At 39.7% G+C, this 144,179-nt stretch overlaps 2 protein-coding genes across 7 annotated transcripts in view; one reads left to right on the forward strand and one right to left on the reverse strand.

Moving 5' to 3' along the window:
- Positions 1–1,010: 1,010 nt before the first annotated feature.
- On the reverse strand, positions 1,011–78,869 carry amacr (alpha-methylacyl-CoA racemase). 5 transcript variants are annotated; one of them, XM_061876591.1, is made up of 7 exons: positions 78,729–78,868; positions 46,774–47,026; positions 46,555–46,698; positions 27,370–27,530; positions 17,586–17,772; positions 17,198–17,364; positions 1,011–4,360 (listed from the first exon to the last, which is right to left on the reverse strand). In XM_061876591.1, the coding sequence occupies exons 1-7, from the start codon at positions 78,732–78,734 to the stop codon at positions 4,319–4,321; spliced, it is 960 nt and encodes a 319-aa protein (XP_061732575.1). In that variant the 5' UTR covers positions 78,735–78,868; the 3' UTR covers positions 1,011–4,318. The 5 variants fall into 5 exon arrangements, with proteins under 5 accessions (XP_061732575.1, XP_061732574.1, XP_061732571.1 ...); XM_061876590.1 differs by lacking the exon at positions 1,011–4,360 and adding an exon at positions 5,144–5,437 and having other exon boundaries at positions 78,729–78,869; XM_061876587.1 differs by lacking the exon at positions 1,011–4,360 and having other exon boundaries at positions 13,932–17,364.
- A 20,945-nt stretch (positions 78,870–99,814) lies between these two features.
- Positions 99,815–144,179, forward strand: part of scarb2b (scavenger receptor class B, member 2b) — a 79,556-nt gene continuing 35,191 nt past the window's right edge. The window contains exons 1-5 of one of the 2 annotated variants that reach the window (XM_061876592.1): positions 99,815–100,209; positions 128,034–128,191; positions 143,319–143,466; positions 143,538–143,729; positions 143,806–143,897. In XM_061876592.1, coding sequence (XP_061732576.1) covers positions 100,087–100,209; positions 128,034–128,191; positions 143,319–143,466; positions 143,538–143,729; positions 143,806–143,897 — 713 coding nt within the window. In that variant the 5' untranslated portion in view covers positions 99,815–100,086. The remainder of the gene's footprint in view (positions 100,210–128,033; positions 128,192–143,318; positions 143,467–143,537; positions 143,730–143,805; positions 143,898–144,179) is intronic. The other variant, XM_061876593.1, reaches the window with a different exon arrangement.

Raw genomic sequence — 144,179 nt, forward strand, 5'->3', positions numbered from 1 at the left:
GCTACCATACCTCACTTTTTGTCAAATAAGTTTTTTGTAGGCAGGGTTGCATGAGGTACCTACACATAACGTTACATTAGTCAATCTATCACACACACACAGTAACGTAACGGTCAGCAGCACCGCATATTTTAGCCACCTACAAAAAGACAAACTTAGTCATATAAATGTCATTTAAAATGTATACTATATTAATGTGTACATAATGCATAAGGCCCTGACATTAAAGGAGTATAACTCTGTTCATTGTTATGTTCATGTAGTTATTCATGTGTACACACACAAACACACGTACAGTCTGAGATGAGATCAATGAGATAAGGTAAGAACAGGATAGAAACTGCTGTGGAACTAGTTACAATGCAATACGCCATGGAAATACAATGTTGTGTACACTTGTGTACAAATAAGTACAGTTGCACTTGTTTTTTCAAACGTGTTTATTCTGTAAAGGAATGAGTTACATGTTTAAAATGACTGGTGAATAGTGCTATTATGAAGTGCAATGTCAGCACTATTTTTTTCCTGTAATTTCAAATGCACTTGGTTTAATAAATAAATACATTGTTTTCAAAGGCATACACAATCCGTGGAAATATATTAGTATGTGGTTAATAGACAAAGACTTGAGACTTACTTGTGACTTGCAAAACAATGACTTGGCCCCACCTCTGGACTGCACAGTCATCCTGCCTCATCGCCATCACAGCAAACCATCATGTGTTTGTCGTCGTCCCTTCAGTGAAACCCAGTGAGACTCTTGAGGCCATTAGCAGCCTCTTGTGATTATCATCATTCGTTGCAGAGGAAGATAAAAGCCATTGTTCTTATCTTTCATCCTAATAAAAAGGCCTTTTTTTCCATTTGAATAAAAGGCGATTTGTTCCAAAGGAATAAAAAGCTGGTTTTACTTTGAAACCATTGTGATAAAACACAAAAATATAAGGTAAAGTAGACGCACCATGCATCATCTGAGCTATTTTCTCAGGGCAAATGACATCACTCATAACTGCAATCAAGTCCTTAGATCTTTATTATTTATTTGACTTCTGCCAACTGGGATCTCCTGAGATCAATGCATCGTGCTGACATAAGTGTTTAACAATTCATAGGATAGGATAGGATACTTTTTTTACTCCCACAATGGGGAAATCATGTGGTTACTGTGCAGATGCAACATTTTCACAATGAAAAAAAAAAACACACGGAAACAAGTGGGAAGCATCAAAGAACACAAAAAACATAACATACCTTAAAATAGCACAGAGGTGATGCAACCAGCTGACATTTCTACATACATTGCACAAAAGTGGCACAAAAGTCACCAAACAGCCAAATCTTGTTGCGCAGTCCCAAAGGGGCCCCAACCGAAAAGGCAAAAAACACATGAAAACACGTGGGGAAAATCAACAAGAAAAAAGGAGACATAAGAGCTCAGAGCACTGCATCCAACACCCCACACAGTGGCGCTATTTTGGGGGGAAAAATGGTCAAAATAAGGTACACATATTGCATTTACCATATTTTTCGGACTATATGTCGCAGTTTTTTTCATAGTTTGACGCGACATATACTCCGGAGCCACTTATGTGTGAAATTATTAACACATTACCGTAAGATATCAAATAATATTATTTAGCTAATTTGCGGAAGAGACGAAGTAAATGTCAGCAATCGTCACACGCACGTCAACCAATAAGAATTTGGCGGGGGAGGGTCATGGCAGAAGTGCATTGTGGGTCATGGAATGTTAACTGCTGTATGCTTTATGCTACTGCAGTATCTATTAAAATGGATCATTTATTATAAAAACTGAGAAGGGCTGACCAAAAATGGTACCGAAAAGGAAATCATGTACTGCAGATTACAAGCTGGACGTAGTGAAATATGCAGCAGAAAACGACAAGAGGAAGCGGCACATACCTTTGGAGTTGGCAGAGTTGTTTAGAAGCGACATTGAGGAAGAAGATTTCATGGGATTTAATGATTAGAAGTGACAGATTGTTTGGTAAACGTATAGCATGTTCTATATGTTATAGTTATTTGAATGACTCTTACCATATTTTACGTTAAGATACCAGGCACCTTCTCAGTTGGTTATTTATGTGTCATATAACGTACACTTATTCAGCCTGTTGTTCACTTTTCTTTATTTTAAATTGCCTTTCAAATGTCTGTTATTGGTGTTAGATTGTATCACATAAATTTCCCCCAAAAATGCGACTTATACTCTAGTGCGACTTACATATTTTCTTTTTACTTCTTTGTTATGCATTTTTGGCCGGTGCAACGTATACTCCAGAGCGACTTATAATCGGAAATATACGATAAGTGAGATACAGGATAACTTCAGAATCAGAAATACTTTAATAATCCCCCGATTATCAAAATAAGATTTTCAGCACAATTCCATTCAAGATCAGACAAACATTACAGGGAGACAGAACAGGATCGCTGACGGCTCTGCCAACTTCCAGCGCCCCTTACGAAAAAGGTAAGAAACAAGTAAACGCTAGGGAGGGGTGGAGGGTGTGAAAAATGTATTCAGTCCAACTCTGGGCCCCTTGAGAGGGATAGCCATAGCACACAAGAAGGAAACATCAAAGAACACAAAGGACATTAAAAGAGCAGAGCTGATGCAACCAGCCACTTCTACACACAGTCACATAAGTAAAACATCCATCCATCCATCCATTTCCTACCGCTTATTCCAGCAGCTGTTCTCCTTGGCCTGGGAGGCAGACCCAAAAATTCACAAAAAAACACAGCAGAAGTCCCCGAAAGTGCCATCCCTCGTTGCAGAGTCCCAAAGGGTCCCGAACCAAAAGGAAAAAAAAAAAAAAACACATGAAATCTACATCGGGAACACAAAAGGATGACATAAGAGCACAGAGCTCCTGCCAACAGCCGTATTTAATTTTTAAAGCTGATTAAAGAAATGGGGAACATTATCACAATTTCAGAAAACCAATAAAAAAATCAGTTCCCAGTGGCTTATTTTATTTTTCGAATTTTTTTTCTAAATTTTACCCATCATGGAATATCCCGAAAAAAGGCTTTAAAGTGCCTGATTTTCGCTATCTGTAAATCCACCCGTCCATTTTCCTGTGACGTCACATAGTGATGTCAATACAAACAAACATGGCGGATAGCACAGCGAGATATAGCGACATTAGCTCGGATTCAGACTCTGATTTCAGCGGCTTAAGCAATTTAACAGATTACGCATGTATTGAAACGGATGGTTGGAGTGTGGAGGCAGATAGTGAAAACGAAATTGAAGAAGAAACTGAAGCTATTGAGCAAATAGCTATTGAAGCTATTCGGCGATTCGCCTTCTAACCAACGATTGCATCTTTTTACCACTGGAGCAACTTAAATCAGTCGATTGGTAAGTGTTTGTTTGGCATTAAATGTGGGTGGAGGGAAAGGCTGGATCCAAATATAGCTACAAATGTACATACAGCTAGCCTAAATAGCATGTTAGCATCTATTAGCTGGCAGTCATGCTGTGACCAAATATGTCTGATTAGCACATAAGTCAATAACATCAACAAAACTCACCTTAGTAATTTTGTTGACTTTATCGTTGGAAATGCATCTGCTTTGAGTGTTGCAGGATAGCCACACATTCTTACCATTTCTGCCATGTTAGCATCGATTAGCATGCCGTGCTAATCGATGCACACTCCACGTAAGACAACTTGAATCTGTCCCTGATCGTGTTGTTACACCCTCCGACAACACACCGACGAGGCATGATGTCTCCAAAGTACGGAAAACAGTCGAAAAAACGGAAAATAACAGAGCTGATTTGACTTGTGTGTGTGTAATGTGTTTGAGAAAATGGTGGATTGCTTCCCATTGTAACGTCACGGGTGAAAGGTCATCGCTCCGACAGCGAACAATTGAAAGGCGTTTAAATCGCCAAATTCACCCTTTTAGAGTTCGGAAATCGGTTAAAAAACATATGGTCTTTTTTCTGCAACATATTGACGCTTACATAGGTCTGGTGATAATGTTCCCCTTTAATGTTTTGTGTTTTGTTCCCCAACTGAATCCAGACCGTGACCTTAAAACTGAGTCGTGTACAGCGGAACTTTGATTTACGAGCGCTTTTATTTGCGACCCTTTCCATCTGCACATCTTTACATCGAGCCATATGTGCCTTTGCGTGCGAACAATGTCTCGGAGTACTAAAGCTTCATCAATTCATTCGTTTTTTGTGCCTCTGTGTGCAAGCAATGTCTCGGAGTACGAACGCTTCATTCATGTTGCGTGCCGCTGGAAGCCCTATGGCAGGGGGTTCAAACTCAATTCACCTGGGGGCCACTGGATGCAGACTCTGGGTGAGGCTGGGCTGCAAGAAAATATTTTAAAAAATGGCTTTTTTTTTTTTTTCAACACAAAATAAAATCAAAATATAAATGAACAAAATGAGAATTAAGTAAAAAAATCAGTCATGGGTAGTAATAATAATAATTAGATTTCTCCAGTCAGCAACAATTTATACACATACTTACTGTGATGTTACGAGCTTGGGAATATAAGAACTCCACTACCCAGCTTGCAACAGTAGTGACGAGCAAGCGCGGTAGCCCCGGTGAAGGTTGAATGTCACCATGTCGGCAGCCAGAATGTGGTTATGAGCACGCTAAGGAGTTTACAGTTACTGTAGCACAATTAGCCCCGAACAGGCTAACATCACGACTAACGTGTTACACGTCCGATTCGCCCAGTGACTCTCTGTCGGAGTATCAGCGCTGGGGTCCAGTGCACCATAGTTTAGTATTGTCGCGCGGACCTTCGGCTGAGTGCTTCGGAAGCTACTGGGACACTCGTCTTCCCGGCCCAGACTGTTACAGCGGCGCCGGGGGTGGGAGCAAGAGAGAGACACACACACAGTGACAGAGAGAGAGCAGGCGGGCGAGGGAGGGAGAGAGCGTGACTGCATGGGTTCCCCCCGGGTACTCCGGCTTTCTCCCACCTCCAAAGACATGCACCTGGGGATAGGTTGATTGGCAACACTAAACAGTCCCTAGTGCAGGGGTAGGGAACATATGGCTCGCGAGCCAGATGTGGCTCTTTTGCTGAATGCTTCTGGCTCGCGGATAAATCTGAGCTGACATTGCTTGACACGATAAGTAATGAATTATTCCACTTGTAATTACAGTGTTGAAAATAACGTTCCAAATATAAAACATTCTCATGTTTATGTTCAAGAAGTTGCATTAATAGTAAGAAGTAATTTATTTATTATTGGTTAGTGTGGGTGTTCTTCAGACCACCAAGCACCGACATGAGAGCCTGTTTTAGGGTTGTAATATTGTTTTATTTTTCAATAAGTCTCTCAGTTGCTTTCCAGCAATTGTCTTTTTCTCTTTCGTTCTCGCTCACGCTCTGGCTCCAGTTCCACCCCCGTCTCTCTTCCTGGCTGCTGCTTATAACAGAGCGCCACGTGGTTAGATAACAAGGCCCAGATGGGCCATCTAAGCACCTGTCGCTGATTTCGAGGCCGGTCCTGGCACACCCTGCTTCTCTGCAGGCCCGCAGGCCACGCCCCCTCCACAGTTGGCTTTGAATAACAATGTTATCCCAAAGAATAAGAAACCTATTATATTCTAGAAATGTTGGTCTTACTTAAAAATGCACGCGTTTAGTTGTGTTCAGTGTTAAAAAAAATATTGTATTGCTCTTACAGAAATACATTTTAAAATATTTTGCTTTCTTGGCTCTCTCAGCCAATAAGGTTCCCGACCCCCGCCCTAGTGTGTGAATGTGAGTGTGAATGTTGTCTGTCTATCTGTCTTGGCCCTGAGATGAGGTGGCGACTTGTCCAGAGTGTCCCCCGCCTTCCGCCTGATTGTAGCTGAGATAGGCTCCAGCACCCCCCATGACCCCGAAAGGGACAAGCGGTAGAAAATGGATGGATGGGCGTTTGAGATGAAGCGGAAGCAGCCGTCGGCTCAGTACGTCAACATAAACCACGGCTATCAATGCGCCGCTAACATAGTCTGTCTGCGTTAGCACTTATAATAACAATAACACTCATATTTGGTTAAGTTTCAGGTCACGACTTGTCAATGGAGTATTGTTGGCGCTTTGTGGATGTTTTTAGAGAAAGTATAATGGGCACAATAGCTGACCCTCGATCTGTTGACCCAATTGTTGGCTATTTATTTACGATTTCCAATGCATAAAAAAAAATCTAGGCATATGCGTTCTTGTCTCACATAAGGATTGTGAATGATAAACGGCACATCGCTTGCCAATGTTCGCCTATTTCCAGTGTGGTTGATCTGATGACATGGTCAGAGTGCAGAAATGTTCCTCCAGTGACGTCCCTCTCCGAAAATATTCGAACAAACGCCTGCAGTGTCTGCCTCGAAAAAATGCCATTATAATCTAGCACACATATTTAAGGCTGAGCCCACAAGGCTTGCTTGTGCTTCAAATCAGAAGGTCTTCGCCCAAATCTTTTGGCTTTGATTACTTACAAAAACTGTAAAAATGATTTGCTAATGGTTCACCTGCAAAGTGTTTCATGGCCAATTGGGAGTGTAATAGTTGCACCCTGCTATGTTCAAAGTTCCTTTTTTCCCCGTTCAGGCATTTCTGAGGCCGCATGCAATAATTAGTGCGTAGGAGTAGCAGGCAGGTGCACACTAACTCACTCTTGATTGGTCTGGTTAAGTTGAAAACACTTTGCTTGTACATTTCTGACAGAGTACCAGAAATTTAAACAGGCTTCTTTAACCGCAGGGCTCGACTCTTAAGGGTTGGAAAAGTGCGATAAAAAAAAGGAGCATGTGCAGATTAAATAGTAACGACGTTTGAAATATTGGACCTTTAAAATTAAAAACATTTCTGAAAAAAGTAGGAGTCATAAGTTTTTGCTTGCAAATTTGGGGGGAAATACAGGCAAAGGTTGTTTTTTTTTGAGAATTTTTGCAAATTCATTAAAAACAAATAAAATAAAAAAATCACAATGACATAAGTTTTTACAGCCTTTGCTCAATACTTTGTTGATGCACCTTTGACAGCAAACACAGCCTCTAGACCATGGGTGTCAAACTCTGGCCTGTGGGCCAAATTTGGCCCGCCATGTAATTTAATTTGGCCTTTGAGGTAATATCAAATTAAGATTAGAGCTGGACCGCCGGCATTATACAGAGGCGATGCCTCTGTAACACTGCATTCACCGCTGATAATCGTACTTGCCAACCCTCACGATTTTCCCGGGAGACTCCCAAAGTTCAGTGCGCCTCCCGAATATCTCCCGGGGCAACCATTTTTCCGAATTTCTCCCGATTTCCACCCGGACAACAATATTGGGGGTGTGCCTTGAAGACACTGCTTTTAGCGTCCTCTACAGCCTGTCGTCACGTCCGCTTTTCCGCCATTCAAACAACGTGCCGGGCCAGTCACATAATATACAGTATGCGGCTATAACACACTCAAGTGAATACAAGGCATACTTGATCTACAGCCATAAGAGCACACTGAGGGTGGCTGTGTAAACAACTTTTAACACTTTTACAAATATGCGCCACACTGCGAAGCCACACCAAACAAGAATGACAAACACATTTCGGAAGAACATCCGCACTGTAGCACAACATAAACACAACAGAAGAAATACCCGGAACCCCTTGCAGCACTAACTCTTCCGGGACGCTACAATATACATCCCGCTACCCCCAAATCCCCCTCCCCCAATTTTTATTTAAATTTTATTTGATATGCCATTGATAGTTTTTACTCATTATTATAATTTGAAACTCAATTTTGTATGTGACTATAACGTTATATAAGCCTTGCTTGTTTTATATTCAATGCAAAACTTGTTTGGGTCCCTATTAAAAGGTTAATTTCTTCAACGTTGCCCCGCGGCTTTATTCAGTTTTAAATTTTGGCCCACTCTGTATTTGAGTTTGACACCCCTGCTCTAGACTTTTTTTGAATATACGACCACTGCTCAGTGGCCAAAATTGGGCCACTGAGGTTGGACACTGTTAAAGTGTCCAACCTCAGATAGGTAGGTCGTGAGTTCAAACCCCGGCCGAGTCATACCAAAGACTATAAAAATGGGACCCATTACCTCCCTGCTTGACACTCAGAATCAAGGGTTGGAATTGGGGGTTAAATCACCAAAATGATTCCCGGGCGCGGCCACCGCTACTGCTCACTGCTCCCCTGACCTCCCGGGGGGTGATCAAGGGTGATGGGTCAAATGCAGAGAATAATTTCACCACACCTAGTGTGTGTGTGTGTGTGACTATCATTGGTACTTTTTTTAACAAGCTTGGAACACCTGTCTTTGAGCAGTTTTACCCATTCTTCTTTATTTCTAAATTATTTGCAAGATAAAAAAAAATTATATCATTATAGGGTAAGGTGTGTAGAATTTGCAGAACCAAAATGATTTTGTTTCATTTTGCAAAAATGCTCTAACTGTCACGTCTGGGTCCCATGTTTATGCATGGGTCGTTCTCCCAGGATGCAGACGGAAACTCCGGAGGCAAGGTCCAGGTAAGACAGTGATTTATTATCATAAATCAGGCAGGAACAAACAAACAAAGCAAGCGTGCCGAAAAAAAAATTGGCACAGGAATCAAGAATCAAAAGCGTGAATCACAAATGTAAATGTTGCATGAAGCAAATAAGAAAATCAGACTGAGTGTGGCGAAAAACGGGAATAAGTAGTTCTCTGATTAGTGCCTGGCAGCAGGTGAGCGTGCCGAACACTAATCAGAGGCAGGTGAAACCAGTCTGCACCCATCGCAACCAAAACACAAACCCAGGGGCGCTCAAAACCGGAACTGAGGGAGTCAAATAAATTCTTTAAAATTCCTACAATGTGAATTCCTGGATTATATTTTCACAGTCTTGTCTCTCACAGTTGAAGTGTACCTATGATGAAAACTACAGACCTATGTCATCATTTTAAGTGGGAGAACTTGCACAATCGGTGGCAGACTAATTACTTTTTTGCCCCACTGTACATACATACAGGCATGTACGTAAGTCCCGTAACTATGTAGTGTGCACTGTACTATTCTGTATGCACTGGCTCACACAGTTTATGAAATATTAGGTCACCTTGCAGACCAAAGTGACAGCCATGTGACTAATCAGGTCATTCCTGGTAAGATTTTCTACCGAGATTTTGCACTGAGCTTATTATTTTACTACAAAGCATATTATTCAGGCCGGAGCCATTTCTGTATTCTAATAGATTCGTAGCCAGGTATACTACAGCTAAATATATCCATGCAGCCCTTTAACTCAAGTGTGAATGTTTATCAAATGCATGCTTGTCAGAAAACAATTATGTGTTGCAAACGCTACCTCACACAGATACACACCAACAAGAGGAATTATGTGTTCATATAGTCTGTTTATGAGCACCGAACGTTAATCGCATGTTTTTAATTATAGTTATTATGGCGTGAACTTTGACAGCCTTAAATATTTTATACAAAACCAGTGAAGTTGGCACATTTTGTAATTTGTAAATAAAAAACAGAATACAATGATTTGCAAATCCTTTTCAACGTATATATAGATTGCAAAGAAAATATATTTAATGTTTGAACTGTGAAACTTCATTTTTTTTTTGCAAATAATCATCAACTTAAAATTTAATGCAAAAAAAGTTTGCACAGAGGCATTTTTACCAATGTGTTACATGGCCTTTCTTTTAAAAACACTCAGTAAACTTTTGGGAACTGAGGAGACCATTTTGTGAAGCTTTTCAGGTTCTTGCTTGATGTACAGCTTAAGTTGTTCAATACCGGGGTCTCCGTAGTGGTATTTCAGGCTTCATATTGCGCCACACTTTTTCAACGGAAGACAGGTCTGGACTACAGGCAGGCCAGTCTAGTACCCGCACTCTTTTACTATGAAGCCATGCTGTTGTAACACATGGCTTGGCATTGTCTTGCTGAAATAAGCAGGGGCGTCCATGATAACGTTGCTTGGATGGCAACATTTGTTGTTCCAAAATCTGTATGTACCTTTCAGCATTAATGGTTCCGTCACAGATGTGTAAATTACCCATGCCTTGTGCACTAAAACACCCCCATACCATCACAGATGCTGGCTTTTGAACTTTGCCCTTATAACAATCCGGATGGTCCTTTTTCTCTTTGGTCTGGAGGACACAACGTCCACAGTTTCCAAAAACATTTTGAAATGTGGACTCGTCAGACCACAGAACACTTTTACACTTTATACCAGCCCATCTTAGATGAGCTTGGGCCCAGCGAAGCCGGCAGCATTTCTGGGTGTTGTTGATCAATAGCTTTCACTTTGCATAGTAGCGTTCTAACTTGCACTTACAGATGTAGCGACAAACTGTAGTTACAGACAGTGGTTTTCTGAAGTATGCCTGAGCCCATCTGGGGATATCATTTACACACTGATGTCGCTTGTTGATACAGTACTGCTGGAGGGATCGAAGGGCCGTAGTATATCATGTATAATATTGTGGTCCACGTATTTTAGACAAACGCTTCAATAACCCTGTTTAAAAGCACATGAACTGAAAAAAAACTTATCCTACACTCATTATAACATTACATTTTTATTTTAATTTCTTATTCATAATAGCATACATAAACAGTTGTGAGCACAATAACATGCGTAGAATAATATTGGCCGTGTATGTAAATATTATACAGTAAGATACTTGTTTCACGATGACAGACATAATTATTTCCTTTATACATGACACTGTACATAAATTCAGCAGATATAGGCTCCAAAAACCCCCGCGACCCTGAAAGGGACTAGCGGTAGAAAATGGATGGACGTTACATAATTGATTAGAAAAAAAATATAGCGCTGATTTTTTTTTTTGCCCATTTCTACTAATTTAATCACTTGATTTTGTGAAGCTATACAATAATATTTGTCAAGACTGCGGGAATGCAGCTTAAGCGGTGTGACCCCAAGATGCAGGGGAGACAGGAAGTGTGTACAATAATATAAAACAAACCAAATAAACACACTGACAAGGGAGTGATAACACTAAGCAAAAGAAAGCACGTGTTAACCTAAGTGCAAAGGGCACAGAACTTCTTTTGAAGACAATTAAAGGCCTACTTAAAACCACTACTACCAACCCCGCAGTCTGATAGATTATATATCAATGATGAAATATTAACATTGCAACACATGCCAATACGGCCTGTTTAGTTTACTAAATTGCAATTTTAAATTTCCCGCGGAGATTGCTGTTGAAAACGTCGGGGAATGATGACGCGTGTTTGTGACGTTATTGGTTGGAGGGGACATACTACCCCAGCACTAAAAGTCGTCTCTTTTCATCGCGCAATTACACAGTATTTTGGACATCTGTGTTGCTGAATCTTTTGCAATTTGTTCAATTAATAATGGAGAAGTCAAAGTAGAAAGATGGAGGTGGGACACTTTAGCCTTTAGCCACACAAACACAGCCAGATGTGAAGCTTTACTATGGATCAAAGCGGTTAAGCGAACATGGTTCCCGACCACTTGTCAACCGGCAGGTTTCGGTGAGGAAATTGTGGTAAAAAGTCGCCTCTTACCGCAGATCAGCGGAGCTTCTGTCCTGTTGCAGCTTCGTGACTTCTCTCAGAGACTGGCGTCAACACACCCGTGGACACACCCCTCCGAATATCAGGTACTATTTAACTCACTAAAACACTAGCAACACAATAGAAAGATAAGGGATTTGCCAGAATTATCATAGTAAATGTGTCTAAAAACATCTGAATTGCCTTTTTTTTTAACTTTATTTTTATTATTTGTTTTTTTTTGTAGTCCTTCGCTCTAAATTTCCTCATCCACGAATCTTTCATTCTCGCTCAAATTAATGGGGAAATTGTTGCTTTCTTGGTCAGAATAGCTCTTGCTGCTGGAGGCTCACATTATAAACAATGTGAGGATGTGAGGAGCCCCCACACCGCTGACGTCATCGTCTGCTACTTCCGGTAAAGGCAAGGCTTTTTTATTAGTGACCAAAAGTTGCGAACTTCATCGTTGATGTTCTCTACTAAATCCTTTCATCAAAAATATGGCAATATCGCGAAATGATCAAGTATGACACATAGAATGGACCTGCTATCCCCGTTTAAATAAGAAAATCTCATTTCAGTAGGCCTTTAAAACATAGCTCTAGGCAAACACAATGAACCCACATTAAATGGTAGCCTGATTGGCAACCAGGGCACACCTGGTAGCAGGTGTGGTCATTGAAAGAAGAAGTGAATACATCAAAATAAGAGCACAGGGCAGGAACTAAAAACAAACAGAGAAAAAGGCAACATACAATATGTCCAAAACAGTCACAAGGGCATGACAATGTTGTTGATGTTATAACTTACAGTACTGTGATCGATGGCTCTGTTTTATACAATATGATTCGTAAATGACTTGTTATTATCTGAAGCAGAGAGAAAGCAAAAAGTTCAACATCCAATACTGTTTGGAAAAATAGTGTTTTTTGATGTGTTAAAGGCCTGGTGAAACCCACTACTACCGACCACGCAGTCTGATAGTTTATATATCAATGATGAAATATTAACATTGCAACACATGCCAATACGGCCTTTTTAGTTTACTAAATTGCAATTTTAAATTTCCTGGGAGTTTCTTGCTGAAAACGTCGCGGAATGATGTGTACGCGTGACATCACAGACTGTTAGGAAATATTAGCGCTGCGCACAAACACAGCTAAAAGTCGTCTGCTTTAACCGCATAATTACACAGTATTTTGGACATCTGTGTTGCTGAATCTTTTGCAATTTGTTGAATTAATAATGGAGAAGTCAAAGTAGAAAGTTGTAGTTGGGAAGCTTTAGCCTTTAGCCACACAAACACACGGTTTGTTTAAAATTCCTGGAGGTGAAGCTTTCCTATGGATCAGAGCAGTCAAGCGAACATGGATCCCGACCAATTGTCAACCAGCAGTTTTCGGTGAGAAAATTGTGGTAAAAAGTCAGCCACTTACCGGAGATCAGCTGAGCTTGTGCCGTCCATACAGCTGCTGTAGACTTCCATCAGACACACACCTCTGACTATCAGGTACTATTAAACTCACTAAAACACTAGCAACACAATAGAAAGATAAGGGATTTCCTAGAATTATCCTAGTAAATGTATCTAAAAACATCAGGATCCGTCCCAATGCAATCACCTTTTTTTTTTTTTTAAACCAGATTTTTTTTTTTTAGCCCTTCGCTATCAATATCCTCAGACACGAATCTTTCATCCTCGCTCAAATTAATGGGGAAATTGTTGTTTTCTCGGTCCGAATAGCACTTTTTGTTGGAGGCTCCGATTAAAAACAATATGAGGATGTGAGGATGTGAGGAGCCCTCACATGGACGGCTGACGTCATCGTCTGCGACTTCCGGTACAGGCAAGGCTTTTCTATTAGCGACCAAAAGTTGCGAACTTTATCATGGATGTTCTCTACTAAATCCTTTCAGCAAAAATATGGCAATATCGCGAAATGATCAAGTATGACACATAGAATGGACCTGCTATCCCCGTTTGAAAAAAGAAAATCTAATTTCAGTAGTCCTTTAAAAGAAAATAATTTAAAACGCTCTGAGAAATGACAACATTTGCTGTTACGAGTTGAATTCCCCTTTAAAAGCACACATTTATACATATATTATACATAAGTGCGGCTGTTGATGTCAGTAATAACATTTCATCGTATATGTCACCAAACCAGGACATATTACATTTCCATATTCATGCGTATTGCTTCAGGTTGCATACATCGATCTCCATGGCAACCACTTCACGAATGTCAGCTTTGACATCATGCTCGTGTCAAGATATTGATTTGGTTTTCTTTTTGGAAAATGCCTGTTAAAGCTGTTTAATGTCCCACGTCAATTTATAATTGGACATCTACTCATCATCACCATCGGTTAGCATATGTTACCTTTATTTGTTAAAAAGAACAGACTGTAAAAAAAGAAAAAGTATATTTTACACAATTAGAAAATAAATTGCATTAAAAAAAAAATGTAAAATTGTCTGGTACACACCTGCACTGCTGTTCACACACAAAAGCAGTCAACAATTTGTAGTCATGTTATAATATCCATCATAATCAATCAATCAATCAAAATGGTGTAGGTCAGGTTTTTGTGCATGAGCAACCTTAAAATAACAGTTTAACTGATATATCCACAAACATTTTTTTTGTTGGGTTTTTTAAAGACTTTTATTTTTAAAATTCATTTTACAAAACCAATACTTTCAATTTCAGTGTCAATACAACTTTTTCAAGTCTTTTTAGCTTGTACAACATTAAAAAAATTAGACAATATCCATCCATCCATTTTCTACTGCTTATTCCCTTTCGGGGTCGCGGGGGCTCTGGCGCCTATCTCAGCTACAATTGGGCGGAAAATTAGACAATATTAATATTTAAATTAATTGTTTTGTTGGTATCACTTTAATATGGGGGAACATATTCACCATGAATTAGTTGCTTATTAACAATCAAATTAGGAACATATTGGCTCTTAATTACAGTTGTGATCAAAATTATTCAACCCCCACACAATTTTGGTGTTTTAGCAAGTTGGACATTTATTCCGTATTTTGTTTATAGTCATATCAAATAAAGATGTGTCAAATAGACGAATGCAACTTAAATTGTAACACTGTGTGGCGCAGTGGATGAGTGGCCGTGCGCAACCCGAGGGTCCCTGGTTCAATCCCCACCTAGTACCAACCTCGTCACGTCCGTTGTGTACTGAGCTAGACACTTCACCCTTGCTCCTGATGGGTGCTGGTTAGCGCCTTGCATGGCAGCTCCCGCCATCAGTGTGTGAATGTGTGTGTGAATCGGTAAATGTGGAAGTAGTGTCAAAGAGCTTTGAGTACCTTGAAGGTAAAAAAGTGCTATACAAGTACAACCCATTTATTTATTTATTTAAAATACCAAAAAAGGACACTTTTCTTAATATCTCATTGACAAAATGATTCAACCCCCTAGTTACATGCATCTTTAGTGTTTAGTAGAACACCCTTTGGCAGTAATGACATCCTTCAAACGTGATACATAACCGGACACAAGCTTCTTGCAACCATCTACAGGTATTTTAGCCCATTCCTCTTGGGCAAAGGCCTCCAGTTCATTCATATTCTTGGGCTTGCGTGCTGCAACTGCCTTCTTCAAGTCCCACCACAGGTTTTCTATAGGATTTAGGTCTGGCGACTGTGAAGGCCACTCCAGAGTCTTCCAGCCCTTCTTCTGCAACCACTCTGATGTTGATTTGGAGGTATGCCTGGGATCGTTGTCCTGTTGGAAGGTCCAACATCTCCCAAGCCTCAGCTTCGTCACTGACTTCATGACATTTGCAGCTAATATGTCCTGGTAGTAAATAGAATTCATAATGCCTTGAACCCGCTGGAGATTCCAGGTACCTGAGGCAGAGAAACAGCCCCAGAGCATGATTGACCCCCCCACCATGCTTAACAGTAGGAAAGGTGTTCTTCTCTTTGTAAGCTTCATTTTTTCTCCTCCAGACATAACGTTGATTCATAGGCCCAAAGAGTTCCAGTTTTGTCTCATCACTCCATAGAACAGTTTCCCAAAACCTTTGGGGTTTGTCCAGATGATTTTTGGCATACTGGGAGTTCTGGCATGGAGGCCTTCATCTCGTAGTGCGCGCCTTATTGCCTGGAACAAAACCTGCGTTCCCCCCTCTGCAATGTCCTTTTGTAGTTCCTCAGCTGTTACCCAGGGGTTTTTCACCACTGTACGTTTCAAATACCGGACAGCAGTTGCACACAGCATCCTCTTTCTACCACGCCCAGGTAGTGTTTCCACTGTGCCTTCAGCTTTAAACTTGCGAATTATGCTCCCAACTGTGTCTCTTGGAATGTGTAATGTCTTTGCTATTTTCTTATATCCATATCCTTTGTTATGAAGCGAAATTACCTCCTCTCGACTTCTTTGACCACTCCCTGGACTTCACCATGTTGCAAATACACCATTGACCATCTACAAGAAGCTGAGCGTCACAGTCTTTTTCAATCAGTTTAATTGTTGCTTGTTATGGTTCTAATCACATCTACAGGTCTTTTCAACACCTGATTGAAAAGACCTTATTCAAATTCTGTTCTTAAGAGTTATGATCTTCAAGGGGTTGAATAATTTTGTCAATGAGACATTAAGAGAAATGACATTGTTTGGTATGTTACAAATTATAATGTTGTAATTTAAGTTGCATGTGTCTATTTAATGCATCTTTATTTGATATGACTATAAACAAAATACGGAATAAATGTCCAACTTGCTAAAACACCAAAATTGTGTGGGGGTTGAATAATTTTGATCACAACTGTAGTCATTATTAAGTACTTATTAATGCCTTATTCTGTATGACCTTATTATACAATCAGTACAATACAGGACAACTTTAACTTTAACTCTCTGATCCTCTAACCCAGTGGTTCTTAATCTAATTCGAAGTACCGAATCCCACCAAATTCATATGTGCATTCACCGAACTCTTCTTAAGCGAAAAACAAAACAAAACATTTTTTCAAATTCCAGACAAAGTTATTTTGTTTTTTCTATGGGTGCACAAAATGAACCGTGCATGACCATCCCCTTGTCCAAAGAACAAAACCAACACATGAACTCACAACAAATTACACATCTGCGAATCAGATGGAAAATTAGAGGGAATATTGTTTGAGGGTATCCATAATACGCCGACAGGGAGAAGTTTTTATCTATACGATGAGTTGGGTGTGTTTCGACCTCCGCGGCCCAGGCTCCGCCGAACCCCTGAGGCCGACTCACCGAACCCCTAGGGTTCGAGCGAACCCAGGTTAAGAACCGCTGCTCTAACCCTAAACAAATAATTCTAAATTAAGCCTTTGTTACTTAGAAAATGTTCCCAATACTAAAGTGTTACCATTTTTTCTTCTACAATTTTGCCTTAATGGCATTAGCTTCCACAACTCCTGCTGCGAGCATCTTGTCTATTTCAGATGTTTTAAACCCATATTCCTGCAGAACCTCCGCTGTGTGTTCTCCGGTAAGCAGGCCAGAGGCAACACAAGGCTCTGCAGGGGTACGAGAGAGGAGCGGGGCCGGCCGAGGGCTTTCCTCCCCGCTGGAGTCCTTCATGAAGGAACCCCTATCCTGGTTGTGTGGGTGCACGCTCACCTGGTCAAACGACAACACAGGCGTCACGCACGCGTCTGTTCCATCGAAAATTCTGGACCAGTCCGCCTGGGTCTTCAAGGCGAAACGCTCTGAGAAGATCCGTCTGAGCTGCGGCCAGTCGTCAAAGCTCATCTGCGGTGGCAACTGGTCTGCGTCCAATTCCAAACCTTGGAAGAAAAAATAAATACAGTCACAGTAGTTTAAGTTAAGCAGCTAATGAGTGGTGCTGGATAATAAATGAAAAATGTATGGATTCAAAGTTTTCTGGCTCCACATTTAAAATTGGTGGTTTCAATCTATGAAGTACTTTTAGGGGTTGACGTGTTCAGTCCCGAAGGTGGCAGTAATGAGACAATAAAAAGTCAAATAAAAAAAGGTGTCCACAAACCCTGAAGCAGCTGTTGGTAGAACTGTGGCTCGATGGCGCCCACGGCCATGTACTTGGCGTCAGATGTGAGGTAGGTGTCGTAGAAGGGTGCGCCGCTATCCAACATATTCTCTCCTCGTGGACGGTCCCACATACCGATGCTGTGGGATTTCCAAACAAAGGAGCCCACGTACGCCGCTCCTTCCACCTGTAAACAAAGCTCGTTAGCGGGGCGATGCAATTACTAAAAGGATGGGCGTTTAACTCCATTTCCTGGAACGGCCATAGAAATGAAAATTGAACGACAGAATTTTTCTCTCATTGTTTTCCACTACTGTTATTAAAAACAAGACTGTCAAGATAAGATGGCAGCTATTGTGGAAGCATGGCAAGGACGTAGCTCAACTTCAAGTAACTGACCTGTTACTTCTTTAGACAGGAAACTGGTGGCGCCTGAACCAACAGCCCCTCTGCTGTTTGCAGCCAGGTATAGCACCACTTTGTTAATTATTTAATACTCAAATCAGTTATACACGTGCGTACAGACAGTCGTGGTCAAAAGTTTACATTCACTTGTAAAGAACATAATGTCATGGCTGTCTTGAGTTTCCAATCATTTCAACAAATCTTCTACAACTTTTGTGATAGAGTGATTGGAGCACATACTTCTCCCGTCCAAAGGCAAAACCTAGTAACTCACTTCTAGCTGATTTTGCGAAAACAAAGGAAAACCAATCTATCTTGATACTGTCTTACAAAGATCTACAAAGTCATCAAACGTATAGATGTTTTCTTGAGCTTTCATTTTCTTGCCGATTGAGCCATGGATTGTATCTGCTCTCATGAACGTGTGCCCTTTCTCCAGATATTTTATCACAATCTCGGGTGGGCCTCATTCTGCGTTTGCAAAATTGGGCAAGCTTTTTTTTTTGACCTCCACAGTTATCTGCCCAAAAGAGTATGCAAGGGGAAGAATCAAGAACAACACATTTAATGAAGGTGCTTGCAACGTCCTGGGCCAATCTTCCAAATATCCCCTCGTGCCATAATATCACATAATCAGGTTGACCGTCGGTCCCCATTTGTGCAAATGTCTCATTAAAGACAATAAGGTGACTGACAAAGAAGCTCCGATTGGTCCCTTGAGATACTAGGTGTTTCTATTGTATCTACGCGGTTATGTGGTAGTTGCTAGGTCCTGCCATGCGCGTAACAGCTTACTTACGGATCAAATTACAATATCGCATACACGATATGGACGGGAGACTTGTTGGTCACAAAAACATTCATGAAATTTGCTTCTTTTCTGAATTTATTATGAGTCTACTAAAAATGTGAGCAAATCTGCTGGGTCAAAAGTATACATACAGCATTGTTGTTACATGTTCCTTGGCAAGTTTCACTGCAATAAGGCACTTTTGGTAGCCATCCACAAGCTTCTGGCAAGCTTCGGGTTTAATTTTTGACCACTCCTCTTGACAAATTTGGTACAGTTCAGCTAAATTTGTTGGTTTTCTGACATGGACTTTTTTCTTCAGCAGTCCACACGTTTAACTCAAGACTTTGGGGAAACCATTCCAAAACCTTAGTTCTAGCCTGATTTAGCCATTCCTTTACCACTTTTGACATGTGCTTGGGGTCATTGTCCTGTAGGAACACCCAACTGCGCCCAAGACCCAACCTCCGGGCTGATGATTTTAGGTTGTCCTGAATAATTTGGAGGTAATCCTCCTTTTTCATTGTCCCATTTACTCTCTGTAAAGCACCAGTTCCATTGGCAGCAAAACAGGCCCAGAGCATAATACTACCACCACCATGCTTGACGGTAGGATGGTGTTCCTGGGATTAAAGTTCTCACCTTTTCTACTCCAAACATATTGCTGGGTATTGTGGCCAAACTGCTCAATTTTTGTTTCATCTGACCACAGAACGTTCCTCCAGAAGGTCTTATCTTTGTCCATGTGATGTCAAATGAAACAAAAATTGAGCTGTTTGGCCACGATACCCAGCGATATGTTTGGTATGTGCTACAATCACTATATCACAAACAAATAAGAGTTGTAGAAATTATTGGAAACTCAAGACAGCCATGACATTATGTTCTTTACAAGTGTATGTAAACTTTTGACCACGACTGTAGACTTGCGGCAGGCCACGTATTGGATTTTTTTGTGTGATACAGGTAAAACTTCAACCCCCAGGTGATGTACTATATGCAAATCATGTTACACAAAACACTGACTATGGTATGTGTTTTAAAATTAGAGTCTGCCATTTAAGCAACAGGCTTGTGAAGCTAAACAGCACAGGCAGACACACACACAGTGCAGAGAACAGCAGGCTGGCCTGGTAGTAGGGGTGTAACGGTACACAAACATTTCGGTTCGGTACATACCTCGGTTTAGAGGTCACGGTTCGGTTCATTTTCGGTACAGTAAGAAATCAACAAAATATAAATTTTTTGGTTATTTATTTACCAAATGTGTAAACAATGGCTTTATCCTTTTAACATTGGGTACACTATAATAATTCTGCCCACGTTAATCCACATTAAACTGCCTCAAGTTGTTGCTTTGATTAAATAAAATGAAAAAACCTTTCTTCTACATATAAAAAGTTTAACATTAAACAGTTTCCATTGAAACTGTTTGTCAACTCATCATGCTTAATTTATTACAGCATTTGGGAAGCCTGTAGTTGACTTTTATTATGTAAATGTTGTATTTTTATCAACATGTGATAGCAGGGACCCTGCTATTCAAAACTAGGCTGCTACATTACTAATGATTCATGAAACTATAGCTGAAAAATAGTACAATTGCAATAGGAGAGACTATTCATCCCTAAACACAATGGAGTTCAATGAAATAACAGACAGACAGGGCTTTGCTGCCCCTAAAATACGCACGCACACACACACACACACGCACACACGCACACGCTAACACGCACACACAGAAAAATGAGCTAACGTTACGCTAAAAGCTAATTAGCCTTCATCTCAAGCCTATACTGTGAGCGAACTAAGCTGCAGTTTAAGTTTCTAGAAGGTCAACGGGCTCATAGTGATGTTAGTAATAGTTGTGACTGGTAAGTGTTTAGTATAATTTGGGTAGAGTCCGCTCCTCCCCTGCTAAACGAATATCTGCTCGACGCTAAAGCATTGACAACATCGCTCTGAAGTCTGAATACGCACTGCTGATTGGCTGTTACATCGCTCTGAATACGCACTGCTGATTGGCTTTGTATGTAACCAATCAGATGGTTGTGTGGGCAGGACAATGAGGCAGAGACAGAGGCAGAAAGCAGAGCAGCTTGTGAAGACTTCTGCTTCCGAACTTGTTCGGTACACCCACGTGCCGAACCGAAACCCCCGTACCGAAACGGTTCGATACAAATACACGTACCGTTACACGCCTACCTGGTAGTACAAAGTTAGCGGTCAATACTCGTTGCAAAAGAATTTGGCGAGTATGTGCCTGTATGTAGAAGTGCATTTTCTGTTTTAGATTAGTTTTGTTCAGTGGTGTGCCGTCAGGGCCAGCAAGAAATCATGATTATAATTAAAGATAGAAGTAATTTTTAATTTACTTTCCCTAAATATCTAAAAGTAGTCATAATCTCTTCACGTCTTATTATGCTCCTTAGACACTGTTGTTTTTAGTTTATAGAGTTTTTTTATCCAGCTAGCTTATGTTGCCATGCTGTCCGAAATCTGCCCGAGGCCTTCAGAATCAACAATGCGGGCGTCCGTGCACTGTAAGTGAACAGACACAAACATTTTACAGACAGTTGTGATAGCCAGTCAGATCGCGAGTTGTTGTCAGTAAGGCCTTCTAGCTGGCCCAAGGCAAGTATATATTCTGACATAAGGTAACATAAGAACTCCATTACCCAGCATGCCACAGTAGTGAAGAGCATGCGCAGTAGCCCCGTTTACGTTGAAAGTTGCCACGTTTTTGATGAGCACACTGTGGAGTAAAATTTAAGAACTCAGCCAACACGCCTCGTCTGCATCTTTTATGATTAGACAAGACAACATATATATTTGCAAGGAGTATATCCATAAATATCCATTTTCAAGAAGGATATTTAAAGAGAAACTACATCTTGTGAGACGATGTCAGCCAACCCCGGAAGCTCGAATGGGTGCAACAAATCGTGTTCAAATATTTTATTTCTTTTTTTTTCACATGTATTGTTTTTTGCAATTTTAATTCTGACAGTACCACAAAAGATATGCTTTAATTGCTAACGCGGCTTTATTGATCTTTAAATGCGCCAGAAAATAACCGATTTTGTAAACTGTTGATAGTGATTCAATGCCCAGTAGTGCGTACATGTGTTTGTGTATAGTATTTCTCCAGCAATGGTCCTGTGGTGACATCAATGATGGTATTTTGAGGGATAATCATTGGACACAGGATATCACTGAAGGCCTGGGTGGGAAACACACGGCCCGCCACTGGTTTTGATAATTTGTTAAATGTTTGCAAAAATTAAACATTTTAATTTTGGTGGGAATTTTGCCTATTGTTCACAATCATGAAGATACCGGAACACATTTGTATTTTTTTCTTCTTTTTAGGATATTAAATATTAAAAAAGCCGCTTCGTAGATGCGGCTAATACGAGTCACAGTCCAGAGACTTTTAAAAGAACTTCAAAACCCTTCATCAACGTTTTATATACACATTGCTATTATATATGTAATGTAGTAACAGACATATTTATAACAATAGGTAACATACTCAATATTTACCGTATTTTTATCATTTTAATCATTTCCGAGATTTATTTCTTCGGTGCATTAGTTTTCGTTTCCATAGCAGCGCACTTTTTGTGTGTGTTATAATCAAGGCAGAATCGGTAACAAACAACAATGACAACTATTTTTGGACAAATGAGGATTCACAACCTTATCTTTTTGAGGCTGAATATACTGAGGATGAACTATTGCTTATAGAAGAGAGCACAAAAGAAGAGTGAAAGCTACAAAATGCGGAAATTGAAGCCAAGATATTTCGACATAAAAAAATGGAGTACTACCCAAATAAACCTTGAAAAAAGTCCTCGGCCATCTGGACCAAAAGCACAACTGTGAGTCACACTTTAATATTGATCGTGGGACATGCAGCACATCACCATACAACTGCAGTGCATATACTGTCTGACTAGCTTTGTAATAACAAAACATGAAATGTGGGATACAACGTTAAACATACTGTAATATGATTGTTCATGTTTTTCAGTCAGTACAGATTGGTGTCTTATCGCATTGTGTTGTGCATTACAAACTCAAGCGAGTTTTATGTTGACGTAGAAGCTAGCTTGTCTCTTTCTGTAGCTAGCTTTTACAGCTAATACCAAAACATGCCGTATCTTAATACGCTAGTAAAATAGTTCTTCAGTGTTCGCTCAATAACAATGTCGCTAGAGCATTATTATTATACAGGTTACGGAACGTAAATTAAGTATTGTTGATGTTTTTGAATGTCTTTTCAAAAAGGTATTTAGCAGTAGAATTGATTGCTTCTATTAGCTGCATTGCTAGCCACCAAGATTGAGCATATTTTTATGTTAGAATGCGCAAAAAAAAATAATTTTGTTTTCTTGTTTCTCATAAGGATTGTAAACGATTGGCAAAAAAAACATGCCGATTGGGTAAAATAAGAATAAGGTTAAAAAAAAAGACGAGTGGGGGTGAAACAAGCTGATGCTTTAAAAGCTTTTCTGGAAAAAATAAAATGACATTTATGAAACTTCCATCTTGGCGCTTATCAAAACTGATGGCCAGAAGCACGACCTGTCAGTGGCGAAAAGTGCAACAATTACACGGTGCCAGAGTCGCGCAGAATATAGGTCGCAAAAATTGACGAAGGCAAGTCACGACTTTGTTGACTGGCAACTGAAACTAAAGGAGTTGTCTCTAATTGATTTTGTTCAATTCATATTTGACTGTATTGTATATCCATGTGTCAATGTAACATATAATGCTAATCTTTTTTAGGGATGCTCGTCCACCTTCCACAATCATCCATTACTGGATTACCTCTTCTGCACTACCGCTTGTCCCTTTTGAGGTCGCGGGGGGTGCTGTAGCCCATCTCAGCTGCAATCGGGCAGAAGGCGGGGTACACCCTGGACAAGTCGCCACCTCATCACAGATCATACTTGCCAACCCTCCCGGATTTTCCGGGAGACTCCCGAAATTCAGCACCTCTCCCGAAAACCTCCCGGGACAAAATGTTCTCCCGAAAATCTCCCGAAATTCAGGCGGAGCTGGAGGCCACGCCCCCTCCAGCTCCATGCGGACCTGAGTGACGTGTATAAAGAGCGTGTCTGCCCAATGGTGTTATAACCGTAGAATGATCGAGGGAGAGTTCTTGGTTTTTTATGTGGGTTTATTGTGAGGCAGTTTCATTAACGTCCTCCCAGCGCGGTAAAACAACACACAACAACAGCAGTCCGTTTTTGTCTACCGTAAAGCAGTATATATATAATTCACTGAAAGTCAAGTATTTCATATATATATATATACATATGAGATGCGCGGTTTGCGGTCTCATCCGCGGAGTCCGCGGATAAACCGCGGGTCGGGCGGTTGACATCACGAAAAAATTGATTTAAATTAGATTCAGGCGGGTGGCGGTTGAACCATCCGGAATTATTTGATATACATGGTTCTGGTATCGGTATCCTATGCCATTCAAAGAGCCATTTAAGACCCTTGTCATAAAGCGAAGAAGACAATAGGAGACACTATTATTCTCTCAAATGACTGACGGCAGTCACCCAGATAATAAGTATTAGGGCGTGCTATGAAGCCATTGGCTTTGTCGCCTACTACAACATGTACTATCTGCTTGTCAGTCCAGCATCACATTGTGTGTGGCTTCCGCGGCAACACGCACAGGACTGCAGGGCATACTGGGTGACACAGAGTACACTAATGGCTGTGATATAAACAATTTTAACACTCTTAGTAATATGCGCCACGCTGTGAAGCCACACCAATTAAGAACGACAAACACATTTCGGGAGAACATCCTCACAGTAACACAACATAAACGCAACACAACAAATACCCAGAATCCTTTGTATTCATGACACCCCTGACTATTTTATACACCCTGCTAGCAGCAACCCCCCCCGTGCGTCGGTAAGGTGGGCGGGGTGTAAGGGGCGCGGGGGTGTAACATATATTCAGGATTTTTCACGGATACAAAGGATTCTGGGTATTTGTTGTGTTGTGTTACTGTGAGGATGTTCTCCCGAAATGTGTTTGTCAATCTTGTATCGTGTGGCTTCACAGCGTGGCGCATATTAGTAAGTGTTAAAGTTGTTTATATCACAACCATCAATGTACTCTGTATCACCCAGTATGCCTTTCAATCTTGTACGTGTAATTGCGGAAGCTGCACACAACATGTTGCCGGACCAACAATCGGTTCGTACATGTTGTTGAAGGTGTCTAAGGTAATGGCTTCACAGCACGCCCATAATCTTGTCATCAGGATGAACGCTACTGGATAGTCGCGAGAACGTTAACGCCTCCAATTGTCATCATTATTCTGTGAAACAGGTTTAAATAGCTCTGTGAGTTGTAAAGGCGGCCGACCTCTGATGTATTTCAGCGGGCAGGTACGGTCCTGATAAAATGTTGGTTCGGGTGAACGACGGGTGGATGACGACTTTGGTGATGCGGATGATATAATTGCTTATCTGTGCATCTCTAATATATATATATATATATATATATATATATACACACACATTTGAAATACTTGACTTGGTGAATCTAGCGGTAAATATACTCCTCCCCTCTTGACCCCGCCCCCAACCACGACCCCACCCCCCACCTCCAGAAATCGGAGGTCTCAAGGTTGGCAAGTATGTCACAGATAGACACACAACATTCACACACTAGGGCCAATTCAGTGTTGCCAATCAACCTATTCTCAGGTGCATGTTTTTGGAGGTGGGAGGAAACCGGAGTACCCGGGGGAACCCATGCAGTCACGGGGAGAACATGCAAACTCCACACAGAAAGACCAGGACCTTCGTATTGTGAGAAACATGCACTCACCCTTATTCCACTGTGCTCCCCACGGTGCGTTCAATGAATCATAATAAACACAAAACCTGCAATATAGTGGATTTTCTTACAGTGTGTCTATTTTTTAGTATTTTTTTTAATTACTTGGTCAAAAGAGTTTAGTGTGTGTGTATAAGTGCATTCAACAATACCGCGGTCACGGCAACCGTGATATTAAATGTTCATATTGTTACATCCCCAATACAGTGTTTCGATCACATGACATCACAATGGTTCAACACAGGGGTAGGGAACCTGTGGCTCTTTTGATGATTGCATCTGGCTCTCAGATAAATCTTAGTTGAAATTGGTATTGAAGATGTTAAAAATAACGTCCACAATATAAAACATTCTCATGCATTTCAATCCATCTATCCGTTTTCTACCGCACCTGTTGAAGAAGTCGTATTAATGGTAAGAAGTATTTTATTTAATATTGGTTTGCTTCGGAATAACAATGTTATTGAAAAGAACAAGAAACTTATTATACTCTAAAAATGTTGGTCCTACTTAAAAATGCACGAATTTAGTTGTATTCAGTGTTAAAAAAAAATATTATATGGCTCTCACAGAAATCAATTTTTAAATATTTGGTTTTCATGGTTCTCTAGGCCAAAAAGGTTCCCGACCCCTGGTTCAACACAAACGTTTTCAATTATATGTTTGGGGTTGGAAAAAGCTAATATAAATTTGTCGCATTTGGTATAAAAATATTAGGGCTTTCAAAAATAATGTGTTAACTCATGTGATTAATCACCAAAAATGATCACATAAATCATGTATATACACAGATTTATCACGCAATTTATTTTGACCCAGCATGCTACTTGACCTTAACCGCTGATTGCTACCTGAAAAGTGCCGCCGGTTGTTATACAGTCAGTGACCAGCTCAATGCATCAGTCAGAGCTAAAATTAGATAGTAGTCTCAGACAGCTGTGCTTGCGAAAAAATTTCACTTTAAAATAAACCCCAATGGGACTTTAGACAAAAGCGTTACCAAGTTTTGAGCAAATAAATGACGTGCATACAATTAAAACATAAAATATGTCCCTGTCTAACATTCTGACAGTAAAATTGCATTTGTGTCCAAAATATTTTTTTATTTTAATTATGCAAACTAGTAACAACTTGATGATTAATCATAATTCAAAATTGGGATTAACCTGATGATAAAAATACCATTTGACAACACTAAAAATATAAACGTTGTAAACAGTCCTTAGTTTCACATGAGAATCAGAATATTAACTTCAGGGAAAATAAATGGTATGTGAAGATAATTGAATTGTATTTCAATTGTAGTCAAAAAAAACTGTAGATTTGAAGTGGCTAACTGCTACCAGGCAAGATAAAGCGTTTTCAGTCAGCATACTGCCGGTTTGGAAATGTCTTCAGAAAAGCTGCACTATTCCTATATGGGCATGGCAATGAGATAGATCATGTTTATGCATCACAGATTTTTTTTCAATTCCATTTAAGGAAATAAGAAACGTATATAATGCAATACATTAATGCAAGAGGGCTGCTGTAACTCAAAGTGCACATCAAATTTTCTTCCCGCCACCCAGGTTTATTATTTTACACCAGTGACTACTCCCACTTCAATGCTTTGGGTTACATTGAAGAAATAGCAAGCATGTACTCGAGTATACTGATTTGTGAGTGGAATACAAAACTGTGACACACCACAGCATGCTTACTGACCATGCTAGCGTCAATGATCTGTCCTTTCCCCGACTTTGTCCGCTCCAGCAGCGCCAGGACGATACCAAGGGCACAGGTGAGCCCGCCGCCCGCAAAGTCTGCTAAGAGATTCAGTGGCGCGTACGGCTTCTCTCCACTACGACCCAAACGGGATAAAAGCCCTGTGGTGTTAAAAAACACATTCAATGTGTTACAATAAAAGATATTGATAAATAAAGCTCATATTATAGCCAGGGAGTATATTTACCTATTTGGGATACTTCTATGAATTGAAACACATTTTTTTAACATGAATAATAATTTAGAGTGCATGACAAAATGGAAAGGAAAACTTAATCACATTACACGTAACAACAAATGTTGTAATAGCGGTAAGTCCATCATGATTAAAATCATCGATTGATTGAGACTTTTATTAGTGGATTGCACAGTTCAGTACAAACTTTGTACAATTGACAATGGTAACATCCGAATAAGTTTTTCAACTTGTTTAAGTCGGGGTCCACGTTAATCAAATCTTGGTACAAATATATACTATCAGCATAATACAGTCATCACACAAGTTAATCATCAGAGTATGTACAAACCCTGTTTCCATACGAGTTGGGAAATTGTGTTGGATGTAAATATAAACGGAATACAATGATTTGCAAATCATTTTCAACCCATATTCAATTGAATATGCTACAAAGACAACATATTTGAAGTTAAAACTGATTAACATTTTTTTTTTGCGCAAATAATCAATTACTTTAGAATTTGATGCCAGCAACACGTGACAAATAACTTGGGAAAAGTGGTAATAAATACTGTTGTAAAGTTGAGGAATGCTCATCAAACACTTATTTGGTACATCACACAGGTGTGCAGGCTAATTGGGAACAGGTGGGTGCCATGATTGGGTATAAAAGCAGCTTTCATGAAATTCTAAGTAATTCACAAACAAGGATGGGGCGAGGGTCACCAATTTGTAAGCAAATTGTCGAACAGTTTTAGAACAACATTTCTCAACGAGCTATCGCAAGGAATTTAGGGATTTTACCATCTACGGTCCGTAAAATCATTAAAAGGTTCAGAGAATCTGGAGAAATCACTGCACGTAAGCGATGATATTACGGACCTTTGATCCCTCAGGCGGTACTGCACCAAAAACCGACATCAGTGTGTCAAGGATATCACCACATGAGCTCAGGAACACTTCATACAAACCCCGTTTCCATATGAGTTGGGAAATTGTGTTAGATGTAAATATAAACGGAATACAATGATTTGCACATCATTTTCAACCCATAATAAAATGAATGCACTACAACGACAAGATATTCGATGTTCAAACTCATAAACTTTATTTTTTTTTGCAAATAATAATTAACTTTGAATTTCATGGCTGAAACACGTGCCAAAGTAGTTGGGAAAGGACATGTTCACCACTGTGTTACATCACATTTTCTTTTAGAAACACTCAACAAACGTTTGGGAACTGAGGAAACTATTTGTTTGCTGAGCCCGAGCTCATCTAAGATGGACTGATGCAAAGTGGAAAGGTGTTCTGTGGTCTGACGAGACCACATTTCAAATTATATTTGGAAACTGTGGACGTGGTGTCCTCCGGTACAAAGAGGAAAATAACCATTCGGATTGTTATAGGCGCAAAGTTCAAAAGCCGGCATCTGTGATCGTATGTGGGTGTATTAGAGTCCAAGGCATGGGTAACTTACAAATCTGTGAAGGCACCATTAATGCTGATTGGTCCATACAGGTTTTGGAGCAACATATGCTGTCATCCAAGCAACTTTATCATGGAGGCCCCTGCTTATTTCAGCAAAACAATGCCAAGCCATGTGTTACAACAGTGTGGCTTTGTAGTAAAAGAGTGCGGGTACTTTCCTGGCCCGCCTGCAGTCCAGACATGTTTCCCATTGAAAATGTGTGGCGCATTATAAAGCGTAAAATACGACAGCGGAGACCTCGAACTGTTGAACGACTGAAGCCCTACATAAAACAAGAATGGGAAAGAATTCCACTTTCAAAGCTTCAAAAATTAATTTCCTCAGTTCCCAAACGTTTATTGAGTGTTGTTAAAAGACAATGTGATGTAACACAGTGGTGAACATGCCCTTTCCCAACTACTTTGGCACGTGTTGCAGCCATAAAATTCTAAGTTAATTATTATTTGCAAAAAAAATAAAAGTTTATGAGTTTGAACATCAAATATCTTGTCTTTGTAGTGCATTCAATTGAATATGGGTTGAAAAGGATATGCAAATCATTGTATTCTGTTTATAGTTACATCTCACACAATTTCCCAACTCATGGAAACGGGGTTTGTACATTGAATTATTTAAATTATTTACAATCCGGGTGGTGGGATGTGGAGGGGGTTGGGGCCGGGGAGCTAGGTTTTGTTGATATCAGCAATTCGATCAACAATTGCATTATCAGAGAAATCGACATTGAAACAGTGTAGGTTTGATTTGGTAAGATATGTACAGCGAGCAGTGAAAAGAGTGAGTTCAGAAAGCATAACAAGTATATACATTTGATTATTACAATCCGGGGAGGTGGGATGTGGTGGAGGGAGGATGTTAGTCTAGGGTTGTAGTTGCCTGGGGGTGTTCTTTTAGTGCGGTTTTGAAGGAGGATAGAGATGCACTTACTTTTACACCTGTTGGAAGTGCATTCCACATTGATGTGGCATATAAGTAGAATGAGTTAAGACCTTTGTTAGAGCGGAATCTGGGTTTAACATGATTTGTGGAGCTCCCCCTGGTGTTGTGGTTATGGTGGTCATTTACGTTCTGGAAGTAGTTTTACATGTACTTGGGTATCAGGGAGGTGTAGCGGATTTTATAGACTAGGCTCAGTGCAAGTTGTTTAACTCTGTCCCCCACCCTGAACCAGCCGCACTTTGGAGAAGTGGGTAGGATTGAGGTGTGATCTGGGGTGGAGGTCTAGAAATAACCGGACTAGTTTGTTCTGGGATGTTTGGAGTCTAGATTTGAGGGCTTTGGGGGCACTGGGGTACCAGGAGGTACATGCGTAATCGAAAAAGGGTTGAATGAGAGTTCCCGCTAGAATCTTCATGGTGCTTTTGTTGACCAGAGAGGAGATTCTGTAGAGAAATCTTGTTCGTTGGTTGACCTTTTTCATTACCTTGGTTGCCATTTTATCACAAGAAAGATTAGCCTCTGGAATGGAACCTAGGTAGGTGACCTCATCTTTCCTGGTGATAACAATGTCACCCACTTTTATAGTGAAGTCACTGACTTTCTTAAGGTTGATTTGAGACCCAAATAGGATGGATTCCGTTTTACCGAAGTTTATTGTAAACAACAGTACGCCATTACTTTTACACCAACAGCTGAGTAACATTTTAAAGCACAGTCAGAGGTAGATAAAGCTGCTGGATGCTGACCACACGTTATTGCCACTTTGTGGAATAAAACAAACTGTACCAGGTGGTTGCCTACTACAACAGCTATTATGGCTGCTGTTTTGTGACACAGCGTAACCGAGAGGCACTGGCAATTGATTGCTTTTTTAGACCACACATCCGGTGAATATAAAAGAGTGTTTTTTTCCCGATAACAGCAGTACATGGGACTGGGCCGATACAACAATTTCAATATATATCGCGATAGACATGTAATCAATATTTAAAAATTGGGTTTAAAAAGAACCTAGATGAAAAGTTTACATGGAAAGCTCATATATTGCATGTGAAATATAAAGTATCTAAAAGCTTATTTATTTTGAACAAGGTTAAATACAGTTTCCCGTATAACACAATGAAAATGTTATTTTGCTCAATTATTCTACATTATTTCAATTATTGTGCAGAAATATGGGGAAATACATATCACAGCAACATAATGCCTTTATTTCTTTTACAGAGAACAGCAATTTGTATTATTTTTTAAAGTGGAATATAGAGACCAGAAAAACCCACTCTTCATTAGGGCAGGCTTATTAAAACTAAAAGACATTGTAGAATTGCATACTCTATTAGTGATGGTCAAAGCTAGAAATAAAATTCTTCCGAAGGTCTCACAAAAGTTATTTGCGTTCACGTCTTAAGAGGAGAATCACAGATGGCCGTATGACCTTAAACATCCAAGAGTGCAAACAAATTTGAAACAAAGGTGCTTGTCTGTTGTTGGTGTGAAAGCATGGAATTCTCTAAAGAAAGACTTAAAAAGTTGCAAGAATATTTTTAAATTCAATAAGATTTACAAAAACAGACAACTGGAATTATATCAAATTGCTTGTGATTGGACGTGTCATTGTGAAAATGCTTAAACAAAAATTAAAAAGTATGTTGGAGTTCAGGTGTTGGTGGAGGTAACAGTGTAAAGTCTAAAGCAATGGTTTTTAACCTTGTTGGAGGTACCAAACCCCACCAGTTTCATACGCGCATTCACCGAACCCTTCTTTAGTGAAAAATAAAATGTGTTTTTTTTCCACATTCAAGACAAAGTTAAAGGTTTTTGGTAACACTTTACTCCTCTCTGAGCTGCCGCCTTATCGTGGTAGAGGAGTTTGCGTGTCCCAATGATCCTAGGAGCTATGTTGTCCGGGGGCTTTCATGCCGCCTGGTAGGGTCTCCCAAGGCAAACAGGGTCTAGGTGAGGGATCAGACAAAGAGCAGCTCGAAGACCTTTATGAAGAAGAAAAAGCATGGAGCCAGATTTCCCTCGCCCGGACGCGGGTCACCGGGGCCCCCCTCTGGAGCCAGGCCCGGAAGTGGAGCACGATGGCGAGCGGCTGATGGCCGGGCCTTATCCCATGGGGCCCGGCCGGGCACAGCCCGGAGAGGCAACGTGGGTCACCCCTCCAATGGGCTCACCACCCATAGCAGGGGCCATAGAGGTCGGGTGCATTGTGAGCTGGGCGGCAGCCGAAGGCAGGGCACTTGGCGGTCCGATCCTCGGCTACAGAAGCTAGCTCTTGGGACGTGGAACGTCACCTCACTGGGGGGGAAAGAGCCTGAGCTAGTGCGCGAAGTCGAGAAGTTCTGGCTGGATATAGTCAGACTCACTTCGACGCACAGCAAGGGCTCTGGAACCACTTCTCTCGAGAGGGACTGGACCCTCTTCCACTCTGGCGTTGCCGGCAGTGAGAGGCGACGGGTTGGGGTGGCAATTCTTGTTGACCCCCGGCTCAAAGCCTGCACGTTGGAGTTTAACCCGGTGGACGAAAGGGTAGCCTCCCTCCGCCTTCGGGTGGGGGGACGGGTCCTGACTGTTGTTTGTGCTTACGCACCAAACAGCAGTTCAGAGTACCCACCCTTTTTGGGAAAGTGCTCCCCCGGGTGATTCCCTTGTCCTACTGGGAGACTTCAACGCTCATGTTGGCAACGACAGTGAAACCTAGAGAGGCGTGATTGGGAAGAATGGCCACCCGGATCTGAACCCGAGTGGTGTTTTGTTATTGGACTTTTGTGCTCATCACAGTTTGTCCATAACAAACACCATGTTCAAACATAAGGGTGTCCATATGTGCACTTGGCACCAGGACACCCTAGGCCGCAGTTCCATGATCAACTTTGTAGTTGTGTCATCGGATTTGCGGCCTTATGTTTTGGACACTCTGGTGAAGAGAGGGGCGGAGCTTTCTACCGATCACCACCTGGTGGTGAGTTGGCTGCGATGGTGGGGGAGGATGCCGGACAGACCTGGGAGGCCCAAACCATTGTGAGGGTCTGCTGGGAACGTCTGGCAGAGTCTCCTGTCAAAGAAAGTTTCAATTCCCACCTCCGGAAAAACTTTGAACATGTCACGAGGGAGGTGCTGGACATTGAGTCTGAGTGGATCATGTTCCGCACCTCTATTGTCGATGGGGCTGATCGGAGCTGTGGACGCAAGGTAGTTGGTGCATGTCGGGGCGGCAATCCTAAAATCCCTTGGTGGACACCAGCGGTGAGGGATGCCGTCAAGCTGAAGAAGGAGTCCTATCGGGTCCTTTTGGCTCATAGGACTCCGGAGGCAGTGGACAGGTACCGACAGGCCAAGCGGTGTGCAGCTTCAGCGGTCGCAGAGGCAAAAACTCGGACATGGAAGGAGTTCGGGGAAGCCATGGAAAACAACTTCCGGACGGCTTCGAAGCGATTCTGGACCACCGTCCGCCGCCTCAGGAAGGGGAAGCAGTGCACTATCAACACCATGTATGGTGCGGATGGTGTGCTGCAGACCTCAACTGCGGATGTTGTGGATAAGTGGAAGGAATACTTCGAAGACCTCCTCAATCCCACCAAGACGTCTTCCTATGAGGAAGCAGTGCCTGGGGAATCTGTGGTGGACTCTCCTATTTCTGGGGCTGAGGTCGCTGAGGTAGTTAAAAAGCTCCTCGGTGGCAAGGCCCCGGGGGTGGATGAGGTCCGCCCGGAGTTCCTTAAGGCTCTGGATGCTGTGGGGCTGTCTTGGTTGACAAGACTCTGCAGCATCGCGTGGACATCGGGGGAGGTACCTCTGGATTGGCAGACCGGGGTGTTGGTTCCTCTCTTTAAGAAGGGGGACCGAAGGGGGATCACACTCCTCAGCCTTCCCGGTAAGGTTTATTCAGGTGTACTGGAGAGGAGGCTACGCCGGATAGTCGAACCTCGGATTCAGGAGGAACAGTGTGGTTTTCGTCCTGGTCGTGGAACTGTGGACCAGTTCTATACTCTCGGCAGGGTTCTTGAGGGTGCATGGGAGTTTGCCCAACCAGTCTTTGTGGACTTGGAGAAGGCATTCGACCGTGTCCCTCGGGAAGTCCTGTGGGGAGTGCTCAGAAAGTATGGGGTATCGGACTGTCTTATTGTGGCGGTCCGCTCCCTGTACGATCAGTGCCAGAGCTTGGTCCGCATTGCCGGCAGTAAGTCGGACACTTTTCTAGTGAGGGTTGGACTCCGCCAAGGCTGTCCTTTGTCACCGATTCTGTTCATAACTTTTATGGACAGAATTTCTAGGCGCAGTCAAGGCTTTGAGGGGTTCCGGTTTGGTGACCGCAGGATTAGGTCTCTGCTTTTTGCAGATGATGTGGTCCTGATGGCTTCATCTGACCGGGATCTTCAGCTCTCACTGGATCGGTTCGCAGCAGAGTGTGAAGCGACCGGAATGAGAATCAGCACCTCCAAGTGCGAGTCCAAGGTTCTCGCCCGGAAAAGGGTGGAGTACCATCTCCGGGTTGGGGAGGAGACCCTGCCCCAAGTGGAAGAGTTGAAGTACCTAGGAGTCTTGTTCACCAGTGAGGGAAGAGTGGATCGTGAGATCGACAGGCGGATCGGTGCAGCATCTTCAGTAATGCAGACGTTGTACCGATCCGTTGTGGTGAAGAAGGAGCTGAGCCGGAAGGCAAAGCTCTCAATTTACCGGTCGATCTACGTTCCCATCCTCACCTATGGTCACGAGATTTGGGTTCTGACCGAAAGGATAAGATCACGGGTACAAACGGCCGAAATGAGTTTCCTCCGCCGTGTGGCGGGGCTCTCCCTTAGAGATAGGGTGAGAAGCTCTGCCATCCGGGAGGAACTCAATGTAAAGCCGCTGCTCCTCCACATCGAGAGTAGCCAGATGAGGTGGTTTGGGCATCTGGTCAGGATGCCACCCGAACGCCTCCCTAGGGAGGTGTTTAGGGCACGTCCAACCGGTAGGAGGCCACGGGGAGGACCCAGGACACGTTGGGAAGACTATGTCTCCCAGCTGGCCTGGGAACGCCTCGGGATCCCCCGGGAAGAGCTAGACGAAGTGGCTGAGGAGAGGGAAGTCTGGGTTTCCCTGCTTAGGCTGTTGCCCCCGCGACCCGACTTCGGATAAGCGGAAGATGGATGGATGCAGATGGTATTTTTTTTATATATCTTTATTGTAATATTTTCAGAATGTTAGTTCTATTTTCGGCCAAAGTAAGACAAAGAAAAAAATCTGAAGTTGTGTTAATTTTTTTAGTTTTAATGCTATGATTTTAATAGTTCGGCCCGCGTGTGCTTCAGATTTTCCTCCATGCGGCCCCTGATGGGTAACACTTTAGTATGGGGAACATATTCTAAATAACACAGACTTAATTCAGAGTTATTTGGACACTAGGGGAACATATTCTAAGTAATAAAAACTTAACTTAGAGTTATTTGGTTAGGGTTAGGGTCAGGGTTAGAGTCATAATAAGGCCATGCCGAATAAGGCATCAATAATTCCTTAATAATGACTAGCTAAGCGCCAATATGTTACAAATTTGCATGTTAATAAGCAACTGATTAATGGTGAATATGTTCCCCATACTAAAGTGTTACCATGTTGTTTTTTACTGGTGCACAAAATGAACCGTCCATGAACATCACCTTGTTCAAACAAGAAAACCAACACAGTGCAGAAACTCACAACAAATTACACACCTGCAAATCAGCCAGCTGTTGCCGTATCCGTAATATGCCGATAGGGAGAAGTTTGTATTTACACGATGAGTCGGGTGTGTTTCAACCTTCGCCGAACCCCTGAGGGCGACTCACCGAACTCCTAGGGTTCGATCGAACCCAGGTTAAGAACCACTGGTCTAAAACTAAATAAAGATCCAAATTATTTGTTTTTAAAAAAAGGGACGGATAAGTATAATAATATTATTATTTCATCTGCTCTTTTCTGATCATGGAAATGTATAAGAAACAAAAACAATGAAAGTGTGAACTGCACATGGCTTGAATATAGGATCTTTTTTTTTTGTTTGGAAGAAACCGGAAAGACTGTAGCATGGGTGGTTGCATGAACAAAGGCACTCTTGATTTAGTAACGTAGCAAAACAGGGAGTCATCAGTGAGCAATTGGAGGTACACGCCTAACAGCCAATCACGTAACAGTATCAACTATCAAGTTTTCTTGTCTCATCTTGCTATCTTGCTGTTGGTGAAGAGAAACAGAAAATATGTGCTTACATACATACATACATACATTTTCTACCGCTTATTCCCTTTCGGGGTCGCTGGCGCCTATCTCAGCTACAATCGGGCGGAAGGCGGGGTACACCCTGGACAAGTCGCCACCTCATTGCAGGGCCAACACAGATAGACAGACAATTTGTCTGGCAGTTTTTTGGATATTTTCAAACGGATCGTAGTCTGTTGCGGCACTCATCTTTTCTTTTCAACGCCTTGTCCATTCTGTATTCGGATGTACAGAAACAAAAGGTAGGAACTAAAGTGCTGGATGTATAAATACATCCATCCATCCATTTTCTACCGCTTATTCCCTTATGGGGTGGCGGGGGGGCGCTGGCGCCTATCTCAGCTACAATCGGGCGGAAGGTGGGGTACACCCTGGACAAGTCGCCACCTCATCGCAGGGCCAACACAGATAGACGGACAACATTCACACTCACATTCACACACTAGGACCAATTTAGTGTTGCCAATCAACCTATTTAAGTAATAATTAATGCATCACATAAATTCATTTCCATAACTAGATAGGAATAACAGACCACAAATTAAATGTTACACAGACCATGTAACTTCCTGGTAGTAACCCTGGAAAAAAATGTTCTTCTCAGGTTTCTGTATGTTTACATGTTCACACTTTGCACTATTTTGTTACACTTTACTAAGCATTTCTTACACATTCCTTATTTTTGTACTTCAATTCCAAAAGGTTAATGTTATGTGTTTATTGTGATTTTAGAAATTTTGTTTACGTTGATTGAGTGATTTACTGGGTTGTTTATTTCTGCCTTTATTTTCGAGGGGATTAAAGTCAGAGGAAGAAGGCTACATTTGAAAAAAAAAGTTAAACATTTAATATATTTTTCTTTTGGTTCATATTTTTCATAACACATAAAAAATATCAATAATTATTGCTATCGACCAATATAAAAAAACTTATATCATGATACAGTTTTCAACCATGCCACCAAATCAAAGCTACATGTAGCCATGTCTAGCATTAAAAGATTTCAGTTTGAGTTTGAGTTTATTTCGAACATGCAAGCATACAACATTATACATCACAATTTCCAGTTTCTCTTTTCAACATGTTCGAAAAGGAGTAGGAAGAAGCAGAGCTTATTTAATCCTCCCCTTTTTCTTTACATAACAGTTGCTAAAACTTTTGTTCACTTCCTGTTCTCAATGTATTCACAATGTATACTCCATAAGTAATAAGTAATCACGATAAAAATAAATAAGCAAATAAATAATTGGTGAAGTAAGTTTTATTCCATACGATGAGATAAGTAAGATTATTTTGAGAATGAATGGGTGAGTAAAATAAGAATGTTTATCATAGTTCTTTTTTGTACTTTGTAAACACTTCCAGTTTGAAGAGTTTCTTGAAGTGGATCATATTAGTACATTGTTTGATTGCTTTGCTTAATCCATTCCATAATTTAATTCCACATACTAATATACTAAAGGTCTTAAGTGTTGTACGTGCATACAAATTTTTTAGATTACATTTTTCTCTAAGATTATATTTCTCTTCTTTTGTTGAGAAGAATTGTTGTATATTCTTGGGTAGCAGGTTATAGTTTGCTTTGGGTATAATCTTAGCTGTTTGCAAATCCACTATGTTGTGGAATTTCAGTATCTTTGATTCAATAAATAAAGGGTTTGTATGTTCTCTATATCCAACATTATGTATTATTCTAACTGATCTTTTTTGTAACACAGTTAGTGAATGAAGTGTACTTTTGTAGTTATTTCCCCATATTTCTGCACAGTAACTCAGATATGGTAACACTAGTGAGCAGTAGAGAATATGAAGTGATTTTTGGTCCAGAACATACTTGACTTTATTCATTATTGACGTATTTCTTGCTACTTTATCTTGTATATTTTTTACATGAGATTTCCAGTTCAATTTATCATCAATCATTATACTTAAAAATTTGGTTTCATTTACTCTTTCAATTTCTATTCCGTCTATTTGTATTTGTGTTTGACTTTCTTTTTTACTGTTACCAAATAGCATTATTTTAGTTTTACTGAGATTCAATGATAGTCTGTTTTTGTCAAACCATTTTTTTAATTTGTTCATTTCTTCTGTTATTATTTGTATTATCCTCTGTGTGTTCTCTCCTGAACAAAACGCTGTTGTATCATCTGCAAATAATACTAACTTTAAATCTCTTGTAACTTTACAAATGTCATTTATATAGAGATTGAATAATTTAGGTCCTAGTATTGATCCCTGAGGTACACCACAGGAAATATTTAGCATTGTGGAAGTGTGTTCGCCTAGCTTCACGTATTATTTCGTGTTCGTTAGATAACTTCTTATCCAATTTAAGACTAACCCTCTGATGCCATATCGTTCGTTTTTTTATTAAAATATTGTGATTAATTGTGTCAAATGCTTTAGTTAGATCCATAAACACTGCTGCCGCTCATTTTTTACTATCTATTGCATTGGTAATTTCTTCTGTGATTTCAATTAAAGCCATTGAAGTTGAAACATTAGCTATGTATCCATATTGGTTCTCTTCGAGTATTCTATATTTATTTATGAAACTCTCTAATCTGTTATTGAACAGTTTTTCAATGATTTTAAAAAATTGTGGAAGTAAAGAAACAGGCCTATAATTTGTAAATAGATGTTTATCTCCAGTCTTATAAATTGGTGCAACTTTAGCTATTTTCATTTTGTTTGGAAATGTACCTGTTTGAAATGATAGGTTACTAATATACATTAATGGTCCTGAGATCTCATCAATCACCTTTTTTATCGTATCCATATCAATTCCGTTACAATCACTTGAAGTCTTTGATTTACATTTTTTCACAATTTTAATTATTTCCTCCTGTGTCACATTACTGAGGAACATGGAGTCGGGATTTCGCTCTATGGTATCATTATAGTCCTCAATTGAAACTGGCTCTCGAATCTTTTCTTCCAATTTTGGGCCAATATTTACAAAGTAGTTATTAAAGCTTTCAACTACTTCCTTTATGTTGTAATTATGTTTATTTCCGTCTAAGAAGTATTGCGGGTAATCCCTCTAAGTGCCATTTTTAATAATGCTATTGAGAATGCCCCATGTTGCTCTCGTAATATTTTTGTTCCTGTCCAATAATTCACTGTAATATTCTTTTCTACATGATCGTAGTATGTTTGTTAACTTTTTTTTATACTTTTTGTACTTAACTTCTGCCTCTGTAGTTCTTTGTACTATAAATTTTATATATAGTGTATTCTTCTTCTTACAAGCATTTTTTTAATCCTTTTGTCATCCATGGTTGATTATTCTCTCTCTGTTTTACTACTGAGTTGTCTCCATGGACAATGTTTGTCATAAAGTATTATGAACTTGTTTAAGAAATGTTCATTTGCTTCATCAACCTCTTTTTCATTGTACACATTGTCCCAATCTTGCTTTTGTAGCTCAATTTTGAAATCAATCATCCTCTTCTCTGTGCACAGTCTTTGAAATGTCCTTTTGTCTTCCATGTTCTTTTTGCAGTTTCCATCATATATTGTAAAAACTGACAGATGATCACTAACGTTGGTTATAAGTAAACCACTTGTAGTGTTATTATCAAAATCATTAGTAAAAATATTATCAATAAGCGTGGCACAGTGTCCTGTGATTCTGCTTGGCTTTGTGATTTTAGGATATAAACTGATGCTGTTCAATGAAGTCATCAAACCTTTGCTTGTTATGGTTCAATAAGTCAATATTGAAGTCAGCGCATAAGAAAATTATTTTTTACCATTGTCCATGTAAGTTGCCTTGATCCATTCTTCAAATGTTTCTATACTTGACTTAGGTGATCTGTATATACAACTGATTACTATGTTTTTGCTATTTTCCTGACATATTTCAATGGTAATACATTCTAAGATATTATCTATAGCAAATGACATGTTTTTTATCACTTTGTAGTTCAGGTTCTTCATCACATACACAGCTACTCCTCCTCCATTTTTTTTGGTTCTGTTAATATAATTTAGTTCATATCCTTCCAGATCAAAATCTATTCCTTTTTTATCATCAATCTATGTTTCTGTGACGGCGATCACTTTGAAGGGTTCGTTGATGTGTTCCAAAAAGTTCTTAATGTTGTGGTAGTTTGCATACAAGCTTCTGCTATTAAAATGAATAATTGAAAATTTGTTGTCACTTTTAATGATGCTATTGTATTGCTCATCCGTGTAATAAAAACAATTATTACTAATATGGGAAAAAAAATTTGGATCTGGATCTATATCGTTTTCCAAACCCTGTTTTTTGTGCTCTTTGTTGCAGAAGTTTTGTAGTTCCATATTTCCTTGCTCAACAATCTTTGATGTCGTTTCAATAATCTCTATAAGTGTAGATGGATGCAATCCTGAATCTAAGTCTTCTTTTTTAGTCGTCCCTTGCAGCGTAGTAGTGTTGATATTGAGTTTAGGTGCTAGTTTTCTGTCAGTCCATTATCATCGTTGTTGTGGAAGCTGTGTAAACTTAAAATTTGTCCAGGTCTTTGATGTCATTGACAACAATTACTCTTGCTTCTGGACCTCCATTCAGCTTGATGTAGATTTTACAGTTGGCGCTCCAAGTTCCCTGGATTTTTCCCTGCTTTCTCGAGTGGCGTGCTTTCTTGGCGATTCCAACATTACGTTTAGTGAGACGCTCATTCATGTACACATTTGTTCCCTTCAGCTTCTTTCCCTGTCTCAGCAATGCCATTTTAGATTTTCTGTTTACGAATTTCACGAGCACAACTGGAGTGGCGTTGTTGTTTCTTCTGTTCAGTGGGACGCATGTTTCGATGGTATCAATGTCGATTTCAATTTCCTTTGATTGCAGAAAGTTGACCACTTGCTGTTCTGCCGAGACAAGATCCATTTCATCTGGTTCACCTTCATTATTCACAGCCTTCACATAGGATCTTGGTTTAATTCGATGCCCTGTCACGACGATATCATTCATTCATTTATCCTGCTCCATTTCATCTATGATATTCCACAGCATGTAGTTGTCTTCTTGAAGGGTCTTCATTTGTTGGCGCATATCTTCTTAAAAGGTCTTCAATTGTTGGCACATATCAGAGACTTCATTTTTTATGGTGATGATTTGAGTTTGCAGACTTTCAATATTTTGCTGCAGACTTTTCACATCTTGTTTGTGTTCTTCCATTGCTTTTCTTAGCTCTTTTTTTATTTATTTCATTTCTTCTTTCATTTCTATCCAACCTTATTGTAATTCATGGAGTAATTTTAGTAGTACTCCTTCTTCCCCATCATGTCCTGTGTCCAGTCTCAAATCTTGGTCCCAGTTGTGTCCTGTGTCGGCTGACACCGAAGGTTTCGGGCTTTCAGTCTTCCCTTTAGCTTTTGGCATAGCGGCAGATCGATGACGTCAGTGCCTCTTGTGTCTTAAACGGCAGTTACTTTAGCAACTTGCAGCACATTTAACTTGGTTGTTCCAACAATGTGTACCTTGTGTTGTTCACAGATCAATTTGAGGTGTTAGTCTGTCAACTTATAACACTCTGCGACGTTGGAAGCACTTTAAAACAGCTGTAAACTCGCAGTAGTTTTTGGTTGCTAGGCAACCGCTTTGAGCTGCGGTAAGGCGCCGATGGCTTGAGGCAAACGTCTCATCCAACTTGCCTTATTTCAGCGTATCAGTACCTCACAACTGACCAAAATGAGGTCAAGGATGCCAGGTGACTCTCCTGTGGCTGTGATTGCAAATCAGTGGTCAAAATCTTCAGAATAAACAAAACTCCTGTAGCAAAAGCGGAGCCTTTTTCTTTTGCGTCCTTTCTCATGAACAGGAACAGTTGGTACAAAATGCGGCTGCTAGACTTTTGACAAAAACAAGAAAGCTTGATCATATTACGCCTAAACTGGCTCACCTGCACTGGCTTCCAGTGCACTTATGATGTGACTTTAAGGTTTTACTACTTACGTATAAAATACTACACGGTTTAGCTCCAGCCTATCTTGGCGATTGTATTGTACCATATGTACTGGCAAGAAATCTGCGTTCAAAGGACTCCGGCTTATTAGTGATTCCCAGGGCCCAAAAAAAGTCTGCGGGCTATAGAGCGTTTTCCATTTGGGCTCCAGTACTCTGGAATGCCCTCCAGGTAACAGTTCGAGATGCTACCTCAGTAGAAGCATTTAAGTCTCACCTTAAAACTCATTTGTACACTCTAGCCTTTAAATAGACTCCCTTTTTAGACCAGTTGATCTGCCGTTTCTTTTCTTTTTCTCCTCTGTACCCCCCTCACTTGTGGAGGGGGTCCGGTCCGGTGGCCATGGATGAAGTACTGGCTGTCCAGAGTCGGGACCCAGGATGGACCGCTCGTCCAGAGTCAGGACCCAGGATGGACCGCTCGCCTGTGTATCGGCTGGGACATCTCTGCGCTGCTGATCCGCCTCCGCTTGGGATGGTTTCCTGCTGGCTCCACATTGGACAGGATTCTCACTACTATATTGGATCCACTTTGGACTGGAATCTCAAAGTTATGTTAGATCCACTATGGATTGGACTTTCACAATATCATGTTAGACCTGCTCGACATCCATTGCTTTCGGTCCCCAAGGTTTCTCATAGTCAGCTTTGTCACTATCACCGACGTCCCACTGGGGTGAGTTTTTCCTTGCCCTTATGTGGGCTCTACCGAGGATGTCGTTGTGGTTTGTGCATCCATTTGAGACACTTGTGATTTAGGGCTATATAAATAGACATTGATTGATTGATTGATTTATTGATAGCATTTACAGTATTTTACAAACTAGAGGCATACTTGCCAACCCTCCCGATTTTTCCGGGAGACTCCCAAATTTCAGTGCCCCCCCCGAAAATCTCCCGGGGCAACCATTCTCCCGAAATTCTCACGATTTCCACCCGGACAACAATATTGGGGGAGTGCCTTAAAGGGACTGCCTTTAGCGTCCTCTATAACCTGTCGTAACGTCCGCTTTTCCTCCATGCAAACAGCACGTCGGCCCAGTCACACAATATATGCAGCTTTTACACACACGTTAGTGAATGCGATGCATACTTGGTCAACAGCCATACAGGTCACACTGAGGGTGGCCGTATAAACAACTTTAACACTGTTACAAACATGCGCCATACTGTGAACCCACACCATACAAGAATGACAAACATTTCGGGAGAACATCTGCACCGTAACACAACATAAACACAACAGAACAAATACCCAGTACCCCTTGCAGTACTAACTCTTCCGGGACGCTACAATTTACACCCCACGCTACCACCAGTGCTGTTAAATTCTCATTTGACAGCACTAAAAGCAAAGCTTAAAAAAAGAAAAGTACACACTGAAAAAAGAGACTGGACAACAAAAACGCGGCGGGAAAGCGTTTACCTTGAAAAAAAGCCAACACTGTTTTCTGTTACTGAGTTCAACATGGTAGAATTTGAATGTTCCGCCATCGTTACACAGAGGTGCAGTTTTTTATAATGCTCATGTGTTAATAACAAATTTTTTTAGATTTTTCAAAAACCATACACATGCATCATGGTTGGTTTTATAGATTAGACAAGGACGTCATAAACATTCCTCCAACCGTCAAACATTTGTGCACAAGTACAAGTTCTTTGGCTGTGTCACTGTGACCCATCAATAATTTAGCGAGATGGCGAGATGATCATTTGCTAAAATAGTATTTAATTCCAACCCAAAGCAGCGTGGCCTTTGCAAAAAAAAAAACGACAACTCTAAAATGCAGAACACTGCCAAGGCTGGAACATTTATCACTAGTTTAATTTAGTAGCCAACACAATACAATGTACCAATTTGGTAGACACAGCACATTTTAGAAATTAAAAGTGGCATGCTTTTTTCCCCCCATTATGACATTTATTTTTTATCATATTTTAGGAATTCATGTACTGTATTTTTTGGACTATAAGTAGCAGTTTTTTTTATAGTTTGGCCGCGGGTGCGACTTAAACTCAGGAGTGACTTATGTGTGAAATTATTAACACATTACCGTAAAATATCGAATAATATTATATAGCTCATTCACGTAAGAGACTAGATGTATAAGATTTCATCAGATTTAGCAATTAGGAGTGACAGATTGTTTGGTAAACGTATAGCATGTTCTATATGTTATAGTTATTTGAATGACTCTTACCATAATATGTTAGGTTAACATACCAGGCACCTTCTCAGTTGGTTATTTATGCCTCATATAACATACACTTATTCAGCCTGTTCACTATTCTTTATATATTTTAGATTGCCTTTCAAATGTCTATTCTTGGTTTTGGGTTTTATCAAATAAATTTCCCCCAAAAATGCGACTTATACTCTAGTGCGACTTATATATGTTTTTTTCCTTCTTTATTATGCATTTTCAGCAGGTGCGACTTCTACTCCGGAGCGACTTCTACTCCGGAGCGACTTATACCCCGAAAAATACGGTAATTGGAATTACACTGATTTTGTTGTCACTTGTCACAAAAACGTGTACATAAGTCACAATTACACAGGAATATGGTCGGATTTTGAGCGTTGATAACACTTTGTTGACTGTGTGGTAGGGTTGGGCGACATATCAAGTTTGTACACTATATCGATATATTTTTAAACAAGATATGAACTAAGAAAATACCGTATATAGATATTTATTTCACGTTAAAATGACCAATGTGTTGTGTTCCTTGTTCTCTCCTGCTCCCCTCCATGGGCTACTAAACCCCTACCCTTCCTCCTTCCAAGATGTGCTTGCACGTATAAGAACATCCATGATTGGTTGGTTGTTTACTATGATGAGTCACAACTGGTTGAGATTAGGGCAAGCGGGCGATTTACATATTAAAAAAAAATAGTGGAAGATAGCTGAGGGATTCTCTTCCTTAAGATTTTTCTTTTAGCGATGTAGACAACGTCCAGGAAACCCACAATGTGTCTACTTGGCCACATTTGGACAAATGCATGCGTCTGGATAAAACAATGGTGAACATTTGAGTTGTTGACCATGTAAGACCAAATCAAAACTGCTCTCGACATGGAAGATGTGGAATACACATTTAAGAACACACATGATTGTGGACATGTGATGACTTGTGCTACAGTATAGTCTGTCTAAATGCTACATTTCATTTTCATTGGTGTTTTACAACAAGACAGTAGCTGACATTTTGTCCATTATTTCTACTCTTTATATTTTGACATTAAATAGATGAATCATTTTGAAACAAACAAGATCATATTTGCACAATTAAGTCAAGTCACTTAATTTGCGCTGACCACAGACGTGTGGTCTAGTAGGACTTTAGGTCTAGTGTGACAGTCCATTACATCGTCGACTGGAAAAGTGCCTGCCTGGAAATGTATTTTTTATCTGAGTTTGATACAGTTTGTGTTATTTGCACAGCTACGTTATTTATTTTATGTAGAAAGAATATGTTTGTATTTAATTTATAAATTTTTTGTTTTTCTATTGTATTTATGTTATGTAATTCTGAGCTACTTAAACAGTTTATTTTTTTGTGCTGTTAATACCCATCTTGACTAACTAGGTTAATAAAAGTGCTACTGACTGTTAACAGTACAGTTTAAATTTCAGTGAATCTTGCTCAAAAATGAACATATTTATATAAATATTTTCACCGGAAAATATATCGCGATATATATTGAATATTGAGTTTAAGTAAAAATATATCGAGATATACTTTTTCGTCCATATCGCCCAGCCCTACTGTGTGGCGTACACTAATTGGCTGAAGCGCTGGTGGTTCGGCCTCAAATACATAGTGAAAAAAAAACTATGACGATGTCAGGTATAAGATTTAATAGTAAAAAAACCAACATTTTTTTGTGGTTAATGTCTGTCATATAAAATGTATGTAAAACATTTATTTAAACATCGCAGTCCTTTTCAACCACATATTTGTTGCCGATACAGCTCTCATACAGTTCCCTTTCAACGTAACCCACAATGCAAATACTTTTGTCGTTTTCTGATCCGACAAAGAAGAGGCCTTTGCAAGGCAATTCTTTGTCCTTCTCTTGCCAATCTCACCAGACCACAAGCCCTTAAAAGCTGTTGTGACATGTTCTCACAAGCCCCCCTCCAAGCAGCCCTTTTCCTTGTCAATTTGGGATTCGTAGTCATTTTAGAGAAGTCACACAGTTATTATTCCAAACTGAGTTCACACAGGAATGCGCGTTCAATATCAAACATGCTAATCCATTGAACATAGCTAAAAAGGAGCGGTCGTGAGTGTGTGTAAAGTGTGTGTTAGTACCGGACATGGCCAGGTAGTTGATGTCATGGCCAGCTGCAGAAGCATACATCCCACTTTGTCCATATCCCGTCAGGCGAGCGTAAACCAAACCAGGATTTTCCTTTAGCAGCTCCTGTGGACCTAGACGAAGCTTCTCCATCACACCTTTGAGAACCAGAAAACCCAAATATTCTTTATGGTCTGTATTCTGTTAACATCTGATCCATTGGTATAACCGACCTTTACGGTAAGGCTCAAGTACGACATCCGACTGGACACAGAGCTTCCGGAGCAGGGCGACACCCTCGGAAGTCTTCAGGTTGATGGCCACCGATCGCTTCCCCCGGGTCTGCGTATCCAAAGAGGAGCCGGCCTTGGTGCGGTCCACGCGGATCACCTTGGCTCCGAAGTCTGCCAGGATCATTCCGCAGAACGGTGCTGGAGCCAGGCCTGCCAGCTCCACAACTCGTATCCCAGCCAGCGCCATGATGAACTATAAGATAGATCATTTATAGTGGCATACATGAATTAAATACAAATCTTGCGTTAAGGATGTACATACTATTCAAATCATTTAATATTCACATGCCACCTGGGGATAAGCTGATTGGCAACACTAAATTGGCCCTAGTGCAGTGATTCTTAACCTTGTTGGAGGTACCGAACCCCACCAGTTTCACATGCGCATTCACCAAACCCTTCTTTAGTGAAAAAAAAAGTGTTTTTTTTCAAATTCAAGACAATGTTACATGTTTTTGGTAACACTTTAGTAAGGGGAACATATTCTAAGTAACAGAAACTTAATTTGGAGTTATTTGGACACTAGGGGAACATATTCTAAGTAATAAAGACTTTATTTTAGAGTTATTTGTTTAGGGTCAGGGTTAGAGGGTTAGGGTTATAATAAGGCCATGCCGAAGAATGCATTAATTAGTACTTAATGACTAGTTAGGAACCAATATGTTACTAATTTGCAAGTTAATAAGCAACTAATTAATGGTGAATATGTTCCCCATACTAATGTGTTACCATGTTTTTTTTTACTGGTGCACAAAATGAACCGTGCATGAACATCACCTTGTTCAAACAACAAAACCAAGACAGTGCATTAACTCACAACAAATTACACACCTGCAAATCAGTCAGCTGTTGCCGTATCCGTAATACGCTGATAGGGAGAAGTTTGTATTTACACGAATAGTGTGTTTTGACCTCCGCCGAACCCCTGAGGTCGACTCACCGAACCCCTAGGGTTCAATCGAACCCAGATTAAGAACCACTGCCCTAGTGTGTGAATGTCAGTGTGAATATTGTCCGTCTATCTGGCTTCAGCACCCACCACAACCCAGAGAGGGACCAGCAGTAGAAAATGGATGGATGATCAGGAGCTCAGTGTCCTTGTGGTTAGTGTCCACCCTGAGACTGGCAGGTTGTGAGTTCAAACCCCGGCTGAGTCATACCGAAAACTACAAAAAATGGGACCCATCGCTTCCCTAGTTGGCACTCAGCACCAAGGGTTGGAATAGGGGGTTAAATCACCAAATGATTCCTGAGTGCAGCACACGCTGCTGCTGCTCACTGCTTTCCTCACCTCCCAGCGGATGAACACAGGGATGGATCAAATGCAGAGAACACATTTCACCACACAGAGAGTGTGTGTGTGTGTGTGTGTGTGTGTGTGTGTGTGTGTGTGTGTGTGTGTGTGTGTGTGTGTGTGTGTGTGTGTGTGTGACAATCGTTGGAACTTTAACTTGCCACATCAATGTGGAATGCACTCCCAACAGGTGTAAAAGTAAGTGCATCTCTATATTCCTTCAAAACCGCTCTAAAACACCTCCAGGCAACTTCAACCCTTTACTAATACCCTCCTCCATTTACATCCAATCTCCCCGGATTATAAATAACCTAATGTAAATAATCAAATGTACTTCTAATGTATTTAGTTGCTCTTATGCTATGTGAACTCACTATGTTCTCTGCTGGCTGTACATATCCTACTGTAAGACCTACACTGTTTCAATGTCCATTTCTCTAATGATGCAATTGTTGATGATTGAAGTACTGATATCAACCAAAACTCCTCATCCCACCCCCCGGATTGTAAATAATGTAAATAATTCAATGTATATACTATGATGATTAACTTGTGTGATGACTGTATTATGCTGATAGTATATATTTGTACCATGAATTGATTAACGTGGACCCCGACTTAAACAAGTTGAAAAACTTATTCGGGGGTTAACATTTAGTGGTCAATTGTACGGAATATGTACTGAACTGTGCAATCTACTGATAAAAGTATCAATCAATCAAACTAATTAACTCCTGAGGCAGTTCAGGCCAATGCCGTGCTTCAGCAAAGGTGCTGTTAAGTCAACACTGATTTAATTAACAGTTTAGAAGAAATTCCTGTAAAAAAAAATCCACATAAATGAGTGCCTGATATCTAATTATGAAAACATTTAGCAATAAAATCTTTTGAAATCGGCAGTGACTTGTCAGTGAAACTCTCAGGAAAAGTACACAGGTACCCTGAACGCACCACGGCTAAAAACAAAGCTAGCTTCGTACAAAGTGCAACACCACGAGTTCGCTCACTCGGTTGACTCTTAAAGAGGGCGAGACGAGACACAGAAACGCCCGTAGAAGCTTAAACAAATAAGTTCAGCGTGGTGGTGGAAAACGGTTAACTTAGTGACACTGCCTTTAGACCTTAAATAAAAGTGGCTACAAAGTCCAAAGTGACACACAGTACAGATGATATCAGTGCGAGTGGTACCAGGAGACTAGTCTTTTCAACTGACAACGAGTCGTCATTACTAAATAGTCTGCCTTTAAGTAAATGCACGTATAAAAGAAGATCTTACCAACCTTTCTTCGTTCCAGGTGAAAATGACACCTGTGCAGCGGTTTATAAAGCCTCTAACCCGCTTGCCTTCGGCGTTGAATCACGTGACTATGAAATCCCGGAAGTGGTCGAATTACCCGTATGTGAATGTGTCACGTGATGTACACAATCCGGATTGCAGTATTTGGGCTGCTAGTCAAGACAATGATGGACTATAATTTTAGAACTCTTCATTAACACACTCTACCTCTAACAACCGAAAAGCTGTGAAAACGAGGATGCTTTGTTCCAGATTTAAGTTATTTACTGAGATTGAGTGAGCCTATGGCTTTGCACTTTGTTTATATTATATATATATATATATATATATGTATATATATATATATATATATATATACATATATATATATATATATACACATATATATATATATATATGTATATATATATATATATATATATATGTATATATATATATATATATATACACATATATGTATATATATATATATATATATATATATATATATATATATATATATATATATATATATATATATATAAGTATATAATATCAATATCAATTCTTGGGGTCACGATTTGATAATATATCGATTTTTTCGATTCGATTCTCGATTCAAAAACAATATTTTTCTTATTCAAAACGATTCTGTATTCATTAAATACATTAAATACATAGGATTTCAGCAGGATCTACCCCAGTCTGCTGACTTGCAAGCAGAGTAGTAGATTATTTAAAAAAAAAAAAAAAGCTTTTATAATTCTAAAGGACAATGTTTTATCAACTGATTGCAATAATGTAAATCTGTTATAACTATCAAACAAACCAAAAATATGACTTATTTTATCTTTGTGAAAATATTGGACACAGTGTGTTGTCAAGCTTATGAGATGCAATGCAAGTGTAAACTATTGTGACTCTATTGTTCTTTATTTTTATTTTTATAAATGTCTAATGATAATGTCAAAGAGGGATTTTTAATCACTGCTATGCTGAAATGATAACTAATATTGATACTGTTGTTGATAATATTCATTTTTGTTTCACTACTTTTGGTTTGTTCTGTGTCGTGTTTGTGTCTTCTCAATTGCTCTGTTTATTGCAGTTCTGAGTGTTGCTGGGTCAGGTTTGGTTTTGGAATTGGATTGCATTGTTATGGTATTGCGGTGTAGTGGTTTGTTGGATTGATTAAAAAAAAATCAAATGAGAATCGATTCTGAATCGCACAACGTATTCGATTCGATTTGTATTCAAATCAATTTTTCCCCACACCCCTAAATATATATATATATATATATATTGCATTCTATTTTAGTTACTTTAAATTTACAACCCCATTAAATGACTATTTAAGTGGTCATATTTTGACTTTTAATCTATTTTAATCTAAAACACTTTTCATTTTGGTCAACATAACATGCAATGGTGGTTCTTTGGTCCAAATGTTGCACCGATTTTGTTTCATAGACCATCTTCTGCATCGCCATTTTTAGGCTCAGGCAGTGAAAATAAGTTTTCACAGTGAAACAACAAGACACCAATTACAAATTGAAATGTTGCAGGATTTAGCTGCATTACAATGACTGTTACGCCTTTATCCATCCATCCATTTTCTACCGCTTATTCCCTTTAGGGTCGCCTGGGGCGCTGGTGCCTATCTCAGCTACAATCGGGCGGAAGGCGGGATACACCCTGGACAAGTCGCAACCTCATGGCAGTGTTACACCTTTGTTTTCCAAAAAAAAAAAAAATGTTTGCTTTTTGTCCCCTTATTTAATATTCGTTTTTTGTTTTCTTTTTCAGTGTGACTTTATAACTCGTGTATTACTGCCAAAAAGAATGTTCAATTTCATTTAATCAGATTGTGACACTTCTACAGTACTTGCGTGTTTATTGTACTTTACTGTATACATTACTGTATAATGCATATGTTCCTTCTTGACTGCACTTAAATGTATGTATGTAAAATATATGTATATTATTCATAAATTATATACATAATATATGATGTTATTATATTATTTATTATTATAATTGTCTATTGTGAGCGAAATGTGGTGCTGAATTTCCCCCAGGGATCAATAAAGTACTTTGCATTCTATTCTATTCTATTCTATTCTATTGGTTTTCTCTGAGGCTTTAGTTTATTAGGCTTTAGTTATTTGAAAAAAGAAAATAATCATTGGGAACACCATGCAAAGTTCTCTATTATGGAACCACAGGTTTATGTTTGATTTAGCTTGATCATCTCATGAAGGTCAACCCGTACTTTTATTCTTCTCAGAATGATTACAAAATGAGATAGCATCATTGATATACAGTGTTTTCTCCAAAGTGATGAGAATGTCCTCCTTTAGTAATGCCTTCCAGTTAAACGGAAAGTCACAGCGTGTTGCCTTTTCACACACGCCATTGTGTTTCATTATTGAGCCAACACTAATTACAATTTGTGGATCAAAAATACAATTTTTTAAAACTAATGTCAGTCAGTGTTCCTGCGCTCAACACTATTTATTTGGCAAATATAGGGGTCTGCTGTGTCATACAACAGAAAAAGGACAGGGAGAGTTGGCAGGAGTCGGATGTCAGACTACAGAAATTGCTACACAGAGGACTTAGACAACAAGTATATAAATATTAGTCCATTACCATTAAGAAATAGATAATAACATTAACATATTTTAAATATAATTATTATAATATAATTATGAATAAAATAAATATAATTACTTAAAGTATCAATATCATTTTAAAATGTATTAATTATGTAGATCATAAACAAATATTAGGAATTATAAATAATAATAACAAAAACATACAACTAGTATATGATTATTATGATACAATTATAAATATGATTAATGAAAAAAACTCATAACATATTAGAACAAATTATTTGTATTTTTTAATAAATAATGACTGGCCCTAGTGTGTGAATGTGAGTGTGAATGTTGTCTGTCTATCTGTGTTGGCCCTGCGATGAGGTGGCGACTTGTCCAGGGTGTACCCCGCCTTCCGCCCGATTGTAGCTGAGATAGGCGCCAGCGCCCCCCGCAACCCCGAACGGGAATAAGCGGTAGAAAATGGATGGATGGATGGAAATACAAGTAATATTGATATAAATAATAATAAAAATATAAGCATAACATAATAATAAATATTATGATGCAATTGTAAACATATATATTTATGATTGAATAAAAATATTCATGAAATGATTAAATTCTGTAACATTTTCAATAAATATTAAAATAATTTCAGTCAAATATTAAAACAATTTCAGTCAAATATTAAAACAATAAAACCAGAAACATAATATTATTATGATTCTTATGATATAATTATACATACAATATATATAATTGTTATAAATATGAATACAACTTTTAATAAATGATTTATTTTTTTTTTTTATCAAGATTTAAAAATGATAAAAAAAACATATTTTAATACAAATAATATTGAAGTAATTAGTGATGTCAAATGATTTAAAAAGCAATTAATAGCACCAAAAAATGCTGAGAAAAGCCTTCAGCTCGCTGTATTTTTTATTTAAATTCAGTACTGCAGCAGGTTAAAACATATATGACCAAACAGTAGCTTTACGAAGTCGTATTTAACTGGAGTGTGAAAAAATATCAAGCCCGTAAAAATCGCTTAAGTTAACATATCAAAAAACTGTTTTCTAAAAAGATACAAAAGCAAGTATTGTACGTTGAACTTGTCACTTCTCCGCTGCTTCAGGTAGTGAAACATTCCTGTTAATCAAATATCATTGTTCACAATCACTAAATAAAATCATAGATATGCCCTCAATACTTATGTGTTCTGTTTGGCAAAGAGAAAAAAGCTTAGTCCTGCTAAATTGCAACGCTATGCTCAAACACAAACATAAAAACAGTCATGTGACAGGTTAGCAATAAATGTATAGCCCAGGGGTCGGCAACCCAAAACGTTGAAAGAGCCATATTGAACCAAAAACACAAAAAACAAATCTGTCTGGAGCCACAAAAAATGAAAAGCCTTGTATGAGTGTTATAATGAAGGCAACACATGATGTAAGTGTGTATATTAGCTATAATAGCCTACTATCAAAATGACTGTGTCGCAGACTGAAGCAAATGTTTGTTAACACTAATGTTGAAATTTAATATTTATTCCACACATTTTTACAACATTCGAAACCATTAGTAAATCAGAGGCTACTCAGAAATTGAAATAACTCCTGGAAATTACTGTTTTTTAATTGTCAAAGGTATAGATGTGTGTGTCCAAGTTAAAGGAAACGGCAGGCTGTTTTCTTTTCATAGATTTATTACAATCTTTGGCAAGTTTGTCTAAGCCAAGTAATGTTTGCTGTGGTCTGGAACAACATGGCACACAAACAACTATCTGAAATGCGGCCAATATTACATAGAGACAATGTGTCATGAGACATGCAAATATAAATCACACACAAATGGGATAAGGGTGAAGGATATTAAATTAGGTCAAATATACCTACAAATGAGGCATAATGATGTAATATGTACATACACATAGCCTAAATGGCAAGTTAGCATTGATTAGCTTGCAGTCAGCATTGACCAAATATGCCTGATTAGGTCTCCAACAAGTCAATAACATCAACAAAGCGCACCTTTGTCCATTCACGCACAACATAAAACCTTTGGTGGACAAAATGAGACAAAGAAGGAGTGGAAGATTTTACATGTAAACAAAGTGTTACATCACAGTCCACACTATGGTGAGTTCAAGAACCGCCAAAATAGGGCTGGGTGATATATCGATATACTCAATATATCGCAGGTTTGTCTCTGTGCGATATAGAAAATGACTATATAGTGATATTGGAATATACATTCTCACGCAGTTGCTTTTAGCTGCGGGCTCTACAGGCTCTACAGGCTCTTCTCACTCTTTCCTCTCCTTCTCACAGACAAGTGCACCTTCTTACATACGTCACATACGTATAAGCCCTCGCGGCCAGAGAGGTAGCAGCATGGGTAAAGTTAGCTGTGGTGCGAGTGGTAATACGAGAGAAAGAAGGTGCGAATCTGGTAACAAATGAAGGAAGAATTAATTTGCAAGAAAAACAGCAGGGGGTCCATCGTCTGGCGGTGGTTTGGCTTCAAGTGGGAATATGTTGAACAGACAACTGTAATTCGTCAATTGTGGGTCAAAAGCGTTGCTACAAAAAGTAACATTAATGCTAATATGTAGCATCATTTGAAAAGTCACCTGCTAGAGAATGAAGAGTGCTTGAAACTCCGCATGTCAACATCTCCGTTCAGTGCCCCACCCACAAAATACAGAGGCAACCATTTCCACATCAACACCGTATGAAAAAAAATAGTCAACACCAGAAGGAACCTAACACATAGTGAAGGACGAACACTATTTGATTTCCTATTATGCAGCTCATTTTTATTTGACAGTTATTGAAATATCTTGTGTGGCATCATCCACAAAAGTGCACTTTATTTGCTTTAAACTATTGTAGTGGCGTTCTGTACAAAAAGTGCACTTTAATTTAGTGTTGTTTTGATGTCATTTTAGTGACATCATGCACAAAAGTGAACTAATAGCTTGTTTTAAAATGTCTCTGACGATCTTGCACTTTGTTTTGAAATGACATGAATGTTTGTGCCACTGCTTAATAACTGTTTAATAAATACACTTTTGGTCAATTGACTTAGTTGTGATTTCCCTCTCTGCATGAAAGTTTAAAAGTAGCATATATTAATGCGGTATGAAGAAGAATGTTTTAATGTAGACACATAGAATCATCATACTGCTGTGATTATATGCATCAAGTGTTCATTCAAGGCTAAGGCAAAATATGGAGATGTATTTCGTGTACAGGACATGACCTCATAATATCGAGATATTTAAAAAAAGTCATACCGCCCAGCCCTAGGACAAAACGATGTTCACCTAATACTGTCATTAGTGAAGGATACACACAATTATATTAAACAGTGGGCTTTCTAACAATTGGGAAGCCCTGTGTTTGTCCCCAAACAAAAAACATACTAAAACAAAAAACATATTTCCCCCCATTTTTTTCAATTTTCAGTCCTTTTTTTTTTTTTTAATGTTCCAGGGAAGCCACCAGGGTGGCACTAAAGAGCCGCGGGTCGCTGTCCCCGGTATAGCCATTGTATTCTTTCTCATTTGGTCTTAATACACACTTGCTAAGCAACAGTTCCAAATGACAAATAGGCGTTTATGGCAGTCTTGTCCACTCATCATGCTTGTTTCCTTGACAACGGTGTGTGAATAAAACGTTTTTAGTCAACAGGGACTGTAATAGAGAGCATTTGTACATAAAACACTTAATACAAATGTCAATAGGACCTCAAAGAACATTACATTGGAAAAAAAACCTAAAGGGGAACATTATTATAATTTCAGAAGGGTTAAAACCAATAAAAATCAGTTCTGGGTGGCTTTTTTTATTTTTCGAAGTTTTTTTCAAAATTTTACCCATCCCGGAATATCCCCAAAAAAAGCTTTAAAGTGCCTGATTTTCGCTATATGTGAAGCCACCGTCCATTTTCCTGTGACGTCATCCAGTGATGCCAATACGGATAGCACAGCAAGATATAGCGACATTAGCTCGGATTCAGACTCTGATTTCAGCGGGTTGAGCGATCCAACAGATTACGCATGTATTGAAACGGATGGTTGGAGTATGGAGGCAGATAGCGAAAACGAAATTGAAGAAGAAACTGAAGCTATTGAGCGAATAGCTATTGACGCTATTCGGTCATGTCTGCCTTAACATCGTCGGTAAAATGTGCAGACCAACGATCGGAAGTTTTGCATCCTGTGACACTGGATCAACTTAAATCCATCAATTGGTAAGTGTTTGTTTGGCATTAAATTTGGGTGGAGGGAAACGCTGGATGAAAGTATAGTTTCAAATGTACATACAGCTAGCCTAAACAGCATGTAAGCATCGATTAGCTGGCAGTCATGCCGCGACCAAATATGTCTGATTAGCACATAAATCAATAACATCAACAGAACTCACCTTTGTAATTTTGTTGACTTTATTGTTGAAAATGCATCTGCAGGTTATCCATACATCTCTGTGCCATGTCTGCCTTAGCACCGCCGGTAAAATGTGCAGACCCCTCGGCACATTCAATGGGGGTCTGGCGGCAGATTTCTTTGACTTTATCGTTGGAAATGCATCTGCTTTGAGTGTCGCAGGATATCCACACAATCTTGCCCTCTCTGTAGTAGCATAGCTTTCGTCGGTAAAGTGTGCGGAACAAACGACTGACCATTTCGTCGGCTTTCCCCACACCCTCGTTTTTTGAACAAATTTCGTCCAATTTCTTGCCACTTTCGCATCTTTGGGCCAGTGGTGCAACTTGAATCCCTCCCTGTTAGTGTTGTTACACCCTCCGACAACACACCGACGAGGCATGATGTCTCCAAGGTTCCAGAAAATAGTCGAAAAAACGGAAAATAACAGAGCTGAGACCCGGTGTTTGTAATGTGTTTGAGAAAATGGCAGCTTTATTACCTAGGTGACATCACGTTCTGATGTCATCGCTCCGAGAGCGATAAATAGAAAGGTGTTAAATTTGCCAAAATTCACGCATTTAGAGTTCGGAAATCGGTTAAAAAAATATGTGGTCTTTTTTCTGCAACATCAAGGTATATATTGACGCTTACATAGGTCTGGTGATAATGTTCCCCTTTAAGGAGCACAAACTATGCCTGACTTGCTCGAGTTGCTCATAACAATTAGCCTGCAGCAGCTTTTTGAAGTATACATTTCTGAAATCTTTCCAATAAAATTATTGCTTTTCTCCAAAGATGCATATCAGGCGGTGTGTAGACGTACTGTAGAATCTCCTCGGAGGCTAAACAGCACGTGGAGCATTCTTACAAATATCAACACCGACCCAAAGCCACAGCCTCGAGTCAAGTCACAAGCTTTGGTTTAAAGACCAAAAAAAAAAAAGTAGTATTCTGAACTAACTATAGCTGAAATTGTCAATGATTACGCAGGCTACCTAGAGGGCACTAACTTTTGAGCATGCTGAACACATTACAGTACATCACACACTTTTCTTGTTACTACACTATATTGCCAAAAGTATTTGGCCACCCATCCAAATCATGAGAATCGGGTGCCAAAGTCAACTTTATTGTAAGAAAAGTGAAGAGTTTGGGAACAACAGCAACTCAGCCACCAAGTGATTGGCCACGTAAACTGACAGAGAGGGGTCAGCATAGTGCAAAGACTTTCTGCACAGTCAGTTGCAACAGCGCTCCAAATTTCATGTGACCTTCCAATTAGCCCACGTACAGCATGCAGAGGGCTTCACGGAATGGGTTTCCATGGCCGAGCAGCTGCATCTAAGCCATATATCACAAAGTCCAATGCAAAGCATGGGATGCAGAGGTGTAAAGCACGTCACCACTGGATTCTAGAGGAGTGGGGCCGCCTTCTCTGGAGTGATGAATCAGGCTTTTCTATCTGGCAATCTGATGGAATTGTCAAAGCAAACGTTCAAATCCGCAGATTGTAGCGAGTGGCCAGTTTCAAAAAGCATGTAGAGGGATTTTTTTTTTCATATTAAGTGTCAGGTTCAAGCACTGATGACATTTATTAAACAAGACAAGAAGCAAGGAATTAAACAGAGACAGAATTGAAAGAATGGGCTGCTCTCAGTGATTTCCAGCATGTGATGCCACCAGTGCAAGAAATCCAGACATGAAATTTCCTTGCTCCAAAATATTCCAAAGTCAACTTTATTATAAGAAAAGTGAAAAGTTTGGGAACAACAGCAACCCAGCCACCAAGTGGTAGGCCACGTAAACTGACTGAGGCGTCAGTGGATGCTGAGGCGCAGAGTGCAAAGACTTTCTGCACAGTCAGGTGCTACAGAGCTCCAAACTTCACGTGACCTTCCAATTTGCCCACGTACAGTACACAGAGAGCTTCATGGAATGGGTTTCCACGGCCGTGCAGCTGGATCTAAGCCATCCATCACCAAGTCTAATGCAAAGAGTGGGATGCAGAGGTGTAAAGCACGTCACCACTGGACTCTAGAGCAGTGGTGACACCTTCTCTTGGTCATTGGAGCACCATTGTCAAAGCAAACGTTCAAAACCGCAGATTGTAGCAAGTGGCCAGTTTCAAAAAGCATATAGAGGGATTTTTTTATTCATATTAAGTGTCAGGTTCAAACACTGATGACATACATTAAACAAGAAAAGAAGCAAGGAATTAAACAGAGACAGAATTGAAAGAATGGGCTGCTCTCAGTGATTTCCAGTATGGAACTGTCATATGATGCCACCAGTGCCACAAATCCAGACATGAAATTTCCTTGCTCCAAAATATTCCAAACTCAACTTTATTATAAGAAAAGTGAAAAGTTTGGGAAGAACAGCAACCCAGCCACCAAGTGGTAGGCCACGTAAACTGACAGAGGGGTCAGTGGATGCTGAAGTGCAGAGTGCAAAGACTTTCTGCACAGTCAGTTGCTACAGAGCTCCAAACTTCACGTGACCTTCCAAATAGCCCACGTACAGTACGCAGAGAGCTTCATGGCCGACTAGCTGTATCTAAGCCATACATCACCAAGTCCAATGCAAAGCGTGGGATCCAGTGGTATAAAGCACATCACCACTGGACTCTAGAGGACTCGGGCCGCCTTCTCTGGAGTGATGGATCAGGCTTTTCCGTCTGGCAATCTGATGGACCAGTCTGGGTTTGGAGGTCACCCGGAAAGCGCTACATTTCGGACTGCATTGTGCCGAAACTGAAATTTGGTGGAGGAGGAATTATGGTGTGGGGTTGTTTTTCAAGAGTTGGGCTTGGCGCCTTGGTTCCAGTGAAGGGAAATTTGAATGCTCCAGGATACCAAAACATTTTGAATTATTCCATGGGATGGCACTTCAAGTTCATATGTGAGTCAAGGCAGGTGGCCAAATACTTTTGGAAATATACTGTATGTAAGGAATGCCCTCGACACACACAACTAGTTATGTTTGTCGTCAGTTAATGATTTGGCGAAGTTTAGCTGTTAATTTTAGCTATTCTTAAATGTACGGCCCCTAGTCTGGATAAGTGAATTATATTTATATAGAGCTTTTCTCGTGACTCAAAGCGCTTTTACATAGTGAAACCCAATATCTAAATTATATTTAAACCGGTGTGGGTGGCACTGGGAGCAGGTGGGTAAAGTGTCTTGCCCAAGGACACAACGGCAGTGACTAGGATGGCGGAAGCTGGGATAGAACCTGGAACCCTCAAGTTGTTGGCACTGCCCCGTAAGCTCGGTCAGTGGTAACACTAGGCCAATCTTTTTCCACCAAATACCACCAAAGACAACACTTGGCTCTCCAAGTACCACCATAATGACCAACATTCAAATACAGTAGCGTAGTAGGTCTAAGTAACAAGGCAGATGTCATGACCTGTGCGCTGAAGCATGTTCTCTCCCCTTCTTTGTTTACATTCTGTTGCTAGGAGTCTTGAGCTCATACTCACCTGTATCTCATAATGCTTAGTGTCCCCACCTGTTGTAAACATTATTTAACACCTATCTGGCCATACAGTAAGCGCTGGTCCAATATTTGCTTCTTGCGACAGCTTGCACCTTGTTTCTTTTCATGCTATTGTAAGTTAGCCTGTTGCTTCCTGTTCTGGCCTTGTGGTTAGAGCAGTGGTTCTTAACCTGGGTTTGATCGAACCCTAGGGGTTCGGTGAGTCGGCCTCATGGGGTTCGGCGAGTCGGCCTCATGTGGTTCGCCGGAGCCTCCGATACAGAGGTTCCTATTTACACCCGACTCATGGTGTAAATAAAATCTTCTCCCTATCGGCGTATTATGGATACCCCTAAACAATGTTCCCTCTAATTTTCCATATGCGTGAGCAAACGCAAAAACTCCTTGAGCCTTCAGGCGAGACGTTAGACATGCACATGCACCGTGGCCACACCAGCAGAACGCTGGTCCCAAACCTGACTATATAGCAAGTTAAATGGTTTATTATTATAATCAAATGACAGCAGTTATTTCCATGAGATTATTTTGTAAAATAATTATTTTGGCCCAATTACAATAACAATAACAAAAAATATTGTTTTTCATGAGCTGTGTACTATAATTGTATGTCTGCGTGGGGTTCCTGCTTTGGAAATAATTTTTACCCCTTTTTGATATCGCATTTAGTTCCCACTAAAACATTCACATGTTACACAATAAGATGCAAACTTGGGATCATGTGTACATTCCTGTAACTTTGTTTGTAAAACATATCTTTATTAGTATTTATTTAATATAATATAATTACATAGTTAATATTTAGAAATTAGGATAAAATTATGAAAAAAAACTTTTATTGTTCACTAAAGAAGGGTTCGGTGAATGCGCACATGATACTGGTGGGGTTCGGTACCTCCAACAAGGTTAAGAACCACTGGGTTAGAGTGTCCACCCTGAGACTGGCAGGTCGAGAGTTCAAACCCTGGCCGAGACATACCAAAGACTATAAAAATGGGACCTATTAGCTCACTTCTTGGCACTCAGCATCAAGGGTTGGATTTGGGGGTTAAATCACCGAATGGTTCCCGAGCCCAGCCCCCGCTGCTGCTCACTACTCCCCTCACCTTCCAGGGGGTGGAACAAGGGGATGGGTCAAATACAGAGAGTAATTTCACCACACCTAGTGTGTGTGTGTGTGTGTGTGTGTGTGTGTGTGTGTGTGTGTGTGTGTGTGTGTGTGTGTGTGTGTGTGTGTGTGTGTGTGTGTGACTATTAGTTGTACTTTAACTTTCAACCTTTCCCTGCGGCACGGCCGCCTTCGGTTTTTTATGTTTGTGTGGGGGGGAGTGACCTGCGGGCCTGCAGAGAAGCTGGGCGTGTCAGGACCGGCTTTGAGATTAGCGGCAGGTGCGTAGATGACACAGCTGTGAGTGTTTGTCTGATCACCTGCCGCTCTGTTAAAGGCAGCAGTCGGGAAGGAGAAAGGTTGTTGTTGTTGGGGATGGCGGTTGGTGACCCACGGGCATAAGTAAGAGCAAGCGCAAAAACAAGACAGTCAACACTCTGGGGAAAACCATACATGTTCTCGAGCGAGAAGAACACAGAGACAACCCGATGGCTGAAAAGCAAGAAAAGGGCCATTTATTGAAAAATGAATCCTTGTGTCACACTATGCAGCTGTCATGTCGGTAACTGATGAACCCTGAAGCAAGAAGCTTCCACAGTTTGTTACCTGGCTCAAGGATTAAAAGAGACAATCTTACCTCCTCGCAGCCTTTTTCCTCTCTTTTTTCAAGCAGGGAAACACGACCCTCGCTACAACGCCACCCAAACGCAACAGCAGAGGTTTCATTTAACAAGTACATTTGATATTTTTGCCCACTTTGAATAGTAACACTGTGTTTGAATGTAGTATATTATAATCAAGTGATTATTTTGTGTACTATGAGACGAAGACTATGGTTGTACAGTATACCGGTATTAGTATAGTACTCTGATACTAATGAATCATATCCGGTACCATACTGCCTCTAAAAAGTATTTTTATGAACATGGTGCTGGGATGATTTCAGCCTTGCAAAGTTTCTCTTAAACCACCATTATTTGACCTCGGTATTTGTAAAAACCTAGTTACGGCCCTGACTGCCATGTACACTGATGACTTTAAAATATATTTTGCATCACTACGGTACACAGTAGGCACAAGACATTGATACAACAACGTTTATTATACATACAGTACAGGTCAAAAGTTTGGACACACCTTCTCATTAAATTTGTTTTATTTTCATGACTATTTATGTTGTAAATTGTCACTGAAGGCATCAAAACTATAAATGAACACTCTTGGCATTCTCTCGATGAGCTTCAAGAGGTAGTCACCTGAAAATGGTTTTAATTTCACAGGTGTGCTTGAAGCTCATCGAGAGAATGCCAAGAGTGTGCAAAGCAGTAATCAGGACAAAGGATGGCTATTTTGAAGAAACTAGAATTAAAAAATATTTTCAGCGATTACACCTTTATTTGTTAAGTACATAACTCCACATGTGTTCATTCATAGTTATGATGCCTTCAGTGACAATCAGCAACAGTGGTCCCCAAACTTTCTAATCCATTTTACTGTTGTTACCTGTTGTGTCTCATAGCAGCTCAGGCAAATCGTATTGTCGAAAAATGTATTTTCCCATCGATAACGTGACATCATCAGCGGCAAGTGCGCGCTCCTTCAGTCAATTAGTTCGCGAGGAATATATATATTTATATATATATATATATATATATACATATATGTATATATATATATATATATACATACATAATGTGTGTATAATGATTTGCAAATCCTTTTCAACCCATATTCAATAGAATGCACTAAAGAGACAAGATATTTGAAGTTCAAATTCATAATTTTTTTTTTTTTTTTGCAAATAATAATTAACTTTGAATTTCTTGGCTGCAACATGTGCCAAAGTAGTTTGGAAAAGACATGTTAACGACTGTGTTACATCACCTTTTCTTTTAACAACACTCAATAAACGTCTGGAAACTGTGGAAACTAATTGTTGAAGCTTTGAAAGGGGGATTCTTTCCCATTCTTGTTTTATGTAGCGCTTCAGTCGTTCAACAGTCTAAGGTCTCCGCTGTCGTATTTCCGATGGGAGACAGGTCTGGACTGCAGGCGGGCCAGGAAAGTACCAGCACTATTTTTTTACGAAGCCACGCTGTTGTAACACCTGTCTTGCTGAAATAAGCAGGGGCGTCCATGATAACGTTGCTGGGACAACAACATATGTTGCTCCAAAACCTATATGGACATTTCAGCATTAATGGTGCCTTCACAGATGTTTAAATTACCCATGCCTTGGGCACTAATACACCCCCATACCATCACAGATGCTGGCTTTTAAACTTTGGGCCTATAACAATCCGAATGTTTTTTTTCCTCTTTGTTCTGGAGTACACCACATCCTCTGTTTACAAATATAATTTGAAATGTGGACTCGTCAGACCACAGAACACCTTTCCACTTTGCATCAGTCCATCTTAGGAGAGTTCGGGCCCAGCCCAGCCGGCGGTGTTTCAGGATATTGTTGATAAATGGGTTTGGCTTTGCATAGTAGAGTTTTAACTTGCACATACAGATGTAGCGACCAACTGTAGTTACTGACAGTGGTTTTATGAAGTGTTCCTGAGCCCATGTGGTGATATCTGTTACACACTGATGTCAGTTTTTGATGCAGTACTGCCTGAGGGATCAAAAGTCCGTAATATCATCGCTTACGTGCAGTGAATTCTCCAGATTCTCTGAACTTTTTGATGATTTTACGGACTGTAGATGGTGAAATCCCTAAATTCCTTGCAATAGTTCGTTGAGAAATGTTGTTCTAAAACTGTTCGACAATTTTCTTACAAAGTGGTAACCCTCACCCCATCCTTGTTTGGGAATTACTCAGCATTTCACAGAAGCTGCTTTTATACCCAATCATGGCACCAAACTGTTCCCAATTAGCCTGCACACCTGTGGGATGTTCCAAATAAGTGTTTAATGAGCATTCCTCAACTTCATCAGTATTTATTGCCACCTTTCCCAACTTCTTTGTCACATGTTGCTGGCATCAAATTCTAAAGTTAATGATTACTTGCAAAAAAATGTATGTTTATCAGTTTGAACATCAAATATGTTGTCTTTGTAGGATATTCAACTGAATATGGGTTGAAAAGGATTTGCAAATCATTGTATTCCGTTTATATTTACATCTAACACAATTTCCCAACTCATGTGGAAACGGGGTTTGTATTTGTAAAATATGTTTTATATAGTGAAAATACAAAACTTGCGCATCATGATGTGTCACCTGAACACAACCCAAATGCATCAACGCAACACTTACTTTACTCAGTAGAAGCATTTTAAGTCGCATCTTAAAACTAATTTACAAACTCTAGCCTTTGAAAAGACCCCCTTATAGGACCAGTTGAACTACTATTTCTTTTCTTTTCTCCTATGCCCCCTTCTCCCATGCGGTCTTCTCCAAGGTTTCTCATAGTCATTGTCACCGACGTCCCACTGTGGTGAGTTTTTCCTTGCCCTTATGTGGGCTCTGTACCGCGGATGTCGTCGTGACTTGTGCTGCCCTTTGAGACACTTGTGATTTAGGGCTATATAAATAAACATTGATTGATTAAATGATTGATACTCACATTTCGATCGGGGGAAGATTTGTTTTGTGACCATTTCACAAGAAAAAATTTGTGAATTTTCAGAATGAGATTTAAGACATTTAAAAGACTATTTTCTTGGATGATAGCAGAGTTATATTTTCCAAAAGAAAGTGACCTGTCAAAGTCAAGGTAGCCGGGTCATCGTTTCCCTGTCATGAGCACTTCCATTAAAAAAAACCGATATGATGGGAGTCCAGAGCTTCAATTTTCTAAAAGGAATCAGCGGCGCTCAGTCAGATAGAAAATAGTGAACAAACTTAAAAGTGTGGATTCAAAGAAACGGTCTTTTGTCTTGTCTCAAAAAAGCACTCAAAAAATTGTATATTCGAGAAAGAACTTGATGTCAGGAAGTGTGGAAAAGGTGTGCAAATCACTTCAAAGTCGAGCACCTTTGAGCAGTTTGAACATCAAATATGTTGTCTTTGTAGCATATTCAACTGAATATGGGTTGAAAATGATTTGCAAATCATTGTATTCCGTTTATATTTACATCTAACACAATTTCCCAACTCAGATGGATACAGGGTTTGTATTATAAAAACTGTAAAAAAAATTTATATCTTCCTTTGTTTGTTTTTTTTATTGTAGCAACATGGTGGTTAATGTTTTGGAGACTTGTGTATGCATGTGCATGTTTATATATATATATATATATATATATATATATATATATATATATATATATATATATTTATATATATATACACACACACACACACACACACACACACACACACACACACACACACACACACACATGTCCATTTTCTACCGCTTGTCCCTTTTGGTCGTCGCAGGGAGTCTATCTCAGCTGCATTCAGGCGGTAGGCGGGGTAGACCATGGACAAGTCGACTCCTCATCACAGTATATATATATATATATATGTATGTGTATATATATATATATATATATATATATATATATATATATATATCTATATATATATCTATATATATATGTATGTGTATATATATATATATATATATATATACACACACACACAGCCCAGCCCCGGACAAAATGTTCTGATCTGCAATGTAAATAGTCATGAAAATAAAGAACACTCATTGAATGAAAAGGTGTGTCCAAACTTTTGGCCTGTACTGTACGTACATGTCCTTTAAACCTGACTTTGTTGCAAAATAATTGTATTTGTAAATTGAGACAAAGCTGATGTCTCGACGTTGTTGGTTGGGAAATGACCACAATGGTCAAAGCAACATCAGAACCTAACATTGATTAAACGTTGCCAAAGAGCATGTTGTGTCAACGTTATGTTTAAGTTGCTCAACCTCAGGACCTAATTCAACAAGTTCTCAACGTTGTTTTAATGTCATGTTCCTGCTGGGTATGTACCTTGAGAAGAAGACAGAGTGGTGAGATCAAGCCACACTTATCAGTTTGGCACACAGAGTGAGTGAAGACTTAAAAAAAGCAGGCCAAAGTTGACTAAAAGCAATATCCTTTGGACGACATAAAGCTGCGGAGTCTGAGACTGAACATATTCTCATCTGCCTTCAAGATTTATTGAAGTGGCGGAGCAGTTTATTATTGTCAACATCAGACAGAAAAGGCCAGAGCCCTTTTTAATAACCATCGAGACCTCTGAGAAAATCAAAGTGGACATAACTAAATAACTACACTTTGGGGTGGATGGAAGGGAAGGACACGTCTCTGCTGCCCTCTGTTGGTTTGTCCCTTGGAACTATATTTAATGTGATAGGTTGTGGGAATGCTGTGTTTGAATGTACCCCACCAATGATATTGTGACAAACATGCGTCTACAAATGCTGAAGGAAAAGATCAAGGACCAGACGCCATGTCGTGTCTTTGTGTGCTATCACCTTATAATACAACGTTCCTGACTTTGTGGCTTATTTTGAGTCATTTTGTTTATTTCTCCTTTTAAAAAGTGGCAGTTATCATAATGACATACTAGTTTAGTCTTTATTTGAAAGGCCTACTGAAACCCACTACTACCCACCACGCAGTCTGATAGTTTATATATCAATGATGAAATATAAACATGTCAACACATGCCAATACGGCCTTTTTAGTTTACTAAATTACAATTTTAAATTTCCCGGGAGTTTTCGTCCTGGAAACGTCATGTAATGATGACGTGTACGCAAGACGTCACAGGTTTTTAGGAAGTATGAGCGCTGCACACACACACACAGCTAAAAGTCGTCTGCTTTAACGGCATAATTACACAGTATTTTGGATATCTGTGTTCCTGAATCTTTTGCAATTTGTTCAATTAATAATGGAGAAATCAAAGTAGAAAGATGGAGTTGGGAAGCTTTAGCCTTTAGCCACACAAACACATGGTGATTCCTTGTTTAAAATTCCCGGAGGTGAAACTTTACTATGGCTCAGAGCGGTCAAGCGAACATGGATCCCGACCACTTGTCAACCAGCAGTTTTTGGTGAGAAAATTGTGGTATAAAGTCGCCACTTACCGGAGATCAACTGAGCTTGTGCCGTCCGTACAGCTGCTGTCGACTTCCATCAGACACTAGCCTCAAGACGCCCGTGGACACACCCTTCCGACTATCAGGTACTATTAAACTCACTAAAACACTAGCAACACAATAGTAAGATAAAGGATTTCCCAGTAAATGTGTCTAAAAAAACCTTTTACTTTTTTTTTTCTTTTCTTTTTTTTTATAGTCCGTCGCTATCAATATCCTTAAACACGAATCTTTCATCCTCGCTCAAATTAATGGGGAAATTGTCATTTTCTCGGTCCGAATAGCTCTTTTTGTTGGAGGCTCCCATTAAAAACTATGTGAGGATGTGAGGAGCCCTCACTCTTGTGACGTCATCGGCTGCTAAAGGCAGGGCTTTTCTATTAGTGACCAAAAGTTGCAAACTTTATCGTGGGTGTTCTCTACTAAATCCTTTCAGCAAAAATATGGCAATATCGCGAAATGATCAAGTATGACACATAGAATGGACCTCCTATCCCCGTTTAAATAAGAAAATGTCATTTCAGTAGGCCTTTAAATAGTCTGGATTGCGAAAACAAAGCACGTGTGGAGAATAGTGCTCAAGAAAGACATGAAACTACAGCAGACAAATACCAACAAAACAGGAATAAAAAACACCAAAATTGGAGTGCAAGATAAGATTTTTTTGCAAAAAGTTAATTTAAAAAAATTAAAATACATTTTACCATTAGAATTGGGTAAGAATGTTAGAAGAAAAAAAGGAAAAAAAGTGAAAACATTTTTAAAAAGAAAAAACAGTTTTAATATGACAAAAAAAAGTATATTAGACGTTTCAAATCAAAATTATCACAAATCCATCCATCCATCCATTTTTTTCCGCTTCTCCAAGGTCGGGTCACGGGGGCAGCAGCCTAAGCAGGGAAGCCCAGACTTCCCTCTCCCCAGCCACTTCGTCTAGCTCCTCTCGGGGGATCCTGAGGCGTTCACAAATCTGTGATTGATAATCGCAATTATTATTACAGCTAATACGACACAGCTCATTTCCTGTAGAAGGAAGCTGCGAGCTAGCGCTGCTGAGCGATGTGTTTGTAGCAACTGCTACTGTTACTTGCTAGCTGACAACTAATCGCCAACTAGCTTGAATGCATAAATAAATGCAAGACACATTAACACCTTTCCCCATTACAAACGACATAGTTAGTTGGATAAACTCACGGACTGGTAATAGTGCTCATTTTTGCGAGAAAAATCCTAGTGTGCTGATTGCTAGTTAGCAGCTTGTGCTGCTGATCGCTAGTTAGCTTAAATCCTAACCTGAATGCTAGACACATCCACGCCTTTCACTATTACAAACAGCAGTCAAGGCCTGATGATACTGCTCATGTCATGTCGAAGAGAGCTCATGTGCTGATCGCTGGTTCCAAGGTGGCGCTGCTGATCGTTAGTTACCAGCTGGCTCCGCTGATCGCTAGCTCCCAACTATATCCGCTGATTGCTAACTAAAATTTGGCGCCTTTGGTCGTTAGTTAACAGCGAGCACCACTAATTGCTAGCTAGCAGCTAATGCTACTAATTGCCTGATTGTAGCTGGTGCTGCTAATCACTAGCTGGCAGCAAGTGCACTAATCGCGAGCTTGATTAAGAACCTCAATTCGATAAAGTCACTGACTGGTGATACTGCACATATCATCGAGAATAAAGTTAGTGCGACGATCGCTGGCTACCAGCTGGTGATGCTAATGGCTCGGTAGCAGCGAGTGCTGCTAATAACTCGCTAATAGCTACCGGTGCTAAAAGCTAATTGGCAACTGGCGGGTTAGCTGCTAGCAGCTTAAATGCTAACATAAATACAAGACACAATAATACATATCCCTGATACTTAAGTCTATAGAAATAAGGTAAACACATTACTGTTGGAGCAACTAAGCTATTCAATTGTGCACATTTACCTTATAGGCCGTGTTCTCCTGTAGATATGAAGCTATATATTGTGTGTCTGTTCATTTATTTGTTGCTTTTTTTATTGTGTGTAGAAGTCATTTTTGAGCACATTCAACAATACTCTGCGTGATAGTAATTATGAACATTTATCGTTATATCTATAGCCCTACAATTATATTTTAAAAGTTGTATTGTTTTTTTAAAGAAAAAAAATCTTAATTATCATATTATCTAGCTTTAAAAATAATTTTATAGACAAATATATATATATATATGTATATATATATATATATATATATATATATATATATATATATATATACATAAGGTCAAATATTATTTTGATTTAATTGTATATATATATACACACACACACACACACACACACACATATATATATATATATATATATATATATATATATATATATATATATATATATATACATATATATAGTCAAAGCGTGGTTTTGTTTTTCTGACAATTGCAAGAAAAAGTCTTGATTACTAATATTACAAAAATAGTCACAGTATGATTAGAATAAAGTCCTATTTTTCAGAGAAAAAGTTGGAATATGATATTGCTGGGTATTGTGGCCAAACAGCTAAATTTTTGTTTCATCTGACCAGAGAACCTTACTCCAGAAGGTCTTATCTTTGTACATGGCATGTCAGATGAAACAAAAATTGGCCACAATACCCAGCAAAATGTTTGGAGGACAAAAGAGTAGGCCTTTAATGCCAGGAACACCACACCTACCGCCAAGCATGATGGTGGCAATATTATGCTCTGGGGCTATTTTGTTGCCAATGGAACTGGTGCTTTACAGAGAGTACATGAGACAATGAAAATTCTTCAGGACAACCTAAAATCTTCAGCCCGGAGGTTAGGTCTTGGACGCAGTTGGGTGTTCCAACAGGACAATGACCCCAAACACACGTCAAGAGTGGTAAAGGAATGGCTAAATCAGGCTAGAATTAAGGTTTTAGAATGGCTTTCCCAAAGTCCTGACATAAACCTGTGGACAATGCTGAAAAAACAAGTCCATGTCCGAAAACTAACAAATTTAGCTGAACTGCACCAATTTTGTCAAGAGGTGTGGTCAAAAATTCAAGCAGAAGCTTGTGGATGGCTACCAAAAGTGCCTTATTGCAGTGAAACTTGCCAAAGGACACGTAACCAAATAATACCACAGCTGTATGTATACTTTTGACCCAGCAGATTTGCTCACATTTTCAGTAGAGCCATAAAAAATTCATAAAAGAACCAAATTTCATGAATGCTTTTTGTGACCAACCAGTATGTGCTCCAATCACTCTATCACAAAAAAATAAGAGTTGTAGCAATGATTGGAAACGCAAGACAGCCATGACGTAATGTTCTTTACAAGTGTATGTAAACTTTTGACCACGACTGTATATTTATATATTTATAACTGAACGTAAGCACACATAATCGCTACAAATGAAGTTGTTAAAGGATGTTCTTGTTTGTTCTTTGTTAGCTGCTATTTTTTGCCTCTCTTATCAGCAGTAACATTATGCATTAAGCAGACACCAACTTGGGAGGGACTTCGTTATTGTTTGGGAGCAGACGCGGAACAATCATGAAGCCACCGTGTTTAATTGGAAATGCAGACGGCCGTTTAACAATGGGGCAGCAGCTGTTTGGGGCGTCGCTATGTTTTGCAGACAAAAGGTCAGCAAAAGAAAGGGAGAGAAAGTAACATTGACTGGAAATGATGCAATAAAGCAATAAATATCCCCCCTTATTAAGGCGACTTGTCCAGGGTGTACCCCGCCTTCCGCCCGATTGTAGCTGAGATAGGCGCCAGCGCCCCCTGCGACCCCGAAAGGGAATAAGCGGTAGAAAATGGATGGGATGGATGGATTAAATCAAAATGTGTTGCACAACAACAAGATTATTCACAAACAAAACAGTGTAAAAGAGCGAGGCGCTGGTGTTTGGCGCTTTCTGCTTTGGAGTGGGTGCGGAATGTTGTGGTGCAGGCCTGTGCACCAATGCTTCCTATCCTACATCCTCAAACTGTGTGGAAAAAATACTGGGAAGTGAGATAAACACAAAGAGTGTAGCCAAGGACATGATACATCCTGTGCTGCAATGCGGATCTCAGACAAAGGACACATGTGGGAAACACCCCCCAAGACTGGGACAACACAGATTGTTGCCTTTCTGTCCAAAACGATGATGTTCTTGGGCAATCGCTTTGTCAATAACCAACAGAGACCATTTTCCCAGTGAAATACAGAAGGTCACCAAACGATTGATGCAAGCCTCATTTCACCTTTTTGGGTAGAGTTTCCATGCACTGTTATGCATTGATACAAATTGAAGTTTTTTCAACTAAATATTCCTAAAAAGAGAGATTTAAAAAACATCATAAAGGATGTTTTGACTGGCAGCCTGGTCTGTTACGAAACTGCCGTGTTCCGCTGTTAATCAACAGTCAAAACACAAGAGGGAAGCTCACCAGGAGATTAAAAAAAAAAAGACAACAATGAGAGTGAAACAATTGTTTCCCACGTTTCGGGGATCAATTTCAAAGAAGCAGACTTACAATAAAACAACACAATTATGAAAGGATAGGACAGGACGGGATAGGATAGGTGAGACCTTTTCCATCTCACAATGGGGAAATTGTTGCGATCCGTTACTCGGATCTTCACATATTATTGTTTATTGTTCCATTTTTGTCTCATTCTCCGTCTGACCCTCTTACTTCCTGTTTAGTCCGTCACCATGGTTCCACATTGATTTCAGCTGCTACAGTTAATCACCTTCACTATAAAAGCCTTCCTCTTTTGTTTGTTCAGTCTGGGTTCGTAATTTGCTCTCAAACGGTACGTCTGCTTTGATCATTTGCTTTCACGCAATTCTTACTATTCTCGCAAGCTCTCACGCTAAGCACCTCGTTCTTAGCTCTCATGCTAAATGTTTTATTTTTCCCTTTTGTGTGCCTATTTGCCAGTTTAATTTCCTATTTTGTATATCCTAGCTCTCATGCTAGCATCTTTGGTTTGCCTTTTGTTACCTCCAGTGTTTTTGTTCTCTAGTTCCTTTTGTTTGTTAAATAAATCTGTTAAAACTTACCTTGCTGTGTTCACGTTTTGACGCATCCACGAAGGAATCAACTTTGGCAGCCACCATGCCACACAGGCGTAATAGAAATTATGTGGTTGCAGCGCGGATACAAAAATTCCACGTTAAAAGAGGTCACATATACTATTATATTGTACATGTTATATATTTCATATATGATATAGACATAATATATTATTATATGTCTGTATATTCAATCAGTGACGTGCTGTCAGGGGAGGCAAGTGAGGCAGTGCCTCACCTGCCACCAGGTGGCTTAACCATGAGATGTTCCAAAACGAAGTAATAAAATAAAATAAGTTTTAATATTTCTCTTTCGGTTTATGCTTTCTATGTGATTTTGGTGTGGTTCCTGTATATTTTGATCATTTTCATGGTCAAAATCGCGGAAATTCCATGTTTCCTGATCAAAACAATGCAGCAGATGAGAAGTGAGGCAGACACAGGCGGTGCCTCCACGGCTACACAGTGTGTATTGGGCGTGTGTGTGCAAGGGGGCGCATGCTTGTTGCCATGTGGGAAAAGCAGGTCTTGAGGCAGCAAGTACCTCTGCCTCAAGGTAGGGGGCGATATATTGTCAACTTGCAGTTCAATGCCTCAGCAGTACTCTGACTCGCCACACTGGGAGAAGTCGGGGCGCTCAAGCTAGCAAACACAGGTCTCTCCAGCGGAAGCCAGCATTTTTTCTTTTCTTTTTTTTTTTTAACTGTATTTATAACAAACATGGCATTTTTATTAGAGTAAGCCAGCGTTTGTGGGTGTTTTTTGTCTGACGCAAAAATATTGTTTAATTTCTTGGAATGAAATTTAATTAAATGAATGTTTCTGCCAATATGGAGGATTACACACTGTATCCAAGATGAAATACTTCTCTAAACTGAACTTTAAGACAACATGAATGCGATCATACAAAGTACGTTTTCATGGAGGATAGCTATTGCTGCTTCAGATACAAATACAGAAAGGTAATATACACTCACAATACTTGATTTATTTTGTTAAAAGCAAATGGGACCAAAAAGTATTTAGTAACAACTTTATCAAAAACTTTTTGGACCCATTTATCATATCATAATATGATTATAGTAACGTTTTTTTGAAAGCAAATAACTCCCTTTTTTTCCCTGTTACTCTAATGTGCAACCTAAATCAACAATGACTAGAGCTGCACATATGACTTTAAGTTAAATTAAAAAAAAAAAAGAAAAATAAAAGTATGTATGCTTACCTGGTGTTTAGTTTAGTAATATACTGTACATATAGTATGTAAATATTATGTACATATGTTATATTTTACATTGCTATATTAAGTTTATTTATAGCTGCATTGTCCTTTCCATCCTTACACTTTCCATCATTGTAACTGAGCTACTGTGTGGAACAATTTCCCTTGTGGATCATTAAAGTTCGTCTAAGTCTAAGTCGAAGTAAAAACACATGGAAAAAAAAAACAGGGAAACATCGAAGCAAACAAAGGACATAAAAGACATTAAAGGTACTCAAAACTTATGCAACCAGCTGCCACTTCAACGGCGTCCTTTCTACGTACAGCTACAAAAGTCAAACACATTGCGCACATAAACTATATTGCCAAAAGTATTTGGCCGCCTATCCAAATGATCAAAATTAGGTGTCCTAATCACTTTAATTGAAAAAATAAAGTCAAAATACCACAGGAATGAAATCATCATTTCAAATGATTAAAGTCTTAATTTCACAAGAAAAATGCTTAATTACTGTAGGAGAAGTTGTATGAAAAAATGTTTTTAAGTGTTTTAGTTAGAAATGGTCAAACATACTGTTGTCACACCGCGGTGAGGGATGTCTTTACTTGGTTTCTTTTGTCATGTGAATTTCATGTTTTATTTTGAAAAGTAACTCCTCTTGTTTCAAATCACTTGCCCTTCCTCTTGTGTCATCAGTCTGATGTCATCCCTGACTCCTGATTGTTTCCACCTGCTTCCCATTACCCTCATGTGTCATATAAGCTCACACCTCCTCTTGTCCTGTGCCACACTGTCTCGAGTTTTAGGGGCCTGTTTCGCTTCCATGTCCATGTCCATGCCTTGCCTCGTCCCACGCTTATTTTCCTGTTTCCTGAAATCCCATGCTCCTATTTTGAGTTTGACTTTTCTCCTCCTCAGAAGAGTGAATTTTGTTACTTAGTTTTTTCCAACCGAAGCGGTGAGTTATTATTTTTTCCAACAATTCTTTCCTCAAATTTTTTGAGTGATTTTTTTTATTAACCTTTATTAGATAATGTGTACAAATTTTCACAGTCATTGTTTTCTTCCTCCTGTTGGAGCATTTTATGTTAATAAGATTTATAGCAGATGCGGCGCAAATTATAGTTCATCTTTGTTTTTGTATTTTCCTCCTTGTAGGAGTGATTCTCGGTTATTCCTTTTTTTTGGAACGTTTTTCGCCGACAGTTTTTGTTATTTGTAGATATTGATTTACTCTGACTCTGGAGGTGAAAGAACCGTCCAAATAAAAGCCCTACTAAGTATCCCTTCTCTGCATCTGAGTTCATTCCTTTGTCCAAGCCTGACAACTGTTAACACATTTTTTTTGTTTCTTTGTTTGACCTTTTTCAAGGAAACTTGCATTTTTATTTATTTTTTTGCCCATGAAACGAGAGGAAGTACTCTACTCAATTTTACCCATAAAGAATACTTGGCAAACCTCCCGATTTTTCCGGGGGACTCCTGAATTTCAGTGCCCCTCCCGAAAATCTCCCAGGGCTACCATTCTCCAGAATTTCTCCCGATTTCCACCTAGATAACAGTATTGGGGGCGTGCCTTAAAGGCACTGCCTTTAGCGTCCTCTACAATCTGTCGTCACGTCCACTTTACCTCCATACAAACAGCTTGCCGGTCCACCCACATATTATTTGCAGCCGGGTATGAATGCAATTCATACCTGGTCAACAGCCATACAGGTCACACTGAGGGTGGCCGTATAAACAACTTTACCACTGTTACAAATAGGCGCCACACTGTGAAACCACACCAAACAAGAATGACAAACACATTTCTGGAGAACATCCGCACCGTAACACAACATAAACACAACAGAACAAATACCCAGAACCCCTTGCAGCACTAACTCTTCCGGGACACTACAATATACACCCCCCGCTGTCGCCCTTCTCCCACCTCAACCCCGCCCACCTCAACCTCCTTATGCTCTCTCAGGGAGAGCATGTCCCAAATTCCAAGCTGCTGTTTTGAGGTGTGTAAAAAACAATAATGCACTTTGGGGATTCAATAATAAATATGGCAGTGCCATGTTGGCCTTTTTTCCATAACTTGAGTTGATTTATTTTGAAAAACCTTGTTACATTGTTTAATGCAGGGGTAGGGAACCTATGGCTCTAGAGCCAGATGTGGCTCTTTTGATGACTACATCTGGCTCTCAGATAAATCATAGCTGATATTGCTTAACAATAAATAATAAATAAATAACAGTAAATAATGAATAATTCCGCCGGCAATCACAGTGTCAAAAATAACGTTCAAAATATAAAAAATTCTCATGCATTTTAATCCATCCATCCAGTTTTTACCGCACCTGTTCAAGAAGTCGCATTAATGTTAAGAAGTATTTTATTTTTTGTTGGTTAGCTTCAGAATAACCATGTTATTAAAATGAATAAGAGACTTATTATAAATGTTGGTCTTACTTAAAAATGCACGCATTTAGTTGTATTCAGTCTTATAAAAAAATATTATATGGCTCCCATGGAAATACTTTTTAAAATATTTGGCTTGTATGGCTCTCTCAGTCAAAAAGGTTACCAACCCCTGGTTTAATGCATCCAGTGGGGCATCAAAACAAAATTAGGCATAATAATGTGTTAATTCCACCACTGAATATATCGGTATCAGTTGATATTGGAATCGGTAATTAAGAGTTGGACAATATAGGAATATCAGATTTCGGTTAAAAAGAAACATCATCGGACATCATAATTTTTTAATATTCAATATATTTTTTACAATAATTTTAGTTTAGACAGTACTACGTCCTGGTTTATTGATTTTTAAATGTGAAAAAAAATTGCCCGTTTTGTAGTAACCAATTGAGGTGATTCAATGCCCAGTGATGCACAAATGTGTTTCTGTATATAGTATTTTTCAAGCTATGGACATGTGGAGACATCAATTATTGTATTTTGAGTGGTATTTATTGAAGTCGGACTAAGTACAGACATCACTGAAGGCCTAGGTGGGAAACGCACAGCCCGCCACTGCAAGCTACAAAGTATAAATAAATAAAAATATATACATGTGCTTTTAAAGAAAACAAAAACAAAACAATGTTAAAGGGTACTGTAGATGTTGTTAACATAAATTTTGCTGACTAGGAGCTGTCACGTATATTTTAGTCATTTAGGAAGGATTAATCCAAATATCACATGACTGTCACGTGACATCAGGTTTAAGGCTGCCCTTGCAGTTAAAAGCAGAGTTGTACTTTCCCGAATGAAAGAGTCGTGTCAGTGCCACAAATATGGCATCATTGTTCTAATCCCCTTGTAGCCTTCGCCAGCTCACTGTCCCATGACACGTCATGAGGTTACTCCCGTAGGTCAAAGAAAAGAAAAGGTAATCCTTAGGTAAGCTGCATTTTGTGCGAATAAAATCTTGCTTTCATTTGCAAAAAAACTTTTTTCTTGAAACGTTTTTCTTCATTGAATAGAATTTGACACAACCCTTTCCTCAGAATAAAAAATATTATTGTACCATTACAACTTTTTTCTTCAAACAATAGGAATATATATATATATATATATATATATATATATATATATATATATATATATATATATATATATATATATATATATATATATATATATATATATATATATAGTCCAAACAATATTACAGTACTGGATTTTCATAACGATTCATGTTACGAATTAAAACTAAGTTTTTTCTTGAAACCAGTTTTTTAACGATTCAATTCTCAGAACTTTTTTGACATTCCGAAAATAACAATGTTTACAAAATGTTGCTACAACTTGTCCTTGTTTTGATTTTTTTTTCCTATTTTGACTAGATTCTCGCATTATAATTCCTTTTTTTTTTTTTTACTGGTAACAACTTTTTCAGAACCCCTTCAACTTTTCTTGTGAAAAAATTACTTTATTTTTGCACAATAATAACTTTATAACAATGCAACTTGATTCTTGTAGTAGTTCAACTTTTTTTTTTTAACACTACCACTCAGTTCCTGAGCTACTACTTTTTGTTCTTAACAATATTTGAGTGTGTTATTTTGCACTTTATTCTTGTACAATTATGACTTTTTACCAATTCAACTTAATTAATGTAATAATAATAATACTTTTTTCTCTTAACAATGTCTTTTTTTCATTAGAAAATACAACTTTTGAAAAAATAATAATTCTTAAGAGAATATTCATTACAGCTTTTTCCTTGATTATTTTTTCCTTACAAGAATAAGACTATGTTCGTAATTAGGAATGTCCTGATCCGATCCTGATCGCTGACATCGGTTCAATATCAGCAAAACAAACAAACAAATAACGGATGATGATAGCTTGCATCTAAAATCTCTGATATAAAATCTCGGATACGAGCAGTCCTACAGTGGGTTTAGCTGGACAGTCAATGAACACCCAAATGTCTCAAGGCTACTAGGAGCTAGCAGCTACACAAGCTAGACACACACCAGTTTGCATTCTAAAAATGACATTTTTCAATATAAACACGTATCAAATAATAATAGTTTCATATTACTTATGTTTTAAAAACATACGTTTTTGTCACGGCGCGGGCTCGAATCCGCTTTACCCCGGCAACTGGGTCTGCCAGTACCCCCGCCTGGCAGCGCACTGAGACACGCCCCTGCTCGTACCGACCGCATCGCGTCCACATACCGGCAAAGCTGTGAGCGATCAGCAATCAACACACCTGGGACTAATGAGGGCGAGCCGTATTTAGACCAGTGGACGCAAGGATCTTTGCCCATGCCTCTGTGGCGAGGGCATGGACGCTTTTTGCGCCAACATAAGCGACTCCCAGGACGGGGACGTGGATCTCGTTGGCTGTTGTGGGTCTGGCACCACTCGTGTCCGCCTTACCGACAGCCAAGAAGGTGGCCGTTCTTCAGTCGCCCGCCTCGCTGGCCGCAGCAGCAGTCTACTCGCCACCCCCACCAGACTCGTCCCAGATGGTTGCGGGGACACTTGGGCAGTCGACCCACCACCGATTTCCCCCTCCACCCTCCCTTGTCTCTTAATCCCTTTGTTCTGCTTTCAATCCTAGGACATCCGGAATCTGTCCATAAGGAGGGGGGTACTGTCACGGCGTGGGCTCGAACCCGCTTTTCCCCGGCAGCTGGGTCTGCCAGCACCTCCGCTGGCAGCGCGCGGAGACACGCCCCTGTTCGCGCTGACTGCAGCCTTGCCGGCATGTGGGCAATCAGCAATCAACCCACCTAGGACTGACGAGGGCGAGCTATATAAAGACCAGTGGACCCAAGGATCCTCATCGAAATTTAGTCTTCTGTACCGTAAGCCGATAACCTACCTTCATGCTCTCCCTCTCTTTCTCTCTCTCTACGCGTTTTCCCCTCCGTGTTTCATTGTTCTTCCTTGTCGTCCTCCCCAGCAATCTGCCTTCGTCCCTGCGTGATCGAGCTGTGCGCCACGACTTCCCTTTTGGACTTTGGACTGCCACCCTCGATCCTCGAACCCTCGCATGGACACAGACTCTGACCCCTCTCTCGCCCTGGATCATCTGCCTGCCCCATGGACTACCTTCCTGCCTTCTTCCTGCTCTCTCCCAACACATCACGGTAATACACAACAATTAATGACACACATAGTCAAACACCCCTGCTGGATTAGTCACACTCCTTTCTCCTATTTATTTTATATTATTATTGTTTGATTATTATATTTATGTTGTTTACATATTTGTAATAAAGCATAGAGCTATACAGCCACCTTGTGTCTGTGCCTTCATTTCCCTCTAACCATAAAATGTTTTCTTGACCATTTTTTTTTACTTTTTTGTCAGAAAAATGCTTAACTTTTTTTTCTTTAAACATTCCGACAATAACAATGTTTACAAAAAAAATAGGACTTTGCTACAACTTGTCCTTTATTGTTAAGACTTTTTTCCTATTTCAACTAGATTTTCACATTATAATTACTTTTTTTTACTAGTAACAACTTTTTCAGAATCACTATGACTTTTTTTGTCACATAATTACTTTATTTTGCACAATAACAACTTCATAACAATGCAACTTGATTCTTGTAAATAGTTCAGCTTTTCTTTTGCAACTACCACTCGGTTCCTGAACTACTGCTTTTTGTTCTTAAAGGGGAACATTATCACCAGACCTATGTAAGCGTCAATATATACCTTGATGGTGCAGAAAAAAGACCATCTATTTTTTTAACCGATTTCCGAACTCTAAGTGAGTGAATTTTGGCGAATTAAACGCCTTTCTGTTCATCGCTCTTTTTGCGATGACGTCAGAACGTGACGTCTCCGAGGTAATACAGCCGCCATTTTCATTTTCACATTACAAACACCGGGTCTCAGCTCTGTTATTTTCGACTATTTTTTGGAACTTTGGAGACATCGTGCCTCGTTGGTGTGTTGTCGGAGGGTGTAACAACACTAACAGGGAGGGATTCAAGTTGCACCACTAGCCCGTAGATGCGAAAGTGTCTGCCACCAGACCCCCATTGAATGTGTCGAAGTGTCTGCACATTTTACCGGCGATGACAGACATGGCACAGAGATGTATGGATAACCTGCAGATGCATTTGCAACGATAAATTCAACGAAATCACAAAGGTGAGTTTTGTTGATGTTGACTTATGTGCTAATCAGACATATTTGGTTGCGGCGTGACTGCCAGCTAATCGATGCTAACATGCTATGCTAATTGATGCTAACATGCTATTTACCGGCGGTGCTAAAGCAGACATGGCACAGAGATGTATGGATAACCTGCAGATGCATTTGCAACTATAAAGTCAACTAAATCACAAAGGTGAGTTTTGTTGATGTTGACTGCCAGCTAATCGATGCTAACATGCTACGCTAATCGATGCTAACATGCTATTTACCGGCGGTGCTAAAGCAGACATGGCACAGAGATGTATGGATGACCTGCAGATGCATTTATAACTATATCACGTTTACTTCCACCCACATTTAATCCGAAAAAAAACACTTACCAATCGAAGGATTTAAGTTGCTCCAGTGTCACGAGATGCGAAAGTCCTGATCGTTTGGTCCGCACATTTTACAGGCGATGCTAACGCAGCTATTCTGCCATGCTATGGCTATGAATAGCGTCAATAGCTATTCGCTCAATAGCTTCAGTTTCTTCTTCAATACTTTCATACTCCAACCATCCGTTTCAATACATGCGTAATCTGTTAAATCGCTTAAATCGCTGAAATCCGTGTCTGAATCCAAGCTAATGTCGCTATATCTTGCTGTGGTATGCGCCGCTGTTTGTTTACATTGGCAGCACTGTATGACGTCACAGGGAAATGGATAGTCGCATCGCAAATAGCGAAAATCAAGCACTTTATAGCTTTTTTTAGGGATATTCGAGGACCGGTAAAATTTAGAAAAAAACTTCAAAAAATACAACAGGCCACTGGAAACTGATTTTTATTGTTTTTAACCCTTTTGAAATTGTGATAATGTTCCCCTTTAACAATATTTCAGTGTATTATTGTAACTGTTATCTTGCACATTATTCTCGCACAAATACGACTTTGTACCAACTCAACTTAATTTGCATAACAGTAATACTTTTTTTTCTGAACAATATTTTTTTTCCATTAGAAAATACTACTTTTGAAAAAAATAATTCTTAAGTGAATATCCATTACAACTTTTTCCTTGATTATTTTTCCTTGTAAGGATAAGACACTAGCAGTCCTGCTGTGTGTTTAACTGGACAGCTAATTAACAACCTAAATGTCTAAAGGCTACTAGGAGCTAGCAGCTACACAACAGCTAAGCACACAATAGCACCCAAGCTAGACACACAACTGTTGCATTCTAAAAATGACATTTGTCAATATAAACAAGTATCAAATAATAATAGTTGCCTATTACTTACAAAGCATATTAAAAAATATCCAGTAACAAATGTGTCCACATCATTCAACATACTGCATCCTGAGTTTAATTCAATTAGTTATTGTGACCACTAGGAGCCACTTCAAAAGAACAAATTAGACAAACATTATTGATCCACAAGGGAGTTACACACAGTATCTCAATTACAAAGGATGGAAAGGGTAAGGATGGAAAGGATAATGCAGGTATAAAGTAGACAAAAAATGTACCTTAGTAGCAATATAAAATATAACATATATGTAATGTTTACATATTATATATAAAGCATATTATATTTACTGATATATTATATTATGTTTTATGTTTATATAATATATACAATACATAAAAATCCCAATTACCATGTACAATATTACAGTAAATGTAACAGCTGCACCCCCCCCCAAAAAAAGGACGGCATAAAATAGAGTCTTTGTCTTATACGTCTTAGAAAGTTAGTTTTTTTAATACCTGCTATTGTTCTTTGAGTAATTTTACTTTATTAAGCCTTTTTAAACCTTCCACGCTACAAATTTATAAAAGTATGTATTATGATTCCTGGTGATGTAATACCGGGTTAATTTTGGTATCGGCCAATACACAAGAGTACGGAAGTGTAAACGTTATGTGAGGACACCCCAACTGTAAAATTCGATCCGATTTCCGATTCCTGGGTTACACTTTGATTCAGAATCGATTCTCGATTGAACATGATTCCCATTTCAAATTGATCCGCGAAATGTATATTTGGTATAGGCTTGAATGGTGTACCGATATTAGTATAGTACCGGGATACTAATGAATCATATTCGGTACTATACCGCCTCTGAAAAGTACTGGGACAACACTAATTTGGTATGGAATTTATAATTAAACTTTTTCAAAACAAGTTCGAGGTTATGAAATCTCCTTCTGGTTGCATGGAGATGGCCTATGAATGTATTTAAAAAAATAATGTAATCTTCCATCCATTTTCTACTGCTTATTCGCTTTTATTTAAAAAAAAAAATAAATAAATAAATAAATGATTTAAAATTGGGATAAATAAGAATCGCAATTCGGATGTGAATTGATTTTTCTGTGCACCCCCAGTATACTCCTCCGTCTGCAGCATGAACATTCCAGAGGTTGCATGTCTATGACCCACTCCTTCAAAGGAAAAGTAGCCCGAAAGATACAAGCTGCAATTTGACAAATTTAGTAGCTAACTCTGAAAAATGTTATATGTTGCCATTTTTACCACTCGGGCCTATTTGCCAGGCAGTGTGATGTAGCAATGATACCCAGGAGGGTAGAGGGGAGGCAAGCTTTGACTTTTTTTGCACATTACACAAGCCCAAGTTAGCCTTTTGAAGGGTCACTAGCATTGCGGCATTCGATATCCCCTGGAGGTTAAAGACTCTCACGAGCCCTGACTTTGACACTATAGTTAGCAACTACAGATGTTAGTTAACATCTAGCTCAAAACACAGCTGCGTCTATGTATAGCCTTTTTTTTAATGTTCTGTTTACTCTCCAAATAGTGCAGAATGGTGGAAGAGTGTTTCTCATCACACACTGTGTGAAAAACAAATGGAGATAACAGATTATTTCAACACAGCATTGTCAAGAAAAATTCTCTCATTACAAGTATATTGATGTGCTGTCAAAAAAGGCGTTTATTACCTACACCAGTAGGTTATGTAATTGTTGCCTTTGGTTCGTTTGTCCGTCAGTTATTTAATTAGCAATATAAAAGTTATGGGTGGATTTCTGATTCTGATTATGATTATGATTCATGAAAGTTTCAAGAAATGTTCCAAATAAAGTTAAAGTCCCACACTGCAAAAAGTCAGTGTTCAAAAACAAGAAAAAAAAAACGAGGGGTATTCTATTTGAACTAAGCAAAATTATCTGCCAACAGAACATGAAAATGTGGCTTGTCAAGACTTTCCAAAACAAGTAAAATTAGCTAACCTCAATGAACCCCAAAATACCTTAAAATAAGTATATTCTCACAAATAACAAGTGCACTTGTCTTGGTAGAAAAAAAAGATACCTTTTTGCTCAAAATGTTGAAAAATATTCTTAAATTAAGTAAATGCTAGTGCCATTATCTTGACATAATGATATGCGCTTGGCATTACATTTCTTAAAACCAGCAAACTTATACTAAAAACTAATTTATTTCTCTTAATGGAAAGGCAACAAGGCAAGCGCTTGTTACTCTCGGGGTCTACCAGCCACTCAGGCAAATCATATGGTCTAAAAATGCATTTTTCCATCAATACCATGACATCATCGCACCAAGTGCGTGCTCTTTCAGTCAATTAGTGCACATATTTACAGCCCGGACCCCGATCAAAATTTTTTTAATTGTAATTTTAAGGAATTTATCTGAATGTGCTTTAACTATTCCTGTTGAAAATTATTTGAAATGTCAAATGTTTAAATATTAACTGTCAGTTTACTGTACTGTGCCGACTGTACTACTACATGAGTATGTATTTTTTATTGTTTCATTGAAAATAAAACAGCAAAGTCCATTTGGCTGTCATCTCTTTTAATTATGAAACACAGTTGTGTCAAAATCATGATTTTTTTTTTTATACTTGAAATAAGAAATTATTATTTTGAAAAGGTATTGTTGGATTTGTGAGTGTTGATGACACATGTTTGCAACAGTTGATATTCTAGTTTCAAGCATGTTTTACTCAATATAGGTCATCAAATCTCAGCAACAAGCTGTAATATCTTACTGAGATCATTAAGGACCAAAACACTTAAAACAAGTAACATCAAATCTGCTTAGTGAGAAGAATTATCTTATTAGACAGAAAATATAAAAAACATATCACCCTTATTTGAGATATTTAATCTTACTTAGATGGGACGGCGTGGCGCAGTGGAAGAGTGGCCGTGCGTAACCTGAGGGTCCCTGGTTCAATCCCCACCTAGTACCAACCTCGTCACGTCCGTTGTGTCCTGAGCAAGACACTTCACCCTTGCTCCTGATGGGTGCTGGTTGGCGCCTTGCATGGCAGCTCCCTCCATCAGTGTGTGAATGTGTGTGTGAATGGGTAAATGTGGAAGTAGTGTCAAAGCGCTTTGAGTACCTTGAAGGTAGAAAAGCGCTATACAAGTACAACCCATTTATTTATTTAGATTTCAGTTTTTGCAGTACAACGATAGTAACACACACACACTCGGTGTGGTGAAATTATCCTCTGCATTTGACCCATTCTCATGTTCACGCCCTGGGAGGTGAGGGGAGCAGTGAGCAGCAGCAGTGGCCGGGCCCAGGAATCATTTTGGTGATTTAACCCCCAATTCCAACCCTTGATGCTGAATGCCAAGCAGGGAGGCAATTGGTCCCATTTGTATAGTCTCTGGTATGACTCGGCGGGGGGTTGAACTCACAACCCTCCAGACTCAGGGCAAACAATTTAACCACAAGGCCACTGAGATAGATAACAACTGATTGTATTTTAAGCCTGATCCTGATCATTTCTACTACGATAGCCAATATTTGTGTATTCGGGAGGTCAGTGTTCCTTTTATTAAATTAAATATTGCTCAAAAGTTTATCTAACTTTCAAGAAATGTCCGAAATGGGATAATGAACAAGTCATTCCGTTTTGGAGCTAAAACGGATCATTTCTAGCACATTACCTTGCGTTACGAAGTTCAAGTCTTGAGTGTGTGTGTGCTTGTGTTCCCGCCTTTACCCACTGAGACAAGGCAATGGATGACTGACAAGAGTGTTCACTCGGTATTGGTATAGTGCCGCGATACTAATGAATCATATTCGGTACTATACCAGCTCAAAAAAGTACCGGTCCCTCCCTGCTCCCCTTCATCATCGTCACGTTGTATCATTGCTAGTTTACGAGCAGACAAGCATGTTCGGCAGCGCACAATCACGGAGTACTTACAAACAGACACAGTGTGTAGACAGAAAAGGAAGAACGGATACATTTTGGCTTGAAAACTAACGATAAAGTTGAAGTTATAACACTGAAACGCCATCAGAAAGATGTGCTTTAAGACATGCGGTTAAAGTCCAGCGGCAGTTGGCAATGTTTTAGCTACTTCTAAATCACTAATCCTCGCCTCCATGGCGACAAATAAAATACGTTTCTTACAAGTATCATCCCTGCAGGACGAGGAATAGCTAAACATGCTTCACTACACACTGTAGCTGACGCCATTCTTGAATGTAAACAAACACCATGGGTGGATCTACACCTAACATCCACTGTAATCATACCAAGTACAGGAGTGTATCTAGTCGATACTACTATGATTACATCAATATTTCAAAAAAATCATATTATTTTTAAAAACTCAGGAAATATGTCCCTGGACACATGAGGACTCTGAATATGAACAATGTATGATCCTGTAACTACTTGGTATCGGACTGATACCTAAATGTGCAAAGGGGAAGCGAACCATCCAGATTGTTATCGACGCAAAGTTCAAAAGCCAGCATCTGTGATAGTATGGGGGTGCATTAGTGCCCAAGGCATGGGTGACTTACACCTCTGTGAAGGCACCATTAATGCTGAAAGGTACATACAGGTTTTGGAACAACATATGCTGCCATCTAAGCGACGTCTTTTTCATGGACGATCCTGCTTATTTCAGCAAGACAATGCCAAGCCACATTCAGCATGTGTTAAAACAGCGTGGCTTCGTAAAAAAAGAGTGCGGGTACTTTCCTGGCCCGCCTGCAGTCCAGACCTGTCTCCCATCGAAATTGTGTGGCGCTTTATGAAGAGTAAAATACGACAGTGGAGACCCCGGACTGTTGAACGACTGAAGCTCTACATAAAACAAGAATGGGAAAGAATTCCACTTTCAAAGCTTCAACAATTAGTTTCCTCAGTTCCCAAACATTTATTGAGTGTTGTTAAAAGAAAAGGGGATGTAACACAGTGGTGAACATGCCCTTTCCCAACTACTTTGGCACGTGTTGCAGCCATGAAACTCTAAATTAATTATTCTCTGCAAAAATAAAAAATTAAGTTTATGAGTTTGAACATGTTCTTTTTGTAGTGCGTACAATTTAATATGGGTTGAAAATGATTTGCAAATCATTGTATTCAGTTTATATTTACATCTAACACTATTTCCCAACTCATATGGAAACAGCGTTTGTAGTTGAATTGAATGTTTGTGATTGTAGTTTGCACTGCAACATTTCGCACACTATGATTCCTTTTTGAACAACCGCGATCCCACAGGACTGCAATCCATTTGTGTTAGTGCTGGTATTGACGTGATCGTCAAATTTGCCCAAAAAGTCCCAGACACATTAGCAAAAAGTGAGTCAAAAACATGAACAGCAAAACAAATATGTTGAGAACTACTCGCACAATTTTTTCTGTCACGTACTCTTGTTGAGTTTTTATCGTCACAAGACAGGCACAACAGTAATTACATGGCTCTGATTACCCGGTAAATATACAGTAGTCGCTAAGTTGCCAACCAATGAATCTTCCTGCTACTTCTCCGTATTCTCTGGCGGACCAGGTGCGTTTTAATGTTCGAACACATAGGGTCAAATCTATTCGTGGCGTGTCGTCATAAACACATGAATGCATGGGAACCACTTGATAGAATGTTTAAAAGGTTTAAACGAGTGTCAAGGATTTCACTCCCATCACGGGAGTCATAAATTTTCCTGTTATGTCCACTTATATAAGTCTGATGATATTTGTTTTGAAGAAATGTGTTCTAAAAAGCATCTGCAATGCATTTGTTTTTTATTTTGGATTAAACACATTTTTTTTATGACACCTGGTGAAAGGAGTTGAGTGAAGCCAGATTGCTTATTTATGGTTCAAGTTTTTCGCCAAAAGACTCACACTTGAGCGTTTGGCCAATTCACAGTCCGTCACACTCAAAATAGCTTGACTAAGCGAAAGGCTAAAAGCAGAATCGTTTTCTCTTTCGTAAGCGAGAACAAAGGTTAAAATCTCAAACTTCCCAATACAAAATTAGGTTTTGGAGACGTGCTGCGAGTGTTAAGAGTGGATATTTCATTTCCACTCTTGTGCATGCAATAATGACGTCACTACTGTAGGGTCTGCAAAAACTAAAGGCCTGCTCTACTAAGATCCAAATACCACATTGCTACCAGGTTTGCACATGTTTTTTAGCACACGCAAACCTTTAGTGGATCAGGCTTCTAAGTATATATCAGTGAGTGTTCACCATAAAGTTATTTTGCAGGGATTCTGCATGCATTCACACATTCCACAGCCAGAAGCGTCTGCTCTGTGAAGTTGCGTGACCCACAAGCCCCAAAACAGGACGCGAGAGTTCAAGGATGTAACGAGGTGTCAACCCGCGCTGTAAATCATTTTAACATGCTCAACTTGAAAAGAAAAATAGTCTATAGTGGCACTTCCTACATCAGGGGTGTCAAAGTCAAGGGCCGCGGGCCAGAATGAATTATCTATGGCCCCCGGGATGATATTTGATTAGTATTAGAAACGGCCCGCAGGCCACAGCCGCCTGCTGCTGTTTTGCGCAAGGAATTTTCAAAATGGGGTCACTAAATTTTGGGGGTCCCACTTTTTTGTAACCGTTTCGAAAAAATATGATGAATGTATGCATTATCCTGTTACTGTTATGTTTACAGAGTGGAGATGACGGCAACGACACCAGGGGGGTGTATAGCTCTATGTATTTTATTATATATATTACCATATTTTGGAGAGGCGGGGCCGGCAGTCCGACAGCGAGGCAGGGCACGCCGGAGCCCGGCCCAAGATGGCGGTGAGGAGGCGTGGACGAGCAGTGAGGCAGGGGCGTGCCGGGAGAGATGCCGCACTCAAGATCAGGTGCGTGGATCGCGCACCTGGGGACAATTAAGTAATCCTCTCGTACTGTATAAAAGGGCGACAGCCGTGAACGTCAGCGAGAGAGGCGGGGGGACGAGAAGGAGCCAGAGGGAAGCTGACGCTGAGAAAGAGAGACAGAGAGACTGAGAGAGCAAGAGAGGCGACGCCGCCGAAGCAGAAAGGTAAGTGGAAGAGCGAGCGGCAGACGGAGCAGCTGAAAAGCAGTTTTTATTGACTAATAAAGAAGTCTAAACGTGGCCACCCCTATGTCCTTACTTGGCGGTCCTTGGAACCCGCACGATGGCTTGAGAAGTCTGTCACACATATATATAATAATCAAACAATAATAATAATAATAACTACAGAAATGGAGCGTGAGACAAAATCCAAGAGTGAGTGGTGTTAGACTACAGTCGGGCAAAAAAGTTTTTAGTCAGCCACTGATTATGCAAGTTCTCCCACTTAAAATGATGACAGTGGTCTGTAATTTTCATCATAGGTACACTTCAACCGCGAGAGACAGAATGTGAAAAAAAAATCCGTGAATTCACATTGTAGGAATTTTAAAGAATTTATTTGTAAATTATGGTGGAAAATAACTTTTTGGTCAACCATTCAAAGCTCTCACTGATGGAAGGAGGTTTTGGCTCAAAATCTTACGATACATGGCCCCATTCGTTGGGATACAACTCAGTATTCTTCTTCCTCCAAACACGACGAGTTGAGTTTATACCAAAAAGTTCTATTTTGGTTTCATCTGACCACATGACATTCTCCCAATCCTCTGCTGTATCATCCATGTATCCATTTTGGTATGAACTCAACTCGTCGTGTTTGGAGGAAGAAGAATTCTGAGTTGCATCCCAAGAACACCATACCTACTGTGAAGCATGGGGTGGAAACATCATGCTTTGGGGCTGTTTTTCTGCTAAGGGGACAGGACAATTGATCCGTGTTAAGGAAAGAATGAATGGGGCCATGTATCGTGAGATTTTGAGCCAAAACCTCCTTCCATCATTGAGAGCTTTGAATGGTTGACCAAATACTTATTTTTCACCATAATTTACAAAGAAATTATTTTAATATTCCTACTATGTGAATTCCTGGATTTTTTTTTCGCATTCTTCCCTCACGGTTGAAGTGTACCTATGATGAAAATTACAGACCTCTGCCATTATTTTAAGTGGGAAAACTTGCACAATCGGTGGCTGACTAAATACTTTTTTGCCCCACTGTATGTGTGTAGTTAGCTGTTGTGTATTACCGTGATGTTGGATGAGGAAGCAGACAAATCCAAAGGGGGATAGGCAAAAGCGGTCCGTGATCCGCTTGAGGTCCGTGGGGCAGAAAGAGGCGTCGGAGTCCGTGTCCAGAGCGAGGGTCGAGGATCGAGGAAGGCAGTCCAAAACCACTGGGGAAACAACTGTAAGACTCTTGAAGGAACAACGGTAGAACAAATAAGGACATCAGACACGGAGGGTAAACGCAGAGAGAAGGAGAGCATAAGTTTTCGGTTTAAGGTAAACTGAGTTCCCGCATGGATCCTTGGGTCCACTGGTCCTATATACAGCTTCCTCTCATCAGCACCAGGTGCGCTGATATCTGATAGCCCACAGCCTTGCCACAGCCTTGCCACAGGCATGTGGGCGTGACACGACTGTGGGCGTGTCCTAAGGCGCGGCAAGATTGGCTGTGACTGTTATATCTCATATTCTATATTGTGTTTTGGAAAAAGGTCGTCATATACCGTCATATAAAAAAATAATTCAAAAGAATACAAATGTGTATGCATATGTAAATGTATTCAGTTATAAACATTCATTCACTTTCTTCTTTCCTTCATGGATCTAAACTTTACCGCTGCCGGTATTTTTTTCCATATTTTTACTGTAAAATTTTCAGAATGTGTTTGTTCTATTTTTGGCCGAAGTAAGACATAGAAAACAATCTTAAGTTGTCTTTATTTTTTTGTTTTGTTTTAATGGCATGATTTTAATAGTCCGGCCCGCGTGTGCACTGATTTTCCTCCATGCGGCCCCTGAGCTAAAATGAGTTGACTCCACTGTCCCATGGCATCATTTGTGCAAGCAAACATGGCATGATGGAACAGACTTTCTTTATCCCAAATTCGGGAAATGATGTGGTTGCAGAGCAAATACAAAAAGTCCGCAAAAATAACGTAAAAAGAACACATGAAAACAACAAGGAAACATCAAAGAACACAAAGGACATTAAAAAGCGCAGAGCTGGTGTCCCCAGATGTCACTTCAGCGGCATCATTTCTACATACAGCTACAAAAGTAAAAAACAATGACAAACCAAAAAAAAAGCAATAAACAATACATGTTGAGTACATACAATAGGTTACTCTGCTTTGACAAAAGCACCTAAAGTGGGATCCTATGACTCACAGATGCTGTATTTGGTAGCAGTTTGTGGGAGATACACCATATTGAACACATCTCGATACTGTTTTTTTATACTGTTCATTGTGGTGTTTGTTAAGGTGAAAAAATAGTGGGGCAACACATGCTTAGCTAGTCCACATAGACAGATGTGGTAGTGGCGTGGCTCAGATGGTAGAGCGGCCGTGCCAGCAACTTAAGGCAACTTACATACAAGTCACTCCCGTTGTATCCTTGGGCAAGACACTCTACCCATCTTGCTCCCAATGCAGCTTTTTTTAATGCAATCTAACTTGTAAATAAACGCAAATAAAAGTGTGCTTACAGCGGAGCCAATGGTAGGGTCCTCTATTCCGCCCATAATACCCAATAAGTAAAAAAAACATTAAAAAAGCGCCAACAATACTCCATTTGCATTTTGTGACTTGAATATTGACCAAGTATTAGTGATATAGTTATTATAAGCACTAACGCAGATAAACAGTCCATAGCAGCGCAGTGATTACCAGCGTGTGTCCCTAGATGTACGCCATTGAGCAGTAACCTGTTTCCTCGCGTCCTTTGCTCGTGAAAGTTCATTCTCGACCATAAACCACGCCCTTCACCTGGGTAGTACAAAAATTAGGACGTACTCCAAAAAGTTGGGACACTTGGACAGCCAATTTAGACCTGGACATGGCAAGAACGCCACGAAAAGACGCTTGGGTCCACACCCTTTTTCTTTGCGATGATTATGACTCCTTCCCCATCTAAAACGGGAATATATGAACATCCTCAAAAGTTAATAAGGAATCAAAATCAATGTTTTTATGGATTATTGACCTATTTAAGGCTCTTACGATTACTTCAGTTTCTTAAGCGCAAAATCTATGACTAAAATAGTGAAGCTGTATTTTCATTTGCACTTTCATTTTATTGACAGTTTAGTTAAGAAACATATAATAGTGTTGTTATTGTTTTAATTATTTATTTGGAATGTATTTATATTAGCACAACATGATTGTATGTAAGCTATTTTTCATACTGTGGAGGTCTTACTCCTCCGGGTTCTTCAGACCACCAATTACGGACATGACAAGTTTGTTCATGGTTTTGAACAAGGATTTATTTTTCAATAAATGTCTGTTGTTATGCTTTTCAGCCATAGTTCTTGCCAGTTCTCGCTCTCGCTTTCGCTCAGGCTCCAACCCAACCAACTCTCCTCCTCCTTCCCGGTTGCTGCCTTTAACAGAGCGACAGGTGATTAGATAAGCTCGCCCAGGGGGGCCATTTACGCACCTGTCGCTGATCTTGAAGCCGGCCCTGGCAAACCCCGCTTCGCTGCAGGTCCGCAGGCCACCTCCTCCCCCACATACATTTTTATGAGTCCTTTCTTTTGCAGCATATAGATTAATATTTATTTTAATTTATATATTTAGTAATTCAGTGTTGTAGTGGAAAAGTTGGGCCCCGAGGTCCAAAAGTTTAACAACCCCAGATCTATAAAACATTGCCCATTTTAAATTCATATTCATCATTATTATTACGCCTGTGTGGCATTGTGATGCCTAATTTGTTCCTTCGTGTATGCGTCAAAAGTGAACACAGCAAGGTAAGGTTTAACTGTTTTATTAAAATAACAAAAAGAGCTAGTGAACAAAAATACTGGAGCCAATAGAAGAAAACAAAGGACGCTAGCATGAAAGCTAGGATATACAAAACAGAAAACTAAACTGGCACGTAGGCACACAAAAGAGAAAAACAAAAAATTTAGCATGAGAGCTAAGAATGAAATAAAAGGCGTAGCGTGAGAGCTTGCGAGAATCATAAAGAATTGCATTTAAGCAAATGAGCGTAGCAGACGTACCGTTGCGTGAGAGCAAATTACGAACCCAGGCTGAAGATGAAGGCTTATATAGGCAATAATCAAGGAGAAACAGGTGTGTGTAGAAAACGAGGAGCAGGTGAAACTAATGTGTAACCATGGTGACGGACTAAACAGGAAATAAGTGAAGTGAATTATATTTATACAGCGCTTTTTCTCTAGTGACTCAAAGCACTTTACATAGTGAAACCCAATATCTAAGTTACATTTAAACCAGTGTGGGTGGCACTGGGAGCAGGTGGGTAAAGTGTCTTGCCCAAGGACACAACGGCAGTGACGAGGATGGCGGAACAGGGGTCGAACCTGCAACCCTCAAGTTGTTGGCACGGCCGCTCTACCAACCGAGCTATACCGAACTATAAGAGGATCAGACGGAGAATGAAACAAAAATTGGAAGAATAAACAATAGTATGTTGCGATCCGAAAAGCGGATCTTAACAGTTATCATATTTTCAAAAGGGTATCATATTTAGATCATCATCAAGAGTTAGACTGTCATGAATCTACACGGGTTATTGTTTCTTCACACAATAGTAGGTCAGCTCACTTATTTATACCTGAACCAAAATGCATTTTCCTGTTATGTGCATCCCAAGCATGTTATGTTGTCTACAGTTTTTTTTTTCCAGGACTGTCGTCATCCATACAATGCACACAACAGGGGGTGGCGAGGACAACATGAAACAATGCATCGGTTTCCTTTAGCTTTTTTTTTTTTTTTAAATGAGGGCGGCAGATAAAAAGGCGCTGTGTGTTTGCATTTAGACTTGTTCATCTGCAGCATTATTTGCATTGTCAAAATCAGCAGGACTGTCAAACTACACATCAGAATAAACGCACGTGACCCTGAGAGGCTAGCGAGTATGTTTATAATTTGCAAAATGTGTGTCAGTGACTTTGACGCGATTGTAATGGGATACTTCCACCAAGCAGATGGCTAATGACTACAACGATGTAGTCCTGTGATGTCTGACGATAGAGCTGTGCTCTGTGTACAGATACATATTTAGAAGCCGTTGGGTGGTATTATTGGCCAATGACTGGGAACAGATCCCAGTTTGTTGGGTGTATTGTGTGTGTGTCCTGTCACCTTTAAACACAACAAACTAGACCACTGATTGCATAGCTTAAGATATATGACACATTGCTATTTAGGTGGCGATTTGAAATACTTAAATTTGTAAATACTGAAAAATCATGCGTTGCATTGGTAAAAAAATAAACTTTTATTGACTTTTTAGTGACTCAAAGTCTTCTTTCACTACCTCAAAATACAAAACACAAAACCAGTGAAGTTGGCAGGTTGTGTAAATCGTAAATAAAAACAAACTACAATGATTTGCTAATCCTTTTCAACCTATATTCAACTGAATAGACTGCAACGACAAGATACTTAAAAGCCTACTGAAATGCGATTTTCTTATTTAAACGGGGATAGTAGGTCCATTGTATGTGTCATACTTGATCATTTCGCGATATTGCCATATTTTTGCTGAAAGGATTTAGTAGAGAACATCAACGATAAAGTTCGCAACTTTTGGTGCTGATAAAAAAGCCTTGCTTGTACCGGAAGTAGCAGACGATATGCGCGTGACGTCACGGGTTGTGGAGCTCCTCACATTCTCGCATTGTTTACAATCATGGCCACCAGCAGCAAGAGCATTTCGGACCGAGAATGCGACGATTTCCCCATTAATTTGAGCGAGGATGAAAGATTTGTGGATAAGTAAAGTGAGAGTGAAGGACTAGAAAAAAAAAAATGAATTAAAATTAAAATAAATAAAAAAAATTTAAAAAGACAAGAGGGCAGTGGGAGCGATTCAGATAGGGAAGATGCTGTGAGAGGCACCGTGGCAGCCGTGGAGGTGGCAGGAACACTCGGCCAGGCCCAAGGGATAGAGCCATAGTGCTTTGAACCCGACGCTGACGGTGACGGTCAGGACGACGCATATTGATGCTGGAGTAGCACACGACATAGATCGCCTTCAGAATACACAATGTGGCAGCCGTGGGGGTGGCAGGACCACTCGGCCAGGCCCAACCGCAACAAGGGATAGAGGCATACCGCTTGGAACCCGACGCTGACGGTCAGGACGCATATTGATGCTGGAGTAGCACACGACATAGATCGCCTTCAGAATACAGAATGGTAAAATGTTTTTTATTAATACACATAATACATGTGTGTGTGTGGTCCAATCCAACCGTGTTCGCTTGATATCACTGTTCCATAGTAAAGCTTGACCGTCATCTTTCGGGAATGTAAACAATGAAACACCGGCTGTGTTTGTGTTGCTAAAGCCAGCCGCAATACACCGTTTCCCACCTACAGCTTTCTTCTTTGATGTCTCCATTGTTCATTGAACAAATTGCAAAATATTCAGCAACACAGATGTCCAGAATACTGTGGAATTTTGCGATGAAAATAGACAACTTAATAGCTGGGAACGATGCTGGAACAAAATGTCCTCTACAATCCGTGACGTCACGCGCACGCGTCACCCTACCGAGACGTTTCAGCAGGATATTTCGGCGCGAAATTTAAAATTGTAATTTAGTAAACTAACCGGGTCGTATTGGCATGTGTTGCAATGTTAATCTTTCATCATTGATATATAACTATCAGACTGCGTAGTCAGTAGTAGTGGGTTTCAGTAGGCCTTTAACGTTCGAGCTGGGAAACTTTGTTATTTTTCACCATTTCTGTCCCTGATATCATCAAAAAGAGAATCTAGAGAAATCAATGCACGTAAGCAGCATGCCTGTGACCTTCAATCCCTGACAATGTATTTGACAATATTAAAGCGGCAAAACAGAGTCGCCATCTCACAAGAGTAATGTATGTAATCTATGACAAGATGAAAAGTTATAGGAAAAAAGTCAGAATGTGACCAAAAGTAATTAGAAAATTATTTGAATGCAGTTGGCATTCATGTATGGAGGATATGACAACAAAGAATATTTGAAGTCTTTGATAAAGTGTGACAACAAGGCATAATCTGACGACAGTGAAGTCACAATATGTTAAGAACTAAATCCAAAAAAAGATTATACTCGTAATATGACCTGAATACAATAATAAAGTCTTTAACTCAAAGAGTCGAAAATACATTTGTGATTTGACAGGAATATGTAAGTAAAATGGTAAAGTCTGAATGTGACGACAATACATTTTTCAAATGACAAGAGAAAGTGTTTATGTGACGAGAATAACCGTAAGGGCATGACAATGAAATCGTAAAAGATTGATAATAAAGTCATAAAACGACAAGGATAAATTTGTAATGTGACGATATTAGTCTAACTATGACAAGGAGTAAGTAAAAAGGAAGAAAGTCAAAATATAAAATGACAAGAATGAAGACAGAATTTCACGAGAATAGCCGTAATGCAATGAGAATGACGTCATATATGATGAATATAAAGACGTAATAAAAAAAAGTCGTAAAGTGCTTGAAAATTAGAAGAATACATTTGGAATGTGATGGCAATAGTCGTAATGGAAAGACAATGAAGTTGAAATATGATGAGAGTCGTAAAATGACAAGAATAAAGTCGTAACTTGATGAGAATTGTGTGGCTGATTGAGCGTGTATCGGACACCTCACTCTCTTTGGACGCGTCCTTGCTCATCCATGCAGACTGGACACTGGCCGAGAGTTAGTGGGCGGCCGAGGGTGGAGTCGGCTCTCTTTGTTGCTTTGTTGGGTCTGCTCCTGTCTCTGGCCATGCTTCCCGCACCCCAGCAGACGACGGCGTGGAACACTGCAGAGGCCACCACAGTGTATGTGTTATTTTATTTTTTTATTTGTTGTTTTTTTTTACTTTTGTAGCTGTATGTAGAAATTCTGGGTGCAATAGCTCTGCTCTTTTAATGTCTTTAATGTCATTTGTGTTCTTTGATGTTTCCTTCTTACACACATGCTTACATGTCCTATGGCTATGAAGTTTTTTTTTTCTTCCTTGGCCTCAGTCTGAACCCCCTCTCCAGGAACCCAGGCTTAGACTGAACATTAGACTGAATTCCCCTTACAATAAAGTCAGAAAGTGAATGTGATGAGAATAAAGTCTTAATGTGACAGTAATAATGCAGTAAAGTGACAAAAACAGAATCAAATTGTCACAAGAAGGTTAAGGTTAAAGTTAAAGTACCAATGACGCTCATGCACACACTAGGTGTGGTGAAATGTGTCCTCTGCATTTGACCCATCCCCTTGTTCACCCCCTGGGAGGCGAGGGGAGCAGTGAGCAGCAGCGGTGGCCGCGCCTGGGAATCATTTTTGGTGATCTAACCCCCAATTCCAACCCCTTGATGCTGAGTGTCTTACTATGATGAGAAGTAAAGTCGGAATGCGACTAGAATACACTTTAAAATGACAACAATAAAGTAAGCATGAATGTATCAAGGAATTGGACAGTAAAGAATATTTGAGGTATTTGATTAAGTGTGAGGACAAGATGTAATGTGACACAAAATTTTTAAAGTGAAAGTCACAATAGTGTTGGTGTGACAATAATAAAGCGGTAAAGTGATGAAAACAAAGTAGTAATGTCACAAGAGTAAATGATAAGAAAAATTTGGAATGTGAGGTGAATAAACATGAAAATGACGGGCACATGTGTGTGGAATGTGACAAGTCGTATTCTGATGACAGTGATGTCGGAAAATGACTAAGACAAAAGCTTAAAATAACTATTTGAAGTCGTTCATAAAGTGATGAGCGTAAGAAAAGTTTGAAGGAGAAAAACATAAGAAAAAACTATAATTGTTAAGTGAATTATATTTATATAGCACTTTTCTCGAGTGACTCAAAGCACTTTTACATAGTGAAACCCAATATCTAAGTTACATTTAAAGCAGTGTGGGTGGCACTGGGAGCAGGTGGGTTAGGTGTTTTGCCCAAGGACACAACGGCAGTGACTATGGCAAAAGCGGGGATCGAACCAGGAACCTTCAAGTTGCTGGCACTGCCACTCTACCAACCGAGCCATACCAGCCCCTGTGTCTTAATACATTTCTGCTTTAAATTCACAATATTTGACTTAATTCTCATGATCACTGCTTTATCGTCGCAAGGAATATACTTTTTTCTTGTAGTATTTCTGTCCAATACATACTTTTTAAAGCAGTGTTTTTCAACCACTGTTGAATACAGTCTAGTGTGCCGTGGGAGATTATCTAGTTTCACCTACTTGGGTTACAAATATTTTTTGCAAACCAGTAATTATAGTCTGCAAATGATGTGTTGTTGTTGAGTGTCTGTACCGTCTAGAACTCAGCAGAGTAACCGTATAATACTCTTCCATATCAGTAGGTGGCAGCCGGTAGCTACTAGCTTTGTAGATGTCGGAAACAGCGGGAGGCAGTGTGCAGGTAAAAAGGTGTCTAATGCTTAAACCAAAAATAAACAAAAGGTGAGTGCCCCTAAGAAAAGGCATTGAAGCTTAGGGAAGGCTATGCAGAACAACAGTAAAACTGAGCTGGCTACAAAAACAAAAACTGATTGCTGGACGACAGCAAAGACTTACTGCGGAGCAAAGACGGCGTCCACAATGTACATCCGAACATGACAATAAACAATGTCCCCACAAAGAAGGATAAAAACAACAGAAAAATGTTTGACTGCTAAAACAAAGTAGATGCGGGAAATATCGCTCAAAGGAAGACATGAAACTACTACAGGAAAATACCAAAAAACAAGAAAAGCCACCAAAATAGGAGCGCAAGACAAGAACTAAAACACTACACACAGGAAAACAGCAAACAAGTCCAAATAAGTCAGGGTGTGATGTGACAGGTGGTGACAGTACACCTAATTTGAGTTAAGAGCTATATTGATGCATGCTTGGTTATGGTTTAAAGTCATATCCAACAATTGCGACAACGACTTTTTACTGTCAACTGAGTTTTGTTTTTTAAGGATTTCTGCTGGTGGTGTGCCTCTGCATTTTTTCAAAGCAAAAAATGTGCTTTGGCTCAAAAAAGGTTGAAAAACACTGCTTTAAAGTATACTTTTATGTAACTAAATTGAGCTATGTTTTACTTAAAACACGTAAAGAAGAAGAACACCTTCAACGTGTGAAGTTTAAAGGCCAACTGAAATGACATTTTCTTATTTAAACGGGGGTAGCAGGTCCATTCTGTGTCATACTTGATCATTTCGCGATAATGCCATATTTTTGCTAAAAGGATTTAGTAGAGAACATCCATGATAAAGTTCGCAACTTTCGGTGCTAAGAGAAATGCCCTGCCTCGATGATGTCACACGTGTGGTGGCTCCTCACCTATTCACAGTTTTTAATGGGAGCCTACAACAAAAAGTGCTATTCGGACCGAGAAAGCGACAATTTCCCCATTAATTTGAGCGAGGATGAAAGATTTGTGTTTAAGGATATTGATAGCGACGGACTCGAAAAAAAAAATTATAAAAAAAAATAAGTTAAAAAAAACAACGTGAGTGCATTGGGACAGATTCCGATGTTTTTAGAGACATTTACTAGGATAATTATGGACAATCCCTTATCTTTCTAATGTGTTGCTAGTGTTTTAGTGAGTTAAATAGTACCTGATACTCGGAGGTGTACGTCCACGGCTGTCTTGACGCCAATATCTCAGGGGAGTCGACGGCAGCTATGGACGGGGCAAGCTCAGCTTTTCTCCGGTAAGAAGCGACTTTTAAACCACAATTTCTCACTGAAACCTGCTGGTTGACATTCCGTCGTGTTTCATGTTTGCTTGGCCGCGCTCTGATCCATATTAAATTTTCACCTCCAGGAATTTTAAACAAGGAATCACCGTGTGTTTGTGTGGCTAAAGGCTAAAGCTTCCCACCTCCATATTGCTACTTTGACTTCTCCAATATTAATTGAACAAATTGCAAAAGATTCAGCAACACAGATATCCAAAATACTGTGTAATTATGCGGTTAAAGCAGACGACTTTTAGCTGTGTGTGTGCGTAGCGCTCATACTTCCTAAAATTCTGTGACGTCTTGCGTACACGTCATCATTATACAACGTTTTCAAGACGAAACTCCCGGGAAATTTCTAATTGCAATTTGGTAAACTAAAAAGGCCGTTTTGGCATGTGTTGCAATGTTAATATTTCATCATGATATATAAACTATCAGACTGCGTGGTGGGTAGTAGTGGGTTTCAGTCGGCCTTTAAAGTATACTTTTATGTACCTAAATTGTACTATGTTTTACTTAAAACACATAAAGAAGGAGAATACCTTCAACGTGTGAAGTTTAAAGAGTCTTCCTTTTGTATTGTGGGTCAACGCAAGCCTCCCGCGTCCTTGTTTAGGTTGGAGGGGGAGGGGGAGTGGTTTCGTTGTACGTGCGCGCTCCCGCCAATGAGTGGGCCAATGAGAGCTCGCGTAGAGCGCGCACGCCGGCTCCGGCCCGCCATACAAATAAGCGTGGGCTGGCTTTTACAGTACCCACTTTTTTAAAGTCGAATTCTGGGACGTTCCGACAAAAAGCTAAATGATTTATTAACGAAGAGCAAAGCGTGGCTCGTTAGTGACTTAGTCGGTAGCTACTTTGCTGACTTCCAGGCTACTTTTAACGCACGGTGGAGGAGAAGAGGGGTACAAGTAAAGTCGACGACTTTCATCAACTTTTTGACGTCTCCGTCCGGTTGCGGGTTTTTTTCTCACTTCCCCGCCAGCACCTGCGAGTATGACGCGGAGGTCGTGCGCCATCTACACGGTGGGGGTCATCTGCGCCACCCTGCTCATTGTGGGCATCGGTCTGATTATTTCCCAGGTGTTCCGCACGCTGATGCACAACCGCCTCAAAAAGGTAAATATTGACACTTTATTTTGTAATCCTTGCATTGCGCTGCTTCCGCTTTCAATGCGGCGCTTTGTGCAGAAGTGGATGACAATGGCCAAGGACAATGGTGGGATTGTGTGCCTGCAACCTTTGAGGAATAATAGACAGTCAATAAGCTGCAGAGATCTTGCAATTGATTTCAAACTTCTTAAACTCTTGTACAAATCCTGCATTCTTTTTATTTTCCATAGAACCCTCTACCCTCTTACACAGGGGTCACCAATCTTTTTGAAACCAAGAGCTACTTCTTGGGTACTGATTAATGCGAAGGGCTACCAGTTTGATACACACTTAAATAAATTGCCAGAAATAGCCAATTTGCTCAATTTACCTTTAATAAATAAATCTGTGTATATAAAAAATGGGTATTTCTGTCTGTCATTCTGTCGTACATTTGTTTTCCTTTTACGAAAGGTTTTTTGTTGAGAATAAATGATGAAAAAAAACCTTAAATGAATGGTTTAAAAGAGGAGAAAACACAAAAAAAATGAAAACAAAATTTTGAAACATAGTTTATCTTCAATTTCGACTCTTTAAAATTCAAAATTCAACCGAAAAAAATGAATACAAAAACTAGCTAATTCGAATCTTTTTGAAAAAAATAAATTTATGGAACATCATTAGTATTTTTTCCTGATTAAGATTAATTTTAGAATTTTGATGACATGTTTTAAATAATTTAAAATCCAATCTACACTTTGTTAGAATATATAACAAATTGGACCAAGTTATATTTCAAACAATACAAATCATTATTTATTCTAGATTTTCCAGAACAAAAATTTTAAAAGAAATTCAAAAGACTTTGAAATAAGATTTAAATTTGATTCTACAGATTTTCTAGATTTGCCAGAATAATTAATTTTGGTTTAATTTTAATCATAATAAGTTTGAAGAAATATTTCACAAATATTCTTCGTCAAAAAAACAGAAGCTAAAACGAAGAATTAAATTAAAATGTATTTATTATTCTTTAAAATAAAAATAAAAAATTTACTTGAACATTGATTTAAATTGTCAGGAAAGAAGAGGAAGGAATTTAAAAGGTAAAAAGGTATATGTGTTTAAAAATCCTAAAATCATTTTTAAATAAATGAAATTTAAAAAATAGCAGCACTTACTCACAAGTAAGTGCTGCTATTTGAGCTATTTTTAGAACAGGCCAGCGTGCTACTCATCTAGTCCTTACAGGCTATCTGGTGCCCGCGGGCACCTCGTTGGTGACCCCTGCTCTTACATGTGTTGTTTTTTTTTGGTTTTAAATCAATGCATTATTCACAAGGAAATTGGCTTTTTCGATTAGTGCAGATTTTTATATTCCTATATTCAAATGTGTAATGTTACAGTGGCCAAAATATTATATATAGTGTTTTTAATGACTACTTAGGCCATACTTTTCTAAAAAAAAAAACTGCTGCCTTGTTTTTAATGACTACTTAGGCCTACTACACTATACTATTTTTTTTATCTTACACGTGGGTTTTTTGTTTTAAATCAATGCACAATTCACAAGGAAATTTGCTAAAATATTAACATAGAATTTAAAAAAGTTGTATTATATATACGTTAATTGGTAATGGCATGATCAATAATCCCCACCCATCAATACAGTGGGTTTCAGTGAATATTTTTAGATTAGTGCAGTTTTTTATATCCCTATATTCAAATGTGTAATGTAACAGTGGCCAAATTATTATATATACTTGTCTAGCCTTGTTTTTAATGACTACTTAAGTCTACTACATGACCATATTTTTTTATCTTACATTTGTGGGGTTTTTTGTTTTAAATCAATGCCCTATTCACAAGGAAATTTGCAAAAATATTTACATAAAATAAAATGTTTTTTTGTTATATATATGTTAATTGGTCATTGCATGGTCAATAAGCCCCACCCATCAATGCAGTTGTTTTCAGTGAATATTTTTAGATTAGTGCAGTTTTTTATTTCCCTATATTCAAACGTGTAATGCTATAGTGGCCAAAATATTATATTTACTGTTTTTAATGACTACTAGGCCTAACATTTTTTTTTGGTTTGTTTTAAATCAATGCATTATTCACAAGGACATCTGCTAAAATATTAACATAAAATAAAATAAAAAATTGTATTATGTATATGTTAATTGGTCATTGCATGGTCAATAAGCCCCACCAATCAATACAGTTGTTTTCAGGGAATAGTTTTAGAGTAGTGCAGTTTTTTATTTTCCTATATTCAAATGAGTAATGTTACAGTGGCCAAAATATTATATATACTTGTCTAAAAATCTGCTGCCTTGTTTTGAATGACAACTTAGGCCTTCTACACTACCGTATTTTTTAGCATACATGTGTATTTTTTTGTTTTGTTTTAAATTAATGCATTATTCACAAAGAAATTTTCTAAAATATTAACATGAAATTTAAAAAAAAAGTTGTATTATCCATCCACCCATCCATTTTCTACCGCTTATTCCCTTTCGGGGTCGCGGGGGGCGCTGGCGCCTATCTCAGCTACAATCGGGCGGAAGGCAGGGTACACCCTGGACAAGTCGCCACCTCATCGCAGGGCCAACACAGATAGACAGACAACATTCACACTCACATTCACACACTAAGGCCAATCTAGTGTTGCCAATCAACCTATCCCCAGGTGCATGTCTTTGGAAGTGGGAGAAAGCCGGATTACCCGGAGGGAACCCACGCATTCACGGGGAGAACATGCAAACTCCACACAGAAAGATCCCGAGCTTGGTCATTGCATGGTCAATAAGCCCCACTCATCAATCCAGTTGTTTTCAGTTAATATTTTTAGATTAATGCAGTTTTTCATTTTCCTATATTCAAATGTGAAATGTTACAGTGGCCAAAATATTAGATTTACTTGTTTAACAAAACTGCTGCCTTGTTTATAATGACTACTTAGGCCTACTACACTGTGTATTTTAATGCTGGTCATTATGGTGGTGAAAAATGTTTGAAAACCATTAAATTAGGGGGTGTTGGAGTCCCCCACAATCCTGCTATGTCATCAACAACATGAACTAATCTATATGTATTTGTTTAACAAAACTGTTGCCTTGTTTTTAATGACTACTTAGGCCTACTACATTGCTGTATTTTAATGCTGGTCATTATGTTAGTCCTTGCAGAGCCAGGTGGTGAATAAAGTTTGAGATCCATTAAATTTGGGGATATTTGAGTCCCCCACAAGCCTGATATGTCATCACCAACATGAACTGTTCTGTCAGCACTGTCCTCACATTTTTTTAGGAAACAATAGAAGAATTCTTTAAAGTGAGAAAGTTTGAGTACCACTGGTTTCCGGTATTTTGGGAGTCCCCCACACTTCTGATATGTCATCAACAACATGAACTAATCTGTCAGCACTGTCCTTACAGCCCTTTTTTTTTGTGTAAATAATAGAAGGTTTCAATAGAAGATTTCCATGTTGTGAGAAAACAAGTGATCCAACAAATTATTCCCAGTGCTTTATCATCCTTCTAGAAGTGGTACAAAGACATTCCATGTCCAGGAATAAGCGAGGGACCGTGGCTGTGCCGTTCATTGCAGCTTGTTTGTGGTATTGGTTGGTATTTGTAACTACAAAAAACACTTGAAAAACGCAGACCTTCACCAGGCCCTGCCAGCCAGAAGTAAATAATCCTTCCAAAAAAAATAATTAAAAAAATCCTGAAGCCAGACAGTTACGAATTACTCAAAATTCTATTTCTGACATTTCCTAAAAGTAAAAACGGCCATAACTTTATAATGTTCTGTTGCTGATTAACTGAAATTCATACAAAACCCAGAAGATATAGAACCTAAAGAATGAAATAATAAATGAAATTGCAAATTTGTTGGATGTTTGTTTTGCTGGCTGTCGCTTACAAGCTGCAAGAGTTCACTTTGGTGCAAAGAGTGAACCCTCTTGTCAGTCATACACACTCACCTGATCACCCATCCATTTACTACTGCTTGGCCCTCTCGGGGTTGCGGTAGGACTGGAGCCAATCCAGGTGAACTCAGGTGGAAGGCAAGTTACACCCAAAATCTAATTACTTGTTCCTTATCCAAGAGCTGGCTATTTAGTCTTAAGTTTTTTGACATTTGATGACAAAACCATTACTGTGCGCTCTTGAGGTGACAAAACCGTTACTGTGCGCTCTTGACGCATTGACGCCAATACAACGACATGCTGGTTGGTATGATCAATAAAGTCCTTTGATAGCTTTGGGCTCACAAAGAGTGGCTTGACTAACTTAGTTACCAAGTGGCTAATTAAAGACAATGATGAAAATAAAAGAAATCAAAGAGATGCAACTGAGGTACTTTGCATAACATAAAAAAAACAAAACATGAACTCGGCTCGAACGTTGAAAGACAGAACAAGACAGGAGTAAAAGATACTGCAACAAGCTCAAAGCATGAAGGACATCTAAAAAAACCGAACAGGAAACTGTGGTAGAAAAAGGAAAACTCCAACCGTCAAGCGGCGTGGGAAAAAAATCGTATTTAGTATGACGAAAAAAAAAGTTGTAATTAGATTGGAAAAAGTTTTAATATGAAGATAATAAGTTTGAGTCATGACAAGAGTAAAATAAAGTCACAATGTGTTAAGAATAAAGTTGCAATGCGATGAAAAAAAAATTGTAATGAGACAAGAAAAAAAGTCATAATGTCAGAAATAAGTCATATGACAAAATTGAGGTCGTAATGGATTTGTAGTGTGACAAGAATAAAGTTGTTAAAGCGGTCATATGATTTTTTTTTCTGTATTTATTCAAATTCTTGTGGTTTACATAACAAGAAATGGTAGCTCTTTGGTACATTTTTTTTTGCATAGTTTATTTTACAGACCATCTTCAAGCTGCCGGTCTCTCCAGCATGCGCCGTTTTGTGGGTGGTCTTTTCAACTAAAATTCAACAGCGTCTCCCCGTCATCCATGTTGTAGTTTTATAACTTCCATATCAAGACTACTACTGACTAGGGTTGTACGGTATACCGGTATTAGTATAGTGCCGTGATACTAATTAATCATATTCGGTACTATACCAGTCAATAATGCAATTTTTGTGGTCCCCTTTATTTAGAAATACATTTTGGTACCGGTGCCAAAATATTGGTATCGGGACAACACTACTACTGACAGATATAAGTTGGAACTACTCACTTATACAGTGATTCGCAAAAACTGGTACGTGTACCACTCCATCTTGGAGTACGTCAAAGAATCAATTGAATAAAGTACAGTGTTTAATTTTCCTATATTCATACTGTGTGTAATGTTAGTTGCCAAAAATATTAATTATACTGGTTAAATAAAACCTGCCTTATTTTTAATAAATACTAAGGTTTATGGCGACTTGTCCAGGGTGTAGCCCGCCTTCCGCCCGAATGCAGCTGAGATAGGCTCCAGCGACCCCAAAAGGGACAAGCGGTAGAAAATGCATGGATGGATGGATGTTTAGGTGTAGTACGCTACTGTATTTTAATGTGGGTCATTATGGTGGTACTTTGAAAGCAAGGTGTTTTCTGAGGTAGTATTTTGGGAAATAAGGTTGCCCAATTTGTATTGGAAATGGCAACAGTGGAGGATGCATGTGCATGTACGAGCCAGTCTGCCCCCAAAGGAGCTTATTGACCACTATGTATGTATGTATACAGTAGGGGTGTAACGGTACTTGTATTTGTATTGAACCGTTTCGGTACGGGGGTTTCGGTCCAGTTCGGAGGTGTACCGAACGAGTTTGTGAGCAAAAGTCTTCCCAAGCTGCTCTGCTTTCTGCCTCTGTCTGAGCCCCCAGCATTGTCCCGCCCACACAACCATCTGATTGGTTACATACAAAGCCAATCAGTATTCAGAGCGATGTAGTCAATGTTTCAGCATGGAGCAGCAGACAGCGTACTCTCCCCAAATTATAAAAAACACCTCCCAGTCACAACTTCTACTAGCATCACTATGAGCCCGTTGACCTTCTAGAAACTTAAACTGCAGCTCAGCTCAGCTCAGCTCGCTCGCAGTTCTGGCTTGAGGTGAAAGCTATTTAGCTTTTAGCATAACGTTAGCTAATTTTGCTGTGCGTGCGTGTGTGCGTGTGTGCGTGCGTGTGTGTGCGTGTGTTAGGGGTAGCAAAACCTTGTCTGTCTGTTGTTTCACATGAACTAACATGAACGCCATGGTGTTCAGAGATGAATAGTCTCTCCTATTGCTATTGCACTATATTTTCAGCTATAGTTACATTAATCATTAGTAATGTAGCAGCCTAGTTTTGAATGGCTGGGTCCCTGCTATTACATGTTGACAAAAATATAACATTTACATAATAAAAGTCAACTACAGGCTTCCCAAATGCTGTAATAAATTAAGCATGATGAGTTGACTTGAAACTTTTTAATTTTGCACTTTTTATATGTAGAAGAAAGGTTTTGTCATTTTATGTAATCAAAGCAACAACTTGAGGCAGTTTAATGTGGATTAACGTGGGCAGAATTATTATAGTGTTCCCAATGTTAAAAGGATAAAGCCATTTACAAATTTGGTAAATAAATAACCCAAAAATTTGTATTTTGTTTGTTTTCTCACTGTACCGAAAATTAACCGAACCGTGACCTCTAAACCGAGGTACGTACCGAACCAAAATTTTTGTGTACCGTTACAACCCTAGTATACAGTGTATCTTCCTTTTACCTTTGACTTTTATGGTGTCAGACGCTAAAAAAATTATGATAATTACAGCAATAACGACATTTTGGAAGGGTGCATTAACCTTCTGAAATTACACAAATGTTTTACCAATAAACCATTGGCTAAGTCGTTAGTTCTTGAATAACATTTTATTACATATTTCATGATAGACATTTTTATTACTCCTAAAAATCGGAAATGTAACATACATTTATAATTTTTAGTATGTTTCTGTCAAGTCAGACGAGAGAAGTTACAGAAGTCAGTTGATAATTGTGATTTATTTCTACCGGAAAGTGTGCATTAAAAAAGTGAATTGAAAATTTGAATTTAACTGTTTGGCCACAATACCCAGCAATACGTTTTGAGGAAAAAAGGAGAGGCCTTTAATCCCAGAACTACCATTCCTACCGTCAAGCATGATGGTGGTAGTATTATGCTCTGGGCCTGTTTTTCTGCCAATGGAACATTCACCTGGGGATAGGTTGATTGGCAACACAAAATCGGCCCTAGTGTTTGAATGTGAGTGCGAATGTTGTTCTTCTATCTGTGTTGGCCCTGCGATGAGGTGGCGACTTGTCCAGGGTGTAGCCCGCCTTCTGCCCGATTGTAGCTGAGATAGGCGCCAGGGCCCCCCGCGACTCCAAAAGGGAATAAGCGGTAGAAAATGGATGGATGGATGGAACTGGTGCTTTACAGAGAGTAAATGGGACAATGAAAAAGAAGGATTACCTACAAATTCTTCAGGACAACCTAAAATCATCAGCCTGGAAGTTGGGTCTTGGGCACATTTGGGTGTTCCAAAAGGACAATGACCCCAAACACACGTCAAAAGTGCTAAAGGAATGGCTGAATCAGGCTAGAATTAAGATTTTAGAATGGCCTCCCCAAAGTCCTGACTTAAATGTGTGGACAATCGTGAAGAAACAAGTCCATGTCAGAAAACCAACACATTTACCTGAACTGCACCAATTTTGTCAAGAGGAGTGGTCAAACATTCAACCAGAAGCTTGTGGATGGCTACCAAAAGCGCCTTATTGCAGTGAAACTTGCCAAGGGACATGTAAACAAATATTAACATTGCTTTATGTATACTTTTGACCCAGCAGATTTGCGCACATTTTCAGTAGACCCATAATAAATTCATAAAAGAACCAAACTTCATGAATGTTTTTTGTGACCAACAAGTATCACGAAAAAATAAGAGTTGCAGAAATTATTGGAAACTCAAGACAGCCATGACATGTTCTTTACCAGTGTATGTAAACTTTTGATCGAGACTGTACAAATGAAATCGGTGACACTCTGGTTTCCCCTTTGAATGTTCCTTTATCAGGGTGTGTTGCATATAACAGAGTGGCTTCTGAATAACACATTAAACCAAATAGTAATAAAACAGGCACTGATAGCGATCTCTGCAGCTACCGTATGACTCGCAAACGTTGGTAAGGGTGAAAATAGGCCACTGAGCTGACACGCAGAATGTGTACATGTGGTTTGTTTTTAGGCGAACCATCAGGTTTACCCAAATAGTATGAAGAAATGATTGTCAAAACTTGTCAAGAATGTGGACACTCCTCTTTATATTACTGCTGGTGCAAAGATCCCATTTTAAACACCAGGAAGGTTCTGACTTCAGGGCGGTTGGATTTTGGCATTGCGCCCCCAATTCTTCTAAATTTCATGCATGCATGCAGAGACAGTGAAATAGGACACTGCCCACAATGCTCTTGTGACGGACTGCTTGGGGAGGAATATCAAAGCATCGCACAAGATGGCTGTATGGAAAAGATGCGCGTGTTGCCAAAATTCAAATGGTTTTTAAGCCTTGTGTAATGTTCATATTGTTGTTACTCAGCCAGTGTTTGTGGGGCTGTTGGACCCGTTGCATCTTGTGGCTTTTAGGTTGAAATACTGAACAGGTGTTTACCTTATCCCAATAAACATCTGTTCAGTATTTTAACATAAAAATGTTTGATTGTGAGGCATTAAAAGCCACAAAATGCAACGGGTCCATCAGACCCATTAACACTGGCTGAGTAACAACATTATGAACATTGCATGGAAAATTTCTCTGCCAGTTTCTGCATCCCAAAGGGATTCTTCTTTTGTGTTTCTGCACCTTCGGTTCCCACACAAGGTTGCATTTAGGGATGTCCCGATCCAGGTTTTTGCACTTCCGATCCGATACCGATACTGGCCTATCCGAGCATGTATTAACGTTTAAAGTTATTTAGCCTATTTAGTTGTCAGATTCATGTTGAAAAGGGTTTTAGTACTCTTGATTAACAACCAGCCAGCTGAATTAGGTGAGTTTGAATAATACACAATGGTTGGTAACAAGAAACTGGCCTGTTTATACAAGGATAAACATATAATAGACACAATTATACATGACAAACAGAAATGGTGAACTGTATAAAGTGTAAATAATGCTATAAACATTATTAAAAAAAGCAAAACACACACAAAACAATCTGAGTGGGATAAAATGTCTATAAATTAATTCACATGGCCATCTTAACGATTAGGACACAGACCTGAGGATGTGTTGAAGGTGTGCTGGAAAATGCGGAACGGAAATTAGGGAGCTGCAGAAAAGTGGAATGCATTATTTAAATCGGTGCGTTGAAAAACACGGACCGGAATTTAAAAAAAAAACTTGGATCTGGATCGGCATTTTCCCATGCCTTGCCAATACGCATTTTTTGGCAAATATTGACGGCCGATCCGACCCAAATATCGGATCGGGACAACCTTATTTGCAACATTGTTTGTCAACACTGTCTGCTCTCATTTTCTCGCACATCTGACGTTCTGTGTCCCTATTCTCTGTCCTCCTCCTGTCTAGGCCTTGTGTGTGTGCGTGTGCGTGTGCGTGTGCGTGTGCGTGTGCGTGTGCGCGTGCGCGTGCGTGTGCGTGCGCGGTACATAGAACATCAATTTCCACACTTCTATTAGCCCCGGGTCCAGTAGATCCGGACATGTTATATGTAATAGAAATGTGTAGGGCGGGGGGGATGTTGTGTGGTCATTAAATACAGTATGTATTCTGATGTAATGTATGTTCTTCACAGAAAATGAGCCAAAGTCAGTGAGTCTCAGTTTGAAAAATTAATTGTATAATTTTTCTTTTAATTAAAAATGAAAACATCACACAAGTAAACTAGTAAAACACTATCACCTAGTACAACACTTAAATCTTTTGTGTTCTTTGCATGGAAGCAAAGCTGGTTGTAAGATTTATTTCTGGTGCATGCTTTTCATTCTAACAGCAAACTCTTGAGGGCTAAGCCTCTTTCACACTGCTAGCACTATTGGGTAACCCATTTGATGTATGGTAAATATTAAAATCTAATTGTATCTCCACTTTATTAATATTTTTTACATAACGATATTGCATGTGGTATAAGCATGTCGCTAAACAACCAGTGAATAAATGTTTGTAATACGTATCGCTAGTCACCCTGCTTCAAAACACACGCTTTTCCAAAAAGTGTAAAAAATAAATAAACGAGGAACAAATGTCAACTACAGTTTTTTTTCTTTCTTAAGTTCTATTTGATCTAGTTTGTTGCTCTCTCTCACAATACCGCTGGTTGAGCACAGCCATGTAAACAAAAACTTTGTCCAGAGGTGTGTGAGCATGACCTGAGGAAGCCCCGACAGTCCAGTTGAGATCAATTCAAAACAAAGTTCTGTGTGATGTTCCTCTGACCTTGTGAAGTGTTGTACGACTTCAGCTGGCATACAGCTTTTCTGCATTTAGACATTCCTGGGTTTTACTTACAGCCAAAGTAAGGCATGTATTTATTTGCTAAGGCCATTCAAGGTGAAAACACTTAGAAGGGTTTTATCGCCTGTGACCCTCATACAAAACCCAAAACCAGTGAAGTTAGCATGTTGTGTAAATCATGAATCTTATATTCAATTGAATAGACTGCAAAGACAAGACATTTAATGTTCAACTGAGAAACATTTTTGGTTTTTAGCAAATAATAATTAACTTAAAGTTTAATGGCAGCAACACATTGCAAAAAAGCATTTTTACCACTGTGGTACATGGGCTTTCCTTTTAAGAACATTCTGTAAACATTTAGTAACTGAGTAGACACAATTTTTTAAGCTTTCAAGGTGGAATTCTTTCCCATTCTTGCTTGATGTACAGTTTAAGTTGTTAAACAGTCTGGGGTCTCCGTTGCATATTTTACGCTTCATAATATGCCACACATTTTCAATGGGAGACAGGTCTGGACTACAGGCAGACCGCACTCTTTCACTACGAAGCAAGGCTGTTGTAACACTTACAGAATGTGACTTTGCATTGTCATGTTTAAATAAGCAGGGGTGTCACAAAGACCTGGGTTGGATGGCAACGTATGTTGCTCCAAAACCTGTATGTACCTTTCAGCATTAATGTTGCCTTCACACATGTGTAAGTTACCCATGCCTTGGGGACTAATACACCCCCATACCATCAAAGATGCTGGCTTTTAACCTTTGCGCCTATAACAGGATGGTTATTTTCCTCTTTGGTCCAGAGGACACAACGTCCACAGTTTCTAAAAACTGTTTGAAATGTGCACTCGTCAGAACACAGAACACTTTTCCACTTTGCATCAGTCCATCTTAGATGAGCTCGGGCCCAGCCAAGCCGGTGCGTTTCTGGGTGTTGTTGATAAATTGGCTTTGGCTTTGCATAGTAGAGTTTTAACTTGCACTTACAGATGTAGCGACCAATTGTAGTTACTGACAGTTGTTTTCTGAAGCGTTCCTGAGCCCATGTGGTGATATCTTTTACACACTGATGTCTGTTTTTGATGCGGTACTGGCTGAGGAATCGAAGGTCACGGGCTTAGCCGCTTATGTGCAGTAATTTATCCAGATTCTCTGAACCTTTTGATGATATTACGGACCATAGATGGTGAAATCCCTAAATTCCTTGCAATAGCTCGTTGAGAAATGTTGTTTAAACTGTTTGATAACTTGCTGACGCATTTGTTCACAAAGTGGTGACCCTCGCCCCCTCCTTGTTTGTGAATGACTGAGCATTTCATGGAAGCTACTTTTTCATGGCACCCACCTGTTCCCAATTAGCCTGTTCACCTGTGGGATGTTCCAAATAAGTGTTTAATGAGTATTCCTCAACTTCTTGAGTCTTTTTTTGAAACATGTTGCAGGCATCAAATTCAAAATCAGCTAATATTTGCAAAATATATCAAACTTTACCAATTCGAACGTTAAGTATCTTGTCTTTGCAGTCTATTTAATTGAATGTAAGTTGAAAAAGATTTGCAAACCATTGTACTCTGTTTGAATTTACCATTTACACAACGTGCCAACTTCACAGGTTTTATGTTTTGTACTATAGAACTAGGAGTGGGAAAAAATCGATTCGAATACGTTGCGCGAATCAGAATCGATTCTCATGTTTTTTTAATTTTTTTTTTTTTTAATCAATCCAACAAACCACTACACCGGAATACCATAAAAATGCAATCCAATTCCAAAACCAAACCTGACCTAGCAACACACAGAACTGCAATAAACAGAGCAATTGAGAAGACACAAACATGACACAGAACAAACCAAAAGTAGTGAAACAAAAATGACTATTATCAACAACAGTATCAATATTACTTATAATTTCAGCATAGCAGTGATTAAAAATCCTTCATTGACATTATCATTAGACATTTATAAAAATAAAAAGTGTCACAGTGGCTTACATTTGCATCGCATCTCATAAGCTTGACAACACACTGTGTCCAATGTTTTCACAAAGATAAAATAAGTCATATTTTTGGTAAGTTTAATAGTTAAAACAAATTTACATTATTGCAATCAGTTGATAAAACATTGTCCTTTACAATTATACAAGCTCTTTTTTTTTTATCTACTACTCTGCTAGCATGTCAGCAGACTGGGGTAGATCCTGCTGAAATCCTATGTATTGAATGAATAGAGTATCGTTTTGAATCGGAAAAATATCGTTTTTGAATCGAGAATCGAATCGAGAATCGAATCGAAAAAATCGATATATTATCGAATCGTGACCCCAAGAATCGATCTTGAATCGAATCGTGGGACACCCAAAGATTCGCAGCCTTATATGTAACCATTTGTTTGAGGCTTGGAAACATATATAGCAAACAATAGACTGCTAAACATCAAGCAAGCATACATTATGTCCTGTTGTTTTTCAGAGGATTTAAAGAAATATCCTCTGGCCGTGCGTTGTTCAGGCCTGTGTTTTTGTCCGGTTCTAACATCAAAGTAGTACTAGCAACAGCGCGCCTATTTGTGTATTCACCTGCTACATGTGTTTTCAATAGGGGAGTGGCGTAGAGGAGAGGCTCGCTCTGTTCCTGTTTTCCATGCGGTATTCCATGTAGCATGCTGAGAGGGCAGCCATATTGAATTGTGCGCCAAGCATGAAAGGATAACAGAAGAAAAGAGCACCCCCCCACTCCCCTTCAATTGAAGGTGACAGCTTTATTGTCCTTGACTACTTTGTAAACGTCTTGTCTGTGGACAAGTAGAATAGTAACTAGAAGAGGCGTGTGCTCAGGACTACCGGGACGCTTTTTGCTTTTTGGGGTTCATTTATGTCGAGGGGATACTTTTGAACTAAACTGACACAATTAGGCCAACATGCGATTTCCTCCTCCATGTGCTATTAGAAAACAAACAAATCCCCTGACCCCCTCTTCCCTTCTCAGTCCCAAGGTTTTCCAATTCCCCAAAAGATCCCTGTAGTGAATTGAGGCATCCACAAGCACGTTGCATTCTACGGCGGGGCTGCTATGAAAACTGCGGGAGGGTGTAGCTCGGCGGCCGATTTGCGTTGCCAGGGCCCCTTGTCGCTCAGTCCTGTGGAATGTGGCCCAGATCACTAAGGTTGCGGTCCTGCACAACCATTGGGCGTCCAGCTTTATGGATCACATGATCTGTCAGTGGTTCTCACTGAGTACCTGTTGTCAATGGCAACCGCTGACAATGGCACTATGGAAGGGTCTCCCCAAATACCATTCATGTACAAGACCAATGCTCTTGTCAGACAGCGGCCCGCCTCCGCGGCTCCCGTAAGATGTTTTTGTTCTCTGCATTGTTTTTGTTAGGAACAGACACCCAACATGCCACTCCTCCTCAAAGTGAAATGGGTCAATCACTTGTATATCATTTCTAGAAGTAGTCTACAAACCCTGTTTCCATATGAGTTGGGAAATTGTGTTAGATGGAAATATAAACAGAGTACAATGATTTGCAAATCATTTTTAACCCATATTCAGTTGAATATGCTACAAAGACAACATATTCAAACTGATAAACATTTTTTTTTTGCAAATAATCATTAACTTTAGAATTCGATGCCAGTAACATGTGACAAAGAACTTGGGAAAGGTGACAATAAATACTGATAAAGTTGAGGAATGGTCATCAAACACTTATTTTGGAACATCCCACAGGTGTGCAGGCTAATTGGGAACAGGTGGGTGCCATGATTGGGTATAAAAACAGCTTCCCAAAAAATGCTCAGTCTTTCACAAGAAAGAATGGGGCGAGGTACACTTCTTTGTCCACAACTGCGTGAGCAAATAGTCAAACAGTTTAAGAACAACTTTTCTCAAAGTGCAATTGCAAGAAATTTTGGGATTTCAACATCTACAGTCCATAATATTATCAAAAGGTTCAGAGAATCTGGAGAAATCACTCCACGTAAGCGGCATGGCCGGAAACCAACATTGAATGACCGTGACCTTCGATCCCTCAGACGGCACTGTATCAAAAACCGACATCAATCTCTAAAGGATATCACCACATGGGCTCAGGAACACTTCAGAAAAACCAATGTCACTAAAAACAGTTTGTCGCTGCATCTGTAAGTGTACTATGCAAAGCGAAAGCCATTTATCAACAACATCCAGAAACGCCGCCGGCTTCTCTGGGCCCGAGATCATCTAAGATGGACTGATGCAAAGTGGAAAAGTGTTCTGTGGACTGACGAGTCCACATTTCAAATTGTTTTTGGAAATATTCGACATCGTGTCATCCGGACCAAAGAGGAAGCAAACCATTCAATGAATATGGGTTGAAAAGGATTTGCAAATCATTGTATTCCGTTTATATTTACGTCTAACACAATTTCCCAACTTATATGGAAACGGGGTTTGTAGTACAGATGGGCAGAAAATGCGCACGTCATAGTCTCCTCCAGTGTTACTTTGTGTACAAGTTCTTACATTAAATGTAACTTATCTAAACAATATCCAGTGTTGTGGTATTTCATTTAACTGTAATTAATTGTGCTGTGGGGTCCTATTGTAGTGAATCACACATGAGCCAACAGAAATTAATACAATTTTTAATGTAAAAGTAAACAATTTGACAAAGAACATTTGACAATAATCAATCTAGGGATCTAGATAATAATAATAATAATAAATAATAATGGATTAGATTTTATATCAAGCTTTTCTATTATTAGATACTCAAAGCGCTCACAGAAAAGTGGGAAGCCATCATTCATTCACACCTAGTGGTGGTAAGCTACATTTATAGCCACAGCTGCCCTTGGGTAGACTGACGGAAGCGACGGAAGATATCGGGTCAGGACAATCCTCTCACTTTTGCCTTTACCTTCATTGACCATTTGTTTTTGGTGACTTTATATACTCTGGACCTAGACGTTGATTCTGCGACATACATGGCAGACAATAACTGATAAAGTTGAGCTGGGCGATATGCCCTTTTTTAATATCTTGATATTTTTAGGGCATATCGCGATATACATCTCGATATTTTGCCTTAGCCTTGAAATAATACTTGATACATATAATCACAGGAGTATAATGATTCTATGTGTCTATATTAAAACAATCTTGTTCATACTGCATTAATATATGCTCATTTTAAACTTTCAAGTAAGAGAGAGAAATCACAACTAAAAGTGTATTTATTAAACAGTTATTAAGCAGTGGCACAAACATTGTCATTTCAAAACAGAAAGTGCAAGATTGTCAGAGATATTTTAAAACAAGCTATTAGTGCACTTTTGTGCATGATGTCAGTAAGATGACATCAAAACAACACTAAATTAAAGTGCACTTTTTGTACAGAACGTCACTACAATAGTTTAAAACAAAGTGCACTTTTGTGTATGATGTCACACAAGATATTTCAATAAGCGTCACATAAAAATGAGCTGCATATCAAATAGTATGTGTCCTACGGTGTTGATGTGGAAATTGTTGCTTTGGCATTTTGTGGGTGTGGCACCGAACGGAGATGTTTACATGCACAGTTTGAAGCACTCTTCATTCTCTAGCGGGTGACTTTTCAAATGATGCTACATTAACAGTGCTGCTACCTTTTGTAGCAACGCTTCTGCCGTATAAATGTTCAACATATTCCCGCTGGAAGCCAAACCACCGCCAGGCAATGGACCGTGTGCTGTTTTCCTTTGGAATTAATTCTTCCTTCATTTGTTACCAGATTTGCACCTTCTCTTTCATATTACCACTCGCAACACACTGTTAGCATCACTACTAATGTTACCATGTCGCTACCTCTCTCCTCGGGGTGGGCGTATGACGTTGCACACGTTATGTGTGTAAGAAGGTGCGCTTGTCTTTAGTCTCTGGGAGAAAGAGGGACAAGAAAGAGGGAGAAAGGCATGTAGTTTAATGCCTGCAGTTAAAAGCAACTGTGTGAGAATGTATACTCTTAATATCACGATATAGTCATTTTCTATATGGCACAGAGACAAACCCACGATATATCGAGTGTATCGATATATCGTCCAGCCCTATGATAAACTCTGATTTGCCCGTCCAAATACATTATATGTTTTCTGTAGTTTTCACTCGACAAAGCACATGCTACCTTTTTTATCACATCCACGGGAGCCCGCATTCTCTTTGTCGCCCCTTCAACAAATGGACAAAGTTTTTCAGTAAGTAGAATCACAGCTGACTCAGACATCCGAATGTTCTATCGCCGTCTGAGATGTGTAGTATCCGAAAAAGCTGCAATCGCGCGTTTTCTTCTCTTAAGGTATTCATGTGTGATTCCCACAAGCGTCTGTACATGAAGAACAGTGGTCGGCAGCCTTTACCACTCAGAGAGCCATTTTGACCCGTTTCACAAAATAATGAAAACAATGGGAGACACAAAACTCTTTTGAAATTTATAATGAAATAACACTGCATACAGAGTTTGTTTTGTGCTATGTATGAACCAGGGGTCTCAGACAAGCAGCCCGCACCTTAACATGAAATTTAATGTTAGTGCTACCCGCAAGTTTTGTGTGAATGCTGCTTGACAGCATCACGCTTGCCAACCCTCCCAATTTTTCCGGGAGGCTCACAAATTTCAGGGCAATTATCCTATCGAACGTCTGCTGATCTTCACCCTAATAACAATATTAAGCGCGTGCCATGATGGCACTGTCTTTAGCATTCTCGACAACTTGTACTAATAGCTTGGAAGTCCAGCCACATGTTCTATGTAAGGGACTGCAAGGCACATACTTGTTCAACAGCCATACAGGTCACACTGAGGGTGCCAGTTTAAACAACTTTTAACACTCTTTGTATAATGTAGCCCGGAAGAGTTAGGGATGCATGGGATTCTGGTTATTTGTCCTGTTGTGTTACGGTGAGGATGTTCTCCCGAAATGTGTTTGTCATTTTTGTTTGGTGTGGGTTCAAAGTGTGGCGCAAAATAGAAAGAGTGTTTAAGTTGTTTATATCACAACCCTCAGTGTAACCTGTATGGCTGTTATGCAAGTATGCCTTGCAGTCAGTTACATATGATAACAGAGCCCGCATACTACATGTGATTGGCCGGCACGCAGATGGCATGGTGTGAAAGCGGGCGCGACGACATGTTTAAGAGGATGCCGAAGGCATTTACATCACGACATGTCCTTAGTTTTGTTGTCCGGGGGAAAATCCAAAAATGTTAATCCTGGGAGATTTCTGGGAGAGGCACTGAAATCCGGAAACCTACCAGAAGAATCGGGGGGATCGGCAAGTATGCAGCTGAGCCACATCAGAGTGATCAAAGAGCTACATGCGGCTCCGGAGCCGCGGGTTGCCGACCCCTGATGTAGAAGAATGAGAAACACGAGCATGTCTGGATGACTCGCCTCCGTCTTTCCAGTGGTTAGCTCCGGTTATTATGAAGCTGGCTGTGTGTGGCGCGTTCTTTCTGACGTCATTTCCTGTGTGACTTCACTTCCTCTCCGAGAACTCAGTTTGTAAACGCTCAATGAGTCCATACAAAGCTAAGAGCCGGAGATTCAAGAAATACACAGCACACTTACACGTGTAAAAAAATTATCCAAGGAGGGTCACCAGTTACCAGTGTTTTTCAACCTTTTTTGAGCCAGGGGGCATTTTTTGCGTTGACAAAAATCCAGAGTCACACTACCAGCAGACATTAAAAAATGAAACTCCATTGACAGTAAAAAGTTGTTGTCGCAACTGTTGAATATGACTTTAAAGCATAACCAAGCATGCATCACTATAGCTCTTGTCTCAAAGTAGGTGTACTGTCACCACCTGTCACATCACGCCATGACTTATTTGGAGTTTTTTGCTGTTTTCCTGTGTGTCGTGTTTTAGTTCTTGTCCCGCACTCCTATTTTGGTGGCTTTTTCTCTTGTTCTGGTATTTTCCTGTAGCAGTTTCATGTCTTCCTTTGAGCGATATTTCCCGCATCTACTTTGTTTTAGCAATCAGGAATATTTCAGTTGTTTTTATCCTTCTTTGAGGGGACATTGTTGATTGTCATGTCATGTTCGGATGTACATTGTGGACGCCGTCTTTGCTCCACAGTCAATCTTTGCTGTCGTCCAGCATTCTGTTTTTGTTTACTTTGTAGCCAGTTCAGTTTTAGTTTTGTTCTGCGTAGCCTTCCCTAAGCTTCAATGCCTTTTCTAATGTGCACTCACCTTTTGTTTATTTTTGTTTTAAGCATTAGACACCTTTTTACCTGCACACTGCCTTCCGCTGTTTCTGACATCTACATAGCAGTTAGCTACCGGCTGCCACCTACTGATATGGTATGGTATAACATGGTTACTCTGCCGAGCTCAAGACAGCACTGACACTCAACAACAACACATCATTTGCCAACTATAATTACTGGTTTGCCAAAAATATTTTTAACCCAAATAGGTGAAACTGCATAACCCGACTGTATCTCACGGCACACTAGTGTGCCACGGCACAGTGGTTGAAAAACACTGCCTTAAATGAGTGTGGCTGACATGATGCTTAGGCTAAATAATTATTCGTTTAAGGGGTTATCCGGCTTAGTGTAGACATAGCCTTAACCATAGGGCGGGGGTCCATTGTTTTTCTTAGCTGTGGTCCGTATGGGCTGCAGTGGTACTCAGTTGTAATCATTGTTTGTCATCTTACCTTAAAAAAAGTAACTAGTTTGTTACAAATTACTACTGTTCCCTAGTAATTAGCTACTCAGCAAAGTAACTGACGTTGTTTTTAATTTTGTTAATTTATACGCTATTTTTTGTTTAACGTCAAAGAAGTTTAACCAATTGAAGAATAAAAACAGTATATACAGTATTTTTTGGAACATTTGGCATTTATCTGAACTCAATAGATTTCAGTGTGCCATATGATACGTAAAAAAATACAAATTTATAAAAGATTATGATTCCGTAAAGTAACAGCATTAAGTATTGAAAGTACAAAACCCAATAGGTTGGTTGCAATCATATGACCTAGAGGCACATTCGGGCACTTCTGGGTTTCAGCCGATGGTCTAAGCCCCATTAAGCTACTGTTTATCAGTGAAATTAAGTGAATTATATTTATATAGCGCTTTTATCTCATGACTCAAAGTGCTTTACATAGTGCATACACGATTAGTCCGATTATATTCCACAAGATGAAAGTGATATTTTTAAGAGCCATTTTCTTCAACGCACTTCTGTTTTTTCCTGACTTAATTACCTTTATGAACCACTTCTTCCAGGGCTATTTGAAAGCTATTTCCTATCTTTCTATCTGAATGACTGAAACACTCAAAAACAGAACAGCAATACATCATTTTCTGCTTAAACTCTACACTCACTTGTTTGCTGCTAGCGGGGTGTGTAAAATAGTCAGGAATTATCATGGATACAAGGGATTATGGGTATTTGTTGTGTTGCGTTTATGTTGTGTTACTGGGAGGATGTCCTCCCGAAATGTGTTTGTCAATCTTATTTGGTGTAGCTTCACAGCGTGGCGCATATTACTAAGAGTGTTAAAATTGTTTATATCACAACCATTAGTGTACTCTGTGTCACCCAGTATGCCTTGCAGTCATGTGCATGTGTCTGCGGAAGCCACACACAACATGTTGCTGGACTGACAAGCAGATCATACATGCTGTAGAGGGCGACAAAGTCAATGACTTCATAGCACGCCCTAATACTTATTATCTGGGTGACTGCCGGTAGTCATTCTAGAGAATATTAGCGTCTCCTATTGACTTCTTCGCTTTGTGACTTGGGTCTTAAATGGCTCTTTGAATGGCAAAGGATACCGATCCCAGAACCATGTATATCAAATATTTCCGGATGATTCAACAGCCACCCGCCCGAATCGAATTAAAATCTATTTTTTCGTCATGTCATGTCACCCGCCCGACCCGCGGTTTATCCGCGGACTCCGCAGATGAGACCGCAAACCGCGCATCTCTAATGGCTATTTTGAAGAAACTAGAATATAAAACATGTTTTCAATATTTCACCTTTTTTGTTAAGTACATAACCCCACATGTGTTCCTTCATAGTTTGGATGCCTTCAGTCACAATCTACAATGTAAATAGTCATGAAAATAAAGAAAACACATTGAATGAGAAGGTGTGTCCAAAGTTTTGAGCAAAAAAATGACACGCATTCCAGTAAAACATTTAAATATATTCCTGAATGACATTCTGACACTAAAATAGCATTTGTGTACAATTACAGGGTTCTTTTATTTAGATTATTTTAATAACGCATGGGGTAATCACTTGTGATCAATCATGATTAATCCAAATTCCAAATTATGATGAATCTGATTTTTTTTTTAAATGGGCTTGGGTTAGCAGGAGCAGCAATTGTCATGTTGGCATGTGAGAAGTGATTGGAGTTGTTTGAGGCAGACATGGATAAAAGCTTTTTCCTGGACATAGCGTGCATGTACATGAACATTATTGCCTTTAATTTCAATGAGCGAAAAGTAGTGCCGGTACTTGCCGTTTGAGAACGCTTCCTTTTAAATTTCCCTGGCTGGGGCTCGTCACTACTATCGCAAATCTTGTTGTGTGCCTGTCAGAGTGTACAGTGAGACAATGTGAGCAGGGCATGATCTGCCCACCGAGCCAATCATTATCAGCGCATTTACAACGGTGTCATCAGCACCACCTCTTCTGTCTGCATGCAGCTGACACCATGCTCTTCATTCAACAGAACTGGAGTAACTAGCCAATTTACATTGTCTGTAATGCCAACTGCATTGCAATAATGGGGATAGTAATCAGATTACTCCGAGCTGAAAAAATAACACTGTTGATAACGTCATTAAACTCCTACGTTGTTATACTTCCACCCATCCCTCCATTTTCTACCGCTTATTCCTTTTTGGATCGCGGGGGCACTTGTGCCTATCTCAACTACAATCGGGCGGAAGGCGGGGTACACCCTGGACAAGTCGCCTCTTCATCACAGGGCCAACACAGATAGACAGACAACATTTACACTCCCATTCACACACTAGGGCCAATTTAGTGTTGCCAATCAACTTATCCCCAGGTGCATGTCTTTGGAAGTGGGAGGAAGCCGGAGTACCTGGAGGGAACCCACGCAGTCATGGGGAGAACATGCAAACTCCCCACAGAAAGATCCTTAGCCCGGGATTGAACCCAGGATTACTCAGGACCTTTGTATTCTGAGGCAGCTGCACTAACCCCTGTTCCACCGTGCTGCCCGTTATACTTTACCACGGTTATTATTAACACTGGTTGTAACACAATTTTCTACAACTTGTCAGTATTGACAATATGAAACAAACAGAATCAGTCTGGAGCAAAGGTCATAGAGCAGAGGTGTCAAAATCGTTTTAGATCGGGGGCCATATGGAGAAAAATCTACTCCCAAGTGGGCCAGACTGGTAAAATCATGGCACGATAACTTAAAAATAAAGACAACTTCAGATTGTGTTCTTTTTTTAAAAATAGAACAAACACATTCTGAAAATGTACAAATCATAATGTTGTTGGGGTTGTTTTACACCTACATGTTGCGGATAATAGTATTCTATCTTTATTTGTAGTTATTTATATTTTTGGAATAAAGTATGGGATAATGTTCATCAGTCAACTCATTGGTGTTAGTTTTCAATCTATCAAGATAAAAAATTGTATCGAAATCAAATTACAGTATGTTATTTATGTTCCATCCATCCATTTCTACCCCTTATTCCCTTTGGAGTCGCGGGGGGCTAACATCATGTGGTTTATTTTGTACATATGTAGCATCATCTACAAATATAAAATAATTGTTATTGTGACACCCAGTGGACACATTTACAACAGCTGTTTCTTTCATTCATAAATTTCAGGTATTTATACTTAGAAAACTCATCTGCGGGCCAGATAAAACCTGTCCGCGGACCTGATCTAGAACTGTTTGTTTCTTAAGCGCAAAAACTATGACTTAAGTGGAGAAGCTGTATTTTAATTTGCATTTAATTTTATTGAAAGTTTAGTTAAACGTATGTATTATTAATTTAGTTTATTTATTTTAGCATTGCGTAATTGAATATGCATTTATTTTTTATCAGTTTCGTATCAGAGTCCCTTCTTTTGGTTTCATAATTCATGGCTTCATACCATTTGACAAGGTTAATCATGTTAAACTGTAGGTAAGTTGAACATAACAATTACATACGATTAATATCAGAGTAAGATTACTAAATAAATAAATGATAAATGGGTTGTACTTGTATAGCGCTTTTCTACCTTCAAGGTACTCAAAGCGCTTTGACACTAGTTCCACATTTACCCATTCACACACACATTCACACACTGATGGAGGGAGCTGCCATGCAAGGCGCTAACCAGAACCCATCAGGAGCAAGGGTGAAGTGTCTTGCTCAGGACACAGCGGACGTGACGAGGTTGGTACTAGGTAGGGATTGAACCAGGGACCCTCGGATTGCGCACAGGCACTCTCCAACTGCGCCACGCCGTCCCCTAATTCAGTGTTAATATTTGAATGGGCCCGAGGCCCTCCTGTCGTGGAATAGTTCCAAGAGTACCAAACGGTTAAGACCCCCTGGTCTACATAACATGTAATGGTGGTACTGTGGTCAAAATTTTGCATGGATTTTGTTTTACAGACCATCTTCAAGCCGTTTCACCAATGGGATAACCACTAATTGGACAAAATCCAAACAAATCGTTTAGCGTAGTGATTCTGAAACTGTGGCTCCATCTTATGGTATGCCAAATGTCACCTAATTAAATATTCAAACAGTATTACTGTTCAAACTATGTGCAATGTTTTGTTCGCCAAAAATATTAAATATAATTGTTAAAAAAAAACTTCTGCCTCGTTTTAAATGATTATTTAGGCCTACTATGCTACTGTATTGTAATGTTGGTCATTATGGTGGTACTTGAAAAGTTTTTTCTGAAGTGGTAGTTGGTGAAGAAAGTTTACGATCCACTGGTTTAGCGAAAGCATGATGAAAGCCAAGATTGTTTTATAAATATTTCCATAATGTTGCCATGGTTTCATTTCAAATTTTGGGGACTCACGCAGATCCAAAATACACGACAGCATGTACCAACAGATTAGAAAAGTTGGTTTTGCATAATAGGGGCCCCTTTAAAAAGTAGGCTTAGGTCGAACAACAGATTTTGCTTGACGATACATTGACCTACAAATTACTGCCGATAAATGATAATATTGTCAACATTGAGACCACATTACAGTCCTGGTCAAACGTTTACATACACTTGTGAAGCACACAATGTCATGGCTGTCTTGAGTTTCCAATAATTTCTCCAACTCTATTTTTTGGTGATAGTGATTGAAGCACATATTTGTTTGTCACAAAAAACATTCATGAACTTTGGTTCTTTTATGTATTTATTATGGGTCCACTGAAAATGTGACCAAATCTGCTGGGTCAAAAGTAAACATACAGCAACATACATGATCAATTTTGGTGATGTAGAAAAGTTACAATCAAATCAAATTAGCTTCATGGCATGGCCACTTAACTTCATGTGAGTGATTATGATTGACGGCACCTGTTGACTTCTCTGAGCCCATTTAAATAGGGCTCATGTGATGCAGTCATTGGACTCGGTTACAAATGCGACAATGGGAATGTCAAAGGAACTCAGCACAGATCTGAAAAACAAATCATTGACTTGAACAAGTCAGGACAGTCACTTAGAGCACTTTCAAAGCAGCTTACGGTCCCAAGAGCAACTGTGCAGACAATTGTTCATAAGTATAAAGTGCATGGCACAGTTTTGTCACTGCCACGATCAGGAAGAAAACACAAGCTATCACCTGCTGCTGGTAGAAAATTGGTAAGGATGATCAAGAGTCAACCGAGAACCACCAAAAAGCAGGTCTGCAATGAATTGGAAGCTGCTGGAACACAGGTGTCAAGTGTCCACAGTTAGGCGTGCATCTCCATGGGCTGAGGCTACCATGCAAGAAGGAAGCCCTTGCTCCAGAAGCGACACCTTAAGGCTCGTCTAAAGTTTGCTGCTGATCACATGCACAAAGACAAGACTCTCTGGAGGAATGTTCTGTGGTCACATGAAACAAAAATTGAGCTGTTTGGCCACAATACCCAGCAATATGTTTGGAAGAGAAAAGGTGAGATCTTTTAATCCCAGGAACACCAAACCTACCGTCAAGCATGGTGGTGCTGCCAATGAAACTGGTGCTTTACAGAGAGTAAATGGGAGAATGAAAAAGAAGGATTACCTCCAAATTTTCCTTACAATCTAAAATCATCAGCCCAGAGGTTGGGTTTTGGGCACAGTTGGGTGTTCCAACAGGACAACGACCCCAAACACACATCAAAAGTGGTCAAGGAATGGCTAAATCAGGCTAGAATTAAGGTTTTAGAATGGCCAACCCAAAGTCCTGACTTAAACGTGTGGACAATGCTGAAGAAACAAATCCATGTCAGAAAACCAACAAATTTACCTGAACTGCACCGATTTTGTCAAGAGGACTGGACAAAAATTCAAACAGAAGCTTGCCAAAAGCTTGTGGATGGCTACCAAAAGCGCCTTATTGCAGTGAAACTTACTGAGGGACATGTAAGCAAATATTAAAATTGCTGTATGTATACTTTTGACCCAGCAGATTTGGTCACATTTTCAGTAGACCCATTATAAATTCCTAAAAGAACCAAACTTCATGAATGTTTTTTTTGACCAACAAGTATGTGCTCCAATCACTCTATCACAAAAAAATAAGAGTTGTAGAAATTATTGGAAACTCAAAACAGCCATGACATTATGTTCTTTACAAGTGTATGTAAACTTTTGACCACGACTGTAACTACTGATGTGATGATAATTCATAATAATATTGCAGGTCTACCCTGTCAAATGCAATAAACTTAATGTGCTCCTTTATTTAATATTGTAATTTGATCGTACTGTGAAATCTCCAAGGAACAAACAATTAATACATTTCTTTTTTAAATGAATAAAAATCACAATCAAAAGCAATTGAAATCTGTCTCCCAGAATGTTTGTCTAATCTTGAATGGGATTTTAATTTTCCTGAAGGAACTCTCCTGAAGGAATAAATACAGTACCATCTAATCTAATCTAATCTAATAGGTTCTGTATTGGTTAAGGAACGGGTGGGGCACCCTCAAATACACAACCAGAACAATAAAAAATATGGCTAAATAGAATAATAACAAAGTTGCAATTGAATATTTAACATGTGGAGGTAAAGGTATAACTGACAATCAAGTTAGGACCTTTGTAAACAAAGTGCAGAGTAACAATATAAATTTAAACACTATACTAGAGGGTTAATGCGTCTGCCTCACAATACGAAGGTCGTGAGTAGTTCTGGGTTCAATCCCGGGCTTTTGCATCTTTTTGTGTGGAGTTTGCATGTGCTTCCTCCCACTTCCAAAGACATGCACCTGGGGATAGGTTGATTGGCAACACTAAATTGGCCCTAGTGTGTGAATGTGAGTGTGAAAGTTGTCTGTCTATCTGTGTTGGCCCTGTGATGAGATGGTGACTTGTCCAGGGTGTACGCCGCCTTCCGCCCGATTGTAGCTGAGATAGGCTCCAGCGACCCCGCAACCCCGAAGGGAATAAGCGGTAGAAAAATGGATGGATGGATGGAGTAGAAACAGATCTATTAACAGGTCATATTAAAAAAAAAAATAGTCTGGCAGATTTCAAGCAAGGAATACCATCATAACATGACAAATGTGTTTGCAGCATTTTTTGAAATGCTAGTTTTTCAACATATTAAAGGCCTACTGAAATGAGATTTTCTTATTTGAACAGGGATACCATATCCATTCTATGAGTCATACTTGATCATTTCACGATATTGCCATATTTTTGCTGAAAGGATTGAGTAGAGAACATCGACGATAAAAGTTCGCAACTTTTGTACGCTAATAAAAAAAGCCTTGCGTGTACCAGAAGTAGCAGACGATGTGCGTGTGACCTCACCGATGTGAGGGCTCTTCACATCCTCCCATTTTTTTATAATGTTAGCCACCAGCAGTAAGAGCTTTTCGGACCGAGAAAGCGAAGATTTCCCCATTAATTTGAGCGAGGATGAAAGATTCGTGGATGAGGAAAGTTACAGTAAAGCACAAAAAAAAAAAAAAAGAGGCAACTGCTCCAGGCGGGGGCAGTGGGAGAGTTTCAGATGTACTTAGACACATTTACTAGGATAATTCTGGAAAATCCCTTATCTTCTTATTGTGTTAATAGTGTTTTAGTGAGATTATACCTGAAAGTCGGATGGCTGCGGTGAACGCCAATGTCTCTGAGAGAAGCCGAGGAGCCAAGATCACAGCTGCCTTTTTGAGCTGTAGGATGATGTCGCTTAATCCACTCAAGTCTCCGGTAAGAGCCGACTTAATATCACAATTTTCCCATCCAGAAAAACTTGCTGGTTGACGTAGAGAAACATGTTCGCTTGACCACTCTTGTGTTAAAGCTTCACAACAAAGAAACACCGGCTGTGTTTCGGTGCTAAAGGCAGCTGCAATCCACCGCTTTCCACCAACAGCATTCTTATTTGACCTCTCCATTATTAATTGAACAAATTGCAAAAGATTCAGCAACACAGATGTCCAAAATGCTGTGTAATTGCGCGACGAAAAGAGACGACTTTTAGCCGTAAGTGGTGCTGGGCTAATATGTCCCCTCCAACCAATAACGTCACAAACGCACGTCATCATTCCGCGACGTTTTCAACAGGAAACTCTGCGGGATATTTAAAATTGTAATTTAGTAAACTAAAAAGGCCGTATTGGCATGTGTTGCAATGTTAATATTTCATCATTGATATATAAACTTATCAGACTGCGTGGTCGGTAGTAGTGGGTTTCAGTAGGCCTTTTAAAGGGCTGCATAGCACGTTTTTGCCGTTGTGTATATAACCACACTTTCAGGGAGCACACACACTATTGTGCGCTTAAACACCAAACACCACATTTGAGTGTGGACTGTCGGAACTAAGGCTCTGCGTCTTCATGTGCACATATTTTACTGGTTGGAAATTCTAAGTCGGGTGGTTGTTTTAGGTGAGCATGCAACTTGATCGTTTTCGCACCACTCTCGAGTAACTGTCTTCTCGGTGTTGATAGGCTCACCTGGTTCCCAAAGTTTAAAACTTAAATATTCCCACACTAATGTAAATGCTCTGGCACCTCGTAGACATGCACATGCCGTTTTATCGAGGCTGGCAAAGCTATCGAGTTAATTTTCGTTCATCGTCCGATTAATTGACTTATCAAATATTGGCCCAGGTTTATTTCAAAGTTTGTATGATCTACTACATCCAACTTGCCTATTTGTTTCAACAGGAGATTGTTTTGGTGGAGGGCAGCCGTGTGTTTGAGTCATGGAAGAAGCCACCTCCTCCTGTCTACATGGAGTACTTCTTCTTCAACATGACCAATGTGGATGCATTTCTTGCCGGGGCCAAGCCTGTGGTCAAACAAGTTGGACCTTACACTTACAGGTGGGTGCCAAAACTCAAATACATACCCATTTGCCATAACGCTTATCCTGTTCAGGGTCATGGATGAGCTGGCCCTGGTAGGGCTGTAACGAATAATCGATAAGATAAATTATTTTGATTGACATTCTGTTGCTTCTAAGGATGTATACCGAATTGGGTCGGTCCAGGTGGACCGTTAAGAATCTGGACATGATATGTCTATCTAGGGCTGGGCGATATGGCTTTTTTTAATATCTCAATATTTTTAGGCCATATCCCGATACACGATATATATCTCAATATATTGCTGTAGCCTTGAATGAACACTTGATACATATAATCACAGCAGTATGATGACTATGTGTCTACATTAAAACCTTCTTCATACTGCATTAATATATGCTACTTTTAAACTTTCATGCAGAGAGGGAAATCACAAGTAAGTCAATTGACAAAGTGTATTTATTAAACAGTTATTAAGCAGTGGCACAAACATTCATGTCATTTCCAAAACAGAAAGTGCAAGATTGTCAAGACACATTTTAAAACAAGCTATGGGTGCACTTTTATGCATGATGTCACTAAGATGACATATCATAACAACACTAAATTAAAGTGTACTTTTTGTACAGAACACCACTACAATAGTTTAAAACCAATAAAGTGCACTTTTGTGCATGATGTCACACAAGATATTTCAATAACTGTCAAATAAAAATGAGCTGCATAAAAGGAATTCAAATAGTGTTCGTCCTTTGCTATGTGGTAGGTTACTGCGAACGTTATCTCCTTATGTTGTTGACTGTTTTTATCATACGGTGTTGATGTGGAAATGGTTGCCTGGGCATTTTGTTGGTGTGGCACCGAATGGAGATGTTGACATGTGGAGTAACCACTCTTCACTCTCTAGCAGGTGATTTTTCAAATGATGCTACACATTAGCAGTAATGCTACTTTTTGTCGCAACACTTTTGCCCCACACTTGTCAAACTACGGTTGTCTGTTTGACATATTCCCACTTGAAGCCAAACCACCGCCAGACGATGGTATTAGCACTCGCAACACAGCTAACGTTACCCATGCTGCTACCTCTCCGCTCCGTGAGGGCGTATACGTATATGACGTGACGGTATGTGACGTGTGTAAGAAAGTGCGCTTGCTGTCTGTGAGAAGGAGAGACAGGAAAGAGTGAGAAGAGCCTGTAGTGTAATGCCCGCAGCTAAAAGCAACTGCGTGAGAACATATACTCGAATATCATGATATAGTCATTTTCTATATTGCACAGAGACAAACCCGCCATATATCGCGTATATCGATCTATCGACCAGCCCTACGGCTATCTGTATTTTTTTTTTTTATCCAGCTGACCACCGTAATTATGACATGCTGTCACATTCACTTCAGCTGCTGCGCATAGAGAATCAGCTTTGAATAATCACAAATAAGTAAGCAACACCATGCAAGTTTGTAACACAACACTATTTTCTCATCCAAAGTCCCTCAGTCTGGCAAGTTATTGTCAGTTTGAAGTGAACGCGCTTTACTAACGACCACTGCTACCGCGCCAACTAAACCGTGCTTTTAGCAATCCAAAAATCCTCTGGTCAATATTAATCCACTTAAAAAATTTAAAATTTTAAGAAATAGCATTTGTTGACATGTCTCTTTCTACTCGCAGTCTGATGTCACTCCATCGCACTCTTTGCGTGGCTTTAAAACCCACCGTGCTAAATGCATTTCACTTCATTCTAGGGCTGGGCGATATATCGATATACTCGATATATCGCAGGTTTGTCTCTGTGCGATATAGAAAATGACTATATCTTGATATTCGAGTATACGTTCTCACGCAGTTGCTTTTGGCTGCTGGCGATAAACTACTGGCGTTTTTTACTCTCTTGTCTCATTTTCACAGAGGCATAAAACAAGCGCACCTTCTTACATACGTCACATACGTATAAGCCCTCGCGGAGCAGAGAGGTAGCAGCATGGGTAACGTTAGCTGCGGTGCGAGTGGTAATACGAGAGAAAGAAGGTGCGAATCTGGTAACAAATGAAGGAACAATTAATTCCCAAGAAAAAGCACGGGGTCCATCGTCTGGGGGTGGTTTGGCTTCAAGTGGTTATAAGTCGAACAGACAACAGTCATTTTTTAAGTGTGGGGCAAAAGCGTTGCTGCAAAAAATAGCATTACTGGTACGAAAAGTCACCCGCTAGAGAGTGAAGACTGGTTGAAACCCCGTATGTCAACATCTCCATTTGGTGCAACACCAACAAAATGCAGAGGAAACCATTTCCTTATCAACACCGGATGAAAAAATAGTCAACAACAAAATAATAAAAATAACGTCCGCAGTAACCTACCACATAGCAAAGTACGGACACTATTTGAGTTATGATTATGCAGCTCATTTTTATTTGACACTTACTGAAATATCTTGTGTGACATCATGCACAAAATTGCACTAATAGTTTGTTTTAAAATGTCTCTGACAATCTTGCACTTTCTGTTTTGAAATGACATGAATGTTTGTGCCACTGCTTAATAGCTGTTTAATAAATACACTTTTGGTCAATTGACTTAGTTGTGATTTCCCTCTCTGCATGAAAGTTTAAAAGTAGCATATATTAATGCAGAATGAAGAAGAATGTTTTAATGTAGACACGTAGAATCATCATTCTGCTGTGATTATATGCATCAAGTGTTCATTCAAGGTTAAGGCAAAATATGGAGATATGGCCTAAAAATATCGCAATATTAAAAAAAAATGCCATAGATTGATAGATAGATAGATAGTACTTTATTTATTCCGTCAGGAGAGTTCCTTCAGGAAAATTACAATTTTCAGCACAATCCCATTCAAGATCAGACAAACATTACAGGGAGACAGAACAGGATCGCTGACTGGTCTGCCGGCTTCCAGCGCCCCTTACAAAAAAGATGACATACAGGTAAACAAGGGGGGGGAAGAAAAAAATAGAAGATTAAAATAAAATTAAAAAATCGGTCTTAGCCTAGGCCGTGGAGTGGGGGTGCAGACTGAGGCCAGGGGGAAAAAAAACAAAAAACAAAAACACAACAACTCATAGCCATAGTACACATCCCTCTTCCATGTGTGTAAGAGGGAAACATCAAACATCAAAGAACACAGAGGACATTAAAGACATTAAAGCAGCAGATACAACCAGACACTTCTACATACAGCTATGAATAAAAAGTAAAATAAACATATCCACTGTGGTGGCCTCTGCGGTGTTCCACGCCATCGTCTGCTGGGGAGGAGGGAGCATGGCCAGAGACAGAAGCAGACCCAACAAGGCAACCAAGACAGCCGACTCCACTCTCGGCCAGTGTCCAGTCCGCATGGATGAGCGAGGATACGTCCAAGGTGACTGAGGTGTCCGACACCTGCTCACCCAGTCGAGACACCGCGGAGCCTCTCCGTCCCAGTAGCTCAGTGCTAGCTCCACAGTCCTGTCCCCTCATCCGCATCTCCTCCATTACATCCAAACAGACTCTGGTGTAGCAGACACCCAGCAGCTGGTCTCCATGGCCAAAAGGCTCCCGGGAGGCAGATCCAGAAGTCCACAAAAAAAAGCACCACAGAGGTCACGAAAGTGCCACCCCTTGTCACACAGTCCCAAAGGGTCCCGGACCAAAATGCAAAAAAATATAATAACACATGAAAACAAGAGGGAAACACAAAAGGATGACACAAGAGCACAGAGCTCCTGCCTACAGCAGCCACTACAGCAGCGCCATCTTGGGGAAAAAAAGAAAAGAAAAAATATCGCCCAGCCCTAGTTCATTCTGTCTCTTGACTCAACAAATTGGACAATCAAGGATTATTCTTGCTCACCGAGTCTCACTGAGCAGCCCTGCTAGCAACTTAAAGGTTCCAAGTTTAATTCCCGCTTCCGTCATCGTAGTCACTGTCGTTGTGTCCTGCTCCCAGTGACACCCACACTGATTTATTTGTAGCTTAAAGGCCTACTGAAATGAGATTTTCTTATTCAAACGGGAATAGCAGGTCCATTCTATGTGTCATACTTGATCATTTCGCGATATTGCCATATTTTTTGCTGAAAGGATTTAGTAGAGAACATCCACGATAAAGTTCGCAACTTTTGGTCGCTAACAGAAAAGCCCTGCCTTTACCGGAAGTATGTGCGCGTGACGTCACGAGTTGCAAGGCTCCACACATCTTCACATTGTTTATAATGGGAGCCACCAGCAGTAAGAGCAATTCGGACCGAGAAAGTGACAATTTCCCCATTAATTTGAGCGATGATGAAAGATTTGTGAATTAGGATATTGATAGTGAAGGAATAGAAAAAAAAAAATAAAAGTGACTGCTCCGGGCGACGGCAGTGTGAGCGTTTCAGATGTAATTAGACACATTTACTAGGACAATTCTGGAAGATCCTTTATCTGCTTATTATTTTAATAATTTTTTAGTGAGATTTTAAAGATTATAAAAGATTGTAAAGACATACCTCGAGGTCGGATGGCTGCAGTGAACACAAAGTGTCTCCGAGAGAAGCCGAGGAGCCAAGCTTCTGCTGCAGGACGACGAATAATCAAAATGATTTCTCCGGTAAGGTATATATATTACAATTTCCCCATCCAAAAACATGCTGGTTGACGTAGAGAAAACATGTTAGCCTGACCGCTCTGCTTCTCAACAAACAAAGAAACATCGGCTGTGTCTTGGTGCTAAAGACAGCTGCAATACACCGCTTTCCACCAACAGCATTGTTTTTTATAGTCTCCATTATTAAATGAACGAATTGCAAAAGATTCAGCAACACAGATGTCCAAAGGGTGAGGATGGGCACCCACACCTGCACACCCTCAGCCTCAGCAACGGATCACCTCAGGGCTGCGTGCTGAGCCCCCTGCTCTACTCACTCTACACCCACGACTTCACAGCCACCCACCCTGGCAATCACATCATAAAGTTTGCCGATGACACAACGGTGGTGGGCTGCATCTCTGGGGTCGACGAGACGGCATACTGGGACGAGGTGGAGCAGCTGGCAGTGTTGAGCAGGGTGAAAAACCTGAAGCTGAACCAGCTCAAGACCCAGGAAGTGATCTTGGACAGCAGAAGGAGAAAAACTACAATGCAGCCCTCCTGTACATCGATGGGGGCTGTGTGGAAAGAGTCTCATCCCTACGCTTCCTGGGAGTTCACCTGGAGAAGGACCTGTCCTGGAGGACCAACACCACGGGCATCATCAAGAAGGCACAGCAGAGGCTCTACTTCGTGAGAGTATTCAGGAATCACCACCTGAGACAGGATCTACCGGTGTCCTTCTACCGCTGTTCTGTGGAGAGTATCCTCACATACTGCATCTGCGTATGGTTCTGCAGCTGCACAGCAGCAGAGAGGAAAACTCTCCAGAGGGTTGTCAACTCGGCCCAAAAAATCATCAGGTTCTCCCACTTCGAACGTCTGCCTTCTGGCAGACGTTTCAGAACCATGCGAACCCGCACAAATAGACTCAAGAACAGTTTCTACCCCCGGGCCATAACTGCACTAAACGCAGCTGGAATGTAAATTAAAATAAAATAAAAAATAAAATAAAAACTCCCTCATGTGCAACATGAGGAAGCCACCGGTCAATTACGACCCGGGAATGTGCAATCACTGGTTACATGCCAACTGGACAATATTTACCATATTTATTCACATATTTAATCCACAATAAAAAGCCTGCACAGCGTAGGAAGTAGGAAATACTGACTCCCACCCCCTCAGCACACTGGGAATCAGCACTACTCCTCTCTAGTCATTTTACAAGTCACTTTATACTTTTTATTGTCTTGTTTTTTACATTGCATCTTAGAGTGGTCTTAGGCCATACTGTATATTGCATATTGTGTATATTGTGTTGTCTCTGTATATTGTGTGGTTTCTTTTTTTTTTTTTTTTTAAATGCAAAGCACCTCAGGGAAGCTATCTAAATTTCGTTGGACCTGTACCTGTACAATGACAATAAAGATCATTCATTCATTCATTCAAAATGCTGTGTAATTATGCGATTAAAGCAGACGACTTTTATCTGCGAGTGGTGCAGCTGCTAATATTTCCTGACAGTCAGTGACGTCACGCGTACGCGTCATCATTCCGTGACGTTTTCAACAAGAAACTCGCAGGAAATTTAACATTGTAATTTAGTAAACTAAACTGGCCGTATTGGCATGTGTTGCAATGTTAATATTTCATCATTGATATATAAACTATCAGACTGCGTGGTGGGTTGTAGTGGGTTTCAGTAGGCCTTTAAAGATGTTAATAATGGTTTTCACTATAAAGGGCTTTAAAGAGGAAAAAAAGCGCTATATAAATATAATTCACTTGTAAAGTACACGCTACACATACATAGGTTGTTGTTAACACTAAATATAGCCTTCAGTCTCTCACTCAAATATGTCCGTGTGCGACATAAAAAACCAATTTAAACGCCAATCCTTCATCTGCTTGCATCCTAGTTCTGCCTTCTCCTCAGCTGTATTATATGGAAATACTGTTACCTCCTAACTGCTTCTCATTCATCCACAAGAGCAACAGCTTTTCGACCTTCGCCCTCTGTCCTTGCGAATATATTCTAAGCCTTTGGGAAAGTCATCAACCACATGAACTTCATTTTTTATAAATGTTGCAATTTTGGACTTGTTTCGTCCATATTTGCTAATCAATATGTGCGTTTCGTCCATATTTGCTAATCAATGTGTGCGCCGTTGGCACCGCCGTGTACTCCTCGCTAATATGTAAACAAAACGTGATGGAGGTCCCCTGCCTCTTAAAACTGGCCGTGCCCGTGTTTACAGGAAGTAAAGTCATCAAAATGGCATCTACCATAGTGTTTCCAGCGGCACACAAAATGAATGAATGAACAAAGCTTTTGTACGGCGAGACATTGTTCGCACACGGAGGCATATATGGCTTGACCTAAAGGTTTGTTGACTGAAAAGTGTGACATTTGGTGGGCATAACGATGCCGGATTTGTTCTTCCGTGGATGCGTCGGACAAGAACACAACGTAAGGTAAGAAATAAATGATTTATTTAACTAATAAAAGGCTAAGAACAAAAATACTGGTGCTAGGCAGAAAAGGCAAACAAAAGGCGCTAGCATGGAAGAAAACAACAGAAAAACTAACACTTGGCACAAAGGCACAAAAAGGAAAACAAAACCACTAGCATGAAAACTAGGAATAAATAAAGCGTAGCGTGAAAGCTAGCGAGTAAGAGCATGGAAAACAGTCGCCACTTGTTGCAAGAGAGCAAATTAGGAACCGAGAACGAAATAACAAAAGGGGCAGGATTAAATAAGCCAGTAATAACGAGGAACAGGTGTGCGTCGAAAAGAAGGGGCAGTTGAAAACTAATGAGCAACCATGGTAACAGACTAAACAAGGAACTAAGACAAACATTGGCAGACTATAATACACAAATGGAACGAAACACGAATATGGAATGATCCGAGCAGCGAATCATAAAAAAAAGGTCCCAAATAATCGTTTGTAAATCAAAGTTCCACTTTAAACCTTTTTTTTTAATGTAATACAGACTGTTGTTGAGGCATGAACCAATTATTCATGTTTACATAGTTTGTATGGGGAACTTCGCTTCACTGTACAAACTGTTCCACTGTACACACAAAAACCTCATTTAAAGTTAAAGTACCAATGATTGTCACACACACACATGAGGTGTGGCAAAATTATTATATGCATTTGACCCATTTCTCTTGATCACCACATGGGAGGTGAGGGGAGCAGTGAGCAGCGAGCAGCAGCGGTGGCCGCGCCCGGGAATCATTATTGGTGATTTAACCCCCAATTCCAACCCTTGATGCTTAGTGCCAAGCAGGGAGGTAATGGGTCCCATTTTTATAGTCTTTGGTATGACTTGGCCGGGGTTTGAACTCACAACCTACCAATCTCAGGGCGGACATGCTAACCATTAGGCCATTGAGTAGATAAATAGGTTAAATAGGCTGAGTTGAATCACTTTGCACTTGCTTTTAATTGCCTTTGTAGCTCTCTCGCAACACGCTTACTAATTCATTCATCCATTTTCTACCGCTTGTCCCTTTTTGGGGTCGGGGGGGGGGGGGGTGTGCTGGAGCCTATCTCAGCTGCATTCGGGCTGAAGGCGGGGTACTCTCTGGACCAGACCTGGGCAAATCAAGGCCCGGGAGCCACATGCGGCCCATTAAGCTTTTCAATCTGGCCCGCCGGACATTCCCAAATAATTTTTTTAGATCTTTAAGATGGAACGTGTAGCTGCCATTATTTTTTCTAATGACCGTAAGTCTTGAAAAATACAAAGAATTTCAATGGTTGGAATCTATGCTTTTAGAATCTAGTTAGTTACTACCACCCTAGGGAGGTGTTTAGGGCACGTCTGACCGGCAGGAAGCCACGGGGAAGCCCCGGGACATGTTGGGAAGACTATGTCTCCCAGCTGGCCTGGAGGGAGGAGCTGGATGAAGTGGTTGGGGAGAGGGAAGTCTAGGCTTCTCTGCTTAGGCTGCTGCCCCCGCGACCCAACCTCGGATAAGCGGAAGAAAATGGATGAATGGATGGATGGTAAACTAATTTGTTACTATCGTCATCTAATTAGTTACTATAGTAATCTACGTCACAGCAGCTCAGACGAGGCACCAAGCAGTGTGGGCGGGAAGCGTTTCCACAGATGCGGAAGGAGATTTTCACAACAAAGTTCTAAAGCTTTGTGATATATCAGATGTATCAGAATGTAGGTGTCAGGCTTGGACTTGGTCTTGGGTTGTTTTCCCGAGGTGCAAAACGATTGATCCATCCATCCATTTTCTACCGCTTATTCCCTTTCGGGGTCGCGGGGGGTGCTGGCGCCTATCTCAGCTACAATCGGACGGAAGGCGGGGTACACCCTGGACAAGTCGCCACCTCATCGCAGGGCCAACACAGATAGACAGACAACATTCACACTCACATTCACACACTAGGGCCAATTTAGTGTTGCCAATCAACCTATCCCCAGGTGCATGTCTTTGGAAGTGGGAGGAAGCCGGAGTACCCGGAGGGAACCCACGCATTCACGAGGAGAACATGCAAACTCCACACAAAAAGATCCCGAGCCTGGATTTGAACCCAGGACTGCAGGACCTTCGTATTGTGAGGTAGAAACGGTAGAAAATGGATGGTGCAAAACGAATGGAGTGGAAACGGCGTGAAGGTAAAGACATCTTTATTTTAACACCAAAACTAAAAACAGGAATACAACAAAAACACTCACAATGGAGGTACAAAACTTGGGCTATGAAACTAAAGATTACCACAAAGGCTATAAACTATAAACATGAAACAAAACACTTGCACTATGGCATGAATAACAAAAACTTATTGTGACTGAGACAAGGGAATGAGAAGCAGCATGGATATCATGGGTGCAGGAGGTGATGTTGCCAGACTGACTACCTGGTAACTGTGGCTTAAATAATGAACATGATAAATGCAAACAAAGTGAGACAAGACAGGTGAACTGATTGGTCGTCATGGTGACAAAACAGGGAGTGAAAAAAAAGGAACTTTAAAGAGTCCAAAGGTCAAAAGCACCTGGTATTCCTAGGTAGTCTCCCATCCAAGTACTAACTAGGCCAGACACTGCTTAGCTTTGAGAACAAACGAGATTGGGGATGTTCAGGGTAGTATGGCCATACAAACTCGTGAAAACTAATGAGTTGGCATGGTAACAAGACAAAAAAGGAAATGGAATAAAGAACTAAATGTCCAAAAAACTAAACCGAACATGACCAAAACAAAACATGATCCATAAGCGTGACAGTAGGTGGGTTTATTTTGTACCGTTCGCGTTCAAATTTCACTGTTTGTTGCATTTTTGTTGCGTTTCACTTGATTGTAAAATATGTCGATCTAAAATATGTCTATCGAAAGGGGGGTGACATTCATATTTTGTCAATATTCAGTGTTTTATCGTTCATAGAAAAATGTAAAATTCCATTATGCTTTTTAAGGCGATCTGTCATAATGTTTTTAGCATTTAATCAGACATTGTTGTGAGGTTTTGTATTAATGTCCCTAAAAATAGTTATCCCGTGCCCAGACACATTTTTTTCTCTAAATGTGGCCCCCGAGTCAATATAATAGCCCAGGGCTGCTTTGGACAATAGTACATGCAATTTTACAGTTTGCGCACGCTGTTTCAGAATCAGAAATACTTAATTATTTCCCTAAGGAAATTAAAATTTTCAGCACAACCCCATTCAAGATCAGACAAACATTACAGCTTAGCGTGTGGTATTTGGATCTTAGTAGATGAGGCCAAAGTGTCTATGTCTGTCCATCTTGTGTAATGTGAGCAAAGCTGTTGTAATGTGGCTGTTATTGCTCAACACTCATACTAAGGCTGGGCAACTTCTGCTTCTTTTTTTTAATCTAGAAATTTGAACCCATTTATTAAGGATTTTGGAAGTTGGAAGACTTCCATGTAGAGCTGATGTCTAGTGCAACATGTCGTGTTGAGACAACCATTTCGAAACCCTTAAATTGGTATCAAGGGTCATGGACTGCTTCTGCAGCGCATGCTATCATTTATGACCAAAAAGCTAAGTTACAGTATTGACCAGAATAGATAATGCCCGTGATTACAACACCTCTCTCCTTCAAGAAATGTTTTTTGGGGGAAAAATGGTTTATTCATGTTCTTATTATCTGACAATTTTAATATCGATGACAATTACAAAGTACATCACATTTCTTAATTTTTAAGGACTCTCTTCTAGTAAAGGAAATAAAATGAATTATATTTATATAGCGCTTTTCTCTAGTGAATCAAAGCGATTTACCTAATAAAACCCAATATCTGTCATGTCTTTTGATCATGTCTTATTTGGCTACGTTCTGTTGACCTTTGGACTCTTTAAGTTCCGGTTTTTTTTCACTCGTTTTGTCGCCAATGTTACTCATTGTGTTCACCTGTCTCTGATTAGTGCTCGCCCACTCACCTGTTTCCCGAGCACTAATCAGAGGCAGTACTTAAGCTCGTCTTTGCCAGTCAGTCGCCTTGGCGTCATTGTGTTCTTTTCATGCTCTGTACATGCTAGTTTTTTCTTGCCAAAGTCCATGCTGCTCTTGTCAAGCCATAGTAAATGTTGTTTGATTTATGTTCATAGTTTGTTTATGTGTTAGTTTTGTTCCTTAGCCAAGTTGTGCCTCCGCTGTGAGCGCTTTTAGTTTGTACCTTTTTTTTAGTTATTCTGTCATAATGGGGGGGTCCCAGCTTGCTGCGGGGTCGTTCTCCCAGGAAGACAGACGGACTACTCGGGACATGGCGTTAAGGTAAAAACCTTATTTAATTTTAACTAAAAAAAGGTACAAACAAAAAGCGCTCACAGCGGAGGCACAACTTGGCTAAGGAACAAAACTAACACAAACAGACTATGAACATAAAACAAACAATACTTACCATGGCTTGACAAGAGCAGCATGGACTTCGGCATGAAAAGAACACAATGACGCTAGGGCGACTGACTGGCAAAGACGAACTTAAATACTGCCTCTAATTAGTGCTTGGGAAACAGGTGAGCAGGCGAGTACTAATCAGAGACAGGTGAACACAATGAGTAATGGCGACAAAACAAGGGAGTGAAGAAAAACGGGACCTTAGAGTCCAAAGGTCAACAGAACAAAGCCAAACAAGACATGGTCAAAATACATGACAATATCTAATTTACATTTAAAGCACTGTGGGTGGCACTGGGAGCAGGTGGGTAAAGTGTCTTGCCCAAGGACACAACGGCAGTGATTAGCATGGCCGAAGTGGGGATCGAACCTGGAATCCTCAAGTTGCTGGCACGGCCACTCTACCGCCCCATGTATAATAACATATGTAGATATATATGTAATGTAGTAATATTTATAATAACATTTACATATTTCCTTCATCACTGATTATTACTCACTGCAGACTTTATGAGAGCCAACAACATAATAAAACTTCACTTACAGTACAAGGTCTGCTGTCATTAGGATGCCGACTGCTAGGATGTTCATATATTCCCATTTAGGTGAAGAATTACTCAAAATCCTCATCAAGAAACTGGGTGGGAGGCAGTAAGGTGATTCAAAAAGAAAATGCCTAAATTATCCCTCAATATTTCAAAAATGAAAAACAATAGCAAACCATAGCTTCAACAGATGTGTTGTACATAACTTCGAGTATTCATTTCATGCTTTAAAAGTGCTCAATGTGGCCACCACCGGACGCACGGACAACATCAAGACATCAAACGCCTTCTGTTGAGGAGTCGCCATTTAGAGGGTAAATAAACACGTGGTCTTCACCAAAACGGTGAAAACTTGGATAACTCCTGTATCAAATGACCATTGATTCAGTCTATTACAATGCTTTAGAACTGAATAAATGCGTGAGGGTTTTGGCGTATTCGTTTTGAATCTACCTGTATTATAACTCCTCTGCTATTTGCAAACACTTTTTCCCAGCAGGGCTATATCTATCATAGGTAACTGGTGTGCGCTGATGTGCAAGCTACCGGTACTTAAAAAAATGAGCTACAAGTTACTCTTGATTAAATGTCCCTAAGCTACAGGTGAAGGTATCTCCCGAGAATTAAAGCAAGCTACACGGCAAAAGTAGCTTGCTACATCAAAGCTACATTTAACAGTATTTATATCTATATCAATCAATCAATCAATGTTTACTTATATAGCCCTAAATAGGCCCACATGTATAAGCCATCCATCCATTTTCTACCGTTTGTCCCTTTTGTGGTCGCGGGAGGGTCACTGAAGCCTTTCGGGGTTGCGGGGGGTCGCTGGAGCCTATCTCAGCTGCATTCGAGCGGAAGCCGATGTACACCCTGGACAAGTCGCCACCTAGTCGCAGCCACATTTAATATAACTGAGTGTACAAAAAGGGTCCATTACTTTTAACTATCTTTCATTTAGCTTGGTAATGACACTACACAACTACGTCTAGGGTCCCCGCACCTCTCTGTATACCCCTATAATGTTATTATTTTTCTTTGCCTACAGTAAAAAAAAACAGCATCTATCTTCAAACCCCGTTTCCATATGAGTTGGGAATTGTGTTAGATGTAAATGTAAACAGAATACAAGGATTTGCAAATCATTTTCAACCCATATTCAGTTGAATATGCTACAAAGACAACATATTTGATGTTCAAACTGATAAACTTTTTTTTTTTTTGCAAATAATCATTAACTTTAGAATTTGATGCCAGAAGCATGTGACAAAAATGTTGGGAAAAGTGGCAATAAATACTGATGAAGTTGAGGAATGCTCATCAAACACTTATTTGGAACATCCCACAGGTGTGCAGGCCAATTGGGAACAGGTGGGTGCCATGATTGGGTATAAAAACAGCTTCCCAAAAAATGTTCAGTCTTTCACAAGAAAGGATGGGGAGAGGTACACCCTCTTTGTCCACAACTGCATGAACAAATAGTCAAACAGTTTAAGAACAACGTTTCTCAAAGTGCAATTGCAAGAAATTTAGGGATTTCAACATCTTCGGTCCATAATATCATCAAAAGGTTCAGAGAATCTGGAGAAATCAATCCACGTATGCGGCATAGCCGGAAACCAACATTGAATGACCGACCTCTGATCCCTCAGACTGCACTGTATCAAAAATCGACATCAATCTAAAGGAGATCACCACGTGGGCTCAGGAACACTTCAGAAAACCACTGTCACTAAATACAGTTCGTCACTACATCTGTGAGTGCAAGTTAAAGCTCTACTATGCAAAGCGAAAACCATTTATCAACAACATCCAAAAACGTCGCCGGCTGGGCCCGAGATCATCATGTCATCCGGACGTAAGGGGAAGCGAACCATCCAGACTGTTATCGACGCATAGTTCAAAAGCCAGCATCTGTGATGGTATGGGGGTGCATTAGTGCCCAAGGCATGGGTAACTTACACATCTGTGAAGGCACCATTAATGCTGAAAGGTACATACAGGTTTTGGAACAACATATGCTGCCATTTAAGCGCCGTCTTTTTCATGGGCGCCCCTGCTTATTTCAGCAAGACAACGCCAAGCCACATTCAGCACGTGTTACAACAGCATAGCTTGGTAAAAAAAGAGTGCGGGTACTTTCCTGCCCCAACTGCAGTCCAGACCTGTCTCCCATCGAAAATGTGTGACGCATTAAGCTGTACATCAAGCAAGAATGGTAAATAATTCCACTTTCAAAGCTTCAACAAATAGTTTCCTCAGTTCCCAAATGTTTATTGAGTGTTGTTAAAAGAAAAGGTGATGTAACACCGTGGTGAACATCCCCTTTCCCAACTACTTTGCCACGTGTTGCAGCCATGAAATTCTAAGTTAATTATTATTTGCAAAAAAAAAAGAGTTTGAGTTTGAACATCAAATACCTTGTCTTTGTAGGGCATTCAATTGAATGTGGGTTGAAAAGGATTTGCAAATCATTGTATTCAGTTTATATTTACATCTAACACAATTTCCCAACTCATATGGAAACGGGGTTTGTATCTATACATGTGTATGTATGTATATATGTATGTATATACAGTATATATGTGTATGTATGTGTGCATATACAGTACATACACATACAGTGTATATATATACACATTAATATATATATATATATACATATACAAATATATATATATGTGTGTATGTGTATATATATATAGACATTTGTGTGTACGTGTATATATGTATGTATATGTGTGTGTGTGTGTATGTATGTATGTACATGTGTGTGTGTGTATGTATGTATGTATGTACATGTGTGTGTGTGTATGTATGTATGTATGTATGTGTATATATATATATATATATACATACATACCGTTTTTGAAGGCCTCTATTACGTGTCTATAGCGAAAGATATTGATATCGTTTTCACGGCCCAGCCTTACACTGACATGAGCTTTGGCCTGATCACTGGCCGTATAACAACCCGCACCACATTCAAGTAAAAGCGCTTGTGCACACAGAATAAATTTCATGATTAATCTGTGTTTGTAAATGACTAATGCAATGATATTTTGTGATTAATCGTATGAATGGATTCGTTAAATTTGATAACCCTACTTTTTGTGTCTGCGAAGAGAGTACAGGTACAAGGACAATGTTACCATGGTGGACGATGGCAAAATGGTGTCGGCGTACAACACAAAAAGCTTTGTGTTCCTGAGAGAAAAATCTGTGGGTGACCCAGCGTTCGATAACATCACCACCGTCAACATACCTGCTTGGGTACGTCAAAGGAAATAAAAAGTGCTAGGGTATTCTTCTAAAGTCTAAACGCCTTCAATTGTCTCTGTTAGGCGGTGATGAACAAGGTGAAAGGGAGCTTCTTTAGGGCGTCTATGGTGAACATCTGGATGAACACCATCAAGAGCGGTTTTTTCACCACACGCACAGTGGATGAACTGTTGTGGGGCTACGAGGACCCCCTGTTGGTCCGCGCTGCTGCGGCCAACCCTGAAGTTGAGACCACCTTTGGCCTGATGTACAAGGCACGGACAGCTTTAACTTCTTGTCAGGTAACCAAATATATTCGCAAAATGACATGTATGTTTTTTGTTACCATAGAAAAATGGAAGCAAAGACGGGGAATTTATCTTTCACACGGGGGAGCAGAACTATTTGGATTATGGCAGAGTGGAAACTTGGAAAGGTCAAAGGTAACACATTCCTTCCCTTTTGTTGTCCAATATGCTGAAACTGCATGATTTAAGGCAAAAATAGGGCCTAGGGTTCTTTTCCTTTTATGATTGTGCCCGGATGTTTTCTCATAGGACGGGGCAGGATACGCTGAAACCGTAATGGCTGCAAAGTGACTGTTTAGGCTTTGTTATCAGCGGTACTGCATTCTCTCTACCAAGTGCCCCTTTCAGATAATTATCATGAAACGTTTCGCTGTAATTTAGTGTCATTGAGATGGAAATGATAATAAGTAGGATAGC

Source organism: Nerophis ophidion, linkage group LG17 (assembly GCF_033978795.1).
Source record: "Nerophis ophidion isolate RoL-2023_Sa linkage group LG17, RoL_Noph_v1.0, whole genome shotgun sequence".
In the NCBI taxonomy this organism is placed as follows: domain Eukaryota; kingdom Metazoa; phylum Chordata; class Actinopteri; order Syngnathiformes; family Syngnathidae; genus Nerophis; species Nerophis ophidion.

What these genes read in the sequence shown, in the direction of transcription:
- amacr (XM_061876587.1), bottom strand. An exon ending in ACTTGAGCCTTACCGTAAAG is followed by an intron (nt 46,699 to 46,773) that starts GTCGGTTATACC and finishes TGGTTCTCAAAG; the next exon opens with GTGTGATGGAGAAGCTTCGT. An exon ending in CAACTACCTGGCCATGTCCG is followed by an intron (nt 27,531 to 46,554) that starts GTACTAACACAC and finishes TTAACACCACAG; the next exon opens with GGCTTTTATCCCGTTTGGGT.